This window comes from Camelus ferus, chromosome 11 (genome assembly GCF_009834535.1).
Source record: "Camelus ferus isolate YT-003-E chromosome 11, BCGSAC_Cfer_1.0, whole genome shotgun sequence".
NCBI classification, from domain to species: Eukaryota; Metazoa; Chordata; class Mammalia; order Artiodactyla; family Camelidae; genus Camelus; species Camelus ferus.
Genome location: NC_045706.1, coordinates 33,480,250 through 33,584,973, shown reverse-complemented (window position 1 = coordinate 33,584,973; position 104,724 = coordinate 33,480,250). Strand labels below are relative to the sequence as shown.

The 104,724-nt window shown below is 41.2% G+C and overlaps 2 protein-coding genes across 5 annotated transcripts; one reads left to right on the top strand and one right to left on the bottom strand.

Moving 5' to 3' along the window:
* Positions 1–600: 600 nt before the first annotated feature.
* LOC116667360 (anthrax toxin receptor-like) lies at positions 601–5,754 on the top strand. Its single transcript, XM_032492069.1, has 4 exons — positions 601–884; positions 2,121–2,159; positions 3,267–3,347; positions 5,497–5,754. The coding sequence occupies exons 1-4, from the start codon at positions 633–635 to the stop codon at positions 5,722–5,724; spliced, it is 600 nt and encodes a 199-aa protein (XP_032347960.1). The 5' UTR covers positions 601–632; the 3' UTR covers positions 5,725–5,754.
* A 19,938-nt stretch (positions 5,755–25,692) lies between these two features.
* Positions 25,693–79,629, bottom strand: PANK1 (pantothenate kinase 1). 4 transcript variants are annotated; one of them, XM_032491348.1, is made up of 7 exons: positions 78,784–79,629; positions 49,902–50,254; positions 41,611–41,864; positions 36,103–36,279; positions 35,462–35,585; positions 31,187–31,312; positions 25,693–27,208 (listed from the first exon to the last, which is right to left on the bottom strand). In XM_032491348.1, the coding sequence occupies exons 1-7, from the start codon at positions 79,484–79,486 to the stop codon at positions 27,149–27,151; spliced, it is 1,797 nt and encodes a 598-aa protein (XP_032347239.1). In that variant the 5' UTR covers positions 79,487–79,629; the 3' UTR covers positions 25,693–27,148. The 4 variants fall into 4 exon arrangements, with proteins under 4 accessions (XP_032347239.1, XP_006191816.1, XP_032347240.1 ...); XM_006191754.2 differs by lacking the exon at positions 78,784–79,629 and adding an exon at positions 77,864–78,112; XM_032491349.1 differs by lacking the exon at positions 78,784–79,629 and adding an exon at positions 72,130–72,160.
* Between the last annotated feature and the right edge of the window lie 25,095 nt (positions 79,630–104,724).

The following is a 104,724-nucleotide window of genomic DNA, read 5'->3' as shown; positions in this document are numbered from 1 at the left end:
GCTTAAGGTTGCATAGCTGGAAAGAGGGGGAGAGAGACTACAGAGATGTGATCAGGATGTCCTGCCTGTGTTCTTGTACCCCACCTCTCAGGGGGCCCCAGCCTCCCCTGCCTCATCCGTCTGTGTATCATAGCTCTTTGTGGTCCTCCCAGAATCCCTGTGCTCTCAGCCAAGGCAGGCTGTGAGGACTGGGTTGTCACTGCTTGGAGGACTGGAGTATGGGGGGAGCCACTGAGCCAGCATAGTGGTGTGGTCCATGGCCCAGGGCTCCACAGGGGCTCTCTGGGTACTGGCTCTGACCCCCTAGCCCTACTGTGGTCCCCCTAGATGAGGCAGCTGGAGGGGAAGGCTGTGACCGTGTTGTGGGGTCTACTGTGGGAAATGTATGTTGGTTGCACAGGAAGAGGTCCCCCAGGCCCACCCCAGGACTTTGGCGTGTGTGCCCTCTGCAGCTTTCGCCTACAGAGCCCACGACAACAAAGACAACAACCACAACGACAACAACGACCACAACAACGACCACAACAACCACAACCACGACAACCACAACCACCACAACGACCACGACCACACCAATGACCACAAAAATGCCAACGACCCCAACGACCACGACGACCACAACGACCACACCAATGACCACAAAAATGCCAACGACCCCAACGACCACGACGACCACAACGACCACCACAGTTACTACCATTCTCACAACAACCACAGTGACGACAGTTGTCACGGAGCCTGAGGTTGTTCCAGAGGAGGAGACCACAGTGGCCATTATTGTCACTGAGAGCCCGGTTCCCAGCAGTCCTCTCTTGTGCCTTGCACTCATCCCATCCTTGCTCATGATCCCGTTGCTCCTGGTCTGCATCTGCTGCTGCAAGAGGGTGAGTGGCCCCTGCCCGCACAGCCTGTGACAAGCCCTCATCAACCTAGCGGACCATCAGCCTGAGACACGTGGACCAGACACATGTGTGACCCAAGATCCTGCCAGTGGGTTCCCATCAGCGCCGGGTCCTCATACCAGCAAACAAGGCACAGACTCTGCCTCCCATCCCGGGATAGACACAGCCTGGGCTTCCAGGGGGCCGCCTGCCTCCTGCTTTCACAGAGAGGTGGCCTATGGGCTGTCTCAGCCTTATGGAGTAGGGACCCCAGGCCCCCTGAGACCAGAGCTGCCTCACAGCAGTCAGGCTTCTGGGGTCTCAGGTGGACCAAGGCTGGAAGGGCTTTTGCTCTTGGGGGAAGAAGAGGGGTCTGCAGGGGCACTGATGGCCTGAAGGGAGGAGGATGCTAACATCAGGGGAACTGTGCCTTTGAAAACAACATGGTCCCTTTCCGTCACTCCTTCCTCAGTCATTACTGTGTCACCAGGATGTGCAGGGCCCCAGAAATGAAGCAGCCCCACCCCTGCCCACAGGAGCTCGTGGGCTGTGGCTGGTCTGGTATGGGAACCTGGGAGGCACTGAGGGTAAATGTCACCTTCGGGGGTGTGGCAGGTCTCCTGATAAAGCAGGAGAATAGCCAAGGGCAGAGATTGGCCTGGGAGGGAGGGAGGCAGAGGCACTGACTGGGTGGGTTTGCAAGGACACAGGCCAGAGAGCTGGGTGAGGAAAAGGAAAAAGCAGAGCTGAGAAAGAACACGCAAACCAGCAGAGGAGCCAGCAGGTCAGGTTTCTGCAAAGGGGGAGAAGTGAGGAAAGGACGGGGGGAGAGGGGGTGGACTGGCACCCCTGAGGGCTGGGAGGCCGGGGCTGCAGGGGACGGAGGTGAGGGGAGAGGAGGAAGGGGTGGGGGTGTTCTCTTGTCTTCATATGACATCAGGGCTGTTCATGAAACTCCTAGGGGGGCCTCTACTAGGGACCAGCTGCCTTAGTCTGCCTGTCTTCCCCTCCACCCTGCAGGGAGGGACCGATTCCCCTTTGATAACTGAGGAGCCTGAGGCTCAGGAAGGTGGAGCGTGTTGGTTACAAACCCCTAGGCAAGGGACACCCAGACCGATACCCCAAAGCCCTTGTTCTGTCCCCCTGCTGCCGCTGAGCAGGGTCCCCTCCTGTCCTCCTGGCTGAGCCAGAGCCCCACATGCCCTTCCAGCCTATAATTACATCTTTTTAACATTCTAGATCGTCAAGGAGCCACCAGCAACCCAGAAACAAGAAAAGGTAAGTGGAGTATTTGGTACTGATGTTGTCAGCATGCCTGATGCACACACTGACCTGCACAGAGAGGCCTCCTGCCGCCGATGGGGAGACGTCCTCCCCTACCTATCTTGGCAGAAAGAAGGCATGACAGAGGGTTATGGAGGGGCCCAGGTAAAGAAGTGCCACTGAGACAGTATTCCTGTACTCCCAGCATGGCATGATCCAGGGTCTTTGTCACCGAATCAGCAGCGCGGCTTAGCCTTTTTTGGAAACTACTATGGTCCCTCCTGAAATAAATGGGCTTTTTGTCAATTCCCAAGGGACTGTTTGTAGGATGAGCCTTCCCCAGGACTCCAGAGCATCCTTTTTGGAAAAGTACCCTCAGGTTTCAGGGATCTGGTCCCCCTTCTCCAGGCTCTGATGTCCATCGGGCTCCATTTCCTTGTCTTCATCTCCGTGTCATGTCAGGGGGAAGGTCTTGGCTGGGGGTGGCCTTGAGGGACATGGGGCTGAGGAGAGGGGAGGGAGGAGGGCATTGAGCTGTGAAGGGGGCGCAGCCCAGGTGAGCACAGGGACCAAGGGACAGGGGAGCAGGCTGTGGCTCACCAGGGTAGGCGCCCAAACCAGGGCCCATAAGAGGCAGTTGGAGCAGGGGCATGGTGTCCCAAGAAAGGGGACCTAGGCCTGAGATCTGGTGGGAAACAGGGTCCCTGCCCAGGCTGGCAACTGCACTGGTTGCAGTATGGCCTGAGGATGCTGGATCTGTCAGAGTCAGGTGAGTACCACCCTGTCCCTGCTCGTGACCCGCCACCCCACCCCCACAGCCTCCACCATGTGACACCGCCCCAGGCCCAGCTTCTCCAACAAGGGCAGCTCCGGGAACCAAGGGGACAGGACAGAGTTTGTTGTCCTTTAGAGAAGAGCCATCTTTGTGAACCAGAAGGGGTTGGCTTTTTTTTCACACGGAGGACTCTCTCTTACTGTGCCCATTGCTGCTCATTTGTCCCTGATTCTCCAGCAAACATTCCCTGAGTGACCAGAACTTGACAGGTGCTGGGGCCACAGATGTCATGTGTCTGCAGCCAGGAGCTGCCAGACAAGGAAGCAGACAGGGTTTTCTCTTTCTAGAAACCATGTGCCATACAGCCATGTACCAGGGTGATCTTTCCCCACTGTGAGTGCCAGGAAGACAGCACAAGACCAATGGAGGTGAGCAGGGCCCTTGGGGATGGAGGGTTCACCCCCTCCAGTAGGAGGTGTGAGGAGAGGGGAGCCAGTTCAGACCACACAGGCTTGGGCCTGGAAGGCGTGGCTTGGATGGAGACGAGCTTTATGGGCACTGGGCTTTGACCATTTGTAACACAAAAAATTCAAAGACCCTCCCTATCCTAGTGGCCCAGGACAGGCCAAAGGACTGAGGGCTCAGGCACTCACCACGTCCAGGTGTTCCAGCACCAGGGTCTCCCCCTTGGATCAGGCCCAGAATTCTGGATATCGGTGGCTGGCTCACAGCTGACAAGTCCCTGGTTTGCACAGAGGTTGTCATCAGCTCCAGCACTGATTGAGTTGGGTTTCAGTAACTATCAGGTGGGTGACTAAAAACATACCAAATCAGAAACAGCATTACGTAGGTCAGGGAAGAAAAAGAAGAAAAAAAAAGAAAGAAAGAAAGAAAAAGTAAACTTCTGAGCCACGTCCTAACCACCATTAAACCACCAGGAGGTTCCCCAGCTCCTGCTTGGTGAGGGGAGGAGAGCGCTCACTGCTTGGTCCTTGTGGCCCCAGAGATGGGTGACCAGATCCACAGGGAGGAGGGGCCTGAGGACACTTCCTTCCCTGGGGAGTAATAGGCCCATTCTGGTGACTATGATCCCAGTCCGGCAGGGGGCAAGAGACGACACGGATGGAGAGGGTCCCAGTGGCTGGTGGGAGGAAGAAAGAACCCACTATCTGTGCCCAGGTTTGCCCCCCCAACCCCCCTACCCCGCATTGCCCTCCCCCTGCAATACACCCCCTGCCCCAGTCCCGCCTCTGTCCATGGTCCTATCCACTGCTTCCTCCTGGGAGCTTCAATAGCAGCTGGAGGGCCAGAACCATGTCTCTCCTGACAGTCAGTGTGGGGCACAGAGAAGCCACATCAGCCCTTCCGGAGAGGGAGGAAGCCACCTGCCTGGGGCTTGTTCCTGATCACAGGGCCAGGCCCCCACCCCCGTCCCCCTGGGTCCTCTTTCTTGTCTGCTCTTGGTCCTCTGGAGGAAACTGGTTTGCACAGCAGTCCAGTCTTTTGTTGGACTGGACCACGTGACCCAGTGGTCAGTGACAGGCCTTCCATCAGTCTCCCTGCAGGCCATCCAGGCCAGAAGTCAGGAGCCTAATCTCAGCCACCACAACCCCCCCCCCCCAGTTGTCACAACTCCCCAGAGACAGACAAGTAATGATAAAGTCTCAGAGATCAGGCTTCTTGCTCAAAAAGAAACACGATTTCAGGGTTCATAAGAAAGACTGAGTAGGAACAGTCATTTTTGTTGGAAATGAAGTTAAGGGGATCCATAGACAAGGCAGAGCTTAGGGTGAGTCTTAAAAGGTGAGTAGCAGGCCACTAGGCAAACAAGATAAAGAAGGACACTCCAAAGAGAGGGAATAGCTTATTTAAAACTTAGAAATATAAACTAGTTGTTCCAGGAAAGAGTTTTATCTGATTGCCTGTGTCGTAAGCAGCCCAGAGACGCTGTCAGCTTGTCAGTGAACCCAGGCTCTGTCACACCCAGGACTCTCATCTGGGGACAAGGGGAACATGACAGCAAAGCCAGGGATAGTTGGTGCTACAAACAGATTATGCTGTCTCAAAGGGTCTGCATCCATCTCTACCCAAAACAGGGGACCGGTGTGTGCTGCTGACTTCACAGTCCATCACCCGTCTGAGGGTGCCCCCACCTGCCCTTGCCCTGCAGGCCCTGAACCTAGCCTGAAGGTTGTGGTGAGGCTCATCCCTTCAGCACACACTCGCCAAGAGAGCCTTGGTGCTGGTGTTAAAGTGGGTGTCAGGCCTTGGCCTTGCTCCCCAGGCTCCCAGTCTAGCAGGTAACAGACAAGTTCAACATCAGAGCAGCGAGAGTCAGAGTCAGAAAAATGGGGCTCCCTAGGAGAAGGGAAGGCAGATGTCCAATGCCTAAACAGAGTTTACAAATAAGAGCATAGTCTTGAGGCCAGCACCCAGGGAAAGGAAGGGCATCAGAAAAGCCCACCTTGTGGAGCCTGACAGGTACTGAGCCTCATCCCCTGAGCCAAGGAAACCACAGCCTTCGACTCTCAATTCCAGTGGCTTCTCAGCAACCCTTTCTCTTTCCTCTTCACACAGGGGAGAGGCATCAGCTGCACCTTAATGGAACGCCACCCCTCGCAGATGCTCTATGGCCCAAACATCTGCCTTCCACCCAGCCAGGAGCGCTTCCCCCTCAACAGCTGGTGCTTGCGTTGTCAACATGCTCCACCCATATGCTCTCAGCCACCCTCCAGGATGCCACTACTGATCCCTCCCCGTGCCCTGGAGCTCTGCAGAGCTACTTTGTCACTCCCACCCCCATAGCCCAAAACCCAAAATACCAAAAATACAAAATTGTTAAGAGCCCCTTTTGTACTGATTTGGACATATATATTGTGTCTTGGTTTATAGTCAAAAGGAGTTGGAATTTGCTGCTGATCAGCAAGAGAGTGTTACCTAATGAGCATTGCTCCACTGTATGAGAAGCAACTATACTGCTCCTTCCAGGACAAAGCACCCTGGTGGCCTGTGGATGTAGGCATGATGAGTCCGTTTCCCCACAGACAGGTCCTTATCTGTCACCAAGGGATGAGATGCTTGGGGTTTTACCCAAAATATGCTCTTTCAAAAAAGCCCCAAATATCTTTGATGTTTGAATACAATCTGGTGCCCATTACTCACTTGCTGTTACTTAATCTCCTGGACAATTTACTTAATCTCCTTGTGCTTCAATTTCCTCCCTGAAAAGATGTGGATAATAGTGTCCTCTACAGGTTGCCTTGAGGGTGATAGTTAACTGCTGCAACATGCTCAGCATAGGGCAACACTTCTGGTAAAGAAACCCATTTGTTAATGTCTCCCCTCCCTGCACCTGGAGAGGAGAGGATGATGAGCTCAGAGATATCAAGAAGTATGTGGTGAGGACAAGGGTGTCAGAAAAAAAAAATCATGACTGCGCCTTTCAGCTCTGGATACCAAGATGTGTAGTTGGCACATGTGAGAATTCTGTGTAAACTGCTGACCACATGTGGGTTAACATCCAAGGCCACCACTCATGTAATCTTCAAAACATCATCAAAAAAGTTCCTAATGCCTACTACCTCCTTCAGAAATGTTAGTTCCCTTCTGTTACCTTAATATTTCTCATAATATAAAGGCAATTCCTAGTGCCCAATTTTCCAAGCTTTCAAATCAGCTCCTCCATTGACAGAGACGGACCTCCTAATTTTTCAGATCCCTCCTGCAGAAGCCTTAGAAGACGTAAATTTCTCCTTACACACTTCTATACTAGAGGACTATCAATAGACAAGAATTCACTGTGAAAATCATAGAACAGGTGTAAAGATGAAGCAACACCCTGGACCACAAAGTCCAAGAAGGGAAGAAGAGACTGCTTATTCAGATGTGCACATACCAATGCAACAAATCAGGGACCATGAAGAATCAAGTAAACATGAAATGATGAAAATAAATAAATCTCTAATAATTGTCCCTAGAGGAATAGACATCTATGAACTGTCTTACAAAGAATTCAAAATAATCCTCTTAAAATAGTTTAGGGAAAAACAAGAACACACAGACAAACAACTATATGAAATTCAGGGGAAAAAATGCATGAACAAAATGAGAAGTTCAACAAAGAAACAGAAACCATCAAAATACTAAATAGAAACCAGAGCTGAAGATTACAATGACTGTACTGAAGAATACAATAGAGATCTTCAGCAACAAACGAGCAAGCAGAAGAAAGAATCTGAACTAAAAGATGGGTCACTTGAAATTATCCTGTCATAGAAGTGAAAAGAAAAAAATTAAAAAGAGTGAAGAAAGACTTTGAAACATCAATAGAAATAATAATGAATTTGGGGGCCCCATAGGAGAAGAGAGAAAGAGAAAGTATATTTAACCGAAAGGGTTGAAAACTTATAAAACATGGAAAGAAAGATGGACATCCAGATTCATGAGGCTCAAAGGATCCCGAATAGGTTGAACCTCCAATGGCTACAGCAAATTACATTGCAAGTAAATTGTCTGTGGTCAAAGACTTAGGGAAGTTTGAAAGCAACAAGAGAATAATGAATAATCACATGTAAGTCACAATCATGAGACAAGATGGATTTCTCAATAGAAACTTTCCAGTCCAGGAGAGAGAGAGAATGTATTCAAATATAAAAGAAAAAACCTATCAAACAAATATATGGTACCCAGCAAACCTGTTCGTCAGAAATGAAGGAGACATTGAAAACATACGAAAACCAATAAAGCTGAGAGTTCATTACCAGAAGACTTGCTGTACAAGAAATGCTGTAGGAATTTCATCGAGCAGAAATAAATGGATAATAATTAGCACTGTGAAAACATAAGAAGTTTCTCAAACTCTTCCAAAGAAATGAAGAGGCGGGAACACTCTCAAAGTCATTTACAAGGCCATCACTATCCTGAATCCAAAGCCAGAAAAGGACATTACAAGAAAACTACAGACCAATATCCCTGGTGAATATAATGGAAAATTTCCCCCCAAAATACTAATGAACCAAGTTTAGCAGCACCATTAAAAGGATCATGCAGCATGACCTAGTGGGATTCTACCCTGAAATACAAGGATAGTTTGACACGCACAAAACAATAAATGTCATACATCACATTAATAGATTGAAAGAAAAAATCATACGTTCATCTCAATAGATGCAGAGAAAGCATTTGACAAAATTCAAGATCCATTGATGAATACAGACATGAGCCATTAACTCCCTAATATGACCGTTCACACAGCTTTTGTGAAATTATTGAATGTCTAGGGCAACCTTGAAAATAATCTTTCCACTTAGAATTCTGTGTCTAACTGAACTGTTATTCAAGAGTGAGCACAAAACAGATATTTTTACATGTACAGAACCTAAGTTTAACATCGTCACAACCTTGTTGCTGAAAAACCCACTGACTATTGAGAATAACTGTGTACTGAAAATCACAGGGACGACCACCAATTTGGAGAGTTTTTCTCTTGAAAAGGATGGAGAGCACGAAGTAGGTTGGTTAGGAAGAGTCTCAGAGGGTAGAAAAGTCTCAAGTGAGTTTCAGCCTTGCAGATGGGGAGACTTGGATCCATCAAAGGAGACTGAGCTCTCCTACACACAGGCCGGCATCAGTATCCTTGCTGAGCTCAGCTCTTGGCTGGCAGCAGGTACTTGCCTCTGTTTGAATGAGGGGGTGGATTGTGGTGGTGGATGGTGGACCCAGAGCACCCTCCTCTTCAATTATACTCCCTACTGTCAGAAATCTGAGTGGTGCATTTTCAAGACACCCACTATGTACATGGACTTGACCTAACAGTTAAAGACAGAGTTATCAGATTGTTTATAATTCTAGGTATATACTTTTAAAAGGAAACACATCTAATACATAAGAACAATAAAGAGTGGACTGTAAAAGAATGGATAGTGATATGCCAGAGATGCTGGGAAAACCAAAAGGAGGCTAGAGTCTTCAACAACAACGACAAAAACAGCATTAGGGCTAAAGAGGGTAAGTTCCTAACAATAAAGTTTCATTTTTTACAAAGCTACAAAATTGTTAAACTGGCATGCACTTACGAAAGGAAAATTATAACTGATGAGAAATTGCCAAATCCACTGTTATCCTGAGAAAATGTGAACAATTATCAGTCAAGACAAAATATTACTTAAACTGTAGAAGATTTGAACAGTACAATAAACTTGGTATAATGGGACTGGAAAGAATCTTCCACTCAGTCATGTATTAAAATAAGTCCCCATAAAAGTGAAAGAAATAAAAGTAAAAGACCATATTCTCTGATCACAATGCAGTTCGTTTGGAAATCAATGACAAAAAGAAATTTTGAAAAAATGCATACAGCTGAAAATGTAAAACCATACATGTAAATAATTGTGGATCAAAGGATAAATCAAAACTAAAATTAAAATATTATCAGATAATAATTGTTACCTGTGAAAACACATGACATATACAGTGAAAGAAAAACTTAGGAAATTTGAGGCTCAGAAGTTTCATATTACAGAAAAAAAGGTGAAAATTAATGAGCTAATAATCCAGCTAAACATTTTAGAAAAAGAATTATAAAATACTCAAAGAAAATAAAGATGTGGAAGAAAGAACAAATACATTAAATAGAAAGCCAAAATTCAATAGGGAGTAATAACAAAACCAATTGTTTGAAAAGTTTACAAATATAGATAATACACTAATGGAATTGATCAAAAACAAGACAGTGTTTCCCAACCTTTTTTTTTTTTTAAATGAACATCCCAGGAGCTTTTTAAAACATTTTTTTCTTACACCCATGCCCTCTCATGAAATTTTAGTACCGCAGATCTACTGTTTATCACTTGTGTGCTGTGCCTCATACTTCAAAAGAGAAAGGCAATTTTTACCCCCTTGGGGCAATATCCTCCCTGTTGTGAATGCATGGAATAAGAAAAGATACAATTAAGTTATAATAGGAATTACAAAGAAGGTATAAATAAGGACAGCAGAACCATAAAAATCGAACATATTCTGAAAACTTTATACCAATATTCATGAATAGATGTTCAAATTCCAAGAAAAACATGATACTTGAAATGACTGATAAAAGAAAAAGAGCACTAAAAATCCTATGTGTTAGTCTGCTCGGGCTGCCACAACAAAATATCACAGAAGAGGGGAATTAAACAACGGAATTCCTTTTTCCCACAGTTCTGGAGCCTGGACATCCAAGATCAAGGTGTCAGCAGAGTTGGTTTCTGATGAGCCCTCTCGTCCTGGATTGCAGGTGGCCGCCTTCCCTCTGTGTCCCCAGCTGCCTCTTCACTGTGACCACGTGGACAGACAGCTATGGGGACCCCTCCTCTTCTGATGAGGACACCAAACCTGTAGGATTAGGGCCCAACCCTTACGACTTCATTTAACCATAATCACCTCCTAAAGGCCCCACATCCAAATGCAGTCACATTAAGGAAAAGGGCTCAATATATGAATTTGGGGAGAGATGCACAATTCAGCCCATTGTGTTTAGTAAATAGTAAATAGTAAATGAAGTGTACCAGTAGTTTAAAGACTTCCTTCAAAGAAAACACCAGGTATAGGAGATATCATACCAAATATTCAAGAAGTGGATTATTGTGATCATGTTCAAAGTTTTTCCAAAGACAACATAAAACACTTCCAGATACATTTTATGAGGCTGATATTACCTAATATCAAATTCAGATAAGAACAGCACAAAAATAGAAAATTACAGGCCAGTTCCTCTCATGAGCAAAGGCAAACAAAACAAAACAAAACCAAACCCAATAGTAATTGCTAAGACAATGCTTTATTTTTGTTCTACATGTTGAAATATCTATTTTAGACCTATTAGAGAATGAGTTTTAGTATATATCAATCCTTTGTGCATATAAAAGAAAATAAAACAAAATAAATTGGTTAAAATACTTCTAAAAATTTGTACATACACAGTGTGAGTTTTTGAATCACTTTTGACTCAGAGTTGTTAATGCTCAATGTTGATTCACAGAGCAGAGACAGGCCATCCCCACTCAGCCCTCTCTGATTTCTCATCACAGAAACTGTGAGCATAATAAAATTGTTCATTTGTTGCCCTTCAGTTTGGAGTGGTTTGATAGCAGAAGGTAACAGGAATGCCCCTCATTCATAAGAGACTTTGACATTCTTGCTGGACCTTCTTCCTTTTCTGGATCCTTCCATCCACTGGGTCACAGGAATGACCACTGCCACAGTCTGGACTCCCAGGTCCTTGACCTCCTTCGCGACAGTGATGTCCTTATCTAAGCCACCACAGCTGCCCTCTTTCAGCCGACAAAAAATTTCAATAGCTTAACGCCACTTCAGGGCAACTGTAATGATCATTTTTTAAAAGGAATTTGATCAAAATTGTTTAAAAACTCACCCAGGAAAACAGTTAAGAATTTTTGAAGAGGAAAATCAATATGTGAAGATTTACCTTCCTAGACTCCGCCAATTAAAATAACTAATGTAATGGGCCCATAAAATAATGGCCCCAAGTCAAACGAACAGCAGCTGGAAGAGATTGTATAAATGAAACGGAGGCTCACACTGCTAATGGCGCATGTTTGAGCATCTGTGTGTGCATGAGTGCTTGGCTGTGCTTATATACGTTTAATGATTCCTAACATGGTTTTGTAAAATTTGGCAAGCTCTTGAGGAAAAATATAAAGGCGATTTCATGAGCTACTAAAAAAATTCCGAACGTTTTTAAAAGTTAACTATTTTATATAGGGCATTTTCAGGCACAAGGAAAGAGATAGTATTAACTGTAAAGAAGAAAATCGTATTGTCCAGTAAAAATCTCCAAACTCTATAGCTGTTTTGAGCTGACAGCAACATAGCTCTAAAATTCTTTGAATTTCTAAAAGAATGTGGTAATAAAAAGTGAAACTATCAAAAAAAAGTTAACTATTTTCAAAGCATTACTATTAATAACTAGAATAAAATACAAGTAAATAAATACACAAGAGCCAACAGATGATGAATGAATGGCCTAGTGTCTTAAATGCTCCAAGCCTTATCTTTCTTATCTCAAAAACAGGAATAAAATAATAAAATAATGCAGTTATGAAGAGAGCTAGGTTTTTGATGAGGCTAAGGGAATATCCATGTGAGCCTGAATAGTCCAAAGGCCAGAAGTCCTGGAGTCCCCCTGACAGATCCAATGCGGGTGCCTACCAGTTATTCCATCTGGTGGTAGTTGCCACTCCAGCCTCAGTGTAGACAGGGTTTGGTTCTGGCTCCTCGTTCTATCTGGGATGGACATCAGGAGAACAGCAGCATGTCTAAGAATCTCCCATGTTCACTGTTGCCCGTCTCCTCTTCATGCTTCTCCGGGAGGATGATGAAGATGGGGACCCACTCTTTGCCTCCTGTTCTGGAGAAGAGCTTATCTGTTGGGTCCTCACCGTGATGATGTACCCTCCCTCCTCACAGTTGGAAAGGGAACAAACTTAACCCCCAACCCAGGAAAGTCACTTATGGCATTATATTTCAACTTGTGGCATCTCAGTCTGTGTTCCTATGGGACTTATTCTTGAGGAATAAAGAAGACGTGGTGTGTGAAAGCATCTGGCATGGAAAAACGAATGTGGAGCTCTTAGGAATGAAGAAAGGGAAACTTAAAGAAGAAGGAAAGAAGACAAAATATCATCTGAGGTGGAACATGCCTGGAATGAGGTGGTGAACAGGAGACAAAGCCTTGGCACTGCAGTTGATGGATGCCATGGGGAGACAAGTGGTCAGCAGCTGGCACCACCCCTGAACCTCGGTCCCCATAGCTGGCACCTCTTCCCCCCTCAGTGACTAGCACAGGTGGCTCCTTTCAGCATCACCACGGACCCTGCAGCTGGGTGGGAAGAAGCTGAGGATGACAAAGGCCCACCCTTTCCTGGCTCTTGTCCTACCTGTCACCCAACAGAACAGGATGGCTTATCAATTATTACCCCAAAGGCGATGCAGCTATAGGAAGGACACATAAAGTAGGGATGGCCTGTCTGCTTCAGAAGTCATCCTACGTAGGCCCGGTTTATGCTAAAAACATCATGGTCTCTAACCTGTGCCTTAAAATATGTGAGGAGTACAAAAGGGGAGACAATCAATGAGGGGGATTTATTCTGGAGGCGATTGGCTTGCATCACGGTCCAGCTTTTTGTTGGACTTAACAGTGTGAGCTGGCGGTCTATGTGACAGGCCTCTCCTCAGTCTCCCTGCAGGCCATCCAAGCCAGAAGGTAGGAATTTGACCGCCTCCACCCCTCAACTGTCACAACTCCTGGGGACTGACAGATAATGAAAGAGTCTCAGACCTCAGGCTTCTTGTTAGAGGACCTGCACCAGGAAGACAAGTTCCTGGAACATATGGCTTTGAGAACAAGTGGGACTTATATCCAGGAGAGCTGGAAGGCTGTAGGAAACTGAGATTTCTAAAGAACTAACACACAAATTCACCCACTCCAACTCACAGCACAGAGGCAGCAGTATGAAAATTGCCTAGGTCATATACAAAGGAGATTCGTTGACTAATTTTACGTGGAGTGCCGAAGGGGCAGGAATCTGTTGGAACACTATCTGAGGGCATAAACTCTTGAAGGTGCCACTTTTTAAATTCTCCCTCTGCCTAGCTGGCACAGCACACAAATGAGTGCCGTATCTGACATGCACCATCTACCTTGTTAACGTCATTCACCCTATCCCAGCATTCCCCTGCACACCTGTCCCAGCTGGTGCCTCCTCAAAGCAGCTCCCACCATGCCAAACCCAGCAGGTGGGCTCACCTGGGACTGATGCTGCCCCAGAGGGGCTCCCACCTCTCTACACCCAATTTTTGGCCTCACCCAGACCAGCACCTCCCTCAACTCCCACTCCAGAGGATTAGACCCACCTACCAGCACACCTGCAACCATTGCAACCAGGAGCCCCGGCCAGCCTGAGCAGAGCCAGTCTCATCCACCGTGGTGCCCACAGCAGCTGCAGCAAAGTCTGGCAGAAAGCCATGCCAGGGGCAAGCCACACTCACCAGTATGTCAACAATTAATAAAAGCTTGCTTTGAATAGAATTTTTAATATAATATAAATATTTATTAATGATAAGATATAATAGCAATCTATGAACACACTCAAAGTCCACAAAATAGCTCTACAGACATAGACATAGATAAATGTATATACTTTTGCAGTGAAATGATTCATATACATGCCTTAAGCTTTCAAAATGTCTGGCCTTGTACTTTCAGAATAAGAGAGTGTCTACGGAGCCAAAACAAAACGTCAGATTTTTTTCCTTTATATTTTCACTTCCCTTTCACCTCTAAGCGGGGGGGTGTGGGGGTGGGGGGGACATGTTTCTGGTTCTAGATAAATTACATGACCCTGGGGAGAAAATTTTTTAGCAATTACATAGTAAGAGGGGAGACAATATGTTTATTTTAATGATTTTTAATTTAATATGGTACATGTTTTCAGAGTAATTTCCAGGATTTACTGGAAATTAATAGAGCTTTGTAAAAATAACGAAATACCCAGGTGAATAAGTGATTTGCAGTCATCTGGGAATTTTGACATTTCAGAGCCTGAAGAGTTTAGAACAACAATTCCTCTCTTCTCAATTCATAAGAAGCACTACATTTTTTTTTTTAAAGAAGTGAAATTTGGGGGAAATGAAAAGACATCTTTCAAGATACTGATAGAGCCTTGGATTCTGCCAACCCAGAAATGGGATTGGGGATGAAACACAGAGCCAGGCTCATGAGAGGTGATTAACAAATTCTTGTTGAATTTAGTAGCTTAACTTCTGCCATGGAGCCCTCGATGAACATGCTGTCTGCTAGAAAGCTGAGGGTTTTGGTCAAAGGTTTGTGCTGTTGTTGGAGAAAATTTGGAGGATCCCTAGGTGTAGCGAGACTTCATGATGGCTGTGTTCTATAGCCTAAAATAATTATATCACAGTGCTGCCTCTGCCAGTTAGTATAAAGGTCTTCGGGGAAGAAAAGGGATCTTTAAGTTTCTGCGCAAATTGTCCTTAAAGTCTGCAGTGTGTTTAGAGAGCACTGCAAAATGCGAAGTGTTCGTTCAGTAATCAGAGGTGGCAGCAACAGTAAGTGCAGGCTGACCTCATGGAGGTGTCTTTTGTCACTTCCACACTTGGAGAGGGGACAGTGGCTCACCCGAGACGAACCTCGGACAGTCTTAAGCAGAGTAACTGCCCAGCGAAGACGTTCCTTCCACCCTGCAAACTGAACTCAGAACGCCAAAGGATGTATTAGAAAAATGTGGGAGTGGAACAGAAACCGAAAACCAGGCTACAAAACTGTACTGTTTGTGTCGGTTGTTTTGAGGGGTGCTGGTCATTAGGTAGTGGCCATGGCTGATGGACGTCTACGTGGTGTCGTCGTGTTGAACAGAGACAGCAGTCAGGCTTACTTCATCAGTAGCTGATAATCAAACAGCGCTGTTTCCTGCATTGGGTGTCACCTGCTGGAGACTGAAGAAGGTTTGTTTCCAGTGTGGATATGACTTTTTAAATATGATTTTTAAAGTTGGTAGTAACATAACCTCTAAGACAGTGATTCTCAAAATTTAGGTTTTTAAGGAGAAGATTTTTTTTTTTTTTTTAGTGCATTCTGGGACTCCACTCCCAGAGATTCAGATTCAAGTGTGAGGAGAAGGCCTCAAACAGGCATTTTAAGCAAACTCTCTGGGTTGTTCTGGGGCATATTGGCCTCCACCACACTTTGATACTCTGTATTCTGAGCATCTCCTTCTATAAACGTCATCTGACATCTGAGATGTTACAATTACTTAAGCTTTTGTGCTGGGCTGAGTTATTGAGAACACAGGATTCTATTTTAAAAAAGAAAACTGTCTTCGACCTACATCATTTCTAGAGACCAAAAAAAATTGAACAGGACTGAAAATAACTCAATCAAGATTTCCTTTCCAACTATCTTTAACAATGGTGATGGATTTAGAAGACAAACTCTCCTTAATATAAATAATAATCGAGACAAAGTGATAGCTCATTTAAAAATTAGTTATTGAAAAGAGGTTTATTTGCTGAAACTAAAAATTATATTACCACTAAAAATTAAAAACCTAATAAAAATACTAAAAGCCAAATACCAACATTTCTTTATACCTCTTTTTCAAAATTTAGTAATTGAAAGATTAGTTTAAAAAATCACATCAAGATGAACTGTTTTATGAGAAATATAAATTTTTAAAAGTAATATCATTTAGGTCATTTTTTTGAGACTCCACATAAAAGTGATATCATATGATATTTGTCTTTCTCTGTCTGACTTCCTTCACTTAGTATGATCATCTCTAGGTCCATCCGTGTTGCTGTAGAACTTATTTACAAAACAGAAACAGATTCACAGACACATAAAATAAATCTATGGTTGCCAGAGGGGAAACAGAAAGAGAGAGAAGTTAGGAGTTTGAGATAAGTAGCTACAAACTACTGTATACAAAATAGATAAACAACTAGGTTCTACTGTATAGCACAGGGAACTATATTCAATAACTTGCAATAACCTATTATGAAAAAGAATATATATATTTATGTATAACTAAACCACTATGTTGTATACTAGAAACCAACACAGCATTGTAAATCAACTATACTTCAAAAAAAAAAAAGGAACATCAGAGCTAAGAAATGTAAGTTATTGACTAAAATAGCAATTATTTCAAATCAATTTAGAGAAAATTGGTGTAGAAATCAATCATTGTTTCATTTTGCAAAAAAAGAATTTTGGCCTGGGTCTTCACAGTGACAAGTCAGTATTTTGTTGACTCAAGTATTTCTTCCTGGACAAGATGAGATACATATTATTTAACCACATCAAAGTTCAGTCAATAAGCTTTTGTTTGCTGTTTGTTTTCTATGCACTCTACAATGTACAAATCTGGTATCAATGTTTGTGCAGAGTGTGGTGGAGGTAATGATGAAAGAGAAGAAGAGAGAAGGCCAAGTAAGGGTGTTGACATTAACTGAATAACAAAGAAGGAAGGCCCTTAAGCGAGGACCTCAGACCAGCCAATGTGAAATTTTGAGTCTGAGCATGAAGAAATCTCATTGAGATGAATGACAGGAGGCGTCAGACATGGCGCCTGTACACAACCCCTTTTGGAAAATAGAAGCAAAAATCTGGGCCATGGGGACTCAGAGAAGCCTTGATTTTTTTCCAGATGGCCATCTCAGGATTCTTGATGACTGGTACATGATCATGTTCCTCTCCAAGCCTCAATCTTTTCTGTAAAATGAAGACAGGAATCCTACCTTGTTCATTTTCTGGGTACCTTAAAGGAGGTCATGTACTGGAAGAATCAAGCCCATGAAAGGCTTAATCCCTCAGAGCTGTCATTGTAATGAACTCTTTTCTGTGTAAATATCGTCTATTCCTATGTGATAACTTTGTGAAGGGCAGGCTCAGAGCCCAATTCTTAGAATCACAGAAGCTCAGTTTTGAAAGGACAGTAAAGGTCTCTCTATCCCAAGTCCTCCCTCTTCATCCAGTGCCAGGTCAGAACTGTTTAAGAGTTCAAAGCAGGATAATAATTTGGCACCTTTCTAACTGATATTCCCTCAACAGTTGTTCAACATTTCTTTAGGAATTTAAAAATTAGAATAAAAGCAAAAAGGATAATTTCTACTTCTCATACTTGGTAACCTTGCTTTGGGCAAAGCTTTTAGCATAGTTTTGCAACTTACCACTTGAATGATCAAAATCAACTTCTGAATTGAGATGTAAGACTCCACTATTGCTTCCAAATTCTCTTTTGCAGCAGTGGATTGATGAGTGGCTGCTGACATTAAAACGTGAGCAGTAATTATTGAATAATTAACATTATATAATGAGTTAATGAATCTCTACATCTTAAAGTTGGCATGTCAGTATATTTGGGATTCACTTGGCATCCAAAAACTAGGCAGAGTTTGGCGTTTTCTTGTTAAAACAAATCTCAATGTCATATACCCTTTTAAAAAGGTTCATTTCTTATACCCAAGGGAGGTTATGTCTTGGTAGTATCTTTCTCGATGGCCACTAAAACAAATTATGCCACAGATGAAATGGTCCCTAAGGTCCTCTGAGAGCAAGCATTATAGCAGACAGGAACCCTTACAGCTTGATTTTGCCAAGGCAGTCATCATGGTTAATTAATGACCACAGCCATGACTGCCACGGACAGCTGAGGTCAGGCATGGACTGTAGAAACACAGGCTAAGGAGTGGGGAGAACTGCATAATTAACTAAATGTTCAGGGCACAACCAACAAAACTCAATTGTTCTCGACAACCAAGCCATTTTCTCTGCAGTTGCTAAAAGTTGCGTGGGTCGGATCTACAGAGAATTGCCTCCCTTCTCCATTTCATTTTGCCTGTCTAAACATTGCATAAATAACTCCTTGATAAATTCAATGTTGATGTTGGCGCATGAACAGACTGACAAGAGTGACTGCTTGTTTCAAAATTTATAAATCCAGTAGAAATAGTAATCAAACCCCAACGGAGAATGCTTAAAAATAATCCTGTTTAACATTCATTCACCATCCCATTTCACTTGTCTAATTTCAGCCCACACACTTGTGGAGCTTCATACAAAAACATTCTTGGCCTATATTTAAATAATGTGACATTTGACAAACTGTTCAACTGCTGAATTTAAAAATACACTCTGCGTAAATTATGGTTTTAATATAAACTCCAGATCCATCACTTGCTGGATTAAATTGGGGCTGATCTCCTCCCCAATACACCCTATACACACACACACACACACACACACACACACACACACACACACACACACACACACAAAACGTAAGGCTAGAAACATAGTCTGAGAACATACCATGAAAAAAATTTAATATGTAAGGCTAAATAAACTTGAGTAGTTAATGGAAAACAAGTAATTTAAAATTTAAGTTTTCTTTCAGATTACAGTGTAAGTGTCTCTTAAAGATACACAAGAAGACGTAGACCACCTGCCTCACTTACGGAACGTGCTAAAATAGACGTAATTCATTAACCGTGTCATGGCAGCCAAATGGCGTGAATTCTTTAGATGCCGAACCTGGTTAAAATAGCAATGGCAAATTTCATGAACAGAGTGATGGAGAGAAGAGAGAAGAAAAAGTCTAACGTAAAAAAAAGTCCAGTGCTTTCTAGTTGCTTTAAAACCTAAGGGAAATTTTTAAACTCGTCTTCATAAGCTATAACTGCAAAAATTTAAAAGGAAACCCATTTGTTTAAAAAACTAAAACTGAGACAAATGGGGCTGAGGCTGCTGACATTTATTTTTGCTGGTGTTTATTATCTATCCTTGTAACCACGTCAGCTTTGGGATACACAGATTTGACTAAGTGCGCCTGGTTGTGTCTAGAAATGTGATAATTCAAGGAATGCACAGCGAAAAGATGGTGGAAAAGCAAACACAAAAGTAGAATATTTTACAAAACTGAAAAATGTCACCAGCTAGGTTAAAATAAAGAACATCCAATTAACATACATAATTTCACTTTTGTGCTATATAGTTCAAGGAGTTTTTCAACTTTCAAATTTGATTTGTGTTTGAAAAACAGCTTTATGGAAACATAATTCACATACCATTTAATTAATTCGTTTAAAATGTATAATTCAATGATTTCTAATTGAGTTGTACAACCACCGCCTCAATCAATTTTAGAATATTTTCAACACTAAAAACAAAACCTCATGACTTTTAGCAGTAACTTCTCATTTCTCCAGAAGCCTCAGCCCTAGGGAACCACTAATTGACTATTTATTTCCCTGAATTTGCCTATTCTGGACATTTTATGTAAATGGCCTTTTGTGACTCTCTTTCACCTAACATAGTATTTTCAAGGTTCATCCATGTAATAAGTATCATGGATGACTTTATCTCTTCAGGCTGTTTTTTTTCTTGCCTTTTAGTCTTTTATTGAGAAACAGGTTAAAAGGCCTTTAGTATGAGGTTTATGGTCATCTGGCTAGAGGTGGGCTGTGTTTAATGTTTCTTGTTCTGATGTCCTTTTTTTTTTGGTGGTGGGGGTAGGTAACTAGGTTTACTTATTTTTGGAGGAGGCACTGGGGATCAGAACTCAGGACCTCCTGTATGCTAAGCATGTGCTCTACCACTTGAGCTATACCCTTCCCCTGCTCCCCTGTCCTTGCTTTTGACTCCTCTATTGACTTTGGGTTTCCCTAATCACTTCTAATTGCATAGAGTCTGCAATCCATTGCATCTGTTATACTATAGACCCCTATTGCGGTGGTGTAAGATGTGAGGAGAGGAAGCAGTCCGTAATCTTATGATTAAATCTGTCTTTTAGTGGACCTGTGTTCCAGGGCTGTGATTTTCACAAGCATTTCCTAGCATTCCCATTCCCGGTTCCCCTCCCCAGCTGCACCCCATCCCCCGTCCTGCCTTAGATGAACTAGGAAGGCAAGAGGAGGCTAAAGCTGGGTAATTGCTGTTCCCCCCGGAGGTGAGATTAAATCCCTGATAAACTCTTGTCTCCTGGGAAGCAGCCCTTTAATACGCCGCATGTATTTCAAAATGGTTACTTTCCTTTTCACTCTGCTGGAGATACAAGGGATTTTTCTTGGCTCGTCACCGTGAGAACCTGGTGGGGCTCCTGGAAATACAACCCATGAAACTATGGAGACCCCTGCTAAGGCTGTAGCCCCCAAAACATTCCTCACTCTTACGTTAGTCCACACTCAGCCTCCACCAAGTTGTCAAAAATGACCATTTACGTAAATTGATTTCAGCTGTGATTTTCTTTATTTTCCTGTCTCTTCAGGTTTCTAAGTGGTGGTTTGCCCTCTGACCTCAATTATCTGATGGGTCCAAGAAAAGTCTTTCATTTTTCAATTTGTTCAGCTTTTTTCTTGCGAGGATGGGAGCAATGAATCCCAAGCTTTATACATGTTGGAGCTGAAACTTGAAAGTCAAAAAATTTCTAAAAGCTTTCAGGAAAGGGGGGCGGGGGTGGGGGATGGTCACATACAAAGATCGGGAGCCAGAAGGGCATCAGGTTTTCTCACAACCGTAGTGGATGCTTGGCAGTAATAGGGCTATGCCTTCAACCTTCTGAAGAAAAATAATATCTAACCTAAAATTCTGTACCTTGCCAAACGATCAGTCCGGTGTAAGGGTGGAATAAAAATATTTTTAGAAAGTTTTAGACATGCAGGCACTTTAAAAAAAAGCTACCCTCATCACCCTATCCTTCTTTCCTGGGAAGCTGCTATGCTCAAAATGGTGAAATAAAACAAGAAAGAAAAGACATGGGTACTGCTATTTTTCACAGTCTTGTGGAACTGTTAGAGCAGGCAGATAGCTAGATATGAGCAGAGAAAGGGGGACACAGACCAAATGGCAGGAATTGGGCAGAAAGGAGGGGCACAGGCCAAATGCAGGAAACCACACATCATGTAAGCAGCAGGGATCCTTGGGCAGAGAAAGAAAAGCAGGAACCTTAGGGCTGATAAGGGATCATGCCTTTTGGGATGACAAGTGGCCTGGAGAAGAACAAAGATAGGTGAGAAAAGGCTGGAATTTCTAGTGTCCAAACGTAACCTTTTGCTCATTATGCCTTCATTTCAATAAAATTAGCCTTGCAGATCAGAAGTACCCATCATGCCCGACGCCATGACACTTCTGATCCAGACTAAATAAGGACAAAAATCCCTCCTCCCTTTGGGAAGGTGGAGTTGGGATGATTATCAGGGAATACGACCCCAAACCCTTCCCTCCCCAAAGAATATTCCGCCCGTTCATTTTTACACCCTATGTAACTAACTTGCCAAAGAAACTCCGGGCAGCCGCTCATCTAAGCCTGCCCGCTCTCCCCTGAGAGTGTACTATCCATCCTTTAGTAAATCCTCACTTTACCTCTTTTTAACGTCTTGTCTCTGAGTTCTTTCTGGGACGGGACAAGAACCTGGAACACCGGTTGCGTCTATCGGCAACAGAACTATCTGACTTCTTAGGTTACGTGCATGTAAAGCTTGTTGAAATTAAAAAAAAAAAAAAAAAAGAATTCTCACTGGGGACTGGTTGAGAATTGTTTGGTGACATTAACTGAAATTACTTCAATTAATTCTAGTTTGGAATGTGAGTGAGTTATATAAAGAGGCAAAGAATTTTAGTAAAAATTTGCTTTTATATTTGTATTACATGTGATGAATACTTGTAAGCTAGCCTTTAAAAAAAAAAAGGCTCTCCACAAATAGTGACATTATCAATATACAGCTTTTGGAGAATGAAACAAGCAATTGAGTCCATTATGGAGCAGGTGCTATGATTTGGTTAAAAAGAATCCAGTGTCAATATCACTCACAGATTCAAAAGTGCTGTGTGTCAAACTTGGAGTGCTCTAGAAGCTACTAAATGACTCTGGTCAGGACAAAGGTACTGGTAATGAAAATTCAAATAATATTGTTTCAGCAAATGAGTGAGTAGGAAAAAAAGATACATTACTAAATTAATATATCATTTCATGTAACATATGGTTTTAAATACATATGTAAACTAAATTAAACACTCTAAGTTAAAAAAAATGGATTAGTTATCAAACTGCTTCACCCCAAATCTTTCGTTTTCATTAAGAAGGTGGTAATGAACGAAAGCAAGATGAACTTGACTGTCACTCCTCAGAAGCTGAGGCCGTAACTTAATTCATATTTGTATTTCATGCCCATCTGACCAAGGAAGTCTTTTTCTTTCCTATCGCATCACTGTGTTTCTTTCTCTCATAGAAGTTATTACTATCGGATTATTTTCTTGTTTATTGATTGGTCTATGTGCTTAAAGTCAATTTCCCTCACCAGAATGTAAGCTCAGTGAAAGCAGGGATCTTGGTGTCTTATTCACAAGTGAACGTGTCCTAAATGTTACCCAGTGCCTCCCAGATCACAGGCATCTGATCAAAGTTTAAAAGATGAAGGGTGAATGAGTGAGCACCTGGTAGACCCAGAAGAAAATGTGCATTAATTAAATCTTCTTCAACAAATTTGGGAGGATCATCTTCTAACCACCGGGAGGAAAAGTGCCTAGTCTCTAAACAGTTCTCACCAGTAATGGAGTTTATGGTGATTGCTGGTGTTGAAACCTTCCTACTCACTAAACACTTTGAAGCCAGATCAACTCTAGTTTCATTTTACTGGAAACTCTCTGATGACCCCACACCGACTGCAAAAAAGACCATCTTTATCATGGAATACGAGTCCTTCCATAATCTACCTGTTTTCTCCTCTCCCTGTATCTGGTTTCTCTCACTGACCACGCTCCCACTGAAGCAAACAGAATCCAGTTTCCTGAAAAAGCCAAGCTGTTTCTTCTCTCAATCTGCTTTCTCTGCTTGGGAAGCCCTCCCCTCCTGCTCCGCTCGGTGGTCTCTACTTGTTGGTTAAGACTCGATGAAAACTAGGGGCAAGGATGTAGCACAGTAGTTGAGTGCATGCTTAGTATGCAGGGGGTCCCTGGGTTCAATCCCCAGTACCCCCATTAAAAGAAAAAATATATATATATAAATAAACCTACCCCCCTCCCTACCAAGACTCTATGAAAACTTTCCTTACTCTCCTCCAGGAGAGGGGACCACTCCTCCTTCAAGTGCCGCTTTCCACCCTCATCTGTGCACTTTGGATAGGACCTGGCTCGTGGCTACTCCTAAAACTGCATTCCCGCCACTCTCTCCATTGTTTGCTCTAAGCACAGCAGCCTCCTTACAGCTCCTCAAAACCTCCCGTCACATTTTTCAGGAGTGAAAAAAATTTCCCCCGGGTATTATACACGGTGTGTTCTCAAACTTCATTCAACTCTGCTTCAACCTCACCTCCTAAGAGAGGTTGTCCTTGCGCACTCTAACACAAAAAGTGTCTCCACTTCTCATTTTCTAAATAGAACTACCTCCCTCTCTAGCCCTCCTACCTCACTTTTTCTCTTTGTAGTACTGACCTAACATTATATTATGTAATTAGTAATGTGTCTGTCTTTCCTTCTAAAATATAAGCTCTGTGAGGATGGTTCTTTGTTTTGCTCACTGCTGTTAAGTATTTGTGAATGAATGAATGACACCTGTGATACTTAATTGCACATGTTGGATTAAGACTTCCCTCCCCCACTGCCTGACAGCAGGGGTTGTATTCTATTCCACCTAGCCTCCTCAGCTCCTTCCTGGCACAAAATAACTTCTTGATAGTCCTTGTATGATCGAATGATGTCAGGTATAAATTACCTGTGACAATGATTCCCAACAAAGGGACTTTGAATCCATGTATACTACATGAGTCGAAACACAAGTAAATATTTCCACAATCCCCGTATCTGAAACTCGGGACCAGATGTGTTTCAAAATTCAGAATTGTTCCCTACTTAACCCCTAGTAGGGGTAGTACCCTGTAATCAAACACATTAATAGCTTTGCCACAAAACATGTGTAGAGTATTCCAAAGTGTGATCAATAATGTTCAGATGGGTTCCCCACATTCCAGAAGGTTAGAAATCACCAATTTAATGCATTAGTTTAAAAACATCTAGTTTTTTCAGTACAGCAAGCATTCATGAGGCATTTACCATGTGTCAGCGCTTGTGCTAAGCTCTTTGAAAATGTAGGTAAAAATTACTCTTTGCCGCACGTTATGAGTGAGGAAACTAGGGTTTAGAGAGAGGGTTAGCCACTTGCCCACAGAGCTTGTCAGTCGCGGAGCTGGATGCAAACTGAACCTGTCTCACAACCAAAAGCCATACTCTGGATCACCTGGCCACCCTGACTTCACGCAGGTCAAGACAAAAATTCTTTAGTCTTGTCAAGTTTCTTCATGATGTTAAGCCAAATGATTGTAAAGAAATTCAAATGATTGTAAAAAAAATTCCTCAGGCTACAAGTCCTTCATTGTAAAACAAAAAACAAAAACCAAAAAAAAGCTGGCTATAAGTAGCCAACATTTAACTGATATTTGTACAATGGAATAATTTATTTCCTCAGCTAAACCAATGTTTTAAACATTTGTAATGAGAGATCAAGTGATTCCAGATAATTAAAACAATTATGTAATCACACTAACTTGCCCTGATTTATTTTGCAGAACCATGATCCAAGAGGCTGCTGTTCCCTGACAGATGAGAGTAGGCTTGGTTGAAGAGAAGTCTAAAAAAAGGCACTATCCCAGATAATTGTGGATTTTTACACTGATCTTTTTCAAGAACATCTTAGTTGCTTGAACTTTTTTTTTAGCATTTAAAAATTATTTATTTATTCACTTTTGTTTATTTTGAGGGGGAGGTAATTAGGTTTGTTTGTTTGTTTATTTCTTTAATGGAGGTACTGGGGATTGAGCCCAGGACCTTCTGCATGCTAAGCATGTACGTTAACCACTGAGCTATGCCCACCCCACTGAATTTTTTTTTAAGCCAGGTGGAAGTTGATCAAATGTACTTGTGACGACCAAATTTTGAAACTCTTTTGGAATTATCAAATGTAGTAGTGATCTTTGGGGAATAAGGAATCAATTCTATAAGAAATACAAAGCTATATTAAAAAAAAAACACCCTGCATAGACTACAGCATCAACTGAAGACACAGTATTTTGGACCTTACCACACTTAAGTGAATGTCTCATATTATGAAATGCAGAGTAGCAAAAATACAACACACATCCATTTTATGGTACAAAAGCAGATAATATGGACATGAAGATTAAGAAATGAAAAATAACATATACACTAAAAAAATCACAACAGAAACAGGCTTTATTTCAACCAGACAAGTGAATACTTCAATTAACGACAACTTCTTCAAGACCTGAAGATATGGAAATCAAAGATGGTGCCCAGAAGGCAGAGAAGGAAAGTTTCATTATGGAGCAATTATACTGCCCTTCAAAAATCCCTTTCAACAATATGCTCAATTCAAAAGATTAATTAGTTCCTAATCATTAGATTTCATGTGTTTCAACAATGGTACAAGATTCTCATTTGAAAGTTACGCATCAGGTAAATATCTTTCAAACAGAAAAAAAAAAAAGAGATCAGTATCACAATTGTTTTTTAATTTTAGAAAGTGGGATTGAAATAGTTTTCAGCTTAAAATATTTCAAATAAAAAACCTTTATTATTATTTAAGATGCCTTGTTACAAAGCTCCTAGGTACGTACATATACAAAAAACATAGATTATTACTACATGACACCTCAACCCATGACTTCTCCTGAACCTCCTGATGTGAACAGTTACTCCTCTGGGAGAATTTCCCCTGTAAATTCCAACATCTGGCACGAGGATTTGCTGCCATTCATATGCTGTGCACAAACGAGGACATTTCATCATTGAACATTTCAATTTAATATAACCTAATATAAAATAAATCCAACACAATGTGGTATATTCATAAGGGATGAGACAAAATTGCATATAATTTTCAGCTTTTGCTGGACTTACTAAACTCATGAACACTTTTTCAGAGTTTCTTCTTCAAGGGCACTTTTGCGAGCTTTAGATCTCATGCTTTACTTTGTCTTGAGTTGGTCAGCACCTTGATTAAAAATGAACAATTACATTAAAGAATGATATGGAGGGGCACAGGGAGTCATCCGAGGACAGAAACAGGGGGAAGGATTCTTTTTCCATAAGACATTCAAACAGAAAAAAAAAGACCAAAAAAAAAAAACCAAAAAAAAAAACAGGTCAACGAACAAACAAAATAGTGTTCACAGTAAAACATGCCAGATTTGTAGTTTCATTTGAAACCAACAGCAAATCATGAAACGTCATGAAAAATATAAGTAAAGGTAAAATCTCCTAGAGTAATTACTAAATGAAGTTAAAATTACCACACTGATCAGTAAACCCCAGAAGAAAAATAAACAGCACTTACATTTCAGGTCCTTCTTAAACACCATACAATTTTTCAAAGTCAATGCATAAAATTGGTAGGTTTGGCTACACTGCACAAATTTTTTTTTAAATGCAGTATACAGAAAAAAATTCTTATATTCCCCAATTTGAATCATAAGCTCAAAATCCAAGAGTAAAAGATCAGCTAGAAGGATTTTAAAGTATTTACAAATCCAGCAGGTTCATCTTCCATAATGGCTTGGCTTCCATCCCACAGTGGCTTTCACCCTCTCCAGCAGCAGAGCTCAGTTCCCTGTTCGCACAGAAGGCTGTTCCATCCATGGCTCGTCTCTACTGGTCATCAGACATTTTGAACAGTTCCAGCAGTGCCCCAACAGCTCCAAAATAACCCTACAACAACAAGGGGAAAAATTCTGTACGATTCTTCCTGAACCTTAGCCAAATTCCTATTGTTTTTCTTTTCTTTTCTTTTTTTTTTTAACAATTCTAGGAATGTTGCCCCCTACTGCTGTAGATAAGGGAAATTTAAAACCTAAACTCTGCCAAGAAACATGATATAATAATAATAATAAGAGCATGTATTGGATATCTACCTGTTTATACACATTAAATAAGTAAACTGATGTAAAGGGCTTATAAAAACGTCTGGCACCATAGTGTGTGCTACATCAGTGCTGGGTCTTTTTAGTAGCATGATTAGTTCATCTGAATCCTTGTCATGGCAAAATTCACATTATTACCCCCATTCCACAGATGAGAAATGGAAGGTAATAAAGTGAATGACCCTTTCAGGGTCATATGACTTAGGCCAGGGCTCAATCCAAAATCTCTGTGACTTCAAAGGTGTACTGTCTCACTGTAAGCGTCTCTCAGTAGATCTTGGGAAGGCATCTAAATCAGTCCAAGCAACATTTTGCTCATCTGTAAAAGAAAACCCCAAGTATCTGTGAAAATGAAAGAAATCGAAAAATAGAAATTTTTAGAGAACCTGGCTTCCAAAAGGTAGGAGACTCTACTCCTCTGGTATCTGCTTGATATACCAGTTAGTTACTGCAGAAATGGGTGGCAGATGTCAGAACACCCCATGGCAGGACCTTTGCCTCCACCGCCACCAGCTAACATTTATCGAGCGCTCTCGCTATATGCCGGAAATTGTTCTAAGCACTTTACGTGGATACTCAATCTTCACACAATAACTTTATGAGACAAATACTCCTGTCACCCCATTTTACAAACACAAACAGAAATGGAGAGGTAGAGTCACTGCCTAGGGTCTCCAAGTCGGTGAGAGGCTGTGCTCTGAAAGGCGTGGCTAGCCGCCCTTCTCTTAGAGATGCTCACTCGGACAAGCTGAATGAATGAGAGATTGAGTGAGCGCTGACTCCGAGGCAGGGCAGGAAAGCCGCCTCACCAACTCTCTCAAAAGTTCTCTCTGCATAATATCCTCCAGTACGACCTGCCTGAGCCAGAGTGAACCTATGAATGCCAATAATTCTCTGAGAAATATTAAAAGGAGATATAAAAATGCTCCACTGTCATTGGCCACAGAGACTGAGTTATGATACAAACCAAAGCCATTATCCAGAGACCTTAGCTTGTACAAAGTGATATGCATTTGTACCCAGAGAACTGGGTTTCCCTCAAACATTGGATTTCATCCCATATCTTACCATCAGTTAACTACCTGGGTGCCCTTGTAGATAGCTTTTAATCCCTGATGGCTTCCAGGATTTGTTTTCTGCCTTAGTCCAAGAAGCTCTAAACTTAGGGTTGCCAAATAAAACACAGATAAATGTCAGGTAGAATAACTGTCGTGTATTTTGAATCGCTACATCTGGCAGCACTAGATGGACCAGAAGAGTGGTTTCTTTTTTCATTTTAATTGTTTTTTTTTCCCAACAAAATCTTACAAGGAAAATCGATAAATAAGCAGATAAAAAGGGAGCTGCTCTGGTTGGGGGAGGGGGGTGAAAATTCTGAGACTCTGTTGCCCTTATCCCCTACGAAAACGTTACAGCACTTCGTACCTTGGCCTGCTTAAAAAAACAAAACCAAAAACTTTCTTTTGTATTAATTTCTATCACTGAGCTTTAAAACTATTTAGTATTTAACTTCCTATTGTTTTATGTGCTTTGATAAAAACAAAAAATAAGTTTAGAGAGCTCTAAATAACTTATAAATGCATTGGCAACTTTTCAAATGAATAATTCAGTTTGGAGATGAGAAAAATGCCACAGTAGTTATTCATTACATTTGAAATTTATGATACTAGTTTTCCCAATGTTCTGTCTGCTGCAATACACCCAAGGCATTAAGTACCTCCTGTGATAAACAGTTACTACTCTCTATAGCATTGATTTTATTTATTTTTATTTAAAAAAATTTTTATTGAAGTATAATCGGTTTACAACATTGTGTTAATTTCTGGTGTACAGCATAGTGATTCAGTTATACATATATACACACACATATTTCTTTTCATATTCTTTTTCATTGTAAGGTATTATAAGGTATTGAATGTAGTTCCCTGTGCTGTACAGTAGGACCTTGCTGTTTATCTATTGCATGTAAAGTAGTATCTGCAAATCCCAAACTTCCAATTGATCCCTCCACCCGCCCTCCCCTTTTCCCTGCTGGTAAACCAGAAGTTTGTTTCCTATGTCTGTGAGTCTGTTTCTGTTAGGTAAATAAGTTCGTTTGTGTCATTTTTTAAAGATCCCACATATAAATGATATCATATGGTATGTTTCTTTCTCTTTCTGGCTTACTTCCCTCTAGATACATGCCCAGGAGTGGGATTACTAGATCACAGGGTAAGTCTATTTTTAATTTTTTACAGAATCTCCATACTGTTTTCCATAATGGTTGCACCAAACTACATTTCCACCAGCAGTGTAGGAGGGTCCCCTTTTCTCCACAGCCTCTCCAGCATTTATTATTTGCAGACTTTTTAATGATGGCCATTCTGACTGGTGTGAGGTGATACCTCATTGTAGTTTTGATTTGCATTTTTCTAACAGTTAGTGATACTGAGCATTTTCTCATGTGCCTATTGGCCTTCTTTGGAGAATGTCTTCATTGTCTTCAGTGGAGAAATGTTTGTTTAGGTCTTCCACCCATTTATTGATTGGGTTGTTTGTTTTTTTGTTATTGAGTTGTATGAGCTATTTGTATATTCTGGAAATTAAGCCCTTGTCAGTCACATCGTTTTATAGAATTAATTTTAAAGGGGGATAGAGGAGGTGGGAAGAGAGGAGGACCCCTCACTCACTCTTAGAAAACCTCCAATTTGTATTAATGTAGACACTGGATATAAGGGACTCTCTGAATTAGGCGAGCTCCCTAGTTCTCTTTAGGAAGGCTGGCTCACGTTTAGGCACACCAGCCTCTCAAGGCCACTGGCCTACCCTTAGTAGCCCAAGCAAGTCGATTCTCACCAGCTGGGTTGTTTACTTGCCAAGAGTCAGCTGTGTTTCTCCTCAAATTTGTTTATGACAGTTTTATTAATGTAATCCATCTGATTTAATTATATGCCACCTAAACCAATACAAAGAGTACAAAATGAATGGTCACTTCTGTGAAAATCCAGTTGAATTCTTGAAGAAGATGAAAATGGTAGTTAACAATAGTGAAAGTTGCTAGGAGAGTAAATCTTAACAGTTTTCATCACAAGGAGAAATAAATCTTTGTAACAGTATGTGGTGGTGGATGATAACTAAACTTATTATGATAATCATTTTACAATATATACATGTATCAAATCATTATATTGTGTACCTTAAACTTATACAATGTTTTACGTCAACTATATCTCAATAAAATTGGGGGAAAAAATGAAACAAAGCTTGGAAAAGGTAATCACAAACCACTGCCATCTATTTAGGTGCACACTGCATATGAAAGATTGGGGGGAAGAAAATCTAGGATTCTGCAACTGAACTGATTCATAAGTATCTTTAATTTCTTGATCCACTTTCAAGAAACAAACAAGAAAACAAAGAAGGTACCTAATACTTGTGCATTATGGGGGAGCAGGGGACAGTTACAAGCTCTGACTGGCAGAACCCTTGCTCAAAAATAGGCCTTGGTCTTACATCAAAAAATTGGTGAATGAATGAACATTTATACATTTTGTATTAAAACAGAATGGTGAAAGTAGGGAGATATTTTTTAATGATTATCTATTTTAACTGATTTAAAAAAAAATTAACCAATGACTACTCCTGACTGTTGGATAAGACAGTTTCCATTTTATATATTGTTCTTCCTTACCTTTTGCATAAATGCAAATGAAGGCATCTGCCCAACCCTTAGACAACCCAAAAAACTTCCATGTAGGAAAATTAAGTCCATGTGAGCTCAACCTACCTCATGTTCCAAAAACAGAGCTTTTAGCTGTCCTTTGGACCAAAAATCCATGGCATATGCTAGCAGCTTCATGGAGACCATATTGATTCTGAGAAAATTCCCAACAAACACAACTCTGTCAATATTCTGGAAAAAAATAAGAGAAAAGGGAAACAATTGAATCATGGCATAAAAACAGCATTTAGCAACGACCCAATGTTTTGTACATCATTGTACTCCAGGATCTTGCAGAGTGAATTTCTTTTTTTAAGTGGAATTATTTCAGGATTTCCAAGATGAAGCCAAACAAACCTCACAGTGCGTTCCACAAGAACACAAGGGTGAGACTCTGCTTGGGTGAGGCAGAGACTGACACTGGGCTTATTTACAGGTAATATGTTAGGTTGCCTTAGGTCTGACAAGAAATTAAGCTCTCAACATTCATATGTAAACTTGCAACTGGAGTTCAAGTTCAGCTAAATTTGCTTGTGCAATCCCCCAAACTTCCATCTATAAAACAGTATTATTTACAACTCATAAATAAAATGGCTAAGGTATGGGTTATTTAGCTAACGAGTTTGGTCAGGTTGCTCTGTGCTAATCACTGGGAAACCAAAAAAGAAACAATACCCAGTCTCTACCTTTAGGATACATGGTGAACTATCCTGTTAGGTCAAAATGTGGGTTATAATACGATAATGAAGAATGTATTTCAATTTTTGTTGTCATGGATACAGATATGCATTCTGAACACACACGTCACACTGAGCTCAGCTGGTCAATCATACAGAGGCTGCTCACCATGCACTCACTCACAGAGCCAGTTGCTATGGTCACTCATATCAAAGGGAGGAGAGTCTTAGAAGCTGGCATTATTTTCTGTTCAGTCTATCAAGAGTAATCAGGGTCTGGGAACATTGCCCTTTAACTGTCTCAAGTTTTAACAATGCATCATTAACCACTGTGAACATTTTCCAGGGGTAGAAGGGTGGGAGGTGGTTTTAATAAGCTTCCACAAATAACAACTGTAGCCACAAACTGCCCAGACTAAGAAGGGGCAGGGAATACTCAAAAGAAGAAACAGATTAAAGAGGAATTTAATTAAAATAAGGAGTTTCACCTTTTCCCTCAAAACAAGGGCATCTGAGATATGTCTTGTTCAAAGCCTCAGTCCTGCACTTCTCTGGTGGAAGGTCAGAAGAAATAGAAATGGCATTAAAAGCTAGTGGATATTCCTCATTTTAAATAAATTCCAGGTGGGTCAAAGATATAAATGTTAAAAAAAAAAAAGGAAAGAGAGACTAGAAGTAAACATGAAAGACTTCCTTTTAAAAATAATGTTGAAGAAAAGATATTAACACTCAGAATCCATTAAAAAAAGACTGCTATATTTACTTCAAAAATCAAGTATTTATTCAGGGGGAAAAACATCACCATGAACAAATCCAAATGGAAAGCAATAAGCATAAAAAATATTTTCAGTACCTATCAATAGGATGGATTAGTTACCTACAAATCAACAGGGAAAAAGACCAACAATCTAATAGAAAAAAAATGGGTGAACAGTATGGATAGTTCACACACCCACAAAAGGGGAAGTGCTGATGGCTATTAAATAGATGGAAAATGCTCAGCCCCACTTATAAGAAGACAGATACAAATTAAAACTAGGTAGCATTTCTTACCTATGAAATTGAAACAGATCAAAAAGTTTGACAGCTATCTGAGGGAAACTTGTACACTTTGCTGGTGGGAATATAAATTAGACCCATCTCTGTGGAGGGGATTTATGCCAAAGTACAATCAGCATATCCTTTGCCTCAGCAATTTCCATTCTAGGAATATATCCTATAGATATACCCAGATGTACATGAAATGATATGAAATGTTTTCCAAATATATATATATACACAGACTATATATATATATATACACACACACTATGTATATATATATATATAAAATATACTACAGATTTTAAATAATAGCGGAAGTCTAGATAATGCTCTATATCAGTAGGAAATTGATCAGTCTTGCTAACTGCTGGGTCAGGGCTGATGGTTACATGGGGATTCTTTATACGCTTCTCTCTCCATGATGTATGTTCACCAATTTCCTAACAAAAAGTTGATAAACAAACAAGCAAAGCAAGATGTAAAATAGTATGTAGAGCGTGAACTGTTGGACATGTGATTCTATCTCAGTAAAACTCTTGTTTAGACATTGTAAACTGACAACACTTCAATGAAAAACAAAAATTAAAAAAAAACCCCAAAAAACCTGTTGTTTAGAAAAATAATTTATATGGAGTTTGCTACCTTTGGAAGGATACGTTTATCCTATCTTGCAAGCAATGTAGAGTGAAAACAAAACAAAACAAAAAACCTAAAAACAATGGCTGCCTCTAGTGAGGTTAAAATTGAGGGAGCAGGTGGAAATGGTGACTCCTCTGCAGACCCTCCTTCTGGTGTCTTCAGGGCTCTGTATTATGCGTTTGTACTTTCTATTCAAAAAAAGGAACAACAAAGTTATTTCTAAGTTGATGGAGAAGCATTTCATAGCATTCCAATAATGACAGAAAAAGATTTTAGATTCAGGAAATGTGGTGTCTCTCTATGGCTGGAATCAAAGCTTCTCCAATCAGCGACCCCAGGGAGCAAAGCAATGGCTGAAGAACCTATGTCACGTCTCACGGGGGAGCGTGACACTGCCAGCTGCTCGTGCGGCCACGGGGAGCCTGCGCTGGCACGATGCCAGCTAACCGAGCCCTTGCCCCGGGCGATCCGTGATTCCTCTCACTCATTCAACGCCACAGAAACTAAAATAGTTCCTTCGACAAGCATGTAACCTGGCTACACTTTCAAACAGCCATTTTTGCTATACTCCAACAATAAATGGCATTGAAATTGAAATAAAAAGTGAAAAATAAAATCAGTTGCCCTCTCCCTAAAGTGATTACGACACCTGTAAAAAGACCTGCTGGCTTCCTCAGGCTCTGTGGAAAGCAGGGGAAAGGGCATCTATTGCTCTGTGGGGCAGGAGGCAGCACATTCAAGTGACCTGTGAGAGTCCACGAGTACAGCCAACTACACACGTGCTGGTCTTAGGGTTTGTTTGGCTACTTGGAAAAACTCTTTAGAGGTTAAAGTCAAAAAACAAATGCTCTGTTAAAATGGGTCTCATGACCACAGTGGACTTTGAGATGGCATGTCTCTGGAATACATTCTTTCACCCAAATGCCGGCCTCGTGTTTAAACTCCAGCTGAAACGGGGACTTACAAAAAGTATGACCCTGATCCATGGGCCAGTGACAGATTCTGTTCAGTATTGTGAAAGGAGGGTGTCTCTCTTGTAACCCCAGCCAGCGTTCAAAGGCAGGGCTGTCATCCACCTACGGTAAAGACTGCCTCAGACCTTGTTTAACACGCCACTATGCAACCAGAAAGGGGGCTGGAAAGGGCTTCTGCAGGACCTGTAATGTTGCTTCTTGATCTGAGTGGTGGCTACACAGGTGTGTGTGTGCGAGTGAAAATTCATCAGGCTGTACACTTGTGATTTGAACCCTCTTTTATATGTATGTCATATTTCTATTAAAATTTGTATTTTAAAACTATTACTGGAGCATTATTACCGATGACTCTTTAATACTTCTCCTATGATCTATTCCTTGCTCCGACTCCTCTTTCTTGTCTTCCTAACACAGCTCAGTGAGATCTGGTCTACTTGACTTGTCTCGTATTTCAGAAAAGGGTTCTATTCTTTCCAAAGGAATTCTGCAATGTTTTAAAACCTGTTACCAAAGCTTTGTCTGTCACCAGCTCCGCCCCTTCTCGTGCCTGGGGCTCTGCCTGGCTGGCCTCGGCTGCAGCAAGCTCTCTGTGCTTTGATAGCCCTGTACAATGCTGCTTGAACTCCATGCCACAAGGCAACACTGTAAAGAAGCTGAAAGCAGAGAGAAAAATCAAATATCGCAAGTGGAATCGTTTACCTGCAACTATTGGGCAGGAGGCACTTCAATAAGTGCGTGTCCATGAGGCTGGAGAGGCTCCGGCATAGATGGCAATTTTTACCATGCTTCCATGGTTAGATGGTTTTGTTCTCATCCAGTGCCTACTTAAAAGGTAAACACATACTCCTCTCACTCCCCCAACACACACCCTTCACATGCTACAAGGTGTGACTCCATTGGAGGGCGGGTTTCCCAAGGATCCGGAGTTTTGTGAGGGTCAACAGTGACTGCACTGCCAAAGACGATGTTTATGAATGATACACGGCTTTCCCTGGTTAAGGCCTTACCTCATTCAATGCACACATCCGAGCAATGGAACCGATGTTGTTGGTGATGGTGACCAGGGTGGCTCGGGCGAGGTCTTCCTTGCTGATGGAATCTCGCTTTTCCTTACTCATCATGTTGCCAAAGCTATGTTGGAAATATTAGCGAGAGTGTTCAAAATCGTCCTCAGGCAGGCCCCATGCTTCCACCAAAGTACTGCGGAGAGCTTTATGAGCAACTCTGATCACGCTCAAGTGACCTGACTTGGCTACCATGGTTTACAAGCAGACAGGCTTATGATATGAATGGTTGGCTGCCCTTTTCTTAATAGGAACAAAGTAGCATGGCTATTAATGGGGAAAAAAAAATTTAAATGCCTCTAGATATCTGGACAAGAATGGAACGGGGGAAACTGTTGCAGTTTTCCAGAACCTTCTTTCAAAGCTGCCTTATTTTAAGCACAAGCATCAAGAATTAAACATCTCAGTGCTTCATCAAGGGCAGGAGATCAAGTCTGAGCTCCAATACCATAGATCCTTGCACCAGGCTGGTGGGTTGGCATTAAAAAAAAAAAAAAAAAAAACCAAAAAAACTAAATGAACAGCAGGGGTGGAGAGGTTGCCTTGTCTTTAATCACTACTGCTCCTAGCTACTCAGTCTCTACCTTGATGCTACCGCAGATCCTTGAAGGCCAAATCGCTCATAGTCTCCTCCGTAAATGTCCTTCACCAGCTTATCAACATTGGTGCTGTCGCCTTTAGCTGCCATTTCCAGAGCTTCTTCAAAGGTCTCACAACCAGTCAGCAAGCAACATAGGCCTAGGAATGTTCCACCTCCAAGACTGAAGGAACAATAAGGTTTATTTTTAAGTTTTACTTTAAGAGATGCCCATCCAAATCCCCAACTACATCAAGACCATGAATATGGGTTAATAAAAACAGGAGAAAAACAAAGGGGCACTTGAGTTTAAGTGCTGGGTGAAAAAGAGCTTTAGGGTAGACTGGATTTAAAAAAAAAGAGGGCAGAGACTAAAAGAAACATCAAGGAAAATTTGCCCTGAAATTGAAGAATAAAACCAGGGAAAGACTCTCACTGCTTTCTGTTGTGAGACCTTCAACTAGCTATTTACCTAAGTGCCTCATGTGAACTTTCCACCTATAAAATGGGGCCCAGGGGGTGGTGATTAATAGCTCAGTGGTGGAGCGCATGCTTAGCATGCATGAGGTCCTGTGTTCAATCCCCAGTACTTCCATTTAAAAAAAAAATTATTAAAAAAAAAGGGGTCAAATCATGACCTATCTCCCTTATTTGGGGGTTCTGAAAGCAGCAAATAACCAGAGAAATGACTATTATTAAAATATATATATACATATATACAAATGTAGCTAAATCAAACATTTAGAAAAAGAAACTGTATATGTGAAGCGTAGTCCACATCTATAAAGCCAAATTCTGTGATGACAAAACTGAACTGGGGCTCCGCCAGGAGCAGCCAACCCAAAAGCTGTGTCTTTCACTTGACCTTGCTTATCCGGCAGAAATAATCTCAGTTAAGCACCTCAGAAGTTTCAAAAAAGAAAACCACTGATGGGTCTCATATTGGAATTTTTCTAGTAAACTCTAGAAAAGGTTATCAGTATTTTACTTACCACTCAATAGTCAAAAAATAGTTAAAAAAAATCTTAAAATGGTTCCAATGATGAAACTAAGTTTTAAAAGCTTTCAGCTGTTTGCGGGGAAATTCCTTGAAAACAGTCTTTTAAGACAAAATTAGAAACCAAAGATGATAGCTGAAAGTGAACTCAATTGTCTGTTAACACCAAAGTTACTGGAGAGGAAGAAAAGCAGAATCAGAACAAAGCTGTCACCAGTGAACTCCTGGCACGAAAAAGAGCACTGATGGGTCTTACTCTCTGTACCATGCAGAAGGGTAAATGCACACCAGTTTGTTCTGAAGCCCCAAGAGCTGCTAGCCCTGGGAATTCCATGTATTTGGGTACTGGCTTTTAATTCTAAGAGAAAATTCAAGTTAAGATTGAGGTTATTTTTAAAACTTAAATTTGAAAAAAGAAATCTAGGGAAAACTCTATTTACTGTCAATAACCGGTAACAAGAAGGTACCAGATTCTAGCTAGACACAGTTATTTAAATCACATCTAAAGCAGTAACTGTAATATTTCTTAATAGTGATTCTTGATTGAAATGATGGGTTCTCGTGGAAAATTAGGTAGCTAGGCACCACCAGTCACAGCTATCCAAATTGTAGGTGCAGTACCATGAGGACTAAAAGAGCTCTGTCGGCATTACTAACTTAACAGCTCAGTCACAGGAGAAATTCTGGATTTCCTTTAAGAAAGTTTGTCTTCATTTATTTTTAACATGGCGGGTCTTGATACATTGTTGTTTTCAGTCGACCCTACAAAGCTAGTGGTTTTAACGGGAACACTTCTTGGTTTGAGTGTCATTTGAGTCTGTCTTGTTTTCCCTCTGTATATTTTTTAAAAATTTCTGCTCATCTTTCTAGCTTCTATCTCTCATCCACATGAATAACCCTTCTTTGAACCTCAGGTGTTTGTATTTATCGAGGTGTTCAACAACCAACTCCAAAAATAGACACCTGAAGACACTGGCGGACTTAGAAAGAAGGCAACTCATCATCTGATGGGTTGGTATGAGTGAAAAAGGACAGGGGCTTTGTATGACTGGAAAATGACAGGTGACTCCAGACACAGAATCGGAGCTGAATGGGGAAAGCGGGCATGCACGGGCACAGCTGGGACACTGCAGAGAGGAGGAAAGAATGAACAGTCGCAGAAGAGCACTTTATTAACATCCTCAACCTGCTAACCATTATTTCATCTAGTGACTCTCTCACTCACAATCAGATACATCTGTTTGTTTCAGCAGACACACAGCAAGACCCTCAGCAAATCAGGGTCCAAAACATCATTACTTTAAAAAAAAGAAAAAACCCAGCAACCTTGTAGTGAGGAATTTTAGGGAGAAGTACAAGAAAATCTTCAATTCCTGAATGCTCATGCCCTTAAAACAGATTCCAAAAGAATGAAATAAGCTGCACTGCTCATTTCATTGAAGTTTTAAACTTCTTTACATTCCTCTTTCAATAGATTACACATGCTAACAGCGTCAGCTGTTAAGTCCTGTTTTTTTCATTGACTTCTATAATAAAATTGGAGCTGTCAGTAGGAAAAAATGTTGCTACTAATTAGGATGTGATAAAATTACATATAACACTGAAACGAACCATACAAAATCATATGTTTAAAAGAAAACTGATCCTACTGTATGGCACAGGGAACATATTCAATTTCTTGTAATGAGCTGTAATGGAAAAGAAACTGAAAAAAATATATATGTATGTATATGTACAACTGAATCACTTTGCTGTACACCTGAAACTACCATTGTAAATTGACTACACTTCAATAAAAAATAAGAATAATAATTTTAAAAATTCAGAGAAGAGAAGAAAACTGATATCCTGTAATGATGTGGCTTCCTAAAAATAAAAGTTCTTATATTGGGAATAGAGGGTCTAGGTGAATACCAAAAACCTAGTTATACCTGTCGGTTCACAATAGGAGCAGCAAAACTTAAAGCTTAAGCTGTTTGCTTAAAGCAGAGTCTCCCAAAGTATGTTCCACACACTGATGTTCACTGCTGACCAAAATACAGGCACACCTCATTTTACTGCGCTTCACTTTATCACATTTCTCCGATGTTGCATTTTTTATAAATTGGAGGTTTGTGTATCCCCAAGTCTATAGTGCCTTTTTCCAACAGCATTTGCTCACTTTGTGTCTCAGTGTCACATTTTGGCAATTCTTGCAATATTTCAAACTTTTTAGTTGTTATTATAATTGTTATGGTGCTCTGTGATCTTTGATGTTAACTGTTGCAAAAAAAGATTCATTCCCTGAAGGCTCAGATGACAGCATTTTTTGGCAATAATGTATCTTTTTAATGGTACTTTTTTTTTAAAGATGTAATGCTATTGCACACTTAATAGACTACAGTACAGTGTAAACACAAATGTTATATGCACCGGGAAACCAAAAAATCTGTGTAATTCACTTTATTGTGACATTCACTTCATTGTGGTGGTCTGGAACCAAACCTGCAATATCGCTGAGGTGTGCCTGTAGTTTAGATCTGTGGTTTTCTAACTTGGATTAAAAAAAAAAAAAAACCTTTGGTAGAACAATTCTGGTTGGACAAGGAGGGTCTGGGGCCCACAGATTTGATGTTTCATTCACCTCCCTGAACTGTGGCAGTCCTGGAAAAGGCTCTCTATGAACCTTCGGTCTCCTGTAGCACATTTCCAAAACTACTGCTTAAAGAGAGCTTATAAGGGAGCTTGGACATCCAGACAGGATTTATTGATGATTGCAAAGCACTGGTTAGTAACAGGTGTTTACCAGTAACTGCAATTTATAGGCATTACTGCATCCGTAACAGAAGCCAAACACCACAGCTGGCTCATTAGCAGACGATGACCCAGATCCTTGGAATCTCCAAGTTCAAGAGAATCTAACTGTGATATAATTCATGAATTTGTTACGTGTTCATCAACAAAGTTATAGCTGTCTCTAATTGTGGGGAATGTTTACCTTGTTGTTACCCTGGGGCTAGCTCTACCAACACAATTACTCCTTTTGGGAGGAAGTTTGTAGTTTCTTAAAAATTATACCTTTCTCAGGAGATCACTCTCAATGTTAAACCAGCTCAGCTGAAATCTTCGTTTGTCTCTGATACTTCCAACAGTCCTGATGGGGCCCTGGGGCTAGCTGTGACTCTTCTGTGAGCAAGTGAGCTTAGTTCTGTTTTCTCGGTGGGAACGTATTGTCCAGTGGCAATTAACTTAGACACCAAAGCCTATGTTCTGGACACGAGCAGGACCAGTCAGAATGTGTGTGCCAGGGTTTCTGAACATCACTACTATTAGCATTCAGGGCTCAATACTTTTTTGGTGGGGCTGGCCTATGCAATGGAGGATATTTAGCAGTATCCCCAACCTCTGGTCACTAGATGCCAGTGTCACCCCTCCTCCAGTTGGAACCACCAAAAAATGTCTCCAGGCATTGCTAAACATCCCCTGGAGGGGCTCAACTTTCCCCTCCCTGGCAGTGAACCACTGATCTATGTAGCCCCTTCACAAGCCATGTTAATACGGAAGAAAAGCAGTGCTCTCCCCCCTAAGGGGTGAGCAGTACGGCAGAATGTCAGTGCTGGGAAAGCTGCAGAAACTAAGAAACAACTCATTCATGGCACGGACAAGGGTCCAGAGGCCCAGAGAAGTCACACGATTATCTCCATCTATCCAAAACAACGGTTTCAATATCATGTCCCAAAGCACCTGCCACAAAACACTAGTTTCTTAAGTTGTTCCTCCAAAAATGCTTCCGTGGTCCAAGAAGTTGAAGAAACAATTCATACATAGCAAATCCTCTTACAAGTAAGGAAAACCTACCTAATTTTGTTTCCACTAGGACTTCTCAAAGACTTCTGACCCTGGGTCCTTCTGACCCTGGAAGCTGAGCCCACGTGCCCTTGGGGTGTGTATGCTAAGAAACAAGGCACTCTGCCCAGCTGTGGTCGCGGGGCTGTTTTCCTGTTCACTACACTCTCAGATTCTCTGTGAGGAGTGCCGACTACTCCAGTTCGCAGCTGGAGCATTTACCTGAGGGTAAAAAACACTCTGTGTAAATCCAGTTTAGCTCACTGACTGCAGTGACATTATTTCAAGCAATTTTCCCTGGACTAGGCACCCAGGTAGTTCCAAAAGAAGGTTTCCTCTGAAGCCCTCTCTGACCATCCCCAGCATCCTTCCCCCTGGATTCTGCTGTGCTTTTGGTCCCTGCCACTCACCTGGCGCTTAGCAGGCACTGCCTTTGGGGAAACTTCTGGTATGTGGGACCCTTATTCCCTCAGTCTGACCAGTTTCCAGCAAGAGCGAGGGCTGTGTTTTATTAACCTTTACATAAGTCACCCTGTGTAACATATCCAATAAATCCTTTTTGTTTGGCCGAGGAGGGTAAGACCTTTCTTTTACAAATGTATTCAATGTAAATAACCTCTTGATAAACTGGTCTTCAAGCAAGAGGCCTGGGTTTAAGCAGAAAGAGTTTCTCCTAGTGGAAACCGCGTTTACCTGGTCCCTGTAACTCTTTTATAGTTGTCCTTGGAGTACACGGCTAGGATGCTGACACCTGAGCCCATGTTCACCAGCAACATAGGGTATGGGTTATCGAGGCAGTACGGCTTTTTTTGACACAATTCGGGATTTGTGGGGTTCTCAAAATAGTAACATTCCGGCTTGCCGTTGAAGCCCACGGAGTCAACGTAAAGCAGGCCCTGAATCAGACAGTCCAGTTCATCCAGCTTGTGGAGCTGCAGGTCAGCAATCTGAAAGAGAAGGAGACCTTGTGAGAGAGGCCGCCACCACCTCAGGGGAAGCCCCGCAGGCTTCCAGCTGGACTTCCTGTGTGTTGTTAACGCGAAAAGGACGGACACGTCCTTAGAACACTGCCCCGTTGTGCAGTCTTGCTGACAGTCAGTCATTCCACTGGAAAAGCAGCCTCTGCCTGACCAGTGCGTGCCAGAGGACAGGACCCTGCTTGACGGCTGGCCAAGCACCCACTAGCATGGGGAGTGCCTGTCCCTGACAGACGGAGCCACGGAGCCTCATTTTCAGAACCTGTGAAGGTTACCTCATTTGGAAAAAAGGGTCTTTGCAGATGTAATTAAGGATCTTGAGATGAAGAGAACATCCTGGATGATCCAGGTGGGCCCCTAAGTCCACTGGCAAGTTTCCTTCTGAGACACAGGAAAGATCTGATAGACCCAGAGGAGGAGGCCACAGGAATTTGGGAGGCAGAGACTGGAGCACTACACCACAGGCCAAGGAAGGCAGCAGCCACCAGACGCTGGGAGAGGCAAAGCATGGATCCTGCTCAAGGGTCCCTGAAGGACATGTGGTCCTGCCAGCAAAACCCAGATTTCTACCTTCCAGCCTCCAGAACTATGGCTGAATAAATTTCTGGGGCTTTAATTCACTAGGTTTGAGGTATGAGAAACTAACACAGCATACCACAGGGTGAGGAGAGTGCGAATGTTCTAAAAGCAGAAAGAAGCTTCCACTTCCTGGCAGGATATGAGGTCCTGGGGAGGCACAGTGAGCCTGGGAGTTGGGGACAATCTCCGGCTCTCCTTTTCCCAGGCCTGGCCTTTGGAGATGGACCTGGCATTGAATGCTAGCACTAATAGTTGCTTAACTGAGGGATGTGGGGCAAGCTACTTAACTTCTCAAGTCTCAGTTTCCTCCTCTGTAAAATGGGGCCAACACCCACAGCATAGTGTTGTGCAGGTTATGTGATAGTAATATATGTAAAATGCTTACGCAGGGCTTGGCATGTACAAAGGACTCACAAAATGTTGGCTCTTTTACTAATACCTGAGATGGTTCCAGAGTGCCCTTTAACACTCCTATGAAATAAAAACTCCTATTCTCCTAAACATAGGAGGAAAAAAAGCAAAGAGGAAGTGGGCTGTGGGCTAGCCTTAGGGCACAGTGGGCACTTTGTATCCTCAAAAGTCTAACCCATGTTCCTCAAGAGTGATATTACTGCTGGTCCAAAAAAAACACACCAAAATTTCTAACAATCACCAAATGAACAAAGATACTTATATGGTCTAACTTAAATATTTTAAAAATTTCTTAAGAAAATAATATCTAGTATTTTTTGTTTACTATAGGCCAAGCACTTGTAACAGATCATTTAATTCTCACAAAAACCCTGTAAGTCGGTACTATTATCCTTACTGTATGGTTAAGGCTCACGGAGCTTAAATCAGTCTCCCCACGTGGTACAGCTAGCAAACGTCTCCCAATGACCCGCTGTTCTCCTCCTGTCTTCGTTCATAATGAGGACTGCTTCTGGGATCTGGAAACCACCTACACAACTACTGTACGTAGACATTTTGCCCAAAAGGCATCACCTTCATTACAAAAGTTAACAGCTAGAAGAAAACTCTTGACTTTTTATCACTCATCTGAATTTCCCATTCAACAAAATCCACTGAAGCTACACCTGCAGAAGAGAATTAGTGAGAAGGGGTTAACCAGCAAGATGGTAGATGTGTTCTTGATACACAGAAACAATCATTCTAAATCACACTTGGTGATAAAGTAAATCTATCTCATAGATGATTCCACACATTTCATTTTTTACCAAGTGAAACTTTTGGGTGAGATGCATGTAATTATTCACAGATTCAGGGGGTAGTCCTATTAGTATAAGACTATCTGGAGACCGAAAACACTACAGCGAGACAGCGGTGTAAGCGCCATCTTCTCAGTCCTCCTGGATTCCTCAGCCCTGCCCAGGTCTTCCACCACATTCATGACATGGGGTGCATTCTAGCTTGTTTCCTGGTTCATTGGGTGCCCCTGAGCATCACACTGGAACTGCTTACTAAACATTTGTTAAGTGCAACGGAGAAAGCTATCACCACCTGGATCATCTCAAACTGAAAACTGGTGATTTCGTCAGCCAGTCTTGGGACCACAAGTTAACCTGCTTAAAAATTAATCAGAGGTCCATCAACAATATTGATAGCAATGCCCAGAACCAACATCACAGACAGGAACAGAGAGACAGTTTGTCCAGCTGGATATCCTGAAACGACGCTCAGGAAAAAGAAACACCTGTCAAGGCAAATAAACAAAGCACACAGCTTTGCTCTGAACAGAAAGGCTGTGATTTCACCTTTCCCCTCAAAATCGCTTTCAAATAAAGGCCTAGCAGCAAACAAATATCTCTTCTACACATTTTACTGAGGGGGTGGCTATTGCTTGAAGTCTAAGGTCATGCATCTTCAAACTGGGAAACAGAAATATTAGTCACTTTCCTTGAGACTGAGAGAGACCCCCCTCAAAAGTCTTCCCCATCCAGGAAAAAGAACAGGCTCCCAAGACAGGCTCCCAAGTGTAAGCAGTGAGTGAGATCATTTCTGGGGCTTTCTAACAGGCCACCTGAAATTCAGAACAAGACTCTGGAGGTCTTAAGTAGAACTGAATTAACTTTGTGGAAAGCCTAAAACAGATCAGCATGTTCATACTACAGAGAAACTTTCTCTGGGCTTAGCTTTCTTTAAATTTGGGATAAAGCAGATGCCTACAGGAAACAGTAGGAAAACACAAAAAAGGTAAGTTCCTTGACTAAACATTAAAGTGACAGAATGGAACTCTCTGTATTTTCTGCTCAGTTCTGCTGTGAACCTGAAACTGCTCTAAAAGAATAAAGTCTATTAAAGTGACAGAATGATGGGGATTGTGACGCATAAGACAATCCTCACATTTAAAATTCACCTGCAGCCCCTGGTTGCCATGTGGTAATGGGGGGCTCAGAGTGGCCAAATGATTCCATTTCTCAAGAGCCAGAAATCCAGATTTTTTTCTGAAATATCCCAATTTTAAGTGCTGACAGCTAATTTTAAATTTTAAAAACTGTTGAAGGCCGACAAAACACATCTGTGGGTTACATCTGACTTCCTACTATGAGGTAATCAATTCCTCCTAATTTTCCATACATTCTAATGTTGATCTCTATGATGGGTCTTAAATGGTGATAGATCTGAAACATCAGATCCAGCCAACATGCAGATGAAGCTTCAGCTAATGTGAACGTAACCTTGTAACCAAGGTGTGCTGGTAAATGTTTAAGAACCAGCTCTCTGGGCACAAAAGCCCTGGTTTATAGCTCCAATTTCCATGGTATAATCACCCCCATTGTGGCCAATTTCAAGTTACTAACATGATGTCACTAAACACAAGAGTTGGGAAGACGTGCACACAAGGGGCTCCCAGAAGCCAGCAGCAGCCGACGCCAGCACTCCTCTGCTTGTAACTCCTTAGCACTTTTGGAAAGAATGAGTTCTGCCAGTTCCTAAATCATTACGTTTAAACTACCCCCCCAGCTTAAAAACAAAAAACCAAAGCTGGCCCTGAGACTCAAACTCTGTAAATAACGGAAGTAGGGGAAAAAATAAAGTAAAAAGAAAAACCATTTTTTTCGAACTAAACTATGATAAAGTCACCCAAACAAGCATGTGCAGTGGGGGGGGGGGGCTCAAATTTTACATTCCATAGGGGTTGTTAAATCACAGATTGCTGGGTCCCACTCCCAGAGTTTCTGACTGCATTTTTAATTTAATTTTTTTAAATCATTTTGTCCAACTATTTTATTTTTTAATTATTTTTTATTTTTATCATCTTTTTTTGGGGGGGAATAATTACGTTTATTCATTTTTTTAAAAGATGGAGGTACTGAGGATTGAACCCAGGACCTCAGGCACACTAGGCACGTGCTCTACCATGGACCTATACCCTCTCCCCGCTCTGACTGCACTTCTAACAGTATCCCAGGTGATGCTGATGCTGTTGGTCCTGGGACCACACAGATTTTGAAGCTGAAAGAGCAGGGATGAGTCTGTCACCACACTCCAGCACAGTGACAACAGGTGACAACAGGCGTTCCGTAAAATCACAGACTCTCCCTGGTAGCAGCGGCCCTAGCTAACTTGCAGGGCTGTTTTCAAGAATCAGATGAGACGGCCATGAAAATGCTTTGGAAACATGAGTTATACGTGAGTTATAATTACATGAGAAGTAAAATAATTCAGGTCTTCTTATCTCAAGTGGAAAAACATTTGGAAACACCATTTCTAAACTAAAGACTCTAATTTCTCGAAAGAATTCAGTGATTCCCTGTAGGCCAAAATTAGAAAAAAATACGGATTCTAAACACAAGGCATGTTCCAGATACAGCTGTTTAAGAGGTTCCCCTTATATGCTTCAGCTCAGTCTGTCAAAAATCACTAAATAAATAGCTAAATCAATCAATCTGGTAAAAACCATCGTCCCAAGAGGTTCCATACCTACTCTCTATGAGAATATTCTGTGGACCTACCCCGAACCAGGTACGTCACTCCCCTGTGCTTGAGAAATGAGTCACCGAATTGTTTTCCACAAAATGAATAAAACACACATCTGTATGATACCTCACACTTCCCAAGGTGCCTTTGCTGACAGTGACTCCATAAATCATACTGAAAGTGGCATAAAAGGTTATCTGACTAAACCTAGAACAATCTGCATATAAAATGGTTGATTCTGAATTATAAATTACACTCAGGGCTCTTCTCTCTCCACGCAGGAGAGCTAACAGAGACCTGAGAGAGATGCATTTCAAACACATTCTGTGAGTGAGAAGAATAACAAAACCTCCAAGAGATGCCTTCTTCCTCCTGGCACCCAGTGATAAAAGGGGCCGTGCATGAACGGTCAAGAGGGTCAAACTAGAATGCAATGGAGAATGATGGTGTCTACCAAAGCTTATACGTCTGCAATATCATGAATCAGTCCCCAGATTAATAATGATAAGTGTTCTTGAATGGGCACTTAGATTTAGATCTTCACATCCACAATTACCCTATCCCCTCCTTATTTTTCACCCTTATTAACTTGTTTTAGATTGTGTCCTTGGAGATTTCTGGCTTAATGAAGGCTAATTTTTATGTTCTCACCTTGGAAAACATGCAGTGAAAGCAATAAGAAAATCTATTACTGTTCTCTAAAACTCCTGTCAAGCAAATAAGACTGTTGCTATATCCTGCTTGTTTAGGAGGTAGGTCCTTGGTTTTTTCTTTTTTCTAAATAATTAAGAGTCACTCCTAACTTCTAATAAATGTTAGTCTTGTACTGAACAAAACTCACAAGGAAAAGTACCTCTCGTAAGGAAGAGCTAAGTGGACAAGAAGGATGATTTTTTTCTATAAAATTTCTATTGTTAGAACACTTTGCATTCGAAAGAGGACTCTTGTTGAAGTTAGGAGGTGTAGTTGTGAACAAAAATATTAGACTTGGTACATAAAACATTCTGGTAGATATATATATGCACCGCATTATTATTTGTCAGATTGTTTACTACATATAGTACTATAGATTGATCCTTGACAACTAAGTATGCACCTTCAACTTTCCATTCTGGAAAAGGGAAGAGCTTGGATAGTCTACATCTAAGGGCCTTAACACTTACTGTTCCCTCTGCCTAAAATACTCTCCCCACTACCAGCCTGGTTTGCTTGATTACTTCTTCTGGTTCCTGCTCCACTGGGACCACATCACACAAAGACCCTCCCAACTCCCCCTATGCTCCCAAACTTATAGCCGTTTGATATATTCTATATTCACTTATTTGATTACTGACTGGCTCCCTGCACTAGAATATAAGCTCCAGGAAGGCAGCGGCTTTGTTTTGCTCATCATAGTACTTGTTGCATACAAAGAGCACGATGAATACTTGTTGAGTGAGAGAATGAATGCTTAGGAACGAGGATGACAAAACCTATTCATCCTCACAAACTCTGGAAGGATAAGAGCAGGTCACTGAGTGTACTGACAAACAGGCTACAGGAAGAGAGCTGTCTTCTTCAATTCTGTCTGCACTTTGGCCAAGACTGAGCATGGAAACAGAAGGCAGCCCAGATACCTTCTTTTATAGATGGCCAGGCTGTTTTGCAAACACCCTGGTCTTGCTCCCCACACCAGTCTGTTCACGCGGCTCCTGCAACCTGCCTGAAGGAGCAGAAGCTTCTCTATCTGGGTTGTAACAAGATATGACCTTTCTCAGTTCAGACCCTTGAGAAACACGCTTGCTTGTGGCCAACATATACTGAGTAACTTTCTTCCAGGACACTTCCCCAGCAGAGGGACATGGAGCTTCTGATAAAGCTGGCATAAGTGCTCCAGGTCACCTCGGTTCATTTCAGGCTCCCACATGGAGACGGACGCAGAGGGTGTCCTTGAGGGACCTGGGGAGTTCACAGCACTGGGGGTTGGTCAGCGTTTCCTGAATCAGAATGGAGCCGACACCCCGGCTCTAACCTAGGGGCACTACTGGCTCCTCTTCATCTCTCTTTAGCTTTAGTTTCCTTATCTGTTGTAGAAATCTTACTGCCAGCTTCTGAAGATAGTGAAACTGAGACCCAGAGGAGGGACATGTCTTGTTCAAAGTCACCCAGCTAGTTAAATGCAGAAGCAGGACTAGAATTCAGGGTTAATGATTTTCCATTTATACACCTGCATTTAATTTTCAAGTCCTTGGATCTCAACCTTCTCAGTTTCAAAACTCTTTTGATCACTGGGTCTCTTCGGTGGGAAAAAGATCTCATGAATCATTTAAGTAAGTGGCAGTGTCAAAATCTACTGCTGGGGAGGGAAAGGGGACACAAAAGGAAAAGTCAAAACCTGAATGTAATCAATCTCACTTCAGATAATACTCTAGGACTCACTGCCTACTCTTGTAGAAACTACTTACGAATTGAGATAAACGATGTTACTTCTGCTGATGCAAATACAGTTTGCATTTATAACTGTATTAAATACTGTGAATAAAGCACTGATTTATTAATTGATTCATTAATATTAAATTTTCTGGCAAGACTAAGCCCCAGATCTTCCAATCCTTCCTTCTCCTGTGTTCAATCACTTCTGTTAATTTAATTTTCTTTATTTCTCCATTTCTTATTTCTCTTTATTCTCATTTTATTCCTGTGAGATGCAGCTGGACAGTATAAAGATTACCTTGACTGTAGAAATGAGGAAACTGGAACACATAGGTGTTAGGGATTACTCAATAAAGAGAAAGTTAGGATTTCATGTCACTCATCCGTCTCTTCCATTTAGCCAAATTTGTCAAATCTAAATGAGCAACACGGAGTTGGAATGTACTGCCAGTCAGGCTACAGCATTATTCTTCTTATGTAGAATCATATCCCCTAAATTATATTCATCAACAAAGTTATTCACTTATAAATAATATCAAAAATTTCATTTTTCCTTGTGAGCAAAACTTCTGAAGGACATTCATAAAATGAAAAAGATACAGAGCACATGGGTAGACAGAAATAATAATGTTCAGTAAGATTTATAAAAAGCCTTTCCTGCAGGCCTCAGTCTGTACATCTAGAAAGCTGGCACAATGATTACGCCTTACATGAAACTGTAGTAAAAACAGTGGAAAACTCTAAAATACTTCAGAAGCGGATTTAGATCACCTTATCTTTAGCATGTTTTACGGGAGCAATTGTAACAAGAATGATGAGGCGGTAGGTGGTATTTATTGAGCGTTAACTAAGGGCCAAGTACGTATTATCTCACTGAATCCTTCCAGTAGCAACCCTATGAGGTGGGAACTATTTTCATTCTCATATAGATGAGGAAACTGAGGCACAGACAGGTGAAGTAAGCTTGTCCAGAGTCCCAAGCCTAGGAGTCTAGTTCGTCCACAAGAGATGCCAGGATCATGGTCATGTGAGAGGTTTTCCCTTCTTTCTCTAAGAGGTGGTTCTGACGGTTGAACAGGGGTAAACGGGACATACCGTTCTGAAGTCCTCTTCGAACTTGAAGGCGCCGCCTCCCGTGGCACAGAGCGTGGTGTGCAGGCTGGAGAAGTTCTTCTCGCTGCCCATCTGGATGAACCTGTGCATCGCGCAGCTGGGAAAGCGGATGAAGTGCAGGTTCCCCTTCCGCCCACACATGGTCAAGTTTTTCAGTTCCAGGTGGACGTCTCGGATCCCGGTTTTGCCGTAAGCAGTGTTAGAAGTCAAATACTTCCTGATGCTCTTCAGGTTTTCCACTTCCTCTTGCTCCTCTTCAGCTGTAATATCCTTCGGTTCAAAGTAGACCAACTTAACCAGCGTCCCGCCAATATCCATGCCGAACCACGGGAATGCTAGGGGACAGAAAGACAGAGGGCCCTTGAATTCTGTACATGCAAAGAACCCAGCAGGTTTTGAGTATTCAGTGTTGAAATGCAGTGGTGTCCCATCTGTTTGCGCATTTACCATTCAGTCTACCTGAATTCACCTGTCTCTGCCTAGGAGAGGAGACAGGTGAGAAGGAATTTAAATGGTGCCCATGATTCTGCCCATATGCCACTCAGAGTCAGCCTTGGAACCGAGCAGGTAAGAATAGGATTCCCTAAAGCCAGCCTCAACTCCCACGTGCTTCTCAGGGCTCCAGAATCTCACCGAATGGAGACCAATTCCAATACACATTTTGCTTACACCCCGGCTCCCAAATGCTACTTTATCAGAATCTCAGCCAAAGAACCAGTGATCTGTTTTGATGCCAGGGGAAAAACTGGCTATGCTAGGTGTACTAACAGATGGTACATTGATCTCTAAGCCTCACAGTGTCTTCTCAGGGCCTCTTTAATGATCATTTTATAGTATTCAACTTTTGCCTTCATGAATTGACTTTATATGATGTGACTCCACTGGTTTAAATTTATTTATGTAAAAAACTTTTTGGGAGGAGGGAGTAATTAGATTTATTTATATATTTATTTATTATTATTACTTTTTATTTAACAGAGGTTCAGGGGATGGAACCCATGACTTCGTGCATGCTAAGTATGTGCTCTACCACTGAGCTATACCCTCCCTCCTCCACTGCTTTAATCTACAGAAGAAATAGGAAGGAGGAAGGGAGAGAAAGTGGGCTATGAGAGACGAGGGGCAGGATTCTCAAAAGAACACCCCATGTTCCGACTCATTTCTTTCTTCATTCAGGAGGATTACTCTCTCCATCTCAAACGGCCTGCCCCCAAGTCCTCAGCTCGGCTGTGTCTCCTCTCCCACAGGTTCTGATTTAATCCTGGGGTGGGTCCGGGGCCTGAGGGTATTTTTGAAAGTTCCCCCAGAAGTTCCAGCTTGCAGGCTTGTGAACTACTGTGAACTCCTCAACCACAGGAACCAGGACCACTGACAGGGGAGCCCACAAATGAGCACAGGTCCTGACCAGTCTGCAACACAAAGGCGTGCTTCATGGTATATATTTATGTATAAATACATATTTATATTTAATCTGCGGGAGAGGTGTATCTATGACAAAATGAATTTCCATCATAATTCTTTCTATTGTTATTAAAAGAAAGGGCTGAACTCCCTGAACAGGCTGACGTTATTCAGGGGGAACCTGAAAAGTTGCTGCTGGCTGCTCAGATGCTCTACAATAAATACTGAGTAAACCCAAATGGGAATCCAAACTCCCACAAAGATCAAGAGGAGCAAATTCCACTGACAAGACCAAGTTAACAAATGTCCTGTCATCTTTGCAGAAGTTTGCAAAGCAAATCCCAAACAGCCCAGTGTAGGCTGGGGGAGCTCGCTTACCCTAGCAGGAGAGAACAGAAGACAGGAACAGTTCCTCCCTAGCAGTCAGCTGAGCTCACAGATGATGTTTCTTGGTCCATTCTCTAAAAATTAGTGTCAGCATGGCCCACAGTATAGGTAATGCATAAAGCTCCCATTCAGAATTCAGAACAATTGCCTCCCAGAAGCAGCAGCCAGTAACTAGCTCACTTGGATTCCCTCCATCTCTCTGAATCGTGATTTCCTTATCTGTGAAAGGGGTGGATTGCATCAGAATGGCCTCCGATTCCCTCCTTCCTATAAATAAATTTTCCATGGATTCTTTAAAAAATACACAAAAAAATCACAACTACCCCTAATCATTATAGGCCAATGAGAGTCCTAGTTTTAAACCCCAGTGAAATACACGATAGCACGTCAACGGGTGCCTGGGCTATGTAATCGGTGTTGCCGTTGTAATCCTACACCAACTACTGGACAGGATGGGGCAGGGTATTCTGGAACATGACTAGGATAATTATTTTTGAAAGACTCTGGCAACATCTATTACAATTAAAAGTACGTATATTTTAAATGCAGTTAATCCCTCTCTTGGACCATATAAAAAAAGGAGCAGTATTGGAGGACAGGTATAGGATGTTCATTGTAGCACCCCTTTGAGTGGCCAAATTTAAGAAGAACAAAAAACCAAGTTCCAAACAAATTGGAAACAAGGTGCATGCCCTTTAACAGAGAAACTTTAATACTGTATGACTTCCAAACCGTGGAATATTAGGCAGGTGATAAAAAGAATGAATGAGATCTATACTAGCTGCCTAGAGAGATATCCCCAATTGTCTCTTTGAAAGCAAGAGATATCTGGAAGTGCAAATAATTTATTTACCCCATCTGGTTTGGAAAAAAAGGAAAAAAAGGAGGGGAAGAAGGAAAGAAGGAATGAAGGGAGGCAGGCAGGCAGGTGGAAGGAAGACCCTTAATGGTTATGATTAGATAAGCCCACAGGAAGGTCTAGAAGGCCATCCCTCCAGGTTGTTAGTGATGTCAGAGGGCAGCAGGATAAGCAGGTTGTACAGGTAGAGGCTATAAATCAGAGGAGGGGATAGAGAGAAAATTCTTCACATAAAATTTTCAGTACATGAAGAAGTGGAGAAATAAGTATTCAGTGATAAGGGGAAACAGGAGACATCTCAGCACAGAATGGACAGAACAAGCTGTGTGAAACCCAGAAAAGACCCCACATGGCCTTTTATTTGGCTGAATATTCTTAACTACAGGCAACTGAAAAGAAGTCTCATTTTTTAAAATGCTACAGAGGATAGCTGAGCATTTTGCAAGTTATTTTCAATTCGGTTTCTTCTTCCTGCTTCACCTCCTGCTCATTTTTGAGCCATTTCAAAGCTTTCCTTAGCAACTCAGCAAAACAGGGGGAAAAAGTGTAGAGTTTTGAAAATTCAGTTTAGTGTCACATCAGTAATTTGGGTTAAGATAAAAGGGAACAAGGACTGGAATATTTATCGTTTAAATGGCAACAGAAATTGCTTTCACTTACCTACTCATTTCTTGTCTTCATGACAAGTTAAATCCTCTCCTATTCACATTTTAATGCTTTTACAGGACACTGTCATATTTTAAATGTTTTTGTTTATCTTCCCTTTTTTGGGGGGGTGGTAATTAGGTTTATTTATTTATTTTCAGAGGAGGTGGTGGGGATTGAGCCCAGGACCTTGTGCGTGCTGAGCACGCATTCTATGCTCTGTCACTTGAGCTATACCCTCCCCCCTTATTTATCTTCCTGATATCAAGGTCAACCTAAACTGTACTTTCCATATGCAAGCAGTGGATGGAAACAGAAGAGAAGGGAAAGGAAGAAATCCCAATCCATGACTCATGTGTTCATTAATCCAGGGCATGCAGATGCTTTGATAAATTCAGCTGAAGTACTGATAAGAGTCTGTTCTGTGTTTACTAAAAGTAATGTTCACTTTAGACACAGAATGTCTGCATTTGCACTTTTAAATCCAGATGTCATTCTAAAAAGTTTCCAGAATATTCATCAAGGATGTTTAGCAGTAGACCTAGTTCGAACTGCACAAGAATTCCACTAGAAGAGTTAACTGATCCACTCATTCAAACTGGTTTCCTCATGTAGTGAATGAATTAGAAGCTGATGTTCACAAAACAAAGTGCTACAGTTAAGTAGCTACCTTGGGGCCCATATTCTCTCACTATATTTTAACGAATAAAAGGAACTATTTCCTAAAGAAATTCTTGCACATGTGCACTAGGAGACATATAAAGATGTTCACTTCAGCAACCTGTAATAACGAAAAACCAGTAACAATCTAGGTGTCATCAATATGTAAATAAAGTGTGATACACTTATATGGTAGAATACTATGTAACTATGAGAAGCAACTAGATTTATGTCTCCAGATAGAGCTCAAAAACAATGCTGAAGGAAAACTGCCTTAAGGGTGAGCGGAAGTGATGTGGAGGTTGTCACTTCCAGGCCAGAGTATTTAATTACAGGCATGAGACCTTCCAGAGCTTTTCCAGAGCAATGGGAAGCATTCCAGATAGCAGCTGATCTGTCAGCCTGGGTCCTGGAAGCAGTCAGTCTTCAAGACACATACAGCACGGGTATGAAATAAACCTTTGTTCTTTAAACCACTGAGATTGGGTATTGTCTGCTACTGCCACAGAACCTGGCCTATTCTGACTGCTACTTGAAGTGGAGTGCTGCTTTAACAGCTAAAAAAAAGTGTAGCACTGGCTGAGAGGCCAGGCAGCGGGGAGGGAGGCACTGGGTTTTGGAGGCTGGCAATGCAGCTAGTGAAACCATCATGTACTTGGAAGGAACATAAGGTACCTGAAGAATTAGATCTCATGCAAGAGGCTGAAGTCAAATGTTAGTAGCATGTGTTGGCTACTACTGGCTAATGTTGGCTGCATTTTAAAAGGTGTAACCCTTAAAAGAGAGATGTGCTCAGAAAGTCATTGACTGGTCTACAAAGAAAAAGGGAAGGGAACAATCCATCAAGTCAGACTTGCAGGGTTGGAAAAAGCAGCTGCTTCTTTTCCCTCAACAGATGAATAATAAAACTGGGAAGGGAAAAAGGTCAATTAACCCATAGTTTGGGGGTGAGGGTCAAAGGAAGGGAATGACTATCACCCCCTCTTCACACTCTGAAAGGGTTAAGATGTCTCCAAGAAAAGATGCAGGTAAGGTTGTGGCTTCTGAGTGAATGCTTGCAGTTAGAATAGCTCAGGGGAGAAGAGACTTGAGGTATGGCCTCCCCAGCAAAGCCTGACAGGTTCAAAGAATCATCAATTAAGTCAATAAAGAAAGGCATGGAAGCAAGAGCACAAAGGCATCCTGTGAACATAAGTGTGCCAAGAACTGAGGGCTTGACTACTGGCATATGGAAATAAACCGGAGGTAAAGAGATAAGAAACCTGCTTCCTAAAGAGTTGTCCTACCAAGGAAACCAAGAGCCTGAGCCTGGGAAGGCTGGGGAAACTGTTAAGACCTAAAAGAACTCTGGAGCCCCCAAATCTCCAGAGTCAAGAAGCACCTGGGAAAGCCACTCAGCCCCTTACGGAACGTATATTCTTTACTTAAGATGCATGAGGCTACTGGAAAAAAACCAAGGGCTGAAGAGAACAATGGACCAGGGAAGCCCTCCCAGAGAGAAGAATCAGGACCCCAAAGGGACAGTTTTCACCTACAAGACAGGGATCTCAGAAATGCTTCAGCATTGTAGAATGACCGAGGACCAGTGAATGGATGTGTCTCATTCACCCCCTATTCAGAAAGAATAGCACCATTAGATATTAATATAAGCATGGGGGAGGGAGTCAACGGCAGGTAACCTTACCATTTTTAGTTCAGAAGTTTCTAGATCAAGAGGACCCCCATTCAGAGATGATGTCAAAATGACTTTGTACCTATCACCCCCTAATTTAGCACCTCCTGTGCATCATCCAGATGCTTTGACTGGGTGGGACTGCGGGGGTCTCTCCTTTGGGGAAGGGATGAGTATTTTACCTGCAGGTGACAAATATTTGGTAATCAGAAGAGGAAACTGTGTTAGCAGTCACTAATGCCGCTTGGTTCCCTTCCTTCCCGGCCCATGGGGTCAGACTGCAGCTCCTGGCCATTTTCTAATGGAGCTGGGCAATGTGCCTAATCTTGCCCGTGAGCTGGGAATGGAAATGGCGGGGGTCACTTCCAGGCAAGAGCATTTATGGCTAGTGTCAGACCCTGCAGACCTCTTCCTCGGTTACTCTAACCAACAAAATTCAAGATAATGATGGTGCCGCCAGCCAGCAGAGTAAAGATGAGCTAGATTGGAACCCCAGGCACCTGTCAATGGACTTACAGTGTGAATGAGAAATAAACCTTTGTTGTTTTAAGGTACCAAGGATTGGGGGTTGTTACTCCAGGATGATCCTGCCTATCCTGACTAGTATGCTTTCTATCAAAATCTTTGGTTAGGTATTTCCCCCTGGAACCCTCGCCGTCCTGCAGAGCCAGATGCACTGACTGCCAGTGTCACTGATAAACATGTAGGAACTGAGTGTTCATAAAAAGGTACGTGGGTAACATTTCCATCACTCCCCAAGAGGTGCAGTTTTCGAATTCCCAGTTTATCCCTTCCCACCCTCTTTGCCCCCTAGACACTATGGAAATGTTAGCTATCTTGATTGTGGTGGTGGTTTCATTGCTGTTTGCATCTATCAAAATTCACCAAATTGTACATCTGAAATATGTGTAGTTTACTGTACAGGAATCATACCACAATAAAGGTGTTAAAAATAAAATAAAAGGTACATAGACTCTTGCATTTATTTGTCTAAAAATTTCTCCCAATAAGGACCTGAATTGGCAATCTGATAGTAGTTAAAACCCTGAAATGAATCGTATTCTAAATAGTGGTGAAAATATTTTAGAATTTTATTGGCAGTTGATGGCTTTAAGACAAAGCTTGTTTCTTAAAGACCTTTTCAGAACACTGGAATAGTCACTGAGGAACAGTTAAGCTTCCTGCAGAAAATATCAAGGGTTACACAGGGAACTCCAAATAGCATAAATGAGTAAAGACCAAATAAAAAACAAAAACAAAAAACCAGAAAGAGAAAGAGAGAGAAAGAGGTTTCCTACGATTCAAAGAAACAATTTTAGAGTTAAGGGAGCCTGACAGGAGAAAATCTACCTCCTCTAGAGCAACCAGCCAGAGAACTTTAAGAGATGTTCCTGGAGAGGTAAGGCAAGGGTCCCTCCCAAGTATATTTTCTCCTGTGTGTAAATTAGGCGCTGAGGGCTAAGATCAGCTCCTCTGGGCTTGCTTGGGTCTGACTCAGCAAACCTGCAGCTGTCACGGACAGTTTAACAGTTCTCCCTAGGTTCACCAAGTTAAAATTTGTTATAATAATTGTGAATAGGGAGTGAAAGGATGGAATTTCATTCTCCACTACTTGTTAACAGATTTGTTAAGCAAATTAATAGATGGAAAAGATGTCTGAGGCTTTTGTAATCAACAGGAAAAAAAAGACTTTTCAAGCACTTTAGAGATACTTTTACACTATGTGAATCCCCATTATGATCAAGTTGCCTAAGAACCCCTGCAAGTTAAAACAAAAACAAAAAAAACAAAACAAAAAACCTTTAACTTAGATCCAAGTGTGTAATATGAATTATATTTCTTTACAAATTTCCTGAGCGCTAGCCTTCTCTTCACTACGTCTTAATTTGGTTGATAGTATAATGGAATTCCTTGCTAATATATTCATAAAAACACTGAACTTTTAGAGGTGGAAGGGACCTTTGGTTAAGCCCAACTCCCGGTTTACAGATAACAAAACTTAGGGGTAAAAAGATCAAGGAATTACCCAAGGTCAGTCACAATAGGTATAAGAACCTACATTCAGTTTCAGGAGCCAACAAATTCCCCATTTCGCTAGGCTAGTCTGAGTTGTCTGTCACTTGCAACAGAGAGGATTGTGGGCAGGTTTCCTTCCTGAGCTACTTACTAAACTGTAAGATGGAGGTGGACTAACCCATCACTAAAGTTCTGTCTAGTTTTCACATTCCATCACCCTAAATACATGTACACAAAATCCTCCAAAGTCATACTTTTAACAGCATAAAACGTACGAGCTGAAAACCTAACAACTATTTAAGGATCATGAAGAAAATGGTAAACTGTAAAATTTAATAAAAGGGTTTCCATAACATTGCAAAGAAACCCATAATTATTGCACACAGAGCAATCTGCTAAACATTACTCTATGCAAAGAAACTTGAGGTGTGGTTTCTTTCAAATTAATGCATACCAGATTTCTTCAGTTTGAATTTCAGTCGCGTGGTAATACCCAGTGTTGGCAAGGGTACAAGAACATAAATACTTACAGGGTACCAAGGAAAATGTAAACTGTTGCAATCTTCCCTCTGGACTATTTGGAAATATATATTAAAAAGCTCCAGATTTCTGTACCTTTTGACACATTAGTTCCACTAAAGAAATAATTATGCATGTATTCAAAAATTTACCTTAAAAAATCATTAAAGATTTACTACTAATAATGAGAAAACAAATTTAATGTCCAAAAATAGAAGGCTGGTTAAGTAAATGATTATCCATTAACACAAAGGAACAATACATCACCATTAAAATCACTTTGTGGGATGGCAATTAATGACATGAGGAGAATATTCATTATATATCATTAGGTGAAAAGTGCAGGTGATTAAATGGTATATTTCATATGATTACAATTTTGTGTAAAAAGTAAACGGCTATTTGTACCCAGAAAACAAGACTAGAAACTTCAGTGATAACAGGTAGTATGGATAGTGAATTAGGGCTTTTTCTTCTTTGGCTTTGCTGATGATGCTTTTTGATTTTTTACAATCAGTAGGTTTACTCTTCTTAATCAAGAGTTATTTTAGAATTCTCAACCAAAAACTTCTCTGTAACAATGCAAAAGAAAGAAAAAATTGTTCTTACTTTGCTTCAAGGAACTCTGGTCTTGCCCACGAAAAAGCCTGCATTCCTCATCTCAACAGTTCCTTCCTTCCTCAAGCGATACTCTGCCCATATCAAACCTGTTACCGAAATCCATTAGACACAAGCCATCAAGAATGACAGAGAATGGACGGGCCAAGATGGCTAGAAAGAGCCCAGCTCACCCACCTCCTCTGATGAGCACACCATATTTAATTTGCAGAACAGCCATCATTGAGAAAGACCAGAACCGACCAGAAAAGATCTTCCACAATGAAAGATATAAAGAAGGAACCACAACAAGATGGGAAGGAGGGGTAGGGTCACAGTATAATCAAGTACCCTACCCCTCAGGTAGGCCACACACAAATGGGAGAATAATTACAACTGCAGAGCTCTCGCAAAGGAGTGAGGCGTCTTAGCCCCACAGCAAACTCCCCAGCCTGGGGGTCCTGCACTGGGAAAAAGAGCCCCTAGAGCATTTAGCTTTGAAGGCCTGCAGGGCTTACTTTCAAGAGTCCCAGAAGAAGGAGGAAACAGAGATCTGACTCTTGACATGGGTACAAAATTCCACATGCTCTGGGATCAGGGGCAGAAGCAGAAATTTGAAAGGAGCCTGGGTCAGAACTACTGCTGATCTTGGAGAGTCTTCCAGAGAGGCAGAAGGCAACTGCAGCTCACAGGCTCTGGTAGCAGCAATTTTGGAATCCTCCTGCCAGCTTATTAGCCAGGGGTTGTAATTAACAGGAAAAAAAGACTTTTCAAGCACTTTAGAGATACTTTAACTATAACTGGGTCGGGGGAGGGGACAGGACACACAGCCCTACCCATAAGCAAACAGGCTTAGACTCCCTGAACCCACAGCCACCCCTTGACACAACCGTTCCCCCGCCCAGGACCCAGCCCCATACACCAGTGTGCAGGCACTAGGCCCAGGATCACCAGGGCCTTCCAGCCAGAGACTCTGAGACCCAGCTCTACCTATCAGTGGGCAGATACCAGCCCCAGAATCCTCTGGGCCCTGGCCTGGACCTCCAACCAGCCTGTTGTAGCCTCGGCACCAGCCTCACCCACCAGTAGGTAGACACCAGACAAGGATGCCCACTCTTGCCACTTTTATTCAACATAGTATTGGAAGTCTTAGCCACAACAATCAGAGAAGAAAAGGAAATAAAAGGAATCCAAATTGGAAAGGAAGAAGTAAAACTGTCACGGTCTGCAGATGATGATTCTATACATAGAAAACCCTAAAGACACCACCAAAAACTACTAGAGCTCACCAATGAGTTCAGTAAGGTTGCAGGATACAAAATTAATATACAGAAATCTGTTGTATTTCTATACACTAATAATGAACTATCAGAGAGAGAAATTAAAGAAACAAACCCATTTATAACTGTATCAAGAAGAAGAAAATACCTAGGAGTAAACCTACCTAAAAGGTAAAAGATCTGTAACTCAGAAAACTACAAGACATTGATGAAAGAAATTGAAGACAACACAATTTGATGCGAAGATATACTGTATTCATAGTTTGGAAGAATTAATATTTTCAAAATAACCATACTACACAAAGCAATCTACAGATTCAATGCAACCCCTATTAAAATACCAATAGCATTTGCACAGAACTAGAACAAATAAGTTAAAAATTTGTATGGGAACATAAAAGACCCTGAATAGACAAATCAATCTTGAGAAAGAAGAACAGAGCTGGAAGTATATCACACTCCCTAACTTCAGACTGCACTACAAAGCTACAGTCATCAAAACGGTATGGTACTGATAGAATAACAAATACATAAATCAATGCAACAAAATAGACAGTCCAGAAATTAACCCATGCGCTGATGGTCAATTAATCTCTGACAAAGGAGGCAAAAATATACAATGGAGAAAATACAGTCTCTTCAATAAGTGGTGCTGGGAAAACTGGACAGTTACATGTAAAAGAATAAAATTAGAAAATTTTCTAACACCATATACAAAAATAAACTCAAATGGATTAAAGACCTAAATGTAAGACTGGAAACCATCAAATTCCTAGAAGAAAACATAGGCAGAATGCTTTTTGACATAAATCATAGCAATATTTTGGGGGATCTGTCTCCCAACCAAAGAAAACAAAAGCAAGAATAAACAAATGGGACCTGATTTTACTTAAAAGCTTTGCACAGCAAAGGAAATCGTCAACAAAATGAAAAGACAGTCTACAGAATCAGAGAAAATATTTGTAAATGATATGATCAATAAGGGGTTAATATCTAAAATATATAAACAGTTCATACAACTCCACATCAAAAAACAAACAACTCAATTAAAAACTGGGCAGAAGACTTGAATAGACATTTCTCCAAAGAAGACATACAGATGGCCAACAGGCACATGAAAAGAGGCTCAACATCATTAATTATCAGAGAAATGCAAATTAAAAGCACAATGAGTTATCACCTCACACCTGTCAGAATGGCCATCATCAAAAAGACCACAAATAATAAATGTTGGCGAGGATGTGGAGAAAAGGGAAACTTTTTACACTGTTGTTGGGAACGTAAATTGGTACAGCCACTGTAGAAAACACAATGGAGGTTTCTCAAAAAACTAAAAATAGAACTACCATATGATCCAGCAATTTCACTCCTGGGTAGACGTCTGAAAAAAACAAAAACACTAATTCAAAAAGAAACGTGCACCCCAAGTTCACAGCAGCATTATTTACAACAGCAAGGTTATGGAAGCGACCTAAGTGTCCATCAACAGATGAATGAATAAGAAAGCTGTGGTACACACACACACACACACACACACAGGAATACTACTCAGCCATAAAAAGGAATGAAATTTTGCCATTTGCAACAACATTATGCTTAGTGAAGTAAATGAAACAGAGAAAGACATACTATATGTTATCACTTATATGTAGAATCTAAAAAATAAAACAAACTACTGCAATAACAAAGAATAACAAAGAAGAAACAGATTCACAGATATAGAAAACAAACTGGTTACCAGTGGGGAGAGGGAAATGGGGAAGGGCATGATAGGGACTCAGAGATACAAACTACTATGTATAAAGTAAATAAGCTACAAGGATATATTGTACTCACAGGGAATATAACCAATGTTTTATAATAACCTTATTTTTTAATTTTAATTTTATTTTTAATGGAGGTACTGAGGATTGAACCCAGGACCTTGTGCATGACAAGCATGCACTCTACCACTTGAGTTATACCCCACCCCCATATAATAACTTAAAATGGAGTACAAGCCTTTAAAAATTGTGAATCACTATGCTGTACACCTGAAACATATAATATTGTACATCAACTATGTCTCAATTTTTAAAAATTAAAAAAAAAAAAAAAAAAAGAATGACAGGGAAAGCCTGACGCCCAACAGCAGAGTTATTTCGCCAGTTAGATGCTTGACACCAAGGCTCCTCCAGGTCAGAAGAGACCTGATTTACCCATCTATCGTCAGGGAAAGCCTGTATATTAAACTTGGCAATTCAAAACACACTTAAGGGGGCACAGGTGTGTTTGTGGGAATGGCTTGCCGTGGGAAAGGCCACACACCCCTGTGTGACAGTAACCCTTCTTCCACTGGCACAGCCTTCGATCCCCATCAGCTTTCTCCCTCTCACCCAGACAAGGGTGGGAACAAAAGAGCTGATCATATTCTCATCCACGAAAGGGGAAAAGAATAGTGAGGGTTCCTTTTAGAACTTCTGAACCAGGGAGAAGTATTATCCCATCAGCCACCAGAACTAACTTCTGGATTTCACCACCTCTGCCACGCAGGCTCAAACTAACCGTTTGGCACAACAGTCTCAGTACTGTCGACTGAAATAAAATGCACAACCTAGAAGCTGAGAGTTAGCTTTTACTTGGTGGACATTGCTGAGGACTTAAGCCCGGGATGACAGCCTCTCAGATCGCTCTGAAGCACTGCTCTGAAGTGGCAAGGCAGGAGCCATGGTGTATGAAGACCAGGTAGTTGGAACATCAAAAGATTACTGTTTAAAGAAAAAACAGGTATCTCAAGTTAAGGAAGTTAGTGATTTTATGTATGGGAAGGTGCAAAGGTCTGGGTTCCTTGAAATCATTCCTTTGATGCACATCTAGCTATCTAGGACCAGGATCCCGTTCTTTCACACGCCAAGTTTCCTCACGGTGCACCATTCGGGGTGGCTGCAGGGGCTGGGCTGGCTGCTTGTTTGCAACCCGAGTTCCCTCCGCTCACTGTCGGCGGGTGACGGTAGCTGATGGCTTGATGGTTACAGCATTTCTTGTTTACTAATATGGCTAGCAATATTTTTCTTTCAAAGTACCTATAATATTTTTAGGCAATCAAGAAAATACTGCAATTTTTTTTTAAATCAGAAGAAAACATCTGAATTTTCAGGTCAAAGAAATGCTGCAATACATTCATCTTTATACCAACAGAGTCATAAAATATAATTGTATTTCTTTCTTTCTTTTTTTGGAGCAAGGGGCCCACAAATGCAAAAGTGACTGAGTTAAGTGACAAAAGTTAGTCTCTGTTTACATTTTGCTCTACATACAATCCCAGGTTAGAATTGACATGATATCTGACCACAGTCCACTTTGCATTTGCAGTTTGAACTGGATCTCTAGGTTGTGTTTACAATTGTATTTCTTAGAGCAACTTCCATTTTAGTATTTTATGCAACTAAATTTTAAAGTCAAATGTTTCAATTGTATTTATCTTTGAGAACAACTGGCTGCATTCAACCTCATTGTTTCTCAAATTTGCCTCATCGTGAAAACCACCTAAGGCACTTGTTAAAAATACAGAATCCCAGGTACATTGCTGGGAGAGTCCAATGCAGTGGGACTGGAGAAAATGTTTTCAACGAGGGGCCTCTGGAATTCTCATTCGTCAAGTTCAGAACCACTGTGCTCGCCCACTGTGCTAGCCAAATGGAAATGAATGCTCTAAGTAGCTAGACCGCAACTTGAAAGTGAGAATCAGAGTTTGAATGAGCTGCCCTTCCTCGTAACTGCCAGGGCACTCAGGCTGCCAGCTGAGGGCAATGCACGCTAATGACCCGGCAGACATCCGTGTTCCCAGCAGGGACGTGAAAACATCTAATTGCTTGTTAATGAAATTATTTATGGACACTTTAAAACATGAGTGCCGCAGGTGACCTCCATATTTTAAATACAGTTTCTGAAGTTTCTGGTTATCATCCATCCATGACTAAACCCCATGGATAGGAGTCTAAAAACAATCCACATATAATTAAATTTCTTCCGTGCTCTCCACTGTCCCAGTGGCTCCCATTTTAAAGGTAACCACACATTTTCCATCAAGAAGGGAGTTCAGGATTTGCAGATACTAATTACTATTTATAAAATAGATAAACAACAAGGTCCTGCTGTATAGCACAGGGAACTATATATATTCAATACACTGTAATAGCCTATAATGAAAGAGAACATGAGAAGGAATATATATATATGCATAACTGAATCACTATTCTGTACACTAGGAATTAACATAATATTGTAAACTGACTATACTTCAATTAAAAAAAAAAAAAGAAGTACGCAGTGGCAACAGCACTGATGTATTAAGGTCTTTTAGGTCAGGCAGGCAGACCTTTGATTTGCAACCCATGACACAGACAATCACATGAAATCAGAAGAACAAACAGAAACACCGACAGAAAAGCTATGTTACTTTTTTTTTTTAAGGTTAGGATTTGGGAGGAAAAAAAGGTCTTGCAGGGCGTCATTCTGGTGGCATCAGTAAATGTATTCTTAGCTTGGACCTGGGCCAAGAAGCAGCAGGGCCAAGTTGGACGCTGACATGAGGGGACCTGAAACATCAAACCCATGGGTTAAAAAAAAAAACATTTCCTTGCGTCTCTTCCCCAAGTGCCTAAGAAGCTCAATGAGATGCAGTTTCCTAAGGTCCTGGAGCCTCTCCACTCCACCTTCTTAGGAGAGAAATCAGAGCAGACAGAGGGCTGGCATTCCAGGGACCACCGAGCTCATCTTCTCTCCATCACCCCCACAGTCAAGCCCTGTATTTCTGTCTCTGGCCTTCAGTAGGGGAAATGATAGGCAGATGAAATTTGTTTCCCATTCCACAGTAATTTCTCAGGCTGAGCAGGCGGGAGGAAAACACAGTTATAGACAGCCTCAGTCATCATCCTAATTTCTCATGAAGAAGCTGCCTGTCCCACCCAATCTAGAGGTAACAGAACGTGTGTATCAACCTTCCATGTGGTCTTCACCTTTAATGACACCACCTTATTCATCTGAAATACAGTCCCCGGACTAAAAAGAAGAATCCATAGTTTTGCGACTCTGCAGAGATGTGCCAAGGGGACACAAGTACAATGCATCTATCTCTCTGACTATCTCCACTGCGATCATTTCAGCCACAAGAGCTGATCACAGCGTCCACCCAGGAATGGTCCTTCCAGCTACCTAATGCCCTGCCCTGAGGCTCAAGGTGGTAATCTCATTACCTGCTTAAACAAATCCCAGTTTAAACCACCAAGAGGTTTAGCTTTCTGTCTTGACAAGCCACGAGAGCATGCTTACTTACTCCAGGGATGCTGTTGACAATTTAATACCAGGGAGTGGTTTAATTAAAGAGGCTTCGGGGAGAACAGCATTGCTAGGCGGCGCTGCAGGGCAGAAGAACAGCGCTACCAGAAATGGGCTCTGTCCATTTATCTTTGCTCGACTGTGAAAGCCCAGCAAATCCTTCAAGTCGTGCTGGGTGGGGAATGAGAAAAGATGTGCCGACTACTCACATGGCAATGCAAGCTGAAATAAAGAGGAAGTAACAAGCTACATGCTTATGCACCCATTGATTCATTGTTTGTTATTTTGTTCCTAGACACGGTGAGGCTGTGGCACCGAGTCAGGATGTGGCAATGAACCTGCCCACCGGCACTTACATTCTAGTCCGCAAGGACTGATCATTAATCAAGACAGTCTGGAAAGAAGGAATGAAAACTCTACTATAAGTGAAATCCACACTGTCTAGTACGAGATGGCACTTAATTAAAATAATCCTTTAATATTTACAAATGGTAGCAGCTCTGTGCAAGGTTCCCTCTTCAGCACAGTGACTAGCACAAAGTAAAGTGTGACACTTCCTGGCCATTCAGAACCTTATAATTAAACTGGAGATGATGCTGGAACCCACAAAAAGTTTAAAAATCACAGGATGTTGGTGCTAGAGGGACTTAAGAGCTCTTTAAGGGAAATGCACATCAAAACCACAATGAGGTACTACCTCAAACCCACCAGGATGGCTATAATTTAAAAAAATGGAAAATAACAAGTGTTGGTGAGGATGTGGAGAAACTGGAGCACTTACACACCGCTGGTCAGGATATAAAAAAGTACAATCTCTTTGGAAGACATTCTGGCAATTCTGCAAGAGGTTAGACACAAGTCAATACATGCTCTAGCAAGTCCACTCCTGGGTAGTAGGAGGTCCATGCTTGGGTCCACCCAAGAGAAATGAAAACACATGCCCACACAAACTTTTACTGTTCAGAGTGGCATTACTCATGATAGGCAAAAAGTAGAAACAATCCAAATCTCCATCAACTGATGCATGGATAAATAACATGTATCTCCATACAATGAAATATTATTTGGCAACAAAAAGGAATGAAGTATTGATACATACTAAGACATGGATGAGCCTTGAAAACACTATGCTAAGTAAAAAGAGCCAATCACAAAAGACCATATATTATATGATTCCACTTATGTGAAAAATCCACACTAGGCAAGTCTGTAGACAAAAAGATTAGTGGTTGTCTAGGGCTGGGAGTTGTGGGGGAACAGGGGAGTGACTGCTAATAAGTTTCTTGGGGGTGAGGAAGAATTCTAAACCTGATTGTGGTGATGGCTATGCTCCATGAATATGCTAAAAACCACTGAACTGTACACTTTAAATGAGTGAACTGTATGTGAATTATATCTCAATAAAGCAGATTTTATAACATATATAAAGCTCTGGCCCAATCCCTTCATTTTATTGATAACTTTTAAAATAGAAATGCCAAATTATAATAGTTACTGAAGAAAATCTTTCCAAAATGCAAGACCCATTTTCTCATATTCTTAAAGAAAATAGAAGAAAGTCTTAGTTCTTTCTCATGCCTTAGGGTCATCTGAGAATCAATTATTGTGCCCACTATAGACTGATGCCCTCCAGAACCACATAAACTTGTGCTTCCCAGGCTGCTATGGTCTGAGTTTTCTTCTGTCTCTATTACAGCTTTCTATGTCTTGCTTTTCAGCTAGTGCTGTTAATTTCTTAGCTGTTGTCAGTGTACTGCAATGTTTATCCCGAACCTGCTATGTATAAATGCAGAGAAACCAGAAAATCAAGTCTGTTAAAGCTGTGACTTTGGTAAGAGTAAACAGACTCAGAGAGAGCACAGGAAGTACTCCAACTGTAAAATGCATAAGCATCTCCAATTTTATCTACTTTCCAACAGTGATTTTGGTGGCTCAGAAGTGTCTGCTTCTTTCCAGGTTCTCAGCTGCCTTCTGGGTTATTGCTGCCAAGATGCCAGAGTGATGATCACTGTGATTAGTAATAAATGTTATTTTTTTACCATAACAAGTTCTATCAAGGGCACAGCTAGATATAATATCTAATTGGAAAAAGAAATTAAAACTTTGAAAATATAAATATGAGTATTCAAAATACTTTATTTATCTTATGCCCTTCTCTCTCATTATGGTAAGATTTTCAAACTCTTCAGCATTGGAATTTTTTTTTATTACATCTTAACTCTGGACCTCATACATGAAAGAGATAAAAGCAACATCATTCATTTATATTGGCTTATTTTATAAAATATATCATGTATTTAAGGTAAAGTTAACCAATGAGAACGATGCTGTTTTGCTGAACATAAAGGCTGGAAAATTGTCACTTACAGATAAGAGCTGCAGTTTGAGGAACTTCAGCATCCAATTTATTTCTGAACTGTGGATTACACAGTATGGAGAAAAGCTTCATTCACAGAGAGGAGGTGCAAATCCTAACTGTCTTTGAACAGCTTTCCTTGCAATCTCAGGAGTTTCTTGAATCAAAACTGATTCAGTAGCTTGAAAAGATTTACTGAAAGTGTTTCACAAAAGAGCTGAACACTAAAAATAACTAAACTCCTCAGTTTGCTTGTAATGAATACAAATATCAAACAAAAAGCATCTAAACCTTAAGATAAGTGCTAAAACTCTAGGACAACATTGTCAGGACTTGACAGGTTACCCACTTATTTGTTATTACATAACTGACCTAAGCCAGAGTGAGAGCCTTTGCCAAGCAAATGTGCCTAAGCGTTGCCCAAAATTTAATCGAGAATGGTATACGTGTGCTGAAGTGGTATACTAGCTTGTTCAAATTTATGTGGACATATATGCACAAGCCAAACTTTTGAAAATACTTCAGAGCCACAAACTTGTCAATTAATGATCTGTTCATAAGAATTCAGAAGCTTATTCCAGGGCCTATGAAAACATAAGTTAACCCAGCAGCAATACTGTACCAAGGAACCTTAAGGGCTGACTACGTGACAGGTGCTGAGCTAGGGGCTTCACATGCAACATTTAATTCTCATTGCCCAATGAGGTAGGCAATATTATGCCCATTTTATAGATGATCAAACTAAGGCTCAGAGAAGTTAAGGAACCTACTCAAACACTGGTTAGGCGGTCTCCAGCTTTTTAACTACAGCTTTTTAAGTAGATAAAAATATTTTTAAAGAAGCATTTTGGACAAAATATTTGGAGCCCCTGAAAGTTCTGTTCTGTATATAGATGATGGATAACAAATATCCATGGACTGGAAAACAAAAGATCAAACATCATTTTGTACACCATTACTTACACAACCAGCATAAAAACTGGTATTAGTGATGTTCCCTAAATTATGAGATGATACTAAATGATACTCATTATTCCATCAAAGAAGGCAAGATGTATAAAATGCATTTGAAGCACCTTTTTCATAAAACTGAAAAGAACCACAAAACTGACAAAAGTAAGCCAGTTCTGGCAGTTAAACAGTTAAGAATTCACTGATGTTTAACTGGTTTGATCCCTAGGAGTGCTCAACAAACAAGAGTGGTACTAGAGAGATAAAGGATCCTTTTCTTTGTTCTTGGGGTTAACTTGAAATACAGGGTCATGGGTGGAGAGACTGCTTGGAATCTTGAATCTCATAAATTTCAGCAATATCCCTCCTGGTTCAACCCTGAATCCAGCACCTCCAGATTCCCAGGTCTGAGCACAGACCTACATCCTGACTGTCTTCAGGATGAGTGCTAGCTTGCCTACTCTCACCCTAATGATTCCAGATGAAAGAAGAGGGGTGTTATTCCTAACCTCTCAATCTCAGGACAAACACTACATAGGAGATTATCAATCACTTCTTCCAGTGATTTTGTGGTGATCCTAAAGCACCTATTTGGGGGCACAGGATGATTTCATTCCAAGAATGAAGTTTCAAATCTCAGACCATGAAGAAATGGTTAAAAACTAATCCTAAACAAACAATAAAAGGTACTGTTAAAGGAATCCTCCAGGGCAACACAGTATCAGATTTTCATGCATCAACGAAGAAGATGTAACAATTTAAACTGTGCTTAGATAACTGAATTTATTCATCTAATTGTGCCTCAGAAAATACTGTGGTCTCAACTGGATATAACACACTGTCCACACTTTCCAGCAAATAACATTATGGTTATGTTTCTGTGGTGAGATAACTAAAATTATTCACCTAATTGTGCCTCAGAAATACTATGGTCTCGACTGGATATAATACATAGTTCACTTTTTCAGCAAATAACATTACAGTTATGTTTCATTAGAGAGTTCTCATCTTTTAGAAACACATACGAAAATATTTACTAATGAAATGATGTGATATCTGAGATTTGTGTCAGTATCATCCAGTTTACGAGAGGAAGGTTTGCATATAACAGACAAAATAAGACTGGACATGAGCTGATCATTACAGAGGCTGACTGATGAGTTCTTCAGTTAGTTGTACTATACACTGTAGTTTTGTATCATGTTTGAAATTTTACTAAATAACAAGATTTTTAAAAAAAAATTCTAACACTCTCCAAATATTCCTTCAGGACAGTGAAAGGGTAAATGGAGCACACGGAGTTACTCTTGGAGTAAAATGCAAATGGTGGGGCAGTCCCTCTTTTGCCTCACAGATCCTGCTTTGGAACCAAACATACATACCAAGCTCCTTCTCTTGGCTGGGACAAATTTCAACCTGCCCGCCTTAACCAGAAACATGAAATGAAGAAGTTCTGGCAACTCCACCCTACTGTTTCAGCAGCAATAAATTACAAATCACACTAGAAAAGTATGAGGCTTAAATGGGGCCAGATTCATATCTATTTAAAGAAAAAATTAGGGTGTCCCCCAGTCCACAAGCCATGAGCATGTAACCCAAAATAATTCAAGTAACAGTGAATCATAAAATAAGTGCAAAGAAGCCCACAGCTACGATTTTCCTATAATTACTACTTTGGTACATACATGTATCTACATATCTATACACAAAAAGACACGTATGTTGTTTTCTTATCCTTTTCTTGGTTCCTGTGCTTTGTTGCTGTTATATTAGCACCTGTTTGTTCTACCTACTGGGTAATCCAGCTCTGAGCCCAACTGTTTTTTGAGGTAGGAATTTCAGAGGGAGAAAAGGAGGCAGATAATACAGTCATCCATCCATATTCAAGGGGGATTCGTTCCAGAACTCCAAACCCTCCCTGTCAGTGGACACCAAAATCTTTCGATGCTCACATCCTTTATATAAAATGGCCTATTATTTGCATATAACTTACACACATCCTCTCATATACTTTAAATCATCTCTAGATTACTTTTAATACCTAATTACAATGTAAATGCTATGTAAATAATTGCCAGTGCATGGCAAATTCAAGTTTTGTATTTTGGAACTTCTTGGAATTTTTTTTTTTCAAATATTTTTGATCTGTGGTTGGATGCAGAATCTGCAGATCCAGAGGACTGACTCTGTAATGTGATTCTAAATTCTACCCTTATACTACAGTGGGCTCTCAAATATTTGCAAATATTTTCTTTCCTGAGAATGACACTCATCCAACTTCTCATCTTCTGGCCTTCTCCTAGCAGAGGACATGGTGAGCTTTTTCTCCAATTCTCTGCTTCAAATGCCTTAATAATTTAGTTTGTATCACTGATGCTCTTGGAGACCTTTCTCTCAGTGACCTGTGACCTGTATTCCAGTCTGTGGTATCCTGGTAAATGTTTAACAACTGGATCTCTGAAAATAAAGCCCTAATTTTCAGCATTTGTCAATTTCCAATGTGTAAATACACCTACTGTGGCCAATTTCAAGCTACCAACACAAGGACATTGAAAGTAGAGTTGGAAGTGACGTGTACAACCAGCCTGTAGGGGCCGGCTCCAGCACACCTCTGGAACTCCTGGTTTGCCCAAGTTGGTCCTGGCATAGTTATTAATGCTACCCTCTACCACTCTTAAGACTGCTGATGAAATATTATGTGGTCACTCCAAAGAATAAATCACACTTGGGCCACTTCCTCACAGTAGAAAACTTCTATAAAAAAACCTCTGGGGACTGGCTTCAGGGTATCTATTTCTATGGAAGAAATACTTCCACAAACATAAAAACTTTTCTTCTATAGTAGGAAACATTTCTATAAAAGGTAAGAAGATGTGATATCCTATCTCCTTGGCCAAACCGGTATTACCTTCCTTCCCCTAAATACACAGCATCTCTTTAGATGTTTTTCATCAAATGTAGGTAAGTTGGAGAAATATGAATGGTAAACAGCCTCAATGATGTTCAGGTCCTCTGACTCATACACACAGTTTAATGACTCAAGGAACTGCCGTAGCATTTGAGTAAAATCAAACCCCGTAACTGTTCAGGCTACACTACGGCTTGTTACCAATTGGTTTAGCACAGTGCTTTGCCCAAAGGGATAATAACTAATTGGCCCTTGTGGGACCCATGGGGACTATTAACTCTCAGGGTTCAAGATCACCCAGGTCAGTCCTTACCTGATCTCCTTCATGTCAACCCAAAGAAGCCACCCTGCAGCCTAAGTTTTAAAAACTTCTGTCAACTCAATACAACCTGTACTGAATCACATGGGTGATGGAGTCTGGCAGGTGAGAATGTGGCTCTTGGTTTTTCAGAGGGTGGGTCAGGGAAAAGTTAAAATAAAGTAGCTATCTTTAAATATCTAATGAGCTGTTATGTAGAAGATAGATTAGATATATTGGAATGCAGAGTAGAAATTAGCAGATTCTGACTTAGTGTAAGGAAGGATATCTAACATCACCACCCATAATTTTTATTGAGTGCTTATGTTCTGACAGAAGACTCACCAGACTGCTGACCCATACTGAGTTTCAAGGCAACTGCGTCTTTCTCTGCCTTGGACCGCCTATCTCAGGCTGTAAAGGACTTATTGTCCAGAAGCCCCAGAGGACTCCTAGTAACTGGCACTGCCCAGGATGGCCCCAGCTCACAGAGGTTCACGCAGGTCCAGACTGTCTTGAGCCACTATCTGAAGTCCCGTGGCCTCCAATTCAGCGTAGAGTCAAGGCCAGGCACACCAGGTTCACATGCTGCTCTTGCAGGCAACAAGCATCCAGAAATACTCATCTCATCATCTGCCAGAACGAAGTTTGCTGGGCTGAGGGTTAAAAAGAAGGTTCGAGAACTCGATGCAGCTGTTCTGAATTCCGAAGCCTTGTTCAACTCATGCAGCTTTTTATAAAGGAAACGTGTTCCCTTTCCTAATCTTTCCCATTGCTCTCTTGTGTCTATCTGCCTCACTCAAGGGCTGAGATATCAAACAGGAAAGATCAAAGGAAGATACTTCCTCTTTTAAAAATAACTTTGTCCTGACACTAGATTAGCAGTGAAATAAATCACAGTCTTCTTATTCGCAAAGTTGCCAACATAACTTCAGGCAGGGCACGCTTGTACTCGGTCTCAGGAGTTGCAATGGAGCAAGCTATGAAAGTGACAAGGAGGTCAAGATGTGACACAGGCCATGTGTTCTGCTTCTAGAAACCTCAGAGGGAAGCTGGGAAGCTTCCATTCAGGACGTGATGTCAGATCGGGCAGGGTATCCACCCTGAAACCCAGTCCCCAGTTCTCAGTCGAGGATGAAAATCCTGAGATTTTAGAGAGTTTTAAAAGCCCCTATGACTTAATAACAGCAAAAGTATTAACATTAACTACCCTTTACTAGTAGTAGCCAGTATTAATAGTAAAATATCTTTTATTATGCATATACCAGAGGGCATTCTACTCTAGACTTTATCTACATTTTCCACATTTGGTTCTCACAACTGGTAAAATGAACACCGTTATTTCTAGTCAATATACCGAGCCTCTGAGAAGTTAAGCATCTCACCTGAGGCTACACTGTTAGTAAGTAGAAGAATGAGGGTCTGAATCCAGATCTGGCGGCTCCAAAGCTGCTACAGAACACAACCCACACTTCCTGGGAATTCACCATGGTCCTAAGTCTGGTCCCTTGGCCCAGCAGAGTCAAAATCTGAACTCAGATAGTTTTCCCCCTGAGTCCTAGAGCCCTCCCTCTGTTTATTCATCTGCAGAAGGAAGATCATGATAGTATCTGTCTCAGGCCGTTCAGGCTGCTATCACAGAAATACTCAAGACTGGGTGGCTTAAAAACAACAGAAATTTATTTCTTACAGCTCTGGAATTCAAGATCAAGGCATTCGCAGTTTTGGTGTCTGGTGAAAGTCTGCTTCCTAGATGGCTTTTTGCTGTAACCTCTAGAGAACTCTCTGGGCTCACCCTCATGACCTAATCACCTCCCAAATGTCGCATCTCTTAATACTATTACCTTGGGGGTTAGGATTTCAATACGCGAATTTTGGGGGACAGAAGATGTCAATATATATAGCAGTACCTATCTCACAGGATGCTGGAGGAGATAATCTATGTATATAGTGTTTAGGGGGGAGGGTATAGCTCAACGGTTAGAGTGCTTGCTTAGCATGCACAAGGTCCTGGGTTCAATCTCCAGTGCCTCCATTAAAATAATTAACCGACTAAATAATTATCTCCCTCTCCCCCTCAAAAAACCCCAAACAAAATTTAAAAATTAAGTGTTTAGCTTTCTGGCAACATTAAATGTCCCTTAGTGTTGAATACTGTTAACTTCCACACACACATGAATGAGCTTTTTGCCAAAGGTGTACAGATTGCATCCACTTATCTTTTCTACACATTTTACAGAACACACTTCTTTTCCCCCAAATAATATGCTTATTGTGCCTTAAAAGAAAGCCAGCTAGCTGGCAATGGAGTTAAGATTTGGTTTTGAATTCTAGCCCTGTCATTCACTGTCTTCAGGTAGGTTGCTTCACTTCTGAGCCTTTCTTTCCCCATCTGTAAAATGGAGCGTGAGAGTAGTAATCGCACGCTTTTGTAAAAACATGTACAGAGCAATGGGGCACAAAGCTGTTGCTCAATATGGCTACGCTAATTACTCAAAGTGATTAGGTACTCACTATTGTCACGCGTCTTTTCACTCTTTCTGAACTATAGAGGAATCTGTTAGAGGGCCAGATCATAATTTTGATGTAACTGCCTCTAAAAATAACAATCTCTCACCCCTTGGAATCTTCAGCTGCTTTCAAATATATTCCCAAGGAGAAAACACAGACACACGTGTGTGATTAGCCAACTCTAAGCATCTAAAAGATGTCATAAATTAAGTAATGAGATACCAAACTTGACAGCTGCACTATCTAGAGAAAAGGTCTACTTAGAAATTCTGTGTGCCATAGCTGATAGAGAATATTGTCAGTCCAAGGTGAACAGTGGCCTACATAGTAAAGCTAAAGCACCTAATTAAGTATAATGGAAGTCAAACCTTGATTGATTTTCCTGGTAATTGGTTTGTATTAACACACACACACACACACACACACACACACACACACAATTGAAAGTCAGGCTATCACACACATACAAAAACCAACCCCAACCTGCTAATTAAAACCAGTACTCTTTTGTTTCCCTACCAATTCTGTCTCCAAAAACCATGCTGGATTTTGCTCTATTCACTTGTTGAATGTCCCAGATGTTAAAAATTAACAGCACTCTTTCCACCTTTGGTTACCATGCCAAACACAATATGCTTTGTATTAATGTTGAAACTCACTTACTGGTCTTTTGGGAAAAGTGGTGTTCATGTGCCTAACAGACCCTGATACCTGACTTAACCACTTGGACACTGGATAATTGGGCCCTTAAATTCTTAAATCTCCAGATCAAATGTGCATCGTACAATTCCTAAGTACACTGACAAACTTGGGAATCTGACCTTACCTCAGAAGGAATTCTAGAGTGTGCCCTTGCTTTCCATCTTAGTCTTTTGCTCTTGATTTGCAAAGCTCCCCGTCCATCTAGAAGTTCTGATTATGTTTAAAAAATGCTCTGTGCACATACAACTAGAAAATTCTACCTATTTATCTCTTTATTCTCATTTTTCTATCTGAAGTAGGGGAAATTGTAAGTGCCACAGCTAAATATCCCAGTATTTGGAAAATTGAAGCCTTATACTTTCACAATGGTGGTTAGCTAAAACTGGTAACAGATTTGGGTTCCTTCAGTTTCTACCCACGAGTGTGTTACATGCATAATGAACTCTCACCCATTTTCTGCAAGTGTTCTATCTAGATGATCTAAGAATTCAGAACTTTCACCAGGAGGCCGCAGGCACTGATCCAGCCCTCATCCCTGCCTGTTGCCACACACTGGGCAGGAAGAGGATAGCGCACATCCTTGAGTCTTCTGATGAAATGCAAATATTTGCCTTTCTGCAGCTTAGTGTTTGGTGGCTCAATTATCTCCTTCGCATTTTTCTCCTCTCTTCACTAGTGTGGCTTATCTACAAGTGTCCTTAGGATCTAAAATATCCAGGATTTCAAGGCAACAGCTATATACTATTGTGTGGCATTTCTGTTTCTTCCATTAAAAGTATATATTCACCAATTTCACCAAAAATAAAGACTTATGTACAAAGTTGTTGCTACAGCACTGCCTATGATACATAGAGATGCTAGCTACAGCCTATAGCTCTGAGAGACAGGTTAAATTAATTATGGTATATCTATATAATGGAATGTTGGGAATATGATACAACCATTAAAATGTTTTAATGCCGTAAGAAAAATAGCATAAGGCAAAAATAAAAATTAAAAAAAAATGCTAAAAAAAAAATGTGGCAGACTAGATAAGTAGGGAGAAGTCATGTAGGAAGAACTGTCGGTTCTGAATTATCTTAGAATTTTTGAAGGTACAAGAAGCAACACTTGAAGACCATCCAGCCAACTGCAGCACTCCAAGATGAGAGCTAACTTGTTTAAGGTCTATAGCTGCTAAGTAGCAGAGGCAGGTAAAGAAACCAAGGAAGTTCGATGAAGCAGTTAGTCTTAGAAAAGCTTTCCAAGGTTAAGCCGAGTGAGTGAGGTGATGGTAATTTTGATGACAAAACTGGACAAGGTTCCCCTTTCCTGATTTAGCAAAATTACCCTGCCACTATTCTGATTTTTGGACTACAAGATTATGAATATTCCTTGCACTGAGGGGTCAGATTTAAATTTTTTGAATAATCAAAAACTACTAAACTGTTTCATTCCATTCATTGCTATTAAAGATTAAGTATTTTAATGTGTATTGCACACTATCCAAAATACTACCAGATAGAAACACACTTGCCCACATATGCATTCCAGGTGCCTATATGAGTGAAGTGATATCTGACTGCCCTGAAACATCTCTGGTTTGGAGAGGAGCAGGTGTCTGAAGTTGTAAATTCTAAGTAAGAATTAATTATTTCTCCAGCTTTGCTTCTACCACTGACATCCTCTTAAGTTGCATTTAAAGCATGTAAATAACTGCTTATGTAAAAGCTATCAGTCATCAGAAAAATAGGGATATGCATAAGTCTAAGTGAATTTGTCTTAGATTACCTAAGTATCAATTGATTGGGCAATATATATATATTTTTTAATGAAAAGATACCTGAATGTTAATAGGCAAGGTATAAATATACTAAATTAAGCCTAATTTTAACAAATAAATTGTGGTAGTAAACAGCAGATGTGACTCAGAACATTTACATTTATTTCAGAAATGTTTGCTCAAATTTGAGAAAAGAAAACATTGTGGGATAATGAAAAGTCAATTTTGATGAATTTTTAAAAAAGTTTATAAATAAGTATGGTCACTCAACTTAAAATAACTAAGGTTTTCATTTTTTAAAAAAATACACTACTTTAATTCCTGACAAAGCACACAGGCATAAAGTTATATTCTTTCGTATTCTAAAATACTTCCTGTGGTATTGCAAGCAAAAGTTAAGGCTCAAGATTATTTTTTCTATCCCTTCATGCTATTGTTAGGAGAGTGTATTTTCAATTCCTCAAAAATTATTTCAAAAGCTGTTATACACTCAATTAAACATAGACCATTTAAGTTATACTAAATACTATATTAAACAAAACTTCAACACACTTCTCTTTTGTTAATTTACATTGCAAACTCTCATACAATTTGCTAATGTAAATCAGAGAAATAACTGAAATGTGGCTTCAAAAGAAGTAAAACAGGTTAATAAATCATAAGTAATCACTATTAAATCCATAAAGAAAGTCATTTTCTAATTAGACTCTAAAACAAGAATAAAGAGAAATTCAGATGTTAGATGCCTTCTTTACAACCTTAGCTAATCTGCTTTGTGGCTTCAAAGTTCCCCAAAAGACCTTAACTTTCGACCTAAACATTTCAGACCTACAAAACACAAGTATCAGAGTTACCACATCCCACAGTCGAGTTAAAATGCTTTCCAAAGTCTCAGAGACTTTAATTGAATGCAGAAAAGCTAAGAGTCTAAATTGATAAACAGAAAGAAACAGAAAAAAGTGAAGCTGTTTGCCAAATACCAAGCTTTTACAGACAAATCCAAAGCATATCTAGTAATTTCCCTGTATCTAACAGGGAAATCTAACCTATATGCAAAAGATGCATGTTTGAATACAATCACTTATTAGCATGCATACTACTTACTTTGCTTTTTGCCATTTATAAGCTTCATTAAGACCCAGAAAGAGGTAACCAGTTGAATGAAGTTCGGCTCAGATAAGAAAAACCAACTGTAAACTCAATCTACAAATTTGCATCTCAGAACATCCAGCGGGGAAGGGTCTCTTTACAAACTAACATTATATACAGAAGCTTTAGATTGTGAAATAACGCGTTTCTACTTTCTGCGCTGTACCAACAGAAACTCTCAACTCTACCTCCCCACTCCCAGAAAAAAAAAAAAATACACCTCCAATCTTCATTGGTCCACATAGTTCCGGCCCACATGGTATCAGTGGGTGTGTCCCTCCCAACAAGTCCTCTCATTGGCTGCGAAGAAACCGCGTTTAATAGGCTGTGGTTTGGGGGGGGGTTGTCAAACTCCACGCCTCCAGACCTAGCGCTCGCCAATAGACCCAAGGAGCTGGCGGCTTCTCTGCGATTCAAAGGACAGGCTGGCTGCTTGAGCGCCAACCCCAGAAAGACAAGCTCTGAGAAGGGAAAGAGGCGGGGGGCGGGGGGCGGGGGGCGGGGGGGGCAGTTCTGGCTCTCCCCGCGCAGCTCTATCCTTACTCCCGGACCCCACCAAATGTTAACACACGTGCATTCTCCCAAGGACAAATTAGAAAGGCGGCTAGTGCGTTCGCCTTCTACAGAGCGGTGACCCAAGGAGCAGCTCAGGCTCCGAGTCCAATCGGCCCATTCTACAGATGGAAGCAAGCGGGTCAGCCTCAGGCGGCAATCTGTAGTGCTTCGCATCCCTGGGGAAAGAATCTGTCCCGGGCGCCCCCTCGGAGCCGGCGCTCGACTGCCGGCGCTGGGGCGCACCGGGCGCGTTCCGGTGCCCGCCCCGCCACTCCCCGGTGCCGGGCTCCGCGCTGCGCCTGCCTCCCGGAGGGACTTACGCGGCCTGTTCTTCCTTCCCGAGTCCATCCTCCTCCGCAGCCGGCATTTCTTGGCCGGGGAGTCGTGCTGAGGGGGCGGCGGCTGTGGCTGGAGCTCGGGCTGGAGCGGGAGGCGCGGGGGCCCCGCGTCCCCAGCGCCTGCGGGGCCCCGACCGCAGAGGCGCGGCAGCTGGACCGGCGTTGGGTGGAAGCCGTTGTGCAGCAGCCCATTCACGGCTACAGCGCCGGCGACGGCGGGACTGCCCGGAGCGTGCGGGTCCGAGCGCTCCGGCAGCCCGCCGTGGTCGCCCATGCCAAGGGCTGGTGGGACGGAGCGCGGGCCCCGGCTCAGGCGGCCTCGCTGGAGGTCATTCTCGGTCGTCTTTATTTCCCCGGATCTTCCTCGCGGCTTCCGATTCAGCAGCCGCAGAGCAGGCGCCGGGGGATGGCGAGGCTGGCGCTCCTCCCCTCCTCCCGCCGGCTCCCCCTCCTCCTCCGCGCCCTGCCCCCCGCGCGCCGGCCCCGCGGCGCCGGCCTGGAGCATGCCCGCTCCTGGCGCGGAATCGGGGATCCCCACGCACCCCCAGGCGGGGCCCACGCAGCCCGCCTTCCCCGGATCCCCCACTCGCGCGACTTCAAACACAGCTCCTTCGCCTCCCAGACCTGTCCCCGTTACTGAGCATGCCCAGTCCTGCCCGCCACCGCCACCGACAAGCTTCAACATGGGGACTGAAGTTCTCCGGCTTTACGAAGAAGAGATGGGAGGGTTGGGCTTTGTATGGCGGAGCGAGCCCAAAGAGGACTGGGCGAGGCAGGCGCGAGAGGAGCTAACAACTTTGGGAGGAATGCAGGGGGAATGCAATATATATTTGCAGAGGTTTGGGTTTGTTAATCCTGTCCCCAGTGAGCTAGATACCTTTGCAAGGTCATTCACGTTGTCCCCTCCTCCCCGAAACCTTTGTGGGTGAGTGTGTGAGAGAGTCAGTGTTAAGTGACCAAACTACTCACTGGCCTGAGGGGAGGGAGGAGAACGATTATTTATAGAAAGGTAGGAGGATTTGGAAAGGGAGGGGAGTGTAATTTCTTTGCTGGCGCACACAGACACCATGTGCTCTCGTGGAGTTGTCTTTTGCAGGGAGGAAACCTAGGAATACAGTGTTAAGGACAGTGAAGGACACAGCTGTAGGCGGGATTAACCCGCGCTGGAAGAGACCAAGTAAACAGAAGCGGTCCCAAGCTATAAAAAGCACTTTCCTCACCCAGAAAGGACGCTGAAGAGACAATGTCACCCTATTTATAGAGTAAGAAGTTGCCTGTGTTTTAAGAAGGGGAGGCAGCATAGCAGGGTGGGCAACTGTGTAACCTCTGGAGTCAGAGTTGGGTTCAGATTCCACCTCAGCCACTGAACAAACCCAGAGGAAGTCACTGCTCAGGTTAACACACCTGGTGACAGGAAATAGGACCCGGCATGCTCAGTAGACAGGACCGATTTGGGTGGTGAAGACCTTCTCAAAATTGTGTAATCTCCTGAGGCCTCACCTTTGGAATCTAACTAGTTGCTGTCCTGAGAAATCCACCTGAAAGTACCTAATGTAATCTTGGTGCACAGTAAATGTCCCCCAAAGGTGGTTATCCCTATCACATTGTTATTTATTAGTAGGTTATCCTTCATTTCAAACAAGGGGAACAAACCATGCTCACAGTCGTATTTATTGTGTAACTTATTGTGTGTGATGTTCTCCACATCTGTATTTACTTAATGTACAGAGGAGTCAGAGGGAGGCCTCAGTGTATTCAGCAGCAACCAGGGCCTGCACCTCCGATGGGAATTCCTTCCAGCAGAGCCTGACCTAGAATCAGCACCCTAGAACCCAGGACTACTTGAGTGCTCTGGTCCATTGACTCATTTTTTCAGATCAGGAAACTGAGCCACAGAGAGATGTTTGAGATTATTAAGGATAAAGCTAAGGATACACCTTAATTCTCCTATCTCTGCTTCCCTGACCTTATCATACTAGTTGAAGACATTGAGAAAAAAACCTAACCTAGGTGATCTGGCCCCTGCCTAGTTCCTCTGCCCCATCTAGAGCTCGCAGTGCTCCCTCTACAGAGCAGCTTTTCAGTTCCTCAAACAAATGTATATCCCTTTGCACCTGCTGTTTCCATTGCCTGTTCCCAGACCTCTCTGTCTACGAGATTCCAATTCAATCCTCAGATCTCTGCTCCAATGTCTTACATTTAAAGATATCTTCCCTGACCCTTAGTACAAGGTTAGGGCTCCCTAATCCTTCATGACTCTTATCAGTTTGTAACTCTCCAATAGGTATAATAATAGAACATCACTGAGTTGTTACAGTGATGAAATGAATATAGATGTAAAGTGTCCAGCACATCATAAGCGCTATGAGAAAATTAGATGTTTGGCTGTCTCTCTCAGCTACACTGTAATCTCCATTAAGGTAGATGACTCTTGTTCATCATTGTATACCTAGGCAGCTCTTGGTAATTATTTGTGACTGAATAAACGATTTAGGTGATATTTTACCTGGGGTGTCTCTCACTTACTCCTGTAAATTTGCTAAAAACAAAACAAAACAAAAAACTCCATTGTTACTCCTAAATAGTCAAATACAAAGTTTTCAAATTCCCACATAATTCAAGCTGAGTAGTTTAGGAAGCACTTCACATCAAAGATGCAAATAGAAGCTTAAGCAATGCAATATCTCCAAGGACATGTTCTCTCCTCCATGGTGAGGAAGGCCTGAGCCAGGTGGCTCTGACCCAGGTAGGGCAGAAGTCCTGGTCCTGGGGACACAATGTCCTCCACCTGCTTCCTTTATCCCTCCCTCGTTGGACTGGTGTCCAGATCAGTACACCAGGCATGTGGTAAAGAGGAAGCCAGGTGGCATCTCACAGGTTTATTTGGGGGGGGGAGGGTTGTTGCAGGTGTAATTTTATTTGGTTTATTTTTGCAGGGGGAGGAGGTAATTAGGTTTATTTATTTACTTATTTTTTTAATGGAGGTACTGGGGATTGAACCCAGGACCTTGTGCATGCTAAGCATGTGCTCTACCATTTGAGATATACCCTCCCTGACAGAGGTGTCATTTTGAGGCATGAATTATGCGCTCCAGCAGGGGCATGGAACAAATAATGTTTGGAAAAGAGTGAGGGAGGAGGAACGTGCAAGGCACTTTTCTCCCTCTTTTCATTCATTCATTTATTTACCTATCATTTATTAAGCATGTTCTATGTTGTAGGCACTAAAACAGATGCTGGTAATACAAAGACAAAAATAGATGCCTTCACTGCTCTCTAGGTGCTTACAATTCATCGAGAGAGAGAGGTAAATTAATGGTTCTCCATCATCTGTGAATGTAAGAATAACCTAGGGAGTTTTCCCTTTTAAACTTTTTGTTGAAAATAACATACATACAGAACTGTATACATATCCTAAGAGTGGCGCTCAGTGATTTTTGCACAAATGAACACTCTGTGTATGCTGCACCTGATCAAGAAACAGAACATTACCAGTATCTAGGAGCTTTTTTAAAAGCTGATTCTGGGCCCAGGTTCATAGCCTTTCAGTAGGTTTGGAGCACAGGCGTCTGCATGGTGATGATGGTGATAATGATGATAAATGTTTTTTAAATTAAAGAAACAAAAGAGTGACAGTAACTGTTTTAAAAATGGGATTATAATGCAGATGGTCCTTGCTTGGAGGAGCAATGAATGAAGCAAAGTACGTCGCCTATGCCATGGAAGGGAACTGCAGAGGACTCCAGAGAGTGAGCAATGGTGGAGGAGGGGAGGAGAGAGGAGGGAGATGGCACTGAGGTGGATGTTAAGACAGACTTCAGGGAGGAAATGACCCTTAAACTGGATTTTGAACGATAACTGGATTTTATCAGGGAAGGTTGAAAGAAATCCATTCAAACTGAGGGTCTGGAGACTCTGCTGGTGGGTTTGAAACCATCTGGCATGTTTGGGAAGCTGCCAGGAGTTCGACAAGCCTGAAAGACAACCTATGAAAGGAGGTGAGCGATATCAAAAGAGGGTAGATGGGGTCCGAATCGCAGATGGCTTTCTGCACCAGAGGAAACAGTTTGGACTTTTTCCTGAAGGCCATGAGACCTGGAGAATAGATTGGAGGAGGGGGTCCCTAGTTGGGAAGACCATATAGAAGACCACTGGGAACAACCAGGAAGGAGGTGATAAGGGACTGAGTGAAGGACACACCATTTGGAATGAGATCATCGAGTGGATTCAAGAAATATTTAAAGAATCTGTAGGACTCGGTGACCAATTGCAGGGTGAGGGAGAGGTAAGGCCAGGATGATTTCTATGTTTGGACAACTGGGAATATGGTGGTTTCAACATGCAAGATAAAATATGCAGAAGAGGAACAAGACCTTCTAGCTATATTCTCCTTGGGTTTTACACTTTAAAAAGGGTGATGCTTCAAATATATAGATCTGATCATGACATTCTTGTATCTAAACTCCTTCATGGATGCTACACAATTCACGATACATCTAAACTCTTTAGCAGGGCACACCCAAGTCCTTCTTGTTCTGCCTGCCTCAGCCTTTATTTCCAGCCACTGCCATCACACCGTATGCTCCTGTAAAACCACAGGTGCAGTTCCCCAAAGGTACTGTGTGATTCTCACCTACTCATTGCTGGAGACTCAACTAAAGAACTCAGTGGAAGGCCTTCTCTGAGGAGATCTTCCAGGTGGCTTATACCTTCTCTGGTGTAAGCCAGGCCACTCACCTCTCAGTCTAACTCAACACAAATCACATTTCATTGTAGTTTTTTCTTCTGTCTCTTCAAGGATGAATGAACAAGAAACCAAATCTCCCCCCGCCCCAGCCAAGAAGTGTTCTTTTTGACCAGCCGCATGTTTTAAAATTTAAAGTTTGAGTTAGAAAGCGAGTAAACTAAATTTACACATGTATGTTACCTGCGTGGCTTCTGAAGCACTTCTGACAGCTCTCAGCCTCCCAAACGAGGTACAAGGACTCTCATCTTCAAATCCCCAGGACTGAAGACAGTGCACAGCACAAATGAGAGCTGAAAAAAATGTGTGTGGAATCAATGGAGGATGCAGTTCTCTCATTGTACAGGTGAAGATGCTGAGGTTTTACTTTCTTCTGAACATGGGTAGTAAAACTCCCCAAAGAGGTGGGCCCAGAATCAGGAGAACATTCCTGATTGGCCCAAGTCTATGATTGACTTAGAAGTAGTCTGGCCAATGAAATAGCAAGTAAAGCCTGGGGGATTCTGGGAAAACTTTCCTCCCCTAAGAAGAGGGAAGTCAAGGATAGTTTTTAGTTACCCTAAATTACACTTGTAACTTAATGTTATTTTCTGAAGACACAGATAAAACCTGTCCACCATGCCATCATTAAATTCTAGTCCCTTGCTAAAATGGAAATAGAGGCACATTTGCCCAAGCTTTCTACCACTTATTAACCATGTTGATGACACAGTGTGAGCTTGGAGAAAGGGTACTCTTCAAGACATAGTTTAAAATAATTATTAGAACTTTAACTGCCAGAATGATATTGACCCAAGATGAATGTCTTTTTTCATTTTTGCTTTTTTATTGTGTCAGTGCCTTTCTTAGAGACTCACATGGGGCCACCTTGTACAAGAGACTATTTTTGAATACAGTGCTATTTTCGAGTACAGTGATTTTTATACTTTTTTCTGCAGCACCCTGGGGAGCTGAGCCACCCCAGGGAGTCAGAGGCCACCAAAAAAACCTCTAAAACTGCTCTGGTGAGTAGTAGTGTATTGAGGTTCTGATGACCCCTTCATCAGAGCCTCCCTCTTTTCCTGTCTTCAGAATTGAGCAGCTACTACACAGCAGGCACCAAGCTAAGTACTAGGGATACAGTGTTGAGCAAAAACAAAGTCCCTGCCTTTATCTAGGTTACAGAAAAGACAGGCCTTCAGCACGTAATCACCACAGCAGCAAAAGTGTAAGTGCATTCCGCGAAGTGCAAAAACAGGTTAAGACTCCCAGTGCCACCAAGGCACGTACCAGGGTGATCCGACCTCGTCTAAACGTGAGCAGGTGAAACAGTATTTAAGCTGAATTCTGAATATTGAGTAGAAATTAAGGAGGGTGGGGGGGGGGATGTGGAGGAGGTATTTTTAGCCCCTTACATCATAAAGATGGTAGGCACTTCATAAGTACTTGCCAACTGGAAGGATGACTTGACCCTGGCCCTCTCAATAGGGCAGATCAAATGTAAGGAAGATTATTCATTGGAACAAACCACTGGAGAGGGTTTAGGCCAACCCCATTCTCTTTATTGTTTTTCTATATGGGTTGCTTTTCTCTCTGGAGATGGAGTACTTTGTACTCAATACTATTGTTGCCTATTTTAATTTTTTGTTGTTGGTTTTTTTTTTTTTTTTTGGTCAACAGAGATGGAAAAATTAAGCATCAGCAGCTGCCACTACCAGTAATAACCGTGTGTACAGGAATGAAACACACCCCACATGAACAAACTTCCTGTCAGTCACTAATATTTTCTGAGCACTGACTAATTATGATTTGGTGAAGGGGGAGATGGAGTGTGGCTGCCTAGAAATTTGATAAGCTATAATCAGAGTCACCCCAAGTACTAGGCATAATTTTAGGAATGGAGCTGGATTTAGCAAAATTAGTAGTCTTATTATCTAGCATTTATTGAGTTCTTGCATGTGATACACTGTACTAAGTGTGCTATAAGTGTCATGTTTTTAATTAGCACAGTAGTCATGTGAGTTGGATACTATTATTATTCTCATATTTTGGATGAGGGAATTAAAGATTTGAGAGACTAACTTGCCCAAGTTCACACAGCGGACAAATCAGGTCTGGGTGGCTCTAGGACCTACACAATTTCTAACTCACTCAGCCGCAGTATCTCTCAAAAGGTGATGTATCTCCTATCACCTGCAGACTTTACACCATGGTTACAAATGCCTGATATATTCCACTGCCCACACAGAATTGCCTTTCACGATAATTATTGGGTCCTTTATTTCTCACTGAAATATTTTTGCAGCATCTTAGATTTTGGTTTCCAAAAGAGGCTTTTTTCCCTTTAAAAAAATTCCTAGCTATACCAAATCTCTATTTTGTAGATTTATTCAACAAATATTTTTAAATGATGCTACCATGTGCAATCCACTGTTCCAAGTTCCAGTGGTGAGCAAGGCAAAAAGTCCCTTCCATCCTGGAGCACAATTCTTCTGGGGAGGGGAAAAGAAGACAGAAAATAGGTAAATAAATAAGTACAGACTGTGTTAAGTGACACAAAAATTAAACAAAATGATATGAAAGAGAATAACTGGACGAAAGGGGCCAGTTTAGTTGAGGAAGCCACATTGATATGGTTCCTGAAGGCTGAGAGACTGAGATTCCAACTATCGTGTAAAGAGATTTGGAAGAGCATTGCAGCATATGGAAGAGGGGAAAAACGTGTATCTCTGTATCTGTGTGTATGTGTGTGTATACACACACACACATATGTTCTCTTCATCATCAAAGGTCCAGTATTTGGGGGATGTTGGTGAACAGGGTGTATACATGTTCCTTTGAAATGCGAGCAGTGGAAGGGAGAGTCTTCTATTGGGGTCCCAGCATTCAAGATATTCCATTGGTCTTATAGCTTCCTTGTTTTCTGGGTGAAGTGCCCTCTGAATACTGAAGGTTCTTCAACTGCAAATAATAAAAGCCACTTTAACTCATATCAGCATAAAATGAATGAATACAGGGAACTGGGTGAAGAAAAGTCACTGGCAAGGCTGAAGGGAGAGCCTTTAGGCGGGGCTCTCAGTAATGAGTTCCAGAATTCCACTACAGGATCAGCTTCCTGATGGAACTGCTATAAGGAAGCTGCTATTTCTCGTACAACAGTAAACCAAGAAATCAGGGCGTCACTGATTTTACTGTTTGGTATGGGACTGACTGTTTCAGGCTCAACTGAAACCTACAATAGCTCACAGTGAAAAAAAAATGTGACAATGAATATATGCATGTTCATGTATAACAGAAAAATTGTGCTCTACACTGGAATTTGACACATTGTAAACTGACTATAACTCAATAAAAAATGTAAAAAGAAGAAAAAGGAAAAGAAAAAGAAACCTACAAAATGCATGCTCTGTATTGTCTCTCCAAATCCATGATGTTCGAGACAAGACGTGCACCACCCACCAGACAAAACAGCAGAAGTGCAGCCTCCTCCTCAGTCTGTCCTTCCAGATGTTGCCCGAGTGCATCTGCTTGGCTGAGCTAAGCCATGTACAGGGACCCTGAGAAATGAAGTCTTCAATTTTCTCACTTCTAGCATGCAATACGGCCTATTAGAAAGGGTTGAAAGTGAGCCTATCTATTTACCTGCCACAAACCTCAATAGAGAATTTTGATAATTAGGTGGCATGGTTTGCCTGGGACTTTTCTGCTCAGGCTCTGGGACAGTTGGTTACCTAAGTAGCCAGGCTTGAAGCTCCCTGTAAATTCTTCCAGCGGGGCTGAAACTGAAAGCAGGACTAAGCAAGTAGTAACAACAATGATACTATGTTATGGTGTTTAGAGCTCCATCCCTGAAGTCATTCAGACATAGGTTTGAATCCCAGCTCCTCTTCTTTGCCAGTTTGTTCTTTTATAGAGCACTTTCAAATAGAATTCTGTGAAGAGGTGAATGCACTATATCTACATAGTGGTGATAATCATCAGCCACGTGTGACTTTTGAGTACTTGATATGTGGCTAATGCAACTAAACAACTGGATTTTAAATTGTATTTATATTTTAATTAATTTACATTTTAGAAAATTAACTTATTTTTAAAACCACTTTATTGAGCTATGATTGACATATAAAAATGTACATATTTAATGTAGACAACCTTGATGAGTTTGGAGATAAATACCGTGAAACTGTCACCACAGTCTTTGCCACAAATTTATCCATCACTTCCAGAAGTTTCCTTCTGCCCTCTTTCTCTATTATTACATTATTATGATGATGATAAGAACACTTAATATAAGATCTACCTTCCTAGCAAATGTGTAAGTATACAGTACACTATTATTAAGTAAAGGCATTACGTTGTACAATAGATCTATAAGACTTGTCTTGTGTTACTGAAACTTTGTACCCTTTGACTAACACCTCCCCATTTCTCTCTTCCTCCAGCCCCTGGCAATCACAGCTGGACTCTGCTTCTGTGAGTTTGAGTATTTTAGATTCTTCATATAAGTGGTATCATGTAGTATTTGTCTTTCTGTGTCTGATTTATTTCACTTTGCATAATGTCTTCTAGGTTGCAAATGTCAGGATTTCCTCTTGTTTAAGGTTGAATAATATTCCATTGCGTGTACAGATCACATCTTTTTTTATCCATTCATCCATTGATGGACATTTAGGTTGCTTCAGTGTCCTGGCTACTGTAAAGAATGTTGTAATTGACATGGGGGTATAGATATCTCTTCAAGATGCTGAGATTGATTCCTTTGTGTATATAACCAGAAGTGGGATTCCTGGATCATATGGTAGTTCTGTTTTTAAGTTTTTGGAGAACTTTCATATTGTTTTTCATTGTAGCTGTACTACATTTAAATTTAAATAGCAACATGTGGCTATTACATGGCTAGAGGCTACTGTATTGGACAGCACTGTATACAATGGGGATAATAGCCTCATTACTGTATTTATACAACAAGTATTTATAGAGTATCTTCTGTGGGCACCTACAGGAATTCTGCTAGGGAAAAAACATTATGAAACTTACAACTAGTGAGGCAATCAGGCCTGTTTAACAGGTGAATAAATAAAAAAAAAAACTACAGCTTACAGTTAGTAGTATAAAGGAAGTAAACAGGATAGAGTTTTGTAGAATAATGGTTGTGCATTCTTTAGATGAGGCATGAGGGGTAACCTCTTTGAAGAGATGGTGAATGACTCAAACTACCACTGCCTTCCAGCTCAGGGTGGCCATATGACACAACTCTGGCCAATGAGATAGAAGTGGAAATGAAACAAGCAATGTTTCAGGAAAGTTTTGGTTGTACTCACAGAAAAGGAACAAGTGAATCAATCTGAGGACACTCCCAAAGGCCAAAGATGGGACAATATGAGCATCAATAAAGGCAATAACTACAATGTATTAAAACACAGCAAATATGTTTAAATCCATAAGTTCAAAAAAACAATTTTTTAAAAAAGCCTGACTGGTTATCATTGGAGGATACTAGTGAGTCAAGTCATTATTTAGAAAACTGGTAAACTAAGGAAAAGAATCAAGCATTTATCTTTTCCTTATTGTCTATACCCACTTGGTAACCTAATAATAGAGGGAGGCAGTTTCCCTTTATAAAAATATTCCAGCTAATAAGTGAAGAAGGAATGACAGAATTAAAACACCACCACTTTGTAACGTAATTAATGGATCTAGACAGTAATCATCAAAAGCTGCTATTATTACAAAAAGAGAGATAATCAGACAGATACTTTCAGACAGCAGAACGTAACAACAAAAGCCAAATCTGAATCTAATCAAAACTGTAGCTCCAACTACTAATGTAAGATACAGACGACAGAGGACATCAATCTGAATGCAATTAGGAAAATCTAGGATGCAGGGAACTCTAGAGGGCAAAGGACCTGGTTTCTTCAAAAAGTAAATTGGGCAGAAAAAAAAAAAAGATGAAGTAGGATCATACAGATCAAAAGGGACTTCAAGGACATATCAATTCCAAGTATTAGTCTTATTTGGATACTGTAAACTATAAAAAACACAACCTTTATGGGACAATTGGATATTTGAATACTGGATATTTGATGATATTAAGGAACTGTTAATTTTTTGTGTGATAATGGTGTTGGGGTTATGTTTAAAAAGGAATAACTTTATCTTTTAGTAAAATATTTGGAGAAAATGATACAATTTCTGGGATTTGTTTCAAAATAAGAAGGGGAGAGGGAGAGGTGTGCGGAGAAGGTACAGATGAAATAGGACTGGCAACAGATTGATAATTATTATAGCTCCAGGCTGGATCCATGGAAGGGGGGGTGTCATACTCTTCTATTTTTTATGTTTGAAATTCTGCATAATAAAAAGTTACATAAAAAGTGGCCTTTGCTCCTTTACCATCCCCTTCTTCTGTCTAGATGAGGGAGTTAAGGTCTTAAGATGCACCAGCCATGTGTGACCCTGAGGTAGCAAGTATGAAATCAGACCTGAGAGGTCAACGTAGGCAGGATGGTGGAGCTGAAAGACAGGAAGAGGCTGAGACCCTGCAATCTCATGTGCCAGCCCTAGAGTGCCCACGTCTGGAAATGTTATAAGAGATAAAACAAACCTCCATGTGCTTAAGCCTCTTTTGGATGAGGTTTCTTTTATTTGTGGGCAAGATTGTTCTTAGATCACACTGCTAAGATCCAAAATATGAGAAGGAGTAATCTAGGTGAAGAGCAAAGCAGAGAGCACCACAGTCAGAGCCCCCGGATAGGAAAGAATTGGGAACTTACAGAAGGCCCGTGTGACTAGAGCATCAGGAGGGAGGAGGGGGTGGGTAAGGGGAGGTTGGAGGTTTAGACAGGCGCTTGAGGACTTGAGGCACAGTAGTCTATGGTAAGCAGTTAGGATTACTCTAAAGCATAATGGGAAACTGTTGACAGTCTGAAAGTAGACAAGTGATTTGATTTATTTTTGTTTAGAAAGATAACTCTGGCTGCTACATAAAGAATGGACAGGGGCAGGGGCAAGAGGGAAACCTGGAGAGACCAAACAGGAGGCAGCTACACAGGTGAAAGATGATGGGAGTTTGGCCATGGAGATGGACAGTAATGGATAGTTTCAAGACCTACCTTAGAATTAAAATCAACAGAAATTGTTAAATGAATTTATAAGATTAGGAAAGGGGAAAAGTCAAGGGTAGAATTGGAAGAGGTAAGCTTTGTATGCCAATTGGATATCCTAGCTACAGCACTTAGGCAGGTAGGTAAGTGAGTCTGGAGATATGAGAGGATTGAACCACAGATATACATTTGGAAGCCATCAGCATAATACTGTATTAAAGCTTGTGATGGATGAGGTCACCTAGGGAAATAACGTAGGTATAGAAAAAATAGGACCCAGGGTTGAGTCTTGAGAAATATTAACATTTACATAGAGAGTTGAAAAAGGAAAGGAGGCTGAGGATGGAGACTCATAAAGGACAAGGAAAACCAGATTATGGTGTCACAGAAATGAAGAGTGGGGAATATCCAGAGTCCAAGTTGGCCTCATGCAGCTGAGGAATGGAATAAGAAGAAGACGATAAAGTGGACACTGCCGTTGACAATAAGGTCACCAGTGACCCTGACAAGAACAATCTCAGAAGAGTGGTGGAGCTGGAATCCTAATCTGAGTGAGCTGAAGAGATGAAGTAGAGATGGTGTGTACAGAAACTTTCTGGAGAATCTTCCATAAAAGAAGCAGAGAAACAAGGCAGTAACTGGAGGGAGTTTAGGGGTCAAAGGAAAGTTCTGAAAGACAAAGAGATAGTGGAGCCTATTTGAATGCTCCATTGGAATGATCCAGCGAGAGGGTAAATGGTGACTGGATCTAGAGCACAAACGGAAGGACAGGTCTTTAACGGGAGGAGGGGCACTTCCTCCACTGATGAAAGAGCAAGGGAGAAGATGCAGATGCAGAGAGAAGTCCAGATTTGGTGACTGAAAGATGATGTAGTTTCCTTATCGTCTATCAGTGAAATACGAGGTGAAGCCATCAGCTTAGAGTGAGGGAAAGAGGGTCTGGGGAAGTTTAGAAGAGAGAGGAAGGGTATGAAATAGTGGAAAGTTCAGCTTACTTCTGAAATTGCGAGGTAATATTTCTGAAATAGCCAGACAGTGTTGAGTGACCTCGTGAGGGTAGTGATAAGGGGTTTCAAGTTATTTGTGAGATGCTCAGGAAACATCAGCTATCATTATTCTTAAATGCCAGCTAAGTAAGGCTCATTTTAACCCTAACAACATACCTACAAAGTTAGGTGTTATTATCCTCATTTCAAAGAGGAGAAAATTCAGTGTCCACAAATTCAGTAAGTTGCTAAGAATCTATACATTGGTTTAGGTGGTAGAGCTGGAATTTGGACCCTGACTGGGTACCCATAAAAGCCAGAGCTTTCCTCACTAAAGCAGGTAGCTTGAGGTAGTGGTGTCATTGTCATATCCAGCTGCAGAGTGTCTGGGGCACCGCCGGCAGCTGGAAGAGCACCAGCTGTCACAGATCACGCCTGGTCCTCTGAGCTAAAGCAGTTGAAGAAAATTCTGCCAGGATAAGCTTTCAGCTGTCATTCCCGTTGCTGCTCTGCAGAGATCACACATGTGACTTTGGATCAAAGTCAATGCCAATAATAAGCTACTGCTTTTTACATAGAAGCCAATTCAGCAGCTAGGGTAGGGGTGGCACTTGTTTTCACTGAGTGTCTCTCATTCAAATATCTTTTTCAAATTCCATGGTGGATAGAAAAAGGTTTGTTTGTTTAGTGGCATTAAATAGCATTTGTGGATCTGGAACTAGGACAGGGCTCAGGGGAACTAGCTTGTGTATTTCGTGATGACTGGATGGTTGGGATGGCTCAAATGGTTAAAGATGGCTGGGATGATTCAACTGGGGCCATATATCTGAGGCCTTAATTCTGGTTGCAGTTTGGTTCCTCAGTTTCTCATCACATTGTGTTTGCTGGAGCTGAAATGTCCAGGATGGCTTCTTCACTTCCATGTCTGGCATCTCGGTTGGGATGGGCTAGAGCAGCCTGGGCTGGCTGGTTATCATTCTCTGTCCACGTGACAACTCTGCTGGGCTAGCCTGGGCTGCCTCACAACACGGCAGTCTCAGGGTAGTCAGGCTGATGTGGAGGCTGACTTCAAAAATGTATGTTCATACTGCTTTGATCAAGCTACTTTATGGCATAAAAGAATGTCATTGAGAAGACTGGTGCTGCGGTTTAGCCACTAAGTCATTAAGATTTGGATGTTTTTGAGAAGCATCATAGAAGTGTTTTTCATTCTTTCATCCTAAAATTAGATCAATGGCTGCACTGTGAAGTTAGGTCAACTGTAGGCCAAGGCTGGTTCATACTGGGTTGTACCTTCTTAACACTTGTCCTGCTGTCATCTTTAGTCTTCAGAGTATATGGCCCAATCTGCCTGATCATGACTCACCTAGGATGGCTGACGCTCCTGAAACTTTCACCTCTTTGGCATAAGCTAAAGCATGTTAGGTAAAGTTGTTATTGGACATACGAAGATCCAGGAAAATGGCCTCATCTTGTGATGCATCTTTAAATTCTACTCATGGGGATTTATCTTAAGCTAAATTCAAAACATATTTTTATATATATATATATATATATTTTAATGGAGAGACTGGGGATTGAACCCAGGACCTCATGCATGCTAAGCAGGTGCTCTACCACTAAGCTATACCCACTCCCTTCTTCTGTTCTCCATAGTGGCTGCACCAAATTACATTTCCACCAACAGTGTAGGAGGGTTCCCTTTTCTCCACACCCTCTCCAGCATTTATCATTTGTGGACTTTTTAATGATGGTCATTCCAACTGGTGTGAGATGATATCTCATTGTAGTTTTGATTTGCATTTCTCTGATTAGTGATACTGAGCATTGTTTCATGTGCCTATTGGCCATCTGTATGTCTTCACTGGAGAAATTTCTGTTTAGGTCTTCTGCCCATTTTTTGATTGGGCAATTTGTTTTTTTGTTATTGGGTTGTATGAGCTGTTTGAATATTCTGGAAGTTAAGCCCTTGTCAGTTGCACTGTTTGAAAATATTTCCTTCTATTTGGTAGGCTGTCTTTTCATTTTGTTCATGGTTTCCTTTGCTGTGCAAAAGCTTTTAAGTTTGATTAGCTTCCATTTGTTTATTTTTGCTTTAATTTCTACTGCCTTGGTAGACTGACCCAGGAAAACATTGCTACCATTTATGTCAGAGAATTATTTTGCTTTTGTTCTCTTTTAGGAGATTTATGGTTTCCTGTCTTATGTTTAAGTCTTTAAGCCATTTTGAGATTATTTTTGTGTATGGTATGAGGGAGTGTTCTAACATCATTGGTTTACATGCAGCTGTCCAGCTTTCCCAACACCATTTGCCAAAGGGACTGTCTTATCTCCATTGTATATTCTTGCCTCCTCTGTTGAAGATTAATTGACCGTAGGTGTGTGGGTTCATACAGGCTTTAAATTGATCATTCTGAAGACTGTGTCACAAGATGGAAAAATGTTTGTGATGTAATGTTAACTGATGAAAGAAACCTACTAATCATGTCTACCATTTATGACTATAAATCAAGCAAATATACTCAAAGATGAGGTGAGGAAGCGATAGCAAATAATCAAAATAGTTTGATTTCCTAGCATATTAAGATTGTGGATGGTATTTTTCTTTAATTTATATAAATGCTCCTGTAACTTTGAAGAAAAAATAGTATATGAAAATTATAAAGAAATTTTGTATTTGAAATTTTGCCTTTGTTTTAGATTTCTTTGAATTCCTTAACTCTTCATTTTTTTTGGTAATATCTTAATGGAGATATTATTCATATACCATACAATTAACTCATTTAAAGGATAAAATTCAATGGCTTTTAGTATATTCATAGAATTACCCAACCATCATCAAAATCAATTTTAAAACATTTCATCACCCCAAAAAGAAACTCCATACCTATTAGCAGTCACTCTCCATTTCCTCTTAACCCCTAGCCCTAGGCAAACACACTAACCTACTTTCTGTCTCTACAGATTTGCCTATTCTAGACATTTCACATAAATGGAATCATAAAATATGTGGTCTTTTATGACTGGCTTTTTACTTAATATAACGTTTTCAAGGTTCATCCATGTTGTAGTATGGATCAGTACTTCATTCCTTTTTATTGCTGAATAATATTCCATTGCATAGATGTACCACATTTTATTTATCCATTCATCAGTTGATGGACATCTGTGTTGTTTCCACTTTGGAGCTATTAAGAATAATGCTGCTATGAATGTTTACATATAAATTTTTATGTGAATGTATGTTTTCATTTCTCTTGATTATATATTGGCTTTAAAGTATAAAAATGCAAAGGGGCATGAAGAATAATTTGGGGGCATTGGATAGATTCCATTTCATAATCGTGGTAGTGGTTCCATATCTGTATATATTGGTCAAAATTCATTAAACTGTATACTTATATGTATTTGTATTTATGTTATATCTCAGCAAAGCCAACCCCCAAAATAAAGGATGGAATGGTAGGGAGACAGATTTGGAAGCTTATTAACATATAATGGCTTAACATTATATAATGCTTTTCTGTACACCAATATTTTCACATACATTGTCTCAATAAAACAAACAACATCTATGATCATTTCAATAAGCCAGTGAGATAAGTAAGAAGGTATTATTATGTCCATTTTAGATATCAGGAATTTAGACCTGCAGAGTTTGGTTATGTGGATTGTCCAATATCACAGAGCTGCTAAGCAGCAGAGGCAGAATTTCTCCCACTTTCCACCTCTGCAGCTTTCAAATACTTAACCAAATTTGCTTACAAAAATTGAAGGAGGAAGCAATATCACTAATTATCAGAGAAATGCAAATCAAAACTACAATGAGGTATCACCTCACACCAGTCAGAATGGCCATCATTCAGAAATCCACAAATGACAAATGCTGGAGAGGCTGTGGAGAGAGGGGAACCCTCCTACACTGCTGGTGGGAATGCAGTTTGGTGCAGCCACTATGGAAAACAGTGTGGAGATTCCTCAAAAGACTAGGAATAGACTTACCGTATGACCCAGGAATCTTGCTCCTGGGCTTATATCCAGAAGGAACCCTACTTCAGGATGACACCTGCACCCCAATGTTCATAGCAGCACTATTTACAATAGCCAAGACATGCAAACAGCCTAAATTTCCATCAACAGATGACTGGATAAAGAAGATGTGGTATATTTATACAATGGAATACTATTCAGCCATAAAAACCGACAACATAATGCCATTTGCAGCAACATGGATGCTCCTGGAGAATGTCATTCTAACTGAAGTAAGCCAGAAAGAGAAAGAAAAATACCATATGAGATCGCTCATATGTGGAATCTAAAAAACAAAAACAAAAAAAACAAAGCATAAATACAAAACAGAAATAGACTCATAGACATAGAATACAAACTTGTGGTTGCCAAGGGGGTGGAGGGCGGGAAGGGATAGACAGGATTTTAAAATTGTAGAATAGATAAACAAGATTATACTGTAAAGCACAGGGAAATACACACAAGATCTTATGGTAATTCACAGAAAAAAATGTGACAATGAATATATATATGTTCATGTATAACTGAAAAATTGTGCTGTACACTGGAATTTGACACAACATTGTAAAATGATTATAAATCAATAAAAAAACTTTAAAAAAATTGAAGGAGGAAGAAGCTACAGCTGTACAGATTGCATATTTGGACACAGAATAAAGACATTCCCCTACATGCTGCATCTTCTTTGATGCACAATAAAAATGAAAAAGTGATGACTTAAATCACAGTAACTAGAACAGAACCTCTGAAAAGCCAGACTTTTAAAAATATCCCACCTTTGACTGCCACGCTCTTTTAAGTTGCTCTAACACTTGAACTTTGATTTTACTGAGAATGGAATGTTCTATAGCTCTTCCTGTTTTTACCGGTTTCTGTGCGTCCTATGCTGACGTGCTCAGATCCACTCCTTGCCGTGCGCCCCCCTGCTCGGTGGGCAGGAGGGCTGGCTCCTGCAGGCTGGCTCTCTCTGGCTCCAGGGTCATTTGTCTTAACCACTGGCTTATTTAATGGGAGGCACTGGTGAGAACTGCAGTCTTCTCCTTTCCTTGCTGCCTAAGGGGCATGCTTGCCTTGCCTGTATCTTCTGCTGGGTGATCTTAACTCCTGGGCTCTGATTATACCACCTTCTCCCTATGTTTGCCAACCTATGGGTGGTGATGGCTTCATGCTGTTGCTAATGTCTGCACTGCCTCACTGTCCTCTGATTAGCTTCTCTGCCTCTTCTTTCCTGCACCACAGCTCCTCTCTTCTGAACACTCTCTCCTCCTGGTTGGACCTTGAATGACAGACCGTCTGTGATGCTGACGCAGGACTGGACCCTAAGACCACATCTGAAAACAATTTTAAGGTTTTAACCACTTCCCTTGGCATCTCTCTCTAGCCCACTCCTCAGGCACATTTAGATATGACATTTATTATTCCATTGTGGATGAGCATATTTGTGTCTGAAACACAACCTCTACAAAATTAAAGTTTATCAAATCAGCTGGTCTGTGATCATCTAACAGCTGAAAAATGTATTTAATAGGTCTGGAATCTGAATAAACATTTAGCTGCCCATCAGTCATACACCATTTAGCACGTTAAATTAGGATAGGGGAGGATTTATTAGTCAGCATGCTTGATACTAGTCTCTATAATAAGTAAATCCAAAATCTCAGTGACTTACTACAATAAAAGTTTATTTGTTGTTCACAAAGAGTTCAATGTGGTCAGCTAGCGGTGTCTGCTCTGTGCAGTCAATTAGGAAGCTAGTGTTGCTTGAGATGCTGACATCGGCCAGCAGATGAGGAACGAAGGAGAGTACAGAGGGTTGTGGGGATGTTTTAGGGACTGGACCTGGAAATAGCATACATCAACTTTGTCCACATCTCATTGGCCAGAACTTAATTACGTGCCTCTCTGGCCCGTCGCCACCCCACCCCACTGCAGAAGAGCCTGAGCAATGTAGTTTAGTTTAATATCTAAAAGAAAAGAAATGACCTTGGAAAGCACATGGTCAGTCTCTGCCACTATTTGTCCTTCTGGTCAATAAATTTCCGTTCCACTCTTCCTCCCACATATAGAATAAACTTCTCTCCATGCCTGTCCCTAGAACATTATCCAAAGTCTCTAAATCCAGATAAAAGCCATCGGTGATGCTCAGTCAGCTCCATCTGGTTCACATGTGGTTCTTTTCAGCTGAGTAATTTATAAACCAAAAAGGAGTCACCTGCCCCCTGCTCCCTTCTCATCCCCAAATACACAACGGTGAGCAGAGACAAGTAACTTCATGGCCCCACTTGGAAAGGAAGGAAATGAAAGATGGAAAGCTGATGCCGGTCCAAAGCAGCAGGGTGGGCATTGTGACGTATCCCCAACCAGGAAGCATTGGGAAATGTCTTTGATTGGACTGTTTTTCCTCTACGAGAGGCATTATTTTGTCTATAGTTCTCTGTGACCCCTGGTTCCACTCTTTGGGAATTCTCTTCATTGTTCATTATCCTCCATGGCAACATCTGAAGTGAGTGACAGGGGAGGAAGCTATCTCTGGCACTACACAGATTTTGGAGTCTGCTTCCTTCTCATGGAACCTCGGAGTTGAAGGCTGGTTACTGTTTTATGCTTTGACTAATCTTTGTCCCAGACTTATGTTTTCTTTGGAAATACTATTTCCTCAGAAACCTCACAGCCTTCTCATTGATATTCTTCCAGATGGTTCCTATGCCAACAATTACACCCCAAATACTTTCCTAGAGATGGTTCTCAATATCCTTTACATCTTTTAATTCCTTCTCATGCCTCTCTCATCTCACTAAGTAGGCAGCCACTTTGATGCCATCAGGATTGAGTGGGAAAGCTACAACTCTCATGTGATCTGTGCTAAAACGTGGTGACCCAGAAGTCCTTTGTTGCTTACAATTTTCTCATTCTTTTATTCTACTATTTGGGGTCTAGAAGTAGTCGACTTCAAGACCTCAAATTTATGTAATTTTCCAATTTTCTTTCACTTCTTCCTGCAAACTACCAAAGCTTGCCAGCCAATTGTGGCCAATGTGCACTGACAGTTTGGTTCCTTCCAACTGCTTCTTTGGGAGCTGACAGTCAGTAAGCAGATGGCCTGCCTCTCAAGTTATTACAAGTGAGAATTTTTGCCAAGTGTTTTGCCACTGCACAGCACGGACTGCCACGTTTTCTGCCTCTGGAATCAGTTTCCTATCTTCCCATACCTGGCATGCTAAGCCAGTGCCACTTATTTCAGGGTTTTTTTGTTTTGTTTTGTTTTTGTCTTTTGTTTTAGGAGCACCCCACTTCAAGGTCCCATTTGTGGTTTCTGTCATAGTATTAATGTTTAGTTGCATAAAAGAACTTCCAAATGTCAGTACCTTAACCCAACAAACACAATCAAGTTCATTTCTCACTCTGCAGTCCAGTGTAGTGGTAGGGATGAGGGTGGAGAGAAGGAACGCTGCTCCATGCAGTCAAACAGAGACTAAGCTATCGGAGGTTCCACCATCCTCAAGGCGTGACTCCCAGCTGTGCTCTGAGTGTAGACATCCAGCCAGCAGCTGGATGACCACATGGGATACGTTAGGAGCTAGGTCTGTGAGCGGCGTAGCACTCTGCATACATTTCAATGGGCAGAAACCAATGATATGTCCCAAGTTTCCCTACTTATCAAGAGAGATGAATGCTGCACAAGGAACCAGGCTCTTTTAATCTTCCTGCCTGCCATCTTCAGTGTGTGGCTTTCAGTCCCTGTGTTACAAGGTGGCTGTTGCATCTACAAGCACTGCTTCTGAGTTCCGGGCAGGAAGAAGGGAGGAGAGTGAGGGTTAAAAGGCCCATGTCAGGTATGTCTCTTTTATGAAAATTCAGTAGCTTTCCTAGAAGTCACATCTAGGAGACTTGCTTACTGGCCATATTAGCCACCTTTGGTTGCAAAGGAACTTGGGAAATAAAATTTTTTTGGTTGGGCACATTTCCACTTACTCATATACCAGAGTTCTACTACTGTGAATAGGAGATTGGCTACTGGGTTAAAAAAAAAAAAAAAAGCAGTATCTGCTGAAGTGCTCAATAATTCTGGATATTATGTTTATATTAACTTTTATCCCAGTTAGTCTCAAGTCTCTTTCCTCTGTTATAATTCCAAAATGCTGGATGCTGGGCAAATGGTGAGTGTGTGTGTGTGTGTGTGTGTGTGTATTCAATCTGGTTTATTGCCCATTTAACTAGTACATCAAGAGCATATTCTTCAAAGATAGATTTAATAAAAGGCTAAAAATTAAAAAGAAAAAAGAAAAAAAAACAAAGGGCACTTTTTACATAAGTAACTATGGCAAGAAAATACCTTTGGGTTTTCTTCCCACTGAAGACTGTTACAATAACCATTATCATTATGATAATACTTAAATTTTACTGAGCATTTACTGTGTGCCAGAGACAGCAAAGTTATTTATACTCATTATAACCATCATAAGACTCTATAGACTCCATCATTGCTACTTTACCAATAAGACAACTGACACTCAGAGAAGTTAATTTGCTTAAGATCACAAAGCTAATGCACGGTGAAATCAATATTTGAATTTGGATCTGTCTGACTGCAAAACGTCTGCTCTTTGTCACCAGATAATACTGTCAGATGGCAAGATGTTCCCCACCTACTCTTTCCAAACCTGATTCTAAAGCTCAAATCTTGGCCTCACCATTTGGCCAATACCACAGTAATAATTGTTGTAGGTAAGTCTCATCAATGGACAGTAAAATTAGTGGGTACAAAGTTTGATGAGAAACAGGAGATACACATATTTTAAAAGTATCTCCATACAAGATTCTTCTTAATTATAAAGAGAATACTAGTAACTTTACAGTGGAGAAATCAGGCTCACACCACCACAACCAAGGAATCATCAGTAGTAATGAGGCACGTCGACCCCACGGGGCTCCAGAAATGATGCCCTGAGGAGGGCACAGCATCACTTCTGAAGCATTTTTGGCAAAAATGCATAAGCTAAATTTAACTATGAGGACACCAGACACACCCATCTTGAAGGAAATTCTACAAAGTAACTGGCTAGTACTCTCCAAAAGTGTCAACATCATGAAAGACAAAAGAAATCGAGAAACTGTCTTAGACTGAAAAAGACAGAAAATATGACAACTAAATGCAATGTGTGATCCTGGATTGGATCCAGGACCATAAAAAAAACATTATTGTGGCAGTGAAATTTGAATAAGATCTGTATAACAGTTAATAGTCTAATATCCAAGTAAATTTTCTGTTTTTCATACTTGTACTATCATTATGTAAATTGTGAACATTTGGAAACTGGGTGAATATGGGAGAACTGATTTTTGTTTCTTGGTGACTTTCTTTTGCATCTTTTTATAAGTGTGAAATTATTTTAAAATGAAAAAAAAATTTAAAAACCCTATCTACCCAGTTCACCTGCTAAAGTGTTTACTTGTCAAAATTAAATCTGAACTACAAGTAAACGGACTGTAAGCACATCTTCACCAGCCTTCTCATCTGGTCTGCGTTCTGCGTTCTGTCTCTCATAGGCTGCCACGTTCCTTTGGCCAGATGGTGCCAGGCTCAATAGTGCCAGATCTAAGAGTGAACTATTTACACCCTAGATAGCATACATTTGTAGATTCATCACGACAATTTTCTGGCAAATGAAAGAAAAATGTTTTGTGCTAACAAAATCAATGTATTGGGACAGTTTACCATCATACTGAAGTAAAGTGTCTTGGGAAGGACTTTTTTTTTTTTTTTTTTTTTTTTTTTTGCATTTTTCGCCTGTAATTCACAGTAAGGGTTAGCAGTAGCCCTGCACTCCATTCCCTTCAAAGCTGCGTCTGTGATACAACCTCTCCTCCTCCAGATTGGATCTAGCCATAGGCCACCTCCTGGCAGAAGGGATAGCCCCCTTCCTCATCCCTTCTTCAGTTACAGAGTAGAAACTTCTCTCGAATTTTAAAATGTCCTGAGGCCTGACATCCCCCAGTTGATTGTGGGAAGACTGCATCAGCTAGCCAGTGGGTAAAGAGGAAATGCAGCAGGAGCAGTTAGACCTCAGAGCTGTAAGATCGTTGGGTGATTCTGAAACTCTTTCCCTAAGGGTCCTGAATAGCAGGAAAGAATTACATCAGGTAGGATGCTTTGGGCTGCAAGTAACAGAAAACCCAGTTCAAACTAGCTTAAAAAGTGAAGAAGTTTATTAACAGGCAGTGCAGAGCTCAAAAGGGCTCCAGGCCCAAGGCCATAAGGGTTCCACCCCATTTCTTTGATATTCTCTTGGTTTAGTCTTCCTTTGTGTATCAGTTTTGTCTCCAGACTAGGGTCATTATTGTTAATAAATGGCTTATAGGAACATATGGGGACACACATTTCTTTATTCATGCTCTACAGGAGAAAAAGATAACCTTTCACCCAACTGTACCACAGAAACCTTTCCCTTCAGTCTGATTTGGCCAGCTTAGGTCGCATACCTACTCCTCTACCAATAACACTGCCCAGGGGAGAGTTGTGCCTTGAATGAATTGAAGTCTGAGTGCCCAAACCATTCACTGGCAAGGTAGTGGGGTGGGGGAGGGTATAGTTCAGTGGTAGAGTACATGCTTAGCACGTACAAGGCCCTGAGTTCAATTCCCAGTACCTCAATTAAAAAAAAAAAACCAAAACTTAATTACCTACCCCCTCCCCCCAAACAATGGTAAGGTAGTGGAATTACCATGAGTGGTTTAGAGTAAGCAAGATACACTCCCAAAGCTGGTAATGAGGTTAAATTCCTTTGAGTAATGGGCCTTCTGAAGGAAGAGTGGATACTTGAGCAAAATCAGGGCTTTGTCTGTGAAAGGAATAGAGACAAATGAAGCAGGGGAAGTGAATTCCTGCCCCTTGTGAATCAAGAGTTGTTGGTCCAACATGACCCTCTACAAATAGGATATTTCTTTGCATGTCTTCTTCCTTTTTAAATGAGTTATACTGCTATGGAAAAATAATACAGAGGCTCCTCAAAATATTAAAAATAGAACCAACATATGTTCCAGCAACTCCATTGCTGGGCATATATCCAAAGAAATTGAATGCAGGATCTCAGAGGTATTTGCACACCCATGTTCATGACAGCAGTATTCACAATAACCAAGAGGTAGAAGCAATGCAAATGTCCACCAATGGATAAAGAGATAACAGAATTTGGTATATATAAAAAGAAATATTATTCAGTCTTAAAAAAGAAGGAAATCCTGTCTCAAGCTACAATATGGATGAACCTTGAGGATATTATGCTAAGTGAAATTAGCCAGTTACAAAAAGACAAATATTATATGAATTACAAAAGACCATCGCATAGTTCTACCAATGCAGATTGCAATAATATTTCACAGATATACCAGCAAAATAATTTTCTCTTCCATCACATTTAACTTAAAAAATTCTTTTCTTGCTTTATCTTAAAAATTCATACACATTTATAGTTCTATTTCATAATGTCTGAGTTGGGTTTATTTTAGAATGAATCTTCTCTTCCAATTTTGTGGGAATTGACTACTCTAAGAAGATACTTATCCTGTGGCACAGAAACCCCTGGCCCTTAGCCACACGTGAGAGGCAAGGTATGGAATCCACAAGAATGGATTTTCTGGAAGACAGTTCATCTGTATCCAATAATATGGAACTAGTTAAGTGAATTGTAATGCAGCCACATGAGAGACTCTTGACCATTAAAAAGGCTTCTGAAGAGTCTACTTTTTCAGTGAGGGAAATACTTATTTTATAATAATAAGTAAAAAAGAAAAAAGAGAATGCAATGTTGACCATGACTATAAAAAAGAAGTAAAAGTAACAAGAGTGGGAATCTGAAACACGGGTATAGGAAAACACCCCCAAAGAAACAGATAAAAAATGGTAACAGCTGTAGTCTCTGGGTGGTGGATCTTCAGGAGAGTTTTTCTTTGAACTTTCAATTTTAGGGGATTTTTTTCATAATGTATGACACGTCAAAAATGTTTAGTAAGGTACAAGAGAACTGGCATAAACACAAAAACTGTGGGTCCAAGGATCTCAGTTATGAAAACATAAACATTATAATCACTATTTTGGCTGTTCAGAGGAATTACAACACCTCCCACATCCCTACTTCTTAATTTTTAATGTGTTTTTGAAGTTGAGGTCAATATAAAAATACCACTGTAAACATGGAAATAAAGATAGATCTGAAATTAAGTGGCTCAGTTTTCTCTGTGATTTTACTCCTTAGCCATTTAAAATTTTATTTCTCTCCAGGTGCCCCCTCCAAAAAAATATATTCCTGAGTAATAACAAAATTTTCCTATTAGCATCGCAAGTAAATTAATTTAGAACAAAGTGAAAACCTTGATTGTTTGAAAAAAGATTAAAATAAAAGTCATCCACCTAAAAATAAGAAATGTTGTTCAAAGGGATACAATTCAAAACTCTGAAAGCACACTGATGTCTAAAAAGTCATTTCATTTTAACTTTCCCTTACACAATGTTAGTATTAAAATTTGATCAGGTGCCTGAGTTTGTTCCATTTAAATGCTCTTGAATAGTGTTACTCTGTTTCTGCCAAGCCCAGCTTGACATACGCATATACGCAAGTGGACATTTCAAGATTAGAATAATTTAGATTCTGTCCTTGGCTCACACTCTGTTTGTCTAGTGTAAGATGATGGAATGTCCCTGTGGATGATATAGTTCTGGGTTTGGACAACAAACTCTGTTAAGACTCAAGTCCCTGGATCTCGTCCATTTGCGATCTCCATCAGCAGTTTACGGGGCCACTGGACCCTGCAGCTGCTGCTGTCCCCTGCCCAGGAGCACCTGCCCTGCAGCAGCTGGGGCCTGGTCTTCCCAGCGTGTTCCAGTTAAGTGGTGTTGGTCTGCCCCTTCCTACTGAGGGGCTTTGGGTCAATCAGTGACTTAATTCTTATGGCAGAAAAACTTCCTGAGAATCAATTTTTCATACTCTCCATAGCCTGTGCTCACTACTCCCTTTCTAAGCAGAAGACTTGTGGAGTTTTCTTGCCTCAGGGTTTTTTGCACAAGGAAAGCAGGCATTTCCAT

What these genes read in the sequence shown, in the direction of transcription:
- LOC116667360 (XM_032492069.1), top strand. Translation starts at nt 633, where the DNA reads ATGACCACAAAAATGCCAACGACCCCAACGACCACGACGACCACAACG. An exon ending in GCATCTGCTGCTGCAAGAGG is followed by an intron (nt 885 to 2,120) that starts GTGAGTGGCCCC and finishes TTAACATTCTAG; the next exon opens with ATCGTCAAGGAGCCACCAGC. An exon ending in ACAGCACAAGACCAATGGAG is followed by an intron (nt 3,348 to 5,496) that starts GTGAGCAGGGCC and finishes CTCTTCACACAG; the next exon opens with GGGAGAGGCATCAGCTGCAC.
- PANK1 (XM_032491348.1), bottom strand. Translation starts at nt 79,486, where the DNA reads ATGTTGAAGCTTGTCGGTGGCGGTGGCGGGCAGGACTGGGCATGCTCA. An exon ending in GGGAAGGAAGAACAGGCCGC is followed by an intron (nt 50,255 to 78,783) that starts GTAAGTCCCTCC and finishes TCTGTCCCCTAG; the next exon opens with CATTCCCGTGGTTCGGCATG. An exon ending in CTCTGTTTTTGGAACATGAG is followed by an intron (nt 27,209 to 31,186) that starts GTAGGTTGAGCT and finishes TTGTTGTTGTAG; the next exon opens with GGTTATTTTGGAGCTGTTGG.